This window comes from Notolepis coatsorum, assembly GCF_963971535.1.
Source record: "Notolepis coatsorum genome assembly, chromosome: 18".
In the NCBI taxonomy this organism is placed as follows: Eukaryota; Metazoa; Chordata; class Actinopteri; order Aulopiformes; family Paralepididae; genus Notolepis; species Notolepis coatsorum.
The window spans coordinates 69,842,726-69,986,904 of record NC_140182.1 but is presented as its reverse complement, the minus strand read 5'-3'; the positions used below and the strand labels follow the sequence as shown (position 1 = coordinate 69,986,904).

General features: G+C 43.9%; 2 protein-coding genes across 3 annotated transcripts; one reads left to right on the top strand and one right to left on the bottom strand.

Moving 5' to 3' along the window:
* The first annotated feature begins 26,792 nt into the window (after window positions 1-26,792).
* Window positions 26,793-48,604, top strand: synm (synemin, intermediate filament protein). Its single transcript, XM_084334548.1, has 5 exons — window positions 26,793-27,206; window positions 27,510-27,967; window positions 32,329-32,453; window positions 41,766-41,845; window positions 43,660-48,604. The coding sequence occupies exons 1-5, from the start codon at window positions 26,870-26,872 to the stop codon at window positions 45,555-45,557; spliced, it is 2,898 nt and encodes a 965-aa protein (XP_084190674.1). The 5' UTR covers window positions 26,793-26,869; the 3' UTR covers window positions 45,558-48,604.
* A 79-nt stretch (window positions 48,605-48,683) lies between these two features.
* On the bottom strand, window positions 48,684-100,012 carry ttc23 (tetratricopeptide repeat domain 23). Of its 2 annotated transcripts, none has more exons than XM_084334841.1 (11): window positions 99,722-100,012; window positions 99,407-99,584; window positions 93,703-93,826; window positions 89,682-89,838; window positions 87,592-87,717; window positions 60,262-60,433; window positions 59,654-59,759; window positions 58,442-58,569; window positions 55,470-55,619; window positions 49,847-49,929; window positions 48,684-49,063 (listed from the first exon to the last, which is right to left on the bottom strand). In XM_084334841.1, exons 1-11 carry the CDS (start codon window positions 99,790-99,792, stop codon window positions 48,943-48,945), a joined length of 1,416 nt encoding a protein of 471 aa, XP_084190967.1. In that variant the 5' UTR covers window positions 99,793-100,012; the 3' UTR covers window positions 48,684-48,942. The 2 variants fall into 2 exon arrangements, with proteins under 2 accessions (XP_084190967.1, XP_084190968.1); XM_084334842.1 differs by having other exon boundaries at window positions 99,407-99,525.
* Between the last annotated feature and the right edge of the window lie 44,167 nt (window positions 100,013-144,179).

Genomic DNA, 144,179 nt, shown 5'->3' with positions numbered 1-144,179 from the left:
TGCTGATATCAGCCCCCCCCCCCCTCCTCCTCCTCCCTCCTCCCTCCTCCTCCTCCTCCTCTTACACAGGGTAATACAAACCTCTCCTCGCCGTCTCTTTCGGAGGGGCGGACGAGGTGAGAAATGACAAGAGGTTCTTCTACTGTACGGCAGTGGATTCGTCTCTCCGGTTCTTTGTGATCGCGTCGTCGAAGGTGGACGATGCGTTGAGTTTAAACGGACTGACGGAGCAGCACGGGAACAGCTGAAGCGTTTGGAGCGCGGGCGGCTCGGACTCGACACTGGGGAGCTTCGCGGCACTCCTTCCCGCTCGCGGCCTGTGTCGTCGTACGTCGTTTTGGGAAGATCCCTTTTTTAGGAGGAAAACAATGCAGCATATCATTTATCCTGACTCACCGGTGAGCGTGAGTCACATGAACTTAAAAAAGAAAATAATTTCCTAGAATATCTGCCAGCAAATCCAACAGAAGAGCACTTTTTTTTTGATGATTTTCAGAGAGATGTCGTGGATATCCGAGTGTGTATTTATACAAAACACGTCGTTTCTCGTCTTATCGATATAGCTCATTTCCAAAATGTCTTTCATCAATCGGACACTCTTCGCACGAGAGAGCTCACGCTATGTGAGAGGACGCCTCAACGATGGACCGTCTCGAGCCACGCCCTCTTTTCTCCATCCTCCGATGGCGACCGCCGCTTCGACGAGTTGCGATTGAGGATCGATGTAAAAAGAGGGCGGGTTTGAGACGGGTAAATTATTATTCTCAGTCTTGGACTATGATCTTTGTTTTTCTTTTCTTCCTGTCTATAATTCTATGGGTGTAGATCCTTTCAGGCATGGGTCATAATGGAAGAGGAGAGGCTATTGTGTATCTGCCAAACTTTTTTTGCCAAATCAACCCTTTTCTTACAAAAAAAAATAAACATTGTGCAGGTCTCCCTTCTTACTCACGAGGTTCTGATTCAGAGTTGAGAATAATAACGTGACTTAAAGTGGATCTTAATACCAAAACTGTGTGCAACGGTGGCGAAACCTCATCCTCTCGCCTTTGGTGTTAACCGCTTCTGCGTGCTGCACGCGAGGGTCAGGGTCGCTGTTAAAAAAAAAAGAGAGGTATGTGCAGAGATGTACAGACCTGCATCTTAAAGTTAATTTATGTAATATCCACTCTGAAAGTTGGAGTAAGTCTAGCTGACCTAGTGGTGCAGTATTTTAGAAGAATAAAACCATTATTATTTTCTGCTATACAATTATCTGTACTAATATCATATAGGTTAAGGATGTATAATTGGGGCATACACGTTATTATTATGTGAATCTGAGCTGTGTTTGGCCATCCTTAACCCTTTCACTACCACACTATAATAAGGGTTAACGCTTCACTACCACACTACAGAAGGTTAGCCTTCTGTAGTGTGGTAGTGAAAGGTTAACCGTCTGTAGTGTGGTAGTGAAAGGGTTAATGACCTACTGTTTGGTTATGACACAAAAGGAGTTATATGTTATGATTATTATTTGATTATATGAGTATTATGATCAAAGGAGTCACCTGTAAAGTTTATATGAGAAAAATAAGCTATTCAAACACAAATTTGATTCTATCATTTACACTGTATTGTATTGAAATGAAGCAAGTCAAACGGACAGTGTAATTTATATTCATAGTTTTTTAAATTTGAATTTCTTTGGAAAGGCTTGGAAATTAACAAAACACAGAAACCAAAGTTGCATAATTTTTTTTGCATTATATATACTATAGGCCTACTATACTAATACTACTATATCAAATATCTACAATTCTGTCTTGTTAGACTGCAAACAGCCACGCACCTTGACTCTTTAGATTTGAAAACGAATGGCTTCTCAAAGGCTGTTTAAAGGCCCATTCCCCTAAAACTTGATTTAGCTTTCTCTAAAAAGAGCTCAATTAATATTTCTGCTGCACCAACCTGAGTTAGAATGAATGCTGTTTGGGTCTAAAGAGAAAAGGACTTTTCCTGTGAGTCTTTCTGAAGTCCCTACTCACAGGGACTCAAGTCAACCAACTCTGAATCAGAGCCTCCGTCTGTCCTTGTCTCGACGGAGACAAACAAATCAGAGCATTGTAACTCTCCAAAACACAGATATCATCAACTCAGTTTCGAATCGGAGCCTTTTCTATCTGTCATATTTTTAACTGTTTAAGTTTCATCTGAGAGATGAACATCACCCTCCGAGGTATTTGCTGATTCAAAGCAAACGGACACAGCCGCCAAATACACTACAAAACAAAAACACAGATGAAGTGTGACTGGAGAGGAACAAGATAAAAGAGAATACGATACAAAAACTAGTTCAGAATCTGATAGCCTATAGAGAACTTTAAAGTCAGGACAGGTCTCTTTTTAGAATAGTAATTTTACAAAACATATACTATATAAAAGAAGGTTCTTACAGTTGTATGTTAGACCGCAGGATGATTTTTATACACATCATTGGTTTGTCACTTTTGTAACCTTTTATTGTTCCGATGTTCGCTCTCTGTAATCTGTACAGAACAAAGCTGCTATTTTATTATTTTTTCTCTTTTTGGATGTTATATATGATAAGAAAATCCTTCAGGTTTGATATTTTATGGTCTCCACTACAGTCCATTTCTTATACCTTCACACTTCACAAAAAACACACACAAAAAAACACACAGGATCACTTAGATATGAAATTCTACTTTCCTTCATCGCTCCAAAACGTTGTCTGTATCACTTCATGTTATCATTGCCTTCTACTTTTTATTTTTAATTAAATGTTTCCTTCTGGTATTCTTTGATGTATATGTATATTATTATTTGGAATGGACACCGTAGCTCCACGTGTGAGCGTGTACCTTCTGCACCCTTATTTTGATGTTATTATTTTATTTGTTTTGTACTAGTTGTCTAGCACTGCGCCCGGCATTGTCCGCCGGTTTGTGCGACCCAATCTCAGGTCAAAGTAAAGGCTTTTGCTTTCTCCACACATTCTTCTGACGACTGTCCGCTTGCTCCTTTCATCTCTCTGCCCGCACTTTGTCGAGTCCGATAGTGCCCCCCCCCCCCCCCCCCCCCCCCCCTCAGTGACATGTACAGCCCCCCGGCCCCCCTCCTCCTACCCCCCCACCCCCTCCGGTGCCTCCTTCTAAAGTCAGGTTCAGTTACAATACACAGGATGTTCTCTTATATATATATATATATACCAGATCTGGTGTTTTAACCCATCCGTCTCCTGCCTATACATTAATTGATAGGGCTAATTGGGTTTCTCTCGTTTCTGCCTTAATTGTCCCCAACCACTTGCCATCCTTTTGACCTCATCTGAATCTTTATCTTTTTTTTTTGGCGTCAAAAACTCTCAAAGCGCAATATTAATGCCACTCCTGAATTCTGTTGAATTTTGTTTCTTCTTCTTCATAATCATTGCTTCTGTAAACCAAATAAAAGGATGGGTTAAAAGTCCAGGGAAGGGATTTTACATTTCAATGTCATGAATGGAATAGGTCTTACAGTACATGGAGGCTTAGTAGAAAAGAAAAGTGTTTTTGAAGGATTTCTCCTCATCTTTTGAAAAATGTTGCTTGGTGATTTTTTCTTTTCTTTTTTTTCTCCCTTCTTTGAAGTTTTTTTCTCTGTAGGAGTGTTATTTATTTTTTTTTTTTATTTCCTTTTGTGATATCAGTTTAAATCACTGTATAAATGCCCCATGATTCAGTATAAAGTTGGAGTTTTTTTGTATGTATTTTCTTTGGTGTCATGACTGGGGGAGTTTAACCTTTTTTCTCTCTCTCTCCCTTCAAGTATATATCTACCTCACTCTTTTTAAATATATGTATGCGTATGGAAAAAGGAAAACGTACATCTCACTCTCTCTCTCATTAGTCTGCGTAGAATAACCTCATGAAACGTCTCTGGATCTGTACAGACCCCATGATCTGGACCCCCACTCTCCTGCCAGGGATTGGGATAAACCTCATACATTACCTGGAACGGAGGTGGAATGTCTCTATGGTGGTTTGAACGCTGTCGTGCCCTTAAGATTGTCCCGTCGACTTCCGCTCCAAAGGTGTTAGAAATTAAAAGTGTATATCTCTGAGAGTGTATGAGGGAAAGGAAGTGTGTACTGGAATGTAAACAACACAGAACAATACAGGCCTGGCCTACAGTATGTTATGCGGAGGCTTGATCAGTGCAGTTAGTCTCTGGGATTTAATCTATATGAGCAGTGCAGTTAGTCTCTGGGATATATAATCTATATGAGAATAGATTAGCATTTTAACAACAGAAGCCTTTATTATTATTATTTCTTTTTTCTTTTACTGTCCATAGTGTAGAAAGGCTTAGAACAGTGCAATATGTCCAGGGCACAGTGTCGACGTCATTCCATCGGGCATTCCATCTCTGACTCTCGATAAAACAATCATTTCTACAACTTCAAATCCTCAAAACTGCCGAGACGAGGGTAGCAGAAAGACTGTTTCGTTTTCCCATGGATTATATGATGCTTTTAAGTGGGTAACACGTTATCATGGGGAATAAGTTATGTATAAAGGGAAGACATTTCATTGACCGCAGATCGTTTGATTTCGGGAAGGAGTGCGTTTTTAATCTTCCGCCGTCGAGACGCAGCCTCAGAGGTTACGATCCCAACATGAGCGCTACCTTCCCAAGAGTGTTTCCAAACAATGAAATGTCACCCGTGCTCTCTGGAAAATACTGTTTTTTAGAATATGGATCTCTCCTATGAAGTCTAGTAAACAGAGTACCTAGGTAACGTCGACTCCCTGGCGTTAGAGTTCTACCCTGCGTGGCTCAAAGAGAGCTTCGAATGGTTTATAGAATAAATATTGAGACCAAAGGTTGAAAAGAAACCCCCAATCTCATCGCTAAGAACGATTCGAATGTTGATAAGAACTTACTGCTATACCTGTCGTTGCCCTTAACACTGTGGCAACTCTTCGTCATCACCCGTCTACCTGCAGATTACCCTGATCTAGCTCTAACATCCATTTCTACATCTTTTCCAGGGCGTTATCTAAAGAAAAAACCTTTTTATAGACATTTAAGTGGTCTCAGTCATCATTTTGACTCAAGTCTCAAGTATAAACACCCTTTCCTGTATAATTTCTATTGCTGCTTTTAACAGTGCTGCTGTTTCAGTCACCTGAGTGGATCTAACTCCTCAACAGTGTCAAGTGCGAGGGTGACATGGTAGCTTTAAAGATTCCTAAACTCCTCATAAAAAAAGGTATTTGTTTTTCTCTCCAATAGATTGCAGGGGGACATAATGACAGTACTGCCAACAGCTTGCGGGCTGAAGGTCTTAACGGGGAAAACTGGGATGATTTGAAGATCGTAACGTTGTAAATTACACCCAAAAAGCAATAACAATCTGAATCATAAGCGGGAGAATGTTCCCCCTTTCCTGGTGTGCTATTTGAGACAAAAAGAAACAGGGGAGGAAATATCCCCACGTGGGGAGAAGGAATCCCATCCTGAGAAAAATGGCTGCCGTTTTAAGCGTTGTCGTGCGAATCTGGAGAGAGTGAACGTCTATAGGATACACACATGAGCTCGCAACAAAGAGACTAGCTGGTGTAGCTGGCAGACAGGGATGAAGTGGTTTAGAGAGATCAAAAGGTCAAATAAGTTTTTGTTGTTACTTAATACATTTATATGGTGTTTGAGTGTGTATGTAAAGATAAATTACGGACATCTGTGATCTATTTATGCTCTTTTAATTATCAAAATAGATTTTTTTTCTTTTTTTTATATAAGAGGGCCTGCTGCAAAGTGAATATCTGCTTTCAAACGGAGCGGTGCCACGGTTCCTTAGTTACCAGTAGGTCAACGACCTGTTACAACCACAACTCAAGCAAACACTCAGACATAAATAGGACAGGGATGTCTAGTAGATTACGGGTAGTCATGGCAAAAGGATAAACAACCTGACTAGAATCACATATAGCCCTATGTTTACAGTTGAGAAAGAAAAAGAAAAAAGAAATAGTCGCTTTTTTTGCATCGCCAGATTGCAAACGTGGATAGACGTCAACTTTTTAAAGGATTCGTTTTGATCGTTTTTATTTTTTTTCCATCATTTTCCGATCTGATTTTCGAGAGAATGTTCTACGTGCAAACCTCAGGTTTATGGAGGATGCGTCGATGCATTCGAATCGCAATAATGAGTTTGAGGTTTATCACTTATCATGCTTCTCTTATGATTTGCATTCCTAGGACTTCAGAGGGGGCCTTGATCTATTCTTATTTTATTCACTTTCATAAAAAAATATTTAAAAAAAACCTAGATCTATATGTGTGAATTCAATGATTTGGAAAATAGATTTGGTCAAAGAAAAAAGAAAAAGATTTCACTAGACTGTCTTCTTTCAAGTTCTGTATCGGAGGCCTCAAGTATAGATGAGATGGTGTATTTTTTACATGCTGTCTCCTTAATGTGTATCTGAGAGGTTCTTGTATTTTCTGTTTTTTTTCCCTGACATTTTTAAATAAAAAAAACGAATGAGAAATATGACTCTTTATGATATCGGAATTATTCAACAACGATGTCTCTACGGTGAAGTCTGTGCTGACTTGGGTGCTGTCCAAAAACTCGTAGGTGTTGCGCCTATAAGTCTTATAATGGCAGTGGCTCAGGAGGTAGAGCAGTCGCCTGGTAATCTGGAGGTTCCTGGTTTGATGTCCTTGAGCAAGACACTTGAGCAGTCCCGATGAGCAGGTTGGCACCTTGCATGGTGGCCACCGTCGGTGTGTGAATGTGTGAGTGAATGGTTAAAAATGTGAGGAACAAATTGTAAAGCACTTTGGATAAAAGCACTATATAAATGCACCATTTACCATAAATAGGACACACACACAACTGGGATTCACCAAGTACTGTCTGAATGGTCTGAACCCTCAAAAGAAAATAGCATACATGTTCCACCACTCCAACATAAGTCTTGTTTCTCAAGTTTAGTGCACTTATTTAGTGCACGTGGGGGGGGGGGGGGGCATGGAGGGGTTCAATTGGCTAAGAGAAAAAGAGCAGGTAATCAGGCCCAGAAATAAATAGCATGTGTAATGGCAATTGGGGATCATCTTAAACCTTGGTGATGTGCATGAAATAATATATGTTGACAGAATTGGCTATGGGGCGACAATAATATATATAGGAGGCATGAATTCCATCTTTAGCCTTTGGCTTGTTTATTCATTCACAGTAATTCACAGCAGCACAGCGCATGAGAACTCCTCTCCATGAGAGGCAGATGTGGTAAGAAGGTAGAGGGGGAGGAAACAAAGGCTTATATACTCCCAACCTGGTGGAAACAGTAGAAGCTCCGCCTATAGCGCCCTCCAGTGGACACAGATATATATGCAGTCAAAGGAAGCAGTAGAGTACAGTTACAGTTAGTTACAACCCTACATACAACCTCTAAATTCAACACTCCCACTTAGGGTTGCTTAGCACACTGTATGACCTCTTCAAAACAATTTACAAAGAAAATAACACATTTTAGAACATCAAAAAGAGTATGGCAGTCAATATTTACACACCAAACATGACCTCTGCAAATCTCCTCAGTTTCAATTTGGAAGCCGGCTTCGTCATAGCGTCTGCTACCATGTCGTCTGTTGGACAATAAACCAGTGTCATCCTTTCTTCTCTGATGACAGATCTGATGAAATGGTACTTTATATCCACATGCTTACACCTCTGTCGGCACACAGTGTTTCTCGCAATGGCAATGGTTCCCTGGTTGTCCTCATAAACAACAATCTTCTTATATACATAGGTATCCATTCCTACGAGCAGTTGTTCTAGGTAAATACACTCCTGTATTGTCATGGCCAGAGCCATGTATTCCGCTTCACAAGTTGACAGTGCCACTGTGGGCTGCTTCTTTGTTTTCCATGAAACCAGTGAGCTGTTTGTGTTCAAACAACACAGTATCCTGTGGTACTCCTTCTATCTGTGATGTCAGCAGCCCAGTCTGCATCACTGTAGGCTTTAAGCCCTAAGCCCTCGCTGCTCTTTCTGAAACAAAGCTGTTTATCTGCTGTACCTTTGAGATAACGAAAAACATGTTTTACCGTAATCCAGTGTTCCTCTGTGGGATCAGCAAAATGCTGTGACAACTTACTCACTACAAAACATAGGTCAGGGCGGGTACATGTTGTTAAATAGATGAGGCTACCCACGGCTTCCTGTACATTTTTACATCTGTCAGTTTCTGAGCATCCACCTGGTAATCCAGTTTTTGATCACATGGTGTTTCCCTTGTTCTACATTCCTGCATGTCAAAACGTTTCAGGATCTTTTCCACATATCTCTTCTGGGATACTGTTACACAATTGGCCGACTGTTCAAAGTCCATGCCTAGGAAATGCTTTAACCTGCCAAGGTCTTTCATTTTGAATCTGGTGGAGAGCATACCTTTCACCTGATCTAGGTTTCTAGTGTTGTCTGCTGCGATGATCAAATCATCCACCCAAATGACGATCAATGACTTTTCCTGACTCCTTTGACTCCCTTGAGTAAACACAGGGGTCTACTGGATTCTGTAGGAAGTGATCCTCAATGAGACATGTGTGAAGCATCTCGTTCCAATTTCGCCCAGACTGTTTCAGGCCGTAAATGGATTTTTCTAGCTTGCACACTAGCTTTTCCTCTATCTTTTCGTAACCTTCAGGTTGTTCCATATATATCTACCTATCTATGGGTGCATGCAGATAGGCTGTCTTCACATCCATCTGATGTAAAATCAGATTGTCCTCAGCTGCTTTCTGAACCACTACCCTTACACTGGTCAGGTTGGCTGTGGGGGAGAATGTTTCACCATAGTCTATCCCCTCCCTCTGACTGAAACCCTTAGCTACAAATCTCGCTTTGTACTTTTCGTGGCCTTCGATCCCTTCCTTGATTGAGTACACCCATTTCCCTCCCACTGTCTTTCTGCCCTCTGGCAATTTGGTGAGGGTAAAGGTGTGGTTGTCTTCTAAGGACCTCATCTACTCGTCCATCACTCTCTCCCACTTACTCGACTCTGGGGACACTATGGCTTCCTTAAAAGACTGAGGCACGCCACACACCACTCTGTAGCAGTAATCAATACTGGCGAGTGTACTGTCATCCTCGTCACTTCCTCTCCAGGCATAATCTTTCAGATATTTTGGGGGTTTGTGTTCCCTTGAGGGATACCTCCCACTGCTTGGGGCACTTGACGTCACCCTCGGGTGCTCCTCGTCATCGCCCTCTGGGGGTGGCTGGCTGTCTGCCTGCACGCCTGTGCTCAGTACACTAGGCTGTGGTGTCTCTGTCCCTCCATACCTTACCCCGGAGTCCAGCCATGGCTCCTCTGTCTGTGTCTCGATTTTGCACGTTGTCTTGGTGACAAATTTCACTAGTCTGTGCTTTTGCACCTTCCCTTTACCAGGATAGTAGACTAGGAGTGCAGGGCTCCCTCTGTCGTGTCCTACAAAGAGTCCTTTTTCACATCTGGACTCAAGCTTGCCTCTGTCCTGCTGGTAAGCATAGCACACTGATCCGAATTTGTGCATTCTGGCTAGGTTACATCTTTTCCCTGTCATTGCTGTATATGGGGTGGTGCCCGTGTGTTTATTAAAACACCTGTTTCTGGTGTAAGCGGCTTCTTGTACCGCATAATGCCACAGGCTTTTCGGTAGGTCACTATCGTCTAGCTTACACTTGGCCATTTCGAAAAGAGTGCGCCATTCTCTCTCTGCTACCCCGTTCTGATGTGGGGAGTAGGGACATGACGTCTCGTGTCTGATCTTGTTCCTTCTCAACAGTGATTGGAACTCTCTGTTTGTAAACTCTGTCCCGTTGTCTGACCTCAAACATTTTATGTCCCCATAGGGGGCTACATCAGCAAGGAACTTCTCTGTGGCCTGGAGTGCATCACTCTTTGCTTTATGGAAATAGACGAACACTACGCCTGTACCCACATCCGTAAAGGACTGTACATAGTTAAAGCCACCTATGGACTCGTTCCTTACTGGACCGGCTAGGTCGGTGTTAACTAGCTCCAGTGGTCTCTTTACCTTCTCCGTGGGGTCCCTGTTCCTTGTTTGAGTAAACTTCCCCCTTATGCAAACTTCACATTCTTTGTCAGGTCTATGCTTTTCACCCTTAAAGCTTGCAGCTTTAGTAAATCCTCGTGATTACAATGACCCATAATTTCATGCCACGTCTGGATGTCATGACTGACAGTCACATTGCATTTATCGTTATTATTACACTCCGTTTGTAGGTAATACATTCTCCCATATACGCCAATGTTAAACCGCGTACCATCTTGTTCTACAAGAACATCTTTACCTTCACTGAAGAACACTTCGGCGCCGTTAGCAATAGCAGATTTTACTGCGAATAGTTCTTGTGGGAACGAGGGTATATATAGAGCGTCCTTTAACGTCACTGTACACCGGCGCCCCTTACTGTCTATAAGGCATACCTGTGCGTCTCCTCTCCCTTGCGCCAACCCGTAGGTGCACTTCCCGTCTGCCAGCTCCATGCTGTGTCCCTCCGGCTCGAAGGATTTGTCAAAGTTCTTGAAACTGTTCCTGTCGTTGATGATGTGGGAGGACACACCTGTGTCCACGATCAGTCCCCTCCTCGGGAACTGCCGGTGCTGTGTTGGCCGGGTGACGCCCGTAGTCCGCGCCCCGAAATCGAAGTCCTCTCGTCCTGCCGCTCTCCAGGCGTCATCTCGACTCGCCTCACGATCACCGTTGCCGCCATCTTGTCTGTAGTCGTCATCTCGTCCACAGCCGCCATCTTGACCGTAGCCGCGATCTCGTCCATCGCCGCCATCTTGTCCGTAGCCGTGACCTCGTCCGTCGCCGCCATCTTGTCCATAGGCGCCGCCTTGTCTATGGCCGACATATTGCCCATGTGCGTATTGGGCGCTCTGGTCTCGTTTCTTTCGGCACTCTTTGTCTGTGTGCCCCGCTGATCTGCAGAAGCTGTTAACGTTACGTAGAGGGACACTACTCTGGGCCTTCCCCGTCCGATGTAATGCTCCCTCAACACTTCCAGGCTTTCTCGGCCTTTGTCCTTCGTGTCGCAGAATATTAGCCCCAAGCTTGTATCGTCGAGCAGCGGTGCCAACTCACAGTATGCGTCCGCATTAAGCTTGTCGTCTTGGGCTTGTTCCTCCGCCGTCAGTGGTCCCGCGGGGGCCGCCAAGATCACCGCCTTGAGTCCCGCGCCGTGCATGCAACATAGCATGCGCTCTTCCCAGAGCTCATATCCCTCCGCCTTTCCATTAAATGAGGGCCATTTGCTCCTTCCCTTGGTCGCCATCCTCCTTTTTGGTGGTAGGCGTAGCTTTAGCTTCGTTGGCCTAGCGTCTAGCCACGCGGTACTCCCGGTGCTAACCTGGCCTACACTTCAACTAATCTAGCTACCCTTATTATTTCGCCCCTGCGAGATCTGGGCCCATAACCTGTTGACAGAATTGGCTATGGGGCGACAATAATATATATAGGAGGCATGAATTCCATCTTTAGCCTTTGGCTTGTTTATTCATTCACAGTGATTCACAGCAGCACAGCGCATGAGAACTCCTCTCCGTGAGAGGCAGATGTGGTAAGAAGGTAGAGGGGGAGGAAACAAAGGCTTATATACTCCCAACCTGGTGGAAACAGTAGAAGCTCCGCCTATAGCGCCCTCCAGTGGACACAGATATATATGCAGTCAAAAGAAGCAGTAGAGTACAGTTACAGTTAGTTACAACCCTACATACAACCTCTAAATTCAACAATATGGCTTCAGGATACAGAGTCGTTTCACAGTCAAAGTGATTTATTATTATATTCTGCAGAATACAAGGTGGCAAGTCTCGAGGCAGAGCATGCAAAATGCTCTGTCCGGAGTTGGACAATGAATGAACATTTTAATACAGTTTATATAGGGTGAAAAAGGGGCAAGAATGACATGACAGTGTTTTATCCAATAAGATACATGATAGTGTTATCATCCAATCAGATACATGCACGTTAAGGGAGTTCCATCTTGTTCAAGCAGTGGGGTGATGTTTACACAAGGGGGGATACAGGGGGGGTACAAGTGGGCAAGTTCATCTTGAGGACATGATGATATAAAGGTAGGGATACAGAAGTAATAGTTGTGTGATATTGGGGAGGGGTAGACGGGGGTACAGAAGTGGCTTGGGGACATGATGACACAAAGGTGGGGGTAAACAAAAGTGTACAGGAGTGGGGCCCAGTCAGCTAGTGCAAACAGTGGCTGTTTGCAGAAGCAAACCTTTGTACTTGTTTTGGGACAGACACAGGGAGTTTCTGCTCTGAAATGAAATACATCTAATTATGAATAATGTAAATGATAAATGTAATATCATAGATAAATAATTTCCCCCCACACATGGTAAAGAAGAGAGTGAGTAATATATTGTCAGTGTATACGGGAGAGTTGATCGCTATTTTGCTAGCAATCAATTGGGTGGAAACAATTAAGCCAAACAAGGTGTTAATAGGGTCAGATTCAAGCAGTGCATTAATTAGTATAAAACATACACAGTCAGAAACAAGACAGGACATTATTTTGGAAATAGCACAGGCGATCTTTAGGGTGAGGAGAATAGGAACAGATGTGAGGTTCATTTGGGTGCCAGCACATATAGGGGTGAGGGGAACGAACTGGCGGATAAGTTCACAAAGGAAGCAGCAAATAAATATGGATGTGAGTTACAGCAAGGCAGAAGTCAAGAGCATAATCAAATGTGAAATGAAAAAGAAGTGGCATAAAGGAACTAAAGGAAGACATTTTTATTTAATTTTTTATTGTGTTTTTGCTAGATTTTTATTTGTTTGTTCTACCGGGCAGTCCGGTAGAGAAAGAGAGAGAGGAAGAACGGGAGACAGAGCGGGGGGGAAGACATTCGGCAAAGGACGGCGGGTCAGGGAATCGAACCTGCGTCGGCCGCTTCGCGTCGCAGCGCGTTACATGGGTCGCCACTTGGGTGCCCAAAGGTAGGCATTTTTATAATGTCCAGAGGGCAGTAGGGAAAATTAGAGATGTGGGCAGAGGTAAGAAGGTATTGTATCAAGAATGAGATTTGGACACACTGGGCTAAATAGCACACTTAAGATCATGGGCAAACATGAGACTGGTATGTGTGAGTACTGTAGTAGGCAGGAAACAGTGGAGCATGTGTTGATGGATTGTATCAAATACCAACAGGAGAGACAGATCCTCAAAGATAGGTTGGAGAGAGGCCACATCAAGCTGGAGGTGAGAGAATTGTTACGACTGAGCTCAGGGAATGTGGGGTACAGGGCAATTTTTTATTTTCTAAATAGGACAGGTTTGAGTCGAAGGATATAGAGTAGTCACTATAGTCATTATCATGTGCATAACCCATCTAGATCCACACTCCATTTCAGAAGGTGGCGGTAATGCACCAAAAAGTTTGTGCCAACCGCCAATAAAAACCAGAAGAAGAAGAAGAAGAAGCAGGTAATCAGTCAGGCTGTTGTCTCACTGTCCCATTTCTGGGCAGGGCTTCGGGTCCTGTACTTGGATGGGCGGGGCTTCGGGTCCTGTACTTGGATGGGCAGGGCTTTGGGTCCTGTACTTGGATGTGCGGGGCTTGATGCTTGCTAAGCACTACTGCGCATGCGGATGAGGGGGGGAGGGGCTCTCTCGCTCTCTCTCTCTCTACGTGTTACTGGTGCGACATTAGCGGACAGATGTTAACAGACACGTGTTACTGGCGTGACATTAGCTTCAGGCTTTCTAAGCACTACTGCGCTCAGACATATAAAATCAGTTTTTCACATTAGGATCTAACATCCCAACAGGCCACCTTGTTTATGGTTTGATTCAGTTTTAGTAGAATGTGAAAGACATGAATGATGTGACATACTATAAAATCAGTTTCTTTACAGTGCAATGAAATAGTTCTGGATTACTGTTACTGTACAGTTCAAAGTCATCTTTACCTTCTGTTTGGTATCCACACACCCACTCTTAACTTAATCAGCGCCTAGAGGTCGCTGTTTACCGTGTCAGAAGAAGGTCAGCGCTTTAAAGAATAGGGATACATGGCGGTGTTTGCAGGGCTAAAAACTATATTAAATATTATAGCTATGGATCTAATAAACACGTCGATTGTCAGTGAGTTTCTTCCGGTCAACATGCAAAAAACAGAGAATTTTTTCATACATACATTTCCGTTTTATACCGTGGTGAATATGAGTATAGTTTTAGAGTGATCCTGTCCAATCCCAAGAAACTCCAGCAAACAGCGATTCAATGCATTTCCTTAGAAATCATGCCATTTGTCGCCTGATTTATGAATCATTCTGAAATAAACGCTAGATTATCGGTATTATGTTTCATCATGCAAAGGGTGGGGGGGGGGTTTATATGCTTCGAGCGCCAGCAACGGCTTATATTACACAGTACATTACAGACACACGCTGCGATGGTGGCGAAAAAATCATCGGATCAACGCAAGATTGGTAACATATAGTCCTTGTCTCTGATGTACTGCAAAAAGAATAATCCAATTCCTGATCACCATTCCAAATATTGATTGCAGTCGTCTGTCCAACGTTTATCCACCAAAACACATGAATCCACGGTGATCCAGTGTCCCCAATCCATGTGTTATCACGTTAGACATGCCCAAGAAGGAAAACCCGGACCGGACTTCTTAGATCGATGCACAGCCCAAGTCAGAAGGATTCCAATGATGTGCAATACCGGCCGCAAGGCTTTAGACAGCGGTATTGGCCGTTTGCGATCTCAGAGCCATTCCGAATGATAACATCAGGCTGGATGGATGAATTATGAATGGATATAGCGAATAAAAGAAATAACGATTAAAACCCGACTTTTCTCGTGATTGGCGCTCAACCACCGCCGAGATAACCAGACTTTTTTGTCATTGGCGCTGAATGAGTTAATGGTTTATATGGTATATATCAGTAAACACAATGGGTTTGATAAGTGATTGTTTTGATAAGGATCCCACAGAGATGCAAATATCTTTGTGGGTTTCCTCCAGTTGCTCCAGTTTCCTCCCCGCAACTGACTGTGGTGTTTTACAGTTCAGACAGATCTGGTACAGTAGCTCTGACTGTGGGGTTTTACAGTTCAAACATACACAGCCTCCGTCAGAGGAGAGGATAAAGGCTCTGTCGGGCAGCTGATCATATCTCCTCCATCACACACAGATGACCAGATACACATACCACACAGGTTCAAGTTGAAGACGTTTAATTTGAATGTACTGAATAATACAGGTACTTAAATTAATGTTCAATTCATCAAGACATTTAGAGACATACAAATATACAGTACTATGTAAGAAAAAAGCATCAAGTCATGTTTATCATTTTGGACTAAAATAGAGGAATGTTGCTCAAGGTTATAAAACGCAGTTGTGCGCACTATGAACCGGGATTTGATTGAATAAGCAACACATGTTTTTTACAATGCCGTTGACAATGTGTATTGCGGTGGAAAATAATAGAGAATGTGAAGTTGAACACCTTGTGAGAATGGTTCATGTTTAACATAGCTTTAACATTAGTTCAACATTAATAAAGTAGTCAAAACGTGGGCCAAAATTATAGCAACTTCACATTCACATAGCATTAGTTGGGTGTTTACAGGGAATATTAGCTAACGTGTGTTAGCTAGCTAACGTTAGATTAGTGCAGAACTAGCCCCTTTCGGGCAATAGGGTCCAGCTGCAATCCCGGAGTGTGCGTTAGCTAACGTTAGCTCACCACTAAAGCAAATGACAGACGAAAAATAGGCCAAAATATATGTCCAAAATAGCGAAGGTACTTACATTTTCACTGAAAGACATATTTGGTTATTTTTCAACGAAGAAGAATGAATGCTATTATATAGGTTAAACCAGAGCTAGAAACTCATACAAACTATTTGCTCCACACGCATGCGCACTATGAAGCCCCGCCCAACATATGCACCTGAGCCTCGCCCATCCAAGTACAGGACCCAAAGCCCCGCCCAGATATTGGGCAGTGCGGCTCTGCAGATATACCCTACTTGTCTCACCTGGGGCTCTGGGACAAGAATGCTAACACATGGAAGGTCGGTGTGCAACAGATGTGTTCGTTTTTAGTTGGAAAGGTATTACTATGTGTCAATGTAACTTTTAATATGTACTTTGGTTCAATAGGTCTGACAGAGTTACTGCTATCATGTTAGAACCAAATTAGAATAGAATAGAATAGAAATACTTTTATTATCCCGTGGGAAATTTGGCACTGCAAATCGCTCAACATTTAAACAGGACAGGTCACAAATTAGAATAATAACACAAATCAAATCAAGTTGCCTAGGCCCTAGGATAAGAGTAGAGTAAAATAGAATAAAATGAAATGAAATGAATTAAATATACAGAAATAAATACAGTAAAAATATACTGAGCTTGGGGGAAGCAGTGTAAACAATTTGGTCAATATAATTATAATTTAAATCTAACTAAATGAAATATATATTCCAGTATTCACAGTGTCACAAGGTGCAGTATGCTTCAGGTAGTGTATTGTCCTCCTTGGGTTCCTATAAGTCCTAGATCAATGTCTGGCAGCCGTCGCTGCCCCCTGTTGTGGAGCCTGGAGGCCGCTAGTCGCGGCCTCCTGCCACTATTGAGCTGCCGCTCTGTGCTCAGTGATGCAGTGAGGCACAGTGATGCATTATATAGTCTGATGGCTGTTGGAATGAAGGACTTCCTGTGCCGTTCAGTGCTGCATTTGGGTAGTGTGAGCCTAGCACTGAACATGCTCCTCCTGCCAAGTCTGTGTATAGTGGGTGGGTGGGGTTTTCCCTGATGGCCTGGAGCTTAGCAAGGCTCCTCCTCTCCGCCACCCTCGCTAGAGAGTCCAGCTCCACCCCAACCACGCTGCTGGCCTTCCTGACCAGCTTATCCAGCCTGGTTGTGTCCACTGCTCTCAGTCCGCTGCCCCAGCAGGTCACAGCGTACAAGACGGCGCCCGCCACCACCGACTCATAGAACATCTTCAACATCCTTGTACAGACATTGAAGGATCTCAGCCTTCTGAGGAAGTAGAGTCAGTTCTGGCCCTTCTTGTATAGTGCCTCTGCATGTTTTGACCCGTTCAGTTTGTTTTCGATGTGCACACCGAGGTATTTGTACACCTCAACCATGTCCACATCAACTCCCCTAATGGAAACGGGGGTCACAGGTGCACTCCTCCTCCTCCCCAGCTCCACAACCAGTTCCTTGGTCTTCGCCACATTTAGCTGCAGGTGGTTTTTATCGCACCATGTGACAAAGTCCACTACCAGTTCCCGGTATTCCCTCTCGTCACCGTCCTTTATACATCCCACTATCGCAGAGTCATCAGAAAACTTCTGAAGGTGGCAGGACTCTGACCGATAGTGGAAGTCGTTGGTGTAGACAGTGAAGAGGAAGGGAGAGAGGACTGTCCCCTGCGGGGCCCCGGTGTTGCTGACCAGTCTGTCTGACACACAGCTCCGTAGGCGCACGTACTGTGGTCTTCCCGTCAGATAGTCCACAACCCAGGACACCAGGGGGGCCTCTACTTGCATCGCATCCAACTTCTCACCCAGTAGATTTGGTCACCGGGCGGAGTTGCTCCAGGACTAACCTCTCCATGGTCTTCATTATATGAGAGGTTAGAGCCACCGGCCTGTAGTCCTTGGACGTGCTGGGAGTGAGACGCGGGCACTTGGGGACAGGGACCACACAGGAGGTTTTCCACAGTGTCAGGACTCTCTGCAGCCTCAGGCTCATATTGAATATGAGCTGGAGCACATCACACAGCTGAGAGGCACAGGTTTTGAGTACCTTTGAGCAGGGACGTGCACAGCAGGGACGTGCACAGGACTTTAGAGGGGCAGGTGCTCAAAGGCTGAAAAGGGCACTACACTTGTGTGTATATATTAACGAGAAGCGCGTAGCGCGATTTTTAAGGGCCCTTTTCGGGCGGGGGGCCCCCTTTTTATGCTTTTTGGGGGGTTTTGGTGATCAAATATTGAATATTGAACTATAATAAGCAGTGCAGGAGCTCACTTATCCTTGAAAGACACTTTTATCACTGACTTAAAAGGCCCATACATCTCCATAAATGTTCAGGGGGGAGGGAATAAGTGCTTACCCTACAGACCCCAAGAAGTGCTGTATATTCTGTATTGTTTAATATAAATGCATTTTTTATTCCAATCCCGATTTGTATTTGAGATTCCCAAATCCCATCGGACTTGACTTCTTCGTGTCCCTCAATGAGTGTAATACCAGCATTCAACTGTACAACAAGCAAGACAAGATACTTTAATGCCACACAACGATGGTTGGTGGTAATTGTTTTCGGTACAGATGTTGAGCACTGGTTATATCAAACATGAAACAGACATCAAACATCAAAAACGTCAAAACATATATACATAAATAGTAAATACATATAGGACAGTCACGGTAACAGTGTCGGTCGGTGACAGATGCTTGCCCGTTTGTGCAAAGGGGGGCGGGCCAGGGTGTTCAGTGTTCGGACTGCTGTGGGGAAAAAACTGTTTGTGAAACGTGTGTGTCTGGTTAGGATGGACCTGTAGCGACCTGAGGGCATGTGCTGGAATAAGTGGTGTGCTGGGTGAGAGGGGTCGTTGACTATTTTAACAGAGCGGGTGACTGTATGCGCCACAGCGGTTTCTATCATCATCATCATCATCACCACCCACGCTATGCATAAAATATATAGGTCCGCGGAGAGGCACGGTGAGGAGGCCGTGCAAACTGCAATGGAATATGGGGCATCTCTCTCTCTTTACCTAATATTTTGATTCTATCCTGACATTGTTCAGTTGGAAGGGCAGTCTATATGCGTAACGGTAAAAAGAATATTTAAAAAAATATATAGATATATTTTTCTTTTCAAAAAGGGCACTTTTTTGATGAGGCAGGTGCTCAAGCACCCCTTGGCCTCTATGTGTGCACGTGCCTGGTGCGCAGGACCTTAGAGGGGCAGGTGCCCAAAAGATGAAAAGGGCACTATACCTATGTATGTATTAACCGAGCGCGCGTGGCGCGCGAGCCCGATTTTTAAGGGCCATTTTCTGGCGGGGGGCCCCCTTTTTATGCTTTTTGGGGGGTTTTGGTGATCAAATATTGAATATTGAACTTTATTACATGGCGTTTTAACATTCGCCGAAATGCTTGATTGTGATTGGTCAATAGCGCTCATCAGATGTCCGTTATTACTCGATAACGGACCTCTGCCGAGCAATAATGACCGCTGTTCGCAGCTGTAGCAATCAAGCCCACTGACACACACTGCATCAGTGCAGCCAATCAGACACACCTGCCGGCTGCCGGCGAAGCTGCCGCGATGACAGCAGCTTCAGCTTCGGCGAGCCGCCTCGGTATTCTAAACTCCGTGTCGGTCAATTATTTTGCGACAATGACCTCGTAGCTATACATTACCCCTTACATAATAATCAGTGCAGGAGCTCACTTATCCTTGAAAGACACTTTTATCACTGACTTAAAAGGCCCATACATCTCATCAAGGCCCATCTCTCTCTCTTTACCTAATATTTTGATTCTATCCTGACATTTTTCAGTTGGAAGGGCAGTCTATATGCGTAATGGTAAAAAAATATATATATTTATTTTTTTCAAAAAGGGCACTTTTTTTATGAGGCTCAAAAAGGCAGATGCTCAAGCACCCCTTGGACTCTATGTGTGCACGTGCCTGCAAATTAGTATTAGTTATTAACAAATGGTATTGGTCAATAAAAGTGATTGTAATGTGGATTCAACGAGTTAAGTGTCTGTACCCACGCAACATTAAGCATGCAGAATGGCGCGTTAAAAGGCTTAAACATCGAATATTTTAATGAGCTACTATTCCTAATTTATGCAAATGACATGTCGTCAGCTTGTGACTGCAACTTGTTCCTGTTTGCGGACGACTCAGCCCTGCTGGTCTCTGACAAGAACAAGTTACAGGTTGAAAAAGCCCTCAGCTCGGAACTAGGCAAAATCTGCATATGGCTCGCCGACAACAAACTATCATTACACATGGGCAAAACAGAGTCCATTCTCTTCGGTTCAAATAACAAACTCAGCAAGACCGACGGCTTCTCGGTTACAGTGGGTGACAATATTATCACAAGGAAAGATGAAATTACCTACCTGGGTTCCATCCTAGAGGCTAATCTTTCCTGTGACAAAATGGCATCCAATGTAATAAACCAACGAACGCGATTCTTGTACCGGATCTCCTCTCTGGTAAACAAGAATACCCTGAAGACTCTAGCAGGAGCACTCATTCAAGGGTACTACGACTATGCTTGCACCTCATGGTACCAAAGCACCTCAAAGGCACTAAAAAACAAATTACAAACATCTCAAAACAAGCTAGTCAGACTACTGCTTGACCTGACTCCTAGAACCCACCTCACCCCTGCCCACTTTGACAACCTAGGATGGCTTAGAGTAGACGACAGAGTACAGCAACTTGCAATGGGCCTGGTCTACAAGATACACTACGCGACCAAGGTACCCATGTACATGTCAAAATACTTCCCAAAGGTCAGTGAATACCACGATCACAACACCAGAGGGAGCTCCACAAATCATGTAAAACCCAGATTCGGCTCAAACAAGGGACTAAACACGTTTCGCAATTATGCCACATCAATGTGGAACGCCCTACCTAAAGCTGTAAAGGAATGTGAATCACTACCCACTTTCAAAAACACTCTCAAAAAACACCTACGTGAGACTGCAATTCGAAACTGGCCCCTACAAATGTCCTAACCTAGTTGTACAGTAAATGACCAAGTAAGGCTTTGTCAGTATTCCAATGTACAGTGTAAAATGTGTGTGTGTCCCCTACCCAACCCCCCCCCCACCTCCAATGTACAGCCCTCACCCACCCACCCAACCCCACCCCACCCACCCAACCTCCTCCAATGTACAGTTTCTACGCCAAATGTATATACACTCTTTTTCTGGACACTTTTGTATCACAAACAGTACTGTATTTGCAAATCTGATATGTCATAAATGTATAGATGTAGCAGTACTGTCTATCTGTAATGTATGTCATATGATGAATTGAAAATGGGGGACCCTGATGTAAACAAGACGAAAGTCTTTCTCTGGTCTGCATCCCCTTAACAATTGTATGAGCTGTACTGTACTGTACCCATTCTGCAATCTGTTAATAAACTTTTCAATCAATCAATCAATCAGCGGTACGTAAAGTTGAATCTCACGAGAAGAACCACTAGGGTAAAAAATCGCGCTGAGCCGTGGATGCACGCTGAAATACTGACCGCTATGAAAACCAGAGACAAAAAATGCTCTGAGTTTCGTAAAAGTCAGTCAAAGCTTAACATAAGCACGAGCAGTGAACTCCAAGCCCACGTGACTGAACTCAAACTGGAAAGAAACAGACTAAGAAATGATGTAAACTCCATGATCAAAACAGCAAAGAAAAAATTCATCAATGACAAAACCGAGGAAAACAAAAACAAACCGCGTGAACTTTGGAAATTACTCAATAACCAACTAGGCTGCAGTAAAAAACTTAAAACCAGATTCTCAAACATAAACATAAAGACGGACAACACGCTCATCACAGAAAAGCTGGATGTAGCCAATTACTTAAATAGTTTCTTCACAAACATAGCCACAACACTGGTAAACAAACTACCCTCCCACTCAGGGCATTATGGGGTAGAAGTTAACACATAGTAGCATACTACAAGAACCTAGGGGTCCACAAAGACGACTTCAAACTGGAAATGGTAACAACAGATGAGGTACTCAAAAAACTGAGCGCCCTCCAACCCAACAAGGCCACTGGCCATGACAACATCCCCTCCAAATTCCTCAGAGACTCAGCAGCCGCCATCACCCCAGTCATCACACACATAATAAACCTCTCCATAAAACAGGGACACGTCCCCAAGGACTTCAAAATTGCGAGAGTGACCCCTCTGCACAAAAAAGGCAGTAAATTAGACCCAGGCAACTACCGCCCTGTTTCTATCCTTACCTCCATCTCGAAAGTCATGGAAAAAATTGTATACGAACAGGTCGAAAAATACCTTGCGGAAAAAAATCTAATCTACGAATTCCAATCTGGCTTCAGAACATCCCACTCCACTGACACATGCCTTCTCTATTTAAACGACCACATCAAACAAGAGGTGGACGCGGGCAAATACTGCGGCATGGTCATGCTGGACCTACAAAAGGCCTTCGACACTGTCAATCACACCATTCTGATTGACAAGCTAAAAGCAATTGGTTTTGATAGTCTATCAGTGAGCTGGATGCAATCCTACCTGGAGGGGAGAGAGCAGATGGTGGAGGTAAACGGTACCCTATCCCCCCCCCTCACAGTAAACTGTGGTGTTCCACAAGGAAGCATACTAGGTCCGCTACTGTTCCTAATTTATGCAAATGACATGTCGTCAGCTTGTGACTGCAACTTGTTCCTGTTTGCGGACGACTCAGCCCTGCTGGTCTCTGACAAGAACAAGTTACAGGTTGAAAAAACCCTCAGCTCAGAACTAGGCAAAATCTGCATATGGCTCGCTGATAACAAACTATCATTACACATGGGCAAAACAGAGTCCATTCTCTTCGGTTCAAATAACAAACTCAGCAAGACCGACGGCTTCTCAGTTACAGTGGGTGACAATATTGTCACAAGGAAAGAAGATATTACCTACCTGGGTTCCATCCTAGAGGCAAATCTTTCCTGTGACAAAATGGCATCCAATGTAATAAACCAACGAACGCGATTCTTGTACCGGATCTCCTCTCTGGTAAACAAGAATACCCTGAAGACTCTAGCAGGAGCACTCATTCAAGGGTACTACGACTATGCTTGCACCTCATGGTACCAAAGCACCTCAAAGGCACTAAAAAACAAATTACAAACATCTCAAAACAAGCTAGTCAGACTACTGCTTGACCTGACTCCTAGAACCCACCTCACCCCTGCCCACTTTGACAACCTAGGATGGCTTAGAGTAGACGACAGAGTACAGCAACTTGCAATGGGCCTGGTCTACAAGATACACTACGCGACCAAGGTACCCATGTACATGTCAAAATACTTCCCAAAGGTCAGTGAATACCACGATCACAACACCAGAGGGAGCTCCACAAATCATGTAAAACCCAGATTCGGCTCAAACAAGGGACTAAACACGTTTCGCAATTATGCCACATCAATGTGGAACGCCCTACCTAAAGCTGTAAAGGAATGTGAATCACTACCCACTTTCAAAAACACTCTCAAAAAACACCTACGTGAGACTGCAATTCGAAACTGGCCCCTACAAATGTCCTAACCTAGTTGTACAGTAAATGACCAAGTAAGGCTTTGTCAGTATTCCAATGTACAGTGTAAAATGTGTGTGTGTCCCCTACCCAACCCCCCCCCCACCTCCAATGTACAGCCCTCACCCACCCACCCAACCCCACCCCACCCACCCAACCTCCTCCAATGTACAGTTTCTACGCCAAATGTATATACACTCTTTTTCTGGACACTTTTGTATCACAAACAGTACTGTATTTGCAAATCTGATATGTCATAAATGTATAGATGTAGCAGTACTGTCTATCTGTAATGTATGTCATATGATGAATTGAAAATGGGGGACCCTGATGTAAACAAGACGAAAGTCTTTCTCTGGTCTGCATCCCCTTAACAATTGTATGAGCTGTACTGTACTGTACCCATTCTGCAATCTGTTAATAAACTTTTCAATCAATCAATCAATCAGCGGTACGTAAAGTTGAATCTCACGAGAAGAACCACTAGGGTAAAAAATCGCGCTGAGCCGTGGATGCACGCTGAAATACTGACCGCTATGAAAACCAGAGACAAAAAATGCTCTGAGTTTCGTAAAAGTCAGTCAAAGCTTAACATAAGCACGAGCAGTGAACTCCAAGCCCACGTGACTGAACTCAAACTGGAAAGAAACAGACTAAGAAATGATGTAAACTCCATGATCAAAACAGCAAAGAAAAAATTCATCAATGACAAAACCGAGGAAAACAAAAACAAACCGCGTGAACTTTGGAAATTACTCAATAACCAACTAGGCTGCAGTAAAAAACTTAAAACCAGATTCTCAAACATAAACATAAAGACGGACAACACGCTCATCACAGAAAAGCTGGATGTAGCCAATTACTTAAATAGTTTCTTCACAAACATAGCCACAACACTGGTAAACAAACTACCCTCCCACTCAGGGCATTATGGGGTAGAACACATAGTAGCATACTACAAGAACCTAGGGGTCCACAAAGACGACTTCAAACTGGAAATGGTAACAACAGATGAGGTACTCAAAAAACTGAGCGCCCTCCAACCCAACAAGGCCACTGGCCATGACAACATCCCCTCCAAATTCCTCAGAGACTCAGCAGCCGCCATCACCCCAGTCATCACACACATAATAAACCTCTCCATAAAACAGGGACACGTCCCCAAGGACTTCAAAATTGCGAGAGTGACCCCTCTGCACAAAAAAGGCAGTAAATTAGACCCAGGCAACTACCGCCCTGTTTCTATCCTTACCTCCATCTCGAAAGTCATGGAAAAAATTGTATACGAACAGGTCGAAAAATACCTTGCGGAAAAAAATCTAATCTACGAATTCCAATCTGGCTTCAGAACATCCCACTCCACTGACACATGCCTTCTCTATTTAAACGACCACATCAAACAAGAGGTGGACGCGGGCAAATACTGCGGCATGGTCATGCTGGACCTACAAAAGGCCTTCGACACTGTCAATCACACCATTCTGATTGACAAGCTAAAAGCAATTGGTTTTGATAGTCTATCAGTGAGCTGGATGCAATCCTACCTGGAGGGGAGAGAGCAGATGGTGGAGGTAAACGGTACCCTATCCCCCCCCCTCACAGTAAACTGTGGTGTTCCACAAGGAAGCATACTAGGTCCGCTACTGTTCCTAATTTATGCAAATGACATGTCGTCAGCTTGTGACTGCAACTTGTTCCTGTTTGCGGACGACTCAGCCCTGCTGGTCTCTGACAAGAACAAGTTACAGGTTGAAAAAACCCTCAGCTCAGAACTAGGCAAAATCTGCATATGGCTCGCTGATAACAAACTATCATTACACATGGGCAAAACAGAGTCCATTCTCTTCGGTTCAAATAACAAACTCAGCAAGACCGACGGCTTCTCAGTTACAGTGGGTGACAATATTGTCACAAGGAAAGAAGATATTACCTACCTGGGTTCCATCCTAGAGGCAAATCTTTCCTGTGACAAAATGGCATCCAATGTAATAAAAAAAGTCAACCAACGAACTCGATTCTTGTACCGGATCTCCTCACTGGTAAACAAGAATACCCTGAAGACTCTAGCAGGAGCACTCATTCAAGGGTACTACGACTATGCTTGCACCTCATGGTACCAAAGCACCTCAAAGGCGCTAAAAACAAAATTACAAACATCTCAAAACAAACTGGTCAGACTACTGCTTGACCTTACTCCTAGAACCCACCTCACCCCTGCCCACTTTGACAACCTAGGATGGCTTAGAGTAGACGACAGAGTACAGCAACTTGCAATGGGCCTGGTCTACAAGATACACTACACGACCAAGGTACCCATGTACATGACAAAATACTTCCCAAAGGTCAGTGAATACCACGATCACAACACCAGAGGGAGCTCCACAAATCATGTTAAACCCAGATTCGGCTCAAACAAGGGACTAAACACGTTTCGCAATTATGCCACATCAATGTGGAACGCCCTACCCAAAGCTGTAAAGGAATGTCAATCACTACCCACTTTCAAAAACACTCTCAAAAAACACCTAAGGGAGACTGCAACTCGAAACTGGCCCCTGTAAATGTCCGAACACAACCCCCTCCAATGTACAGTAAATTACCAAGTATGGTCTTGTCAATAATCCAATGTACAGTGTTGTTTGTACAGTTGTACAGTGTCCCCCACCCACCCCTCCTACCCAACCCCCCCCCCCCCCCACTCTTACCCAACCCCCCCCCCCTCCTAACCAACCCCCCCCCCCCCTCCTAACCAACCCCCCCCCCCCCCCACCCACCCAACCACCTCCAATGTACAGTCCCCCCCCACCCCCACCTACCCAATCCAATGTACAGTTTCCACGCCTAATGTATACTCTTTTCTTTCTGGACTCTTTTTGTATCACAAACAGTACTGTAATTGCAAATCTGGTATGTCATAAATGTATAGATGGAGCAGTACTGTCTATCTGTATGTCATGTATGTCATATATGTTACGATGAATTGAAAATGGGGGACCCTGATGTAAACAAGACGAAAGTCTTTCTCTGGTCTGCATCCCCTTAACAATTGTATGTATTGAGCTGTACTGTACTGTACCCATTCTGCAATCTGTTAATAAAGTTTTCATTCATTCATTCATTCATGGGGGAGGGGGCACGTCCGCGCCCGCGTCACCCCTCCTTCTCCACCTGGGGGAGCTATTTCACAAGAGCAGGCCCTTGCCCTGTAACATCTGCCGTGGAAGAGGGCCGCTTGATAAGACAATCAAGCCCCCGCCTCGCTGCTTCTCGGTACCGTATGTGCCGCTCCACACAGCCGGGAACCACCAAGCCCCCGCCCACCTTCTGCACTGTCAACTAAAAGCACTGATCCTAATACATACACACAGTTGCATCACGGTTCTTCTGCCTGCAGACGCACACGCAAATGACACCAGCATAGTCTTTTGATTTATATAAAGTAGCTTTTTTCCTATCAGAAGTATTTTTCCTTAAATGACAAGATGTTGCAATTCAGGAGAACTTTTGAGACCGAAAAACACCAACTGCAAGAGCTGAACAACAGGCTCGGCAATTACCTATCGAGGACGCAGCAACTGGAGCACGAAAACGGATGTCTCGTCGCCGAGATCAACAAGCTTCGGCAGGCGAAGACCGTGGGCAAGCAAAACACATACAAGGCAGAGATGCGGGAGCTGCGAGGAATGGTGGGACAGCTGTCCTTTGAGAAGTCCCAGGCCGAGATGGAGAGGGAGAGGCTGTGGAGAGAGCTCCAGACGATCCAGTCCATGTGTCGCGAGGAGACCGAGGTGTCCAGAGACATAGGAGGCGAGATGACAGGTTATTAGTATTTGTATTTGAATTCATTTAGATACTATTGCTACTATATTATGTGCATACCAATTATTCGATTGTTCTATTATCCATCCATCTATCATCCATTGCAACACCATATCGCCGACACCCTGTTGGGGGATCTCCTTTGTTGGGGAAAGTCTGGGGGGGGGGTTGCAAAATTGCGGATTTTATGTTTTTTTTGTTTGTGTTGTGGATCTATGTTACTTGTTGATATGTAAAGCCCATCGAAGCGATTCGTTGTGATTTCGGGCGATACAAACACATTGATTTGATTTCATTTTAAAGGTTGCGAGAAGGAGCTCCAGCAAGTTCTCCAAACCAACGGCGCGCTGGAACAGCGTTTAACGCAACTGGAGACCGAGTACGAGCGCACGGAGGAGGCGCACCGACGAGAAAGCGCGCATGTCCGAAGTCAGGTCCACTCCAGGGTGGTGCCCGTCCTCCAGACCTACCAAGGTCCTCCAGCGGCTTCCATGGAGGATGTGCAGGAGTACGCCCGTAGCCTTTCCGAGGGATGGATCGACACGTATGAGATGTACCAGCAGAGGGTCGAAGAGATGGAGCGATCGATCAAAACGGACCAGGGGAAACTGGATGAATTCCAACGGGAGAAGATGCTTTACGCCTCCGAGTTTGACCAACTGCGCGCAGACGCGGAAAAACAAAACCAAGCGCAATTACACCTTCAAGGAGAACTCGGTCAGATGCAGGACAAATTCCGTGTGGAACTCAATCAGTATCAGGTAGCTACGGTTTTTGTTTTGGACCAATTGAAATGTTGGAATTTGTGATTTGATTCAAAACATGACATCAACTAAATACAAAATCTCCAGAATCCTATTCTCTCAATTGAATCGTCCCACCGCCCCTGGGATTCTGCCTCCACTTCGTCGTGTGCCACACCCACTGCCTCGAGCAAAACAATGCAATGTGCGCCGGGATGCAGCTGTAGCTGTTATTTGGCATCCCTGACGCATCTCTGATCAAGCTGGTTCTCAAATGAGTCCAACGCGAGTTGCTGATGATTAGAGATGTGTGTAATTCAAGAATAAAACACTGTAATCCATCCATCCACCCCACCATCACATTATGTGAATCCTACAATTAACCATAACTACTCAACACATGTCTCAAGAATAGAATAATAGAATAAAATATACTTTATTGTCATTATACTTGCGTACAACAATAGTAGGGACTCAAACTTATGGTGCTGGTAATAGAAAATATTAAAATAAGCATAAAATCATAAGTAATAAAAAAGGAACAATATCACAATATGATACTATACACACAAGTAATAAAAAAGGAACAATATCACAATATGATACTATACACACAAGTAATAAAAAAGGAACAATATCACAATATGATACTATACACACAAGTAATAAAAAAGGAACAATATCACAATATGATACTATACACACAAGTAATACAAAAGAGCAAAACAATGTCACAATACTATACAATATACAGAAAATACAACAATCACAGTCCCAGACCGAGGAGTTACTACACACACACACACACACAACACACACACACACACACACACACAACACACACAACACACACACACACACACACACACACACACACACACACACACACACACACACACACACACACACACACACACACACACACACACCTCCCCATGTTCTCAGCAATTCCAAACGGGCACAGTGCAAATAACGTCCAATGCCTTGTCCTCAAACAGGGCTGATGGGAAGTCTCTCTCTGGGGAGTGACATTCTGTCTGTGGCCCAGTCGAGCCTCAGTCTCTGGGGAGTGACATTCTGTCTGTGGCCCAGTCGAGCCTCAGTCTCTGGGGAGTGACATTCTGTCTGTGGCCCAGTCGAGCCTCAGTCTCTGGGGAGTGACATTCTGTCTGTGGCCCAGTCGAGCCTCAGTCTCTGGGGAGTGACATTCTGTCTGTGGCCCAGTCGAGCCTCAGTCTCTGGGGAGTGACATTCTGTCTGTGGCCCAGTCGAGCCTCAGTCTCTGGGGAGTGACATTCTGTCTGTGGCCCAGTCGAGCCTCAGTCTCTGGGGAGTGACATTCTGTCTGTGGCCCAGTCGAGCCTCAGTCTCTGGGGAGTGACATTCTGTCTGTGGCCCAGTCGAGCCTCAGTCTCTGGGGAGTGACATTCTGTCTGTGGCCCAGTCGAGCCTCAGTCTCTGGGGAGTGACATTCTGTCTGTGGCCCAGTCGAGCCTCAGTCTCTGGGGAGTGACATTCTGTCTGTGGCCCAGTCGAGCCTCAGTCTCTGGGGAGTGACATTCTGTCTGTGGCCCAGTCGAGCCTCAGTCTCTGGGGAGTGACATTCTGTCTGTGGCCCAGTCGAGCCTCAGTCTGGTGTAATATTGGCTACACCGACAAATAGAAATGCAGAGTTGTTGTATAAATCATTTAACTCTCCACAGTTCTAAATGGCATTAATATTTAAAGTTTGCCTTCTCATAGTAGGGCATTCATCTTGCATGCAGTGCAGTATTTCACCCGAGACCAAGTGGATTGAATAGCTGGAGTGAAATGACATGTGTCCCCTCAATGCATGGTATGGCTTTTAGCAACACCAGCCACCAATTAGCTGCCAGATAGACAAATCCTTATTACCCCTCTGGAGATGTAGCTCTGCAAGAAGCAGGTCATTAATCTGCAAGTGACGTGCAATGCTTTTACAGGAATATCATATTGAATGTTGTCAAAAAACGCAGACTACTGGTAGTCATTTCTCATCGTTCAAATGCAATACTGTCAATATGGTCATTAACATACATTGTGGGTGCGAAATGTCATTCTAGGCAACAGGCTTAAAACAAGAGTCGGGTTAGTGATCCGTTAGGGATCAGACTTCATTCATATGGGAAGTGCCCGGCCAGTTTAACATATTCCTCCTTTAAATAAGTGGTGACAGAGAATCAAAGTATTTTAAAGTAACAGGTGCAACATGTCAGACAGGCTCTGAACTGACGTTCCATGGTAAAATAAAAAAAAAGCACATAAACAAATAATGTAAAAACTACAATGTTAAGCCCTTCAGTGCTCCTAGCCTTGTTCAATTAAGCATTACATCACGCGCAGGAGTGCGTTATGAGAATTAGGCATGCTCTAATTATCATAACGCACGACTGCGCGTGGTGTAATGGCTTTTATACAACTGGCGCATTCATCCAACCTTATTGCTATACAATAAACATACATTAATTGAAGATTTATTGACAAAACCATCCACAGAAAAAGTAGTTCCAAAAAAAAGAAGAGAAGTTGCCTCCGTGTGGAAGCAGCTCGGAGGTGCGCTGTTTCAAGGCAAGAATGAAGTGAGCATGTGTTATTGGTTTGATTGATTGATTGATTGATTGAAAATTGTATTAATGTCCGCCTTGTTTCTAACTGGTTATGCTTAGGCCCTCTTTCGAAGTCGGTTATGCTTAGAGTTTGGAATCAGTGCTGGTGGTCTATCGCCCTGCTCTAAAGATAAACTCTAAGCATAACCGACTTCGAAAGAGGGCCTAAGCATAACCAGTTAGAAACAAGGCGGACATTAATAAAATGTTCAATCAATCAATCAATCATTCCAATAACACACGCTCACTTCATTCTTAGATGGCATGCACCTCCGAGCTGCTTCACAGCATGCCATCTAACAGTGAAGTGAGCGTGTGTTATTGGATTGATTGATCGATTGCTTGCCTTGAACATTTTATTAACAGTGAAATGAGTGTCCTTTTGACGAACAACAGACTTCCCGCGATTTATATTTTGTTCCACAATGAGTCATGACCAACCAATTACATAATCCAACATTGTGTAAGCAACTAACACATTCCACGTGACAGAATCGTTTTTGAATGAGTCGTTATGACGCTATCAACACATCCATTCGTAAAGATTATTGTCCGCCATCTTGGTTTCATTTCTAAAAACTCGAACTGGTGGAGTGATTGTAATTCGGTTGTGGACGGGTTCTGGGATCACGAGCGTGTGTTATGAAATACCCACGTCTAACTTGACTGTTTCAGCCAATCAGAATCAAGAAATTTGCATGCCATTGTATAAGTGTATATATGCCCCTAGCCCAGGGGTCAGCCACCTTTACTATCAAAAGAGCCATTTTCCCCCTCCCACAAAATAAAATTAATCTGGAGCCCCTTTCAAAATTAATTTACCCTTAAAATGAAGATAACACAGTGTATAATGTTTTATATAGTTATCCCCAAGCATACCCCACATTTAGCATAAAACACCTTACTATTGCATACTTTATACTTATAGCAGTTTGTTGCATTTATGAAATTATAAAACAACAAAAATATATTTGTTTACATTTTATTGCTGTTTTTACCTGTTATAACAAAGGAAAACCTCAAACTCTTATGAAGAGAATAAAAAGACTGGCATGTGTAGACCTACTTTGAAATAAAACACAGAAGAGGAGAAAAAGACTGGCATCTGTAGACCTACTTTGAAATAAAACCCAGAACTATGCAGGTATATTTGAGTCCTTCCCTTATTTGTGGAACATTTATCAAATAAAAAGTAGTCCACTTGAAAAAAGACTACCATGTGTAGACCTACTTTGAAATAAAACACAGAAGAGGAGAAAAAACACTGGCATCTGTAGACCTAAATATTATAGGTCTAATATATAAATATATTTTAATTTCAGTGTCAGTGTCACAGTATCACCTCGATCTCCAAAATAAGAGGCATTAAAAAGGAATAAAGTAAAAAAAAAAAAAAAAAAAAAAAAAAAAAATAATAATAATAATAATAATAATAATAATAATAATAATAATAATAATAATAATAATAATAATAATAATAATAATAATAATAATAAATTGCAACATGGAGCCACAGCTGAGTGGCTAAAGAGCCGCATGCGGCTCCGGAGCCGCGGGTTGCCGACCCCTGCCCTAGCCTTTTCTGAAGGCTGGATTGACACCTTTTAAAATGTATCAACATACAGTAGGGGTCGAAGGGATGGAACAATCAATCAGAGCAGATCAGGCGAGTCTTAAAAGCCCAGGGGTTATAAATGACACTCCATGCAGGACCACAATGACCTTAAATCCTTTTTCCCGCTCCCTCTTTAGATTATTATGGAGGAGCTGGAGCATGAGAGGAACATGCTGGCCCACAACATGGCGGAACAGATGCGGGACCATCAGCATCTCCTCCAGGTGAAGATGGACCTCGGCATGGAGGTGGCTGCCTACAGGTAAGACCTACATTTCACCATCTGTCCACCTTCCAATAGAAACAATGCATTTTAGTGGACGGCTTGGACCATTAATGGAGTTTCGGATGTCCCACGATCATGAAAACGAGATCATTTAGAATTGAACGATTATAAACTGCAATTACCATCAAACTACCATGATACTTTTTGTAAGGGATAAAGTGCATTGTATGGGTATAGTAAATATATTGGCATATTTATTACTATAATTATATTAATGAAACCCTCCTAGATAATAATAGTTAAGTTTAATATATAAAACAAACAAACATTAGACCTACCGAAATATGTAGGCCTAATGAAATATGAATGAATTAACTTGTTTTCAGTTATGCTTTGTAGAAAAACAATTGGTGATGCTGTTCAGTGTAAGCTTTCCCACAAATCGTTTCACTGTAGCAAGCCACTGACTTACCCTGTACATGACACCTAAACCTGACTCTACTGTTTTATGTGAGCTGATTCATCTCACGGTGGCACAAGTTGCACATTCAGTAGGCGTCACAGAGAGAGTGACTTAATCACTGCCACTGCAGGAACGCAATTACGATCTCCCATTGCTGGTTTGATATTAATTTAGTTCATGACATTTCCAGTTACATTTACCCTTCAAAGGCTGTGAGGCCGTTAACGTTGCCTTTGAAGGAGATCTATATCAAAGCTGAGGCCAAAAGAGCCTCTTCAGTGGAGCACCGTGGCTCATAGTCCTATTAGTGATTCCATCCATCACACCAGACCCAAAGCAGCTGCTCTGGTACCAAGTACCCCTGTTTGTATGCTCTGCCTGTCGTACAGTAGTTATATCAACTCCTCTGTGCACAGGAGGGTTTTTGTTGTCTTCCAAGTAGGGATGCACCGAATATTCGGCCACCGAAAATTATCGGCTGAAAATGGTTAAAAAAGGCACTTTCGGCTTTCGGCCGAAAAGGGATTTAGCACCGAAAAAATATCACAGAATGTCAAAGAACAGGGTTACGTTCGTAACCAAACGTGTTGTTATGATGACATAATCAAAACGCGGCTTCAGTCATTACATGCGCAACGTGTAACGTGAGCTCTTCAGCCCTGCGTTCTACAGCCTGTGATAATAACTCCTCTTGGGAGTCGCGCTGTTTCTATGTAAACTCCGCAAGCAACACGTCCAATAAATGCGTCTTTAACACATTCGGGGCCATTGGGATTAGACGGGGCCCACTCTATACGGCCAGCATTTCATAATAACCTTTCATTGTGTGTGAGGCTGTTTGTAGAGCTAAATCTATACTTTATATTATTGCCATCTGTCCATTCTCATTGTCAATTGACACTATAAACCGTCCCTTCAATATGCCATAAATAATTTAATTTAATTTAATTTAATTTAATTTAATTTAATTTAATTTAATTTAATTTAATTTAATTACGTGAAAAAGCTCTTACCTGTGGCCGGTTGGACTGCAAAAAGGATTTCCTAGTTATCGATCGCCATCTGGTAGATCCATATGTCCATTGGCTGATGCTATATTCCTTTACTGCACACTGAATTCAGTGTCCCAAAAACTATTCTAGGCGATCGGCTACATGCATAGCTTTAGGCTAACAGAAAAAGTCCATTCAAGATCAAAAAAGAAAAAAACACCGGTCTGTAACAGGGAACACTGCATTATCGAGACAGCGCCCCTACGAGGATCTGGCCGTTAATGCACTTTTCCGAATTCCAAGAGTAGGGTAAATCTGCAGTGCCGCTCTGTGACATTGAGTAGGATATTAAAATGGAATAAAAGCAACCTTGCCACGTATATATACGTGGTTGGCCCCGAATGTGTTAACATGCTTTATATCCTCGCCATTACTATGCCTGTCGCGGTTAAAAACCTTTTTAACTAACGTTAGCGTTAAGCTAGCTAACAACCTTCCATTCGTCTTTCACTCTCTTAAGCTACGCCATCCCCTGCTAAGAGTCATGGGAGATGTAGTAAATACAACAGTCCTTCCATGTAGGCTAGAACGCCGTGAATTATGACTCAGTAGCCACGACAGTAACATCATTAAGTCTGCTATAAGCTATTCTCCCTCTTGTGTGTGTGTGTGTGTCTTTATGCAGATCTTTATGCAGTTTTAAGCACCTTGGCTTTGTTCTGAATGCACTTTGTTGTAGTTATCCTACAGAGAAAAGAAAATGCACTTAAAGGGGAACTATTTTACTATTTCTTTCACTATTTGGGCACTTTTACACAATTCCTGTGAGTTTATGGAACACCTCTGTAATTATATATATTTTTTAATTCATTGTTTTGTATTTCTAATCAAGTCCTCAAAAACAGCATTTTTCTACCTGAAGATATTAAGCTGTTTTGAGGCTGGGCTCCTAAACCACTGTGTGGCCTTCGTGGCATCTGGGACATTATCATGCAGCGGTGTCTCTCTGACATCACAAATCATCACATTTTCAGATGACTCAGTTCAGTGAGGGTGAATATTGTGAGAGGAGAATTGGAAGAATGCGCCAATATGAGAATTAGAGACATAGATCATATTAATATAAGTCCACATAGCTAGGAAACAATGCTAAACACTGAAAAATGCCATTTATAAGATAGTTCCCCTTTAATGCACTTTTTGTTGTATGCAAAGAGAAAATGTTTAAATTGTACAATCTTTCAATCTGTCAGTCTGGAATTAATGTATGCATTCAAAAGTACTGAATAAATGTTTTATGGACCCATAATAGTGATTATTAATATTATTTAAGTTATGTTTTGCCATAATCATGTCTTTTACCATAATCAGGTAGCTGAACAAAAAAAAATACACATTATATATATATATATATATTTATATTAATAATTTTCTGCCTTTCGGCATTCGGTTTTCGGCCAACTGTTTCCTATTTTCGGTATTCGGTTTCGGCCAAGAATTTCCCATTCGGTGCATCCCTACTTCCAAGCTTCCAGCCAGCAGCTAGTTGTCTTCCAAGCTTCCAGCCAGCAGCTAGTTGTCCCCAGGTGTCTGAGGCTGCTGCCCACTGCTCCTAAATGGTTAGGATGAATCGGTCTGGAATTGCTCCACAGGGACAATAAAGTAGAAAAGTAGGTCATCTGTCAGTTAGTCTGTCTTTATTTTTCAAATAATGAGCCAGATAATTAAAGGTACAGTTTTAAGACTTGCAAAGGCCATCTTCTGCACCACTGCTACACCACAAGTTCAGTTGACCTTTCTCAAACACCACCCTCTTTTCCTGATCCTCCAATCGCAACCGTTGCTTCCTTCAGACGTAAAGTAGGCTGGTAAAGCTATGCCTCCTAAAATGTGAATAGGAAATACAGAAATACCGGCTACAGGCTTTCCGGTTTCCGGGCACCCCCTGATCCGTTTATAGTCCCCAGCGAAACAAACAACAAGCAGGTCTGTCAGCCTGTCGAGGGAGGCGATAACGAGGTTGTTTCTGGGGGGGATACATTTTCATGAGCACCGTGTCGTGATTTCAGGGGCGGGACTTCCTACCTGATTCCCACTTTCGGCCGTAGTGCTTGCCTTTACCAGGCTTTATCTCTCGAGATAAAGCTGGGAACGAGGTTAGACGTAAAGCAAAAGTGATTGGAGGATCAGGAAAAGAGGGCAGGATTTGAGATTGGGTCAGTTGATGTGACACTTGGTACAGACATATGAAGTTGTGCCAGCTCTACAACGTTCCCTCTTGGAGCCAGTTTTTCCGGGCCAATGTTGCCAAATTGTTTGCAGCTTTTCATGAATCGTGTGCTTTGTTTCTATCCAGCCTACATTTCCATTAGAGCATTTACAGTAGGAGCCTGGCTAAAAACATCAAGTACATCCAGCTTCTCCATATGGTTCATAATCATTAGATAGAGAGAGGAAGTCCCCCTGTCTTTTATCACTGCCATTATCATCACCTCTCGAGCCATGGTCATCATAACAACAGACGTGCTATTTTTATACAAAGATACTCTGTGGATCCATTTACAGTGCATGGCTATTTATATCAAGCAACAAGACATGTTATATATTAATCTCATAAGGTTATGCTCTCGTGTTTTCACCTCTCCTATCCATAAAACGTCCGTAAACTGGTCTTATCTACAGATAGAAACAGACTAAGAAACGACGTAAACTCCATGATCAAAACTGCAAAAAAGAATTTCATCAATGACAAAACTGAGGAAAACAAAAACAAACCACGTGAACTTTGGAAATTACTCAATAATCAACTAGGATGCAGTAAAAAACTTAAAACCAGATTCTCAAACATAAACATAAAAACGGACAACACGCTCATCACAGACAAGCTGGATGTAGCCAATTACTTAAACATTTTCTTCACAAACATAGCCACAACACTGGTAAACAAACTACCCTCCCACTCAGGGCTTTATGGGGTAGAACACATAGTAGCTTACTACAAAAACCTAGGGGTCCGCAAGGACGACTTCAAGCTAGAAATGGTAACAACAGATGAGGTACTCAATAAACTGAGCGCCCTCCAACCTAACAAGGCCACTGGCCATGACAACATCCCCTCCAAATTCCTCAGAGACTCAGCAGCCGCCATCACCCCAATCATCACACACATAATAAACCTCTCCATAAAACAGGGACACGTCCCCAAGGACTTCAAAATTGCGAGGGTGACCCCTCTGCACAAAAAGGGCAGCAAATTAGACCCAGGCAACTACCGCCCTGTTTCTATTCTCACCTCCATCTCGAAAGTCATGGAAAAAATAGTCTACGAACAGGTCGAAAAGTACCTAGCGGAAAAAAATCTAATCTACGAATTCCAATCTGGCTTCAGAACATCCCACTCCACTGACACATGCCTTCTCTATTTGAATGACCACATCAAACAAGAGGTGGACGCAGGCAAATACTGCGGCATGGTCATGCTGGACCTACAAAAGGCCTTTGACACGGTCAATCACTCCATTCTGATTGACAAGCTAAAAGCAATTGGTTTTGATAGTCTATCAGTGAGCTGGATGCAATCCTACCTTGAGGGCAGTGAACAGATGGTGGAGGTAAACGGTACCCTATCCCCCCCTCTCACAGTGAGCTGTGGTGTTCCACAAGGAAGCATACTAGGACCGCTACTGTTCCTAATTTATGCAAATGACATGTCGTCAGCTTGTGACTGCAACTTGTTCCTGTTTGCGGACGACTCAGCCCTGCTGGTCTCTGACAAGAACAAGTTACAGGTTGAAAAAACCCTCAGCTCTGAACTAGGCAGAATCTGCATATGGCTCGCTGATAACAAACTATCATTACACATGGGCAAAACAGAGTCCATTCTCTTCGGTTCAAATAACAAACTCAGCAAGACCGACGGCTTCTCAGTTACAGTGGGTGACAATATTGTCACAAGGAAAGATGAAATTACCTACCTGGGTTCCATCCTAGAGGCTAATCTCTCCTGTGACAAAATGGCATCCAATGTAATAAAAAAAGTCAACCAACGAACTCGATTCTTGTACCGGATCTCCTCTCTGGTAAACAAGAATACCCTGAAGACTCTGGCAGGAGCACTCATTCAGGGGTACTACGACTATGCTTGCACCTCATGGTACCAAAGCACCTCAAAGGCGCTAAAAACAAAATTACAAACATCTCAAAACAAACTGGTCAGACTACTGCTTGACCTTACTCCTAGAACCCACCTCACCCCTGCCCACTTTGACAACCTAGGATGGCTTAGAGTAGATGACAGAGTACAGCAACTTGCAATGGGCCTGGTCTACAAGATACACTACACGACCAAGGTACCCATGTACATGGCAAAATACTTCCCAAAGGTCAGTGAATACCACGATCACAACACCAGAGGGAGCTCCACAAATCATGTTAAACCCAGATTCGGCTCAAATAAGGGACTAAACACGTTTCGCAATTATGCCACATCAATGTGGAACGCCCTACCCAAAGCTGTAAAGGAATGTGGATCACTACCCACTTTCAAAACCTCTCTCAAGAGACACCTACGGGAGACTGCAATGCAACACTGGCCCCTGTAAATATCCTAACCCAACCCCCTCCAATGTACAGTCATTTACCTAGTATGGTCTTGTCAATAGTCCAATGTACAATTTTGTTTGTTTGTACAGAGTCCCCCCCCCCCCCCCCCCCTCAATGTACAGTTTTGCTTGTTTATACAATGTGCCCCCCCCCCCCCCCCACCCACCTCCAATGTAAATTACCCAGTATGGTTGTCAATATCCCAGTGTACCCAACCCCCCCCACCCAACCTCCTCCAATGTACAGTTTCTACGTCAAATGTATATACTCCCTTTTCTTGACTCCTTCTGTATCACAAACAGTACTGTATTTGCAAATCTGGTATGTCATAAATGTATAGATGTAGCAGTACTGACTATCTGTATGTCATGTATGTCATATATGTCCTGATGAATTGAAAATGGGGGACCCTGGTGTAAACAAGACGAAAGTCTTTCTCTGGTCTGCATCCCCTTAACAATTGTGTGTATTGAGCTGTACTGTATTGTACCCATTCTGCAATCTGTTAATAAAGTTTTCAATCAATTCAATCAATCAATCAGTATAAGATAAGATATTCCTTTATTGAACCCCTGGGGAAATTCGGGTGTCATAGCAGCTTGGGGGAGGGGAGGTATTGGCAGGGTAGTCAAGTCAACTTTATTTATAAAGCATGTTTAAAAACAGAGTTGATGAAAGTGCTGTACAAGGCCTTATAAATAATTACACATTCCAATACGGTAAAGCAGGCATACAAAGATCAGTACATAGAAGAGACATAATACACTATATACAAGCAGCACAAAACCCATTAAGAAGATTCAAACGCTAGTGAATAGAAGTATGTTTTTTTTTTTTGTGATCTTTTCCCCCCTCCTTTTTCCTCCGATTTTCTCCCATCCCAATGTTAGTCGTTATGCCAATTCCCAATCCCCTTCCTGGTCGCTGCGCACTTACGGTCTGGGAGAGTGGAGGCTATCACGTGCTTGAATAGAAGTATGTTTTAAGCCGAGACTTGAAATAATCGATGGATGGGGGGAGTCTGATGGAAGAGGGAAGGCTATTCCATAGTCTAGTCTTCTAGGGGCTGTAACTGCGAAAGCACGGTCCCGTGCGGTTGGGTAATAGTAGTAATAGTAGGGTAATATCCCACAAGTCTTACTGTAAGTCCAGCCTTGTAAAGTTTTATAGTGGGTGTTTTGTGTGTGTGTTTGTGTGTGTGTGTGTGTGTGTGTGTGTGTGTGTGTGTGTGTGTGTGTGTGTGTGTGTGTGTGTGTTTATCTGGGTCCCTCATTGCCCTTGGCGTGTTCTTCTCTATTAGTTAGTTTACTGAGTTTGCATAACGTATGACGTATATCATGCCAGTTAGGGTACCTTGTATATACTGCACCTGTGTATACGGTTTACTTTACTTTACTCATAGTATACTCAGATTCCATATTTATTGTAACGTATAATAGAACTGATGGGGCATACAGACCCTCATTTGCACATTTGATTACATGGTAGGCAGGGACTACAGATGAAAACTAGCTCATTAGCTAATTCTGGCACATTTACATTGATGTGGAAACTAAAGATGTTGATTAATGTGCACTGTCCCCGCGTAAAAAATAAATAAATAACTTAACTCATTCTTATATTCAGAGTTAATTATATTGTTTACACTTTATTTCAATTTCTATTATAATTCTATTCCCTATATTTATGTCATTCTACTATTACCCTGCCCATACAGTACCTGTACCCCCCTCCCCCATGCTGCTTATGGCACTCGAATTTCCCCAAGAGGATCAATAAAGGAATATCTTATCTTATTTTGCTGGTAATTGTTTGATTGTGTACGTCTCTATATGGAGCGTTCTCCTCTCGCCTTTGTTTTGAATGTCTGGAATAAGCAGCATGTTCCCTTAACTAATTCAGAGCCACGCCCATATGACCAAATTAGGTCTAGATTGCCACTGCTTTAATCAATGGGAGGACGGGGATATTTGCGAACGCTTAAACTATATCTTAAATTATGGCTATGGGTCTAATACACCCGTCGCTTATCAATGACTTGCTTGCAGTTAACATGTACGTAACGTATTGTTTCTTCATCTGTACATTTCCGTTTGATACCATTTTGAATACGAGTATAGTTTTGGAGATTTCTAGTAATTCCAGAGAAAGACACGATAATAGCCCTTTAGTGGAATACACAAAACACGTTGGAATTTTTCGGCTGATTTATGAATAGTTTTCAAATAAACACTAGATTATCGATAGTATATGTGTCCTCATGTACGAAGAGAAGCGGGGTCTGAAAACATCTGATTACCCCAAGATTCATAACATAAAGGCCTTACCTCACATCTGATGTCATGCAAAAAGATTAATCCAATTCCTGATCGCCATTCCAAATATCGATCGCGTCCATTGATCCAACGTTATAGTCCAAAACACGATGATCCACGATGCTCCCAGTCCCCCAGTCAATGCAATAGTATCCATCTGCATGCCCGAGAAGTAAAACCTGGACTGGACTTATTTTTTTGATGCACATTCCCAGCCAATCCAATCCAATGATGTGCAATACCATCCGGGAGACGATAGGCGGCGGTATTTGCCCTTTGCGAGCTCAGACCCATTCCCAATGATAACGTCAGGCTGGATGGATGAAAAATGAATGGATATCGCTAATAAAAGAAATAACGATTAAAACCTGACTATACTCGTGATTGGCACTCAAGCGATGGCGAGTTAACCCAACTATACTCGTGGTTGGCACTGAATGGGTTAAGAGACATGCTGGTGGCATGTTCTCTCTGTGTCACAGGCCGGCCTCTGCATTGGGACCTATTTGTAAAGTGCAGACAGCAGTGCATTGTAGCTGTTATTTTTAGGTGTGTCTTTTCAGGGGAAGCACTCTCCAGAGAGGTTATTCCCTTAGGAAGGACTACTGCTCTGCCCTGTTTCTTTCCGTCGAACCGTGGCCAATAAAGGTGAGCTGGTCAACCCGACTGGTTATTCTGAGGAAGCTTTAGGTTTGTTATCATGCGTTTGCTGACCAGAAATCTATTGCATTTCTGACTAGGTGGTCCGTGGGTTGATCTTGGTCGCCTCACGTGTTTGTATTCAAGGTTTAAGATGGCAGAGCTGGGTGATCTACATCCTCTTTTGAGGTATCTTGTGTGTTGATAACGCTTTACTTCTCAACGAGGCAATATAATGTGCCTTTTGGAATCTAAACTTTACCAAATGATCTACAATGATTTTATTTTACCCTTGACTTTATTGACATGTTGTTGTTGTTGTTTTGTTTTTGTACAGAGCCCTATTGGAAGGCGAGCGAATAGATATACAAGAGGCACAAAGGAGGGTACATCAACATCAAAGAGAGAGAATAATAGGTATTGTAAATCATTTACGTGATTATTTACGTTCTTTTTCATGTTTACATGGGAGGAATTTGTAGTTTTAAAAGGGCACGTTGCCAATTATCAACCTTAATCCTATCGTTCTGTCACAAGCAGGACATGTGACAATTGGACGTTTAACTCGCCTGTGTGTTCTGTGTCTCGAGACCGCATCGTCACCCTGAGAAATTCCTCTGGGTGATGTCACCAAGAGGAGAGCAGACCTCTAGCAAACTGTTTACTCGACTTTCCAAGTTGGGCCCACTAGGGTTGAAGATAGTTGAGGAGATGGTACTGTATCTGCAGTTCACTAGAGGTCTGCTCTTGAGACACAGAATATATCGGTGAGTCATATGTCCGATTATCACACGTCCTCCTCACAACAGAACAGATAGGATTAACTCATTCAGCGTCGGAGCGATATGCCCGATATAGGTCTAGTACGCCACCGCTTTAATCAATGGGGGGATTGCGAGATTTGCGAGTGCTTAAAATATATATTAAATTATAGCTATGGGTCTAATACACCCGTCGATTATCAGTGAGTTGCTTCCAGTCAACATGTACAAAACGGATTGTTTTTTCATCAGTACATTTCCGTTTTATACCGTTTTGAATATGAATATAGTTTGGGTGCTTCTGTGTAATTCCAGGAAAAGACGCGATAATGGCGTTTTAGTGGAATACACTAAACACGTTGTCATTTTTCGCTTGATTATCGAATCTTCCTGAAATCAACGCTAGATCATCATTATTATCCTTCCTCGTGCAAGAATGAAAAGAGCCTCGTAGCGCGAGGCTCCCCCAGTCCCCTCCTACACTCAACGGCACACAGCCACACACACACATACACACAGAGACAGCGTCGTTTGGGGTAGAAATAAATATCAGATCAACGATCAAATTCATATATAGTGTTCCTACCTTGTACCTGATGTAATACAAAAGAAATAATCCAATTATCTGATCGCCATTCCAAATACTGCTCGTGGAGGTCCGTACCACATTACCGACCGTTACAGACTGACGGGCCGGCGGGGTTACTGTTCCATGCCATTGTTGTTGAGGCCTACCTTGCCTGAGTATTTAAACCCCGCCCGCACGGCTCGGATCGTCCCAGAAAATAAACTACACCATTCCCAATGGAGTGCAATACCAGCTGGAAGGCGTAGACGGCGGTATTTGCCCTTTTGCGAGCTCAGACCCATTCCCAACGATAACACCAGGCTGGATGGATGGAAATGAATGGATATCGCTAATAAAAGAAATAACGATTAAAACCCGACTATACTCATGATTGGCGCTCAAGCGATGGCGAGTTAACCCGACTATCATCGTGACTGGCGCTGAATGAGTTAAGGTTGAAAATCGGCGTGTGTGCCCCTTTAAGTATTTACTTTTGCAAATGAAAATGCTTTAGTATTATTTGATGAATTACACACTGTGACTTGCTGTTTTAGGGAACATTTACATTTAGCTTGATGCTTTTATCCAAAGCGACTTACAGTACAAGTTGTGAACAACATGTCAGCAGGAGGGGTACATCTCTGGCAGCTAAGGGTCAGTGGCATTGTTCGTCAAATTAGTGTCGAACTTGAGTGTTAGACTCTGAATGCATAGCAGTATAGACATATTAGCATGATAGGTAGTAGTATAAGGTACATAATAGTAAAAGACAGTAAGATGGTTTTACATTTTTTGTAATTTCAGATATTAGAACAGGAAACGGATGTTTCAAAATGACATTACGTATCAAACGTTTTAAACGTATGTTTGTGTATGACATTCGGATACGTTCTCTACTTCAGATATCAAGGTGCCTTCACAGCCTTACGCTCCGAGAGTTTCCACCTCGAGCAGACAACACCTGGACGTGAGGCACACAGAGCAGACGTCGAGCCTGAGACGATCTCCGGTGCCCAACTCTGGTTCCATGAGTCCCTCCCGGGTCATTCCTATCTCCATCACAGGCAGGGCATCACAACACCAGAGCCCTGCGTCCAGGAGGGACATGGTCTCGTTCACCAAAGCCCGGGCGGGCGCTGCCGTCACTACCTCCACGGAGAACCCTGCGGCCCAGAGTCCCAGTCGAAGTGCTCAAGATGTGCAGAGGAAGGTAGCAGAGGAAAAGAGCGTGAAAGTCAAAGCGGTCTCCCAGCTCTCCGTAAGCGGTAAATCCAGTCCCGTCGTCTCACCCGCAGCTGACCTCAGATCAGTGAGAGTGATCGAACCGCCGACGAGGAGCCTGGTTGGAAACACGGAGGTCGACGCAGAAAGGAAAGCAAGAGATGACAGAAAGGAGAGCGGGAATGCATATGGGAGTGACACTGAGGATAAAGGAGGCGTGGAACGTAGGGTGGTGGCCCGGAGGGAGAAGAAGATTTCGGAGTCCGTGGAGGACATCATTGAGAAAGTGATGAGACCCGCAGGTTTGGACAGCTCGTCTGGAGACAAGATTACCTACCACGTGGAGAGGACGGAGCAGGAGGATGGCACGATCAAGACGCAGATCGTCCTGGAGTCCAAGGTGGAGGAGGAGCTGGACCTCTCAGAGGACTCCGTCCTGGATGACCTCTTCGGTAGGGGGACGAAGAAGATGACCCTGGAGGACATCAAGGGAACGGCTACAGGAACCATGATCCAGGATCTGCTGAGCAGCCTGCAGGGAGCGGAGGACTTCGGCAACAAATCGGTCAACGTGGAGATCATAGAGGAGCCGGTGGAGTCTCAGAGTGATGAGGAGGATGACGACTTTGAGCTGGAGTCTCTACCCGAGTTCGCTCAGATCTCTTCGACGTTCTGCCAGATCGAGGAGCTCGAGAACATGCCCCACGACTTGGAGCACCATAGAAGCGGCGATGACTCCTTAAAAAGCCCCAAGACGGTCCATGGCAAGAATGGACCTGTGCCAGTCCAAGAGGCCTCCAGAGGGAACGAATTCTTATACGTCCCAGATTCTCAGGAGTATTTCGTCTCCACGCCGGAAGAGAACTTGTCGGAACCCGAGGACGGCGGCAGTATAACTTCGTATGGCCACTATGGCATAGTGGACGACCTGTCGGATGAGCGCTATTATCAAGATGAAGGGATCCCGGCGAACAGGATGACTCCTGAGAAAAACGACGACTATAAGTTCATGTCGAGTGATTTTGTCCAAGGAGAGAGTTTCCCAGAGTGCATCATTGAAGAGGAGGTGCATGTCTCCCCCACGGTGCAGGAGTCGATGCTGGAGTTCCTGAAGCAGGACTCTCTGGACCCCAAGGACCAGCTGAAGGGAGCACTCGAGAAGCTGCAAGGCTCCATGTCGGGTCCACTGAAAGACGAACTGGCCTTCCTCACAAGAGTCAGCGGCGCCGATTCGCCAAATCTGTCCGTCCACGTCAAAAAAGTGCAGCAGTCCAATGACAACGGAACCACGACCATCGTGGCAGAGATGAACATCTCTCAGACCCTGGAAGAGTCCGGGCTGCTGGACACAGAAGGAGACGATCTATCCGAGGAGCAGATCATGGCTGCGCTGCGGTCCTCCCACCCGGAGTTCCTCCAGAGCGGAGCAGAGGGAGGGTACAGCCTGAGATTCTCCAGAGACGAGCATGTTCTAAGCAGTGAGCCAGCGCCGCAATATCACACCGTCGACCAACCGCTGAAGGTCTCTGATGAGAAAAGAATCGCAACCGTTTACCTCGACAGCCCTACAGATGACTAGTTAAGAACCCGGTCGATATTGTCAAATTACAATATTCTACATCAAAAGTGTGTGCTGATGAAGCAACGTAAAATACACAAAATATACGTTTGCTATCCGACAAGGTGATAATGCTGTAATTACTGCAGTAAAACAACTACTCTAACTGAATAACACGCATGCACATTGGTGTCCTACCTGTGCAGCTAATATTAACTGGGAGAAATCGAGTTATTAAGTTGAAAGAGGAAAACACTTTGCTATGGTATTAATTGCAGCATTACTTCACAAGAAAAGCGAAATACCTAATACTAAGCCTGACTTTAATTTCTACTGGCTAGCTTTAGTTTAGACACACAAGTGTTTGTTTTTTGTTGTTGCCAATAGTAAACCTTTCACACGCTTGCACGGTTTCTCCTGAGAAAATTAGATCTCTATTTTTGTACTAACCTGTGCTACACAGCTTTCATGTTCCTTCTGCTTGACAGACCACTACCAAATATGGAATGATGCTAATATCTATTCTCCAACACTGTGATTTATGTTAGCTCTTAGCATCTAACATGTACAGAACATAGTGTGGCTTGACTGTAGCTAAGACAACTTATATATATATATATATATATTATATAGATATAAAGCAGAAATGGGGAGAAAAAGAAGAAGCTTGTGGTTTGTTGCCAAGTGGGAATCCTAGTAAGTGTTGATGTAGAGCCTGTTGCAAGTACATACAGAGGGATTTGAAAGTGTTTGATATGGAACATACATGCTAGTGCATCTTCTACCTACTGTATCTCAAACGTTGCTCTCTACTCATGACATATATGTTTAAGTCTGTTTAGAGGGGGCATATTGTAGGGATTGTTGAATCTTCCTATACTTGTATTTAATCAAGGCTGTTTGATCTGAACCTATTTGATCATCAGCTAGATTTACATTATAGTTAAAAAATAATTATCATCACCCCCCCCCCCCCCCCTTGAACTGATTGTAACCCTCTTTGGAATGCCTCCAATCAACAGGCAATTTGAGGAAAGCAACAGTTGTGATTGGCTGATAAAGAAAAGAGAGCGGTGCGAGGTCAATTGAGAGGACCGGTACTGTCTGCCAATTAGGATGAATTATTGTGACTTTCTGCATGTGAGATTAAATTTTCAAAATCATTCAGGAGATATCTCTTAATTAACAACTGTAACTAAACTATTTGGTTGACGAGGCACATTATTCTTACCCCGAGACATTGAAAACAAATCTTAAATAATATTTAAATACTGTATGACCCCCGTCTTAATTTCCAAAAGAGAGGTGTCTACTTGAAAAGCCAGCGGTGAGGTAACGGACGTGAGATTGAAACTGAGAGCTAGAGAGAAACTGATAAACGATGAGGGATACACAGCCTTAATGGTGTGAGGGACAGTTAGAATATAATCACATTCTAATCACAGTATAGTGTGTTTTTAAACTGCTTTCGACTTGAGTAGACTCTGCCGGTGATCAGAATGCCGGCCAGCAGGATCCACCTTTGCGTTTTCTGAGATGATTGTTCACAAATCGTAGTTATTTTTGGACCACCGGCTTAGTGGCACTGTGTGCTGATGATGGTGTGTTGTGCTACGAGTGGTTAGCAACATGGCCATTATAACCCACTAAGTGTCCTGCACGTCTTCTCTAAGCTGCTTTAAAGCTCTCGCTCACTAATCAGTGACAGTGGTCGAAGATGAACCCTTTTAGGTAGAATCTGTAATTCCGTCAAACAGCGACCTCTGGGAAAGAGAGCCCGTGCTTGGTACCGCACCTTGTTTAGAAGTGGCTGTTTGACGGAATTACAGATTCTACCTTTAGGTAAAAGTAGAAATACCCAGATAAAATAGTACTCTGGTAAAAGTAATTATTGTATTTCATTCAACCCTTAATCCACTGAACTCTAAACTCTATGCAGTTTTAAATGTGAAGCCTGCTAGCTTTAAGAGGACCTAACCAGCATAACTGGACCACATACCACTTCATCATAACCTTTAGACTCTAAAGGTTATGAAGTGATATGTGGTCCAGTCATGCTGGCTCTGGTTACACCCTCTTGAAGTTGGCAGGCTTCACATTTGAAATGTCATCTCTGTCAATTTATGTCACGTTTTAGGCCTATATACAAACTCTTTTTCAACATAGCATGGTAGCTGATGAGTTCAGACATGGCCATCGTTTTTTGGGGGGGGTTGCAGAGGCCATATTGAGAAGAGGTAGATTTGTCTCTCAAAAAATATAGCTAATATGAAAGACAACCCCCTCCCCAAGAGGCCAAACATAAGTGTCAAAACATTTATATATCCTTCTTACCTGTAACTATATTGACCAACAATTTCAGAGCCTTACTGCATTATATTCCATTATATTTGTGTCAGCAGCTACCTGAATGTTGTCGTTTCCTTTACATAAATAAAGACTTCCACCATAAATAAATGCACAAATTGGTGCAGAAAAGTACACCAGAATGCAGGAAATTAAGTGTTTGACACAGACAATTTCCTGGGGGACTTGGTTACTTCCACCACTGATCATTGTGCACTGTTATTTTCTTTTGATCTAATAGCACCGTCACATTCTAAGAAGCTAAGAATGTGGAAAATCCAACCATGTGTATGAATTACATCCTCTCAAACTGAACTCAAGAGTGAGGAAACTGTGCTTTAGAGACCAGAGGAATGAAACAGCTGTTCAACAGGATGTTTTGTACTAAAGTGCTCAGATACAATACATACAAATAGTCCTTTTACATTCAATAAACAAGTTATTTGTATCAAAACCTTTCCAATATACTGTTTGTATCAGCACACTGACAAAGTTTAGTTTTGAGAAATGCTAAAACATTGGTTACTGTATAACCTTTGTTTATAGATCATTTGGATTATATGTGCCATTTCATAGCAATGGCGCAGCAAATAATACATAATAATAGATATGACAAACCTCACAATCTGTTTGAATGAAATTCTTAATTTCTTTGTTACGGTTTTCAGTCATCATTTGAATACTTGTTCATACCTTAAACGCAATTAAAACTACTTGAGTGATTTCTGAGTTTGGGTTTTTCTTGAAATCTCATTTTATTTTACAAAATGCATGAAATTACACCAAACCAAAAGTGTGTGAAGCATAATATCGACCAGGTTGCAGATCTCGCCATTGCAAAAGCAGAAATGTACATTTGGTGTAGCAGTGTGCGTTAGTCTCGCCAAACAAGCCTGACACTTCATTCCTCAGAGAATAGGCAATGAAACGGAAGACATTTAGGGCTCCTACTTGGACCGACTCCAAATCATCTACAGTAACTCGTCGTGGCGACAGGAGAAGTCTTTATTTTTATTGGCCGGCACAAAACGCATTCATCCAGCGCGGCTCTGATGGCACGTTAAGAGTCAGAGATGCCGGAGCCTCCTTCTCCTTTGCCAGGGGACGGCAGAGCTGCACAGAAAGGAGGCCTTGTCTTCACACCGCCCTCCCTCGCACGTCTCCCGGCAACCTCTGGCGCCCTGGAAAAACATACATGATGGTGTGTCACTGAAGAGGGCTCAGTTTATATACTGTACGGCTTTCTCTTTTGTCAGGGGTGACATTTCTTACAGGGGCGTGTTGTCTGGCTACAGTAGGCCTGGCCTCGTGTTTCCCTATATGTACATCGTGAAACGTGCAATTCAGATGTTTCTAGAAGAACTCTTTTGAAGTTGACTCCCCCCCACTACACATTCTCTTTCTCTCCCTGCTTCTCTCTCCCTGTCTCTTTCCCTCTACCTCTCTCCCTGTCTCTCTCTCTCCCTGCCCCTCTCTTTCCTTGTCTCTTTCCATCTACCCCTCTCCCTGCCCCTTTCTCTCCCTGCCTCTCTCTCCCTCTCTCCCTGCCCCTACCTCTCTCTCTCTCCCCCTGCCCCTACCTCTCTCTCTGCCTCACTACAGTATATTAACGTGTTTTCTGTACAAATTAGCTTATCTACAGCTCGGTAGGCGACAAGGTTTATGAATCCACATGGATGTCTCTTTCTCTCCCCGTCTCTTTCCCTCTACAGTACCTCTCCCTGTCTCCATGTCTCTCTCCCTGTCTCTTTCCCTCTACCTCTCTCCCTGCCTCTCCCCATATCTTTCCCTCTACCTCTCTCTCCGTATACCTCTCTCTCCCTGCCTCTCTCTCTCCCTGCCTCTCCCCTACCTTTCTCTCTCTCCCCCTGCCTCTCTCTCTGCCTCACTACAGTATATTAACACGTGTTCTGTACAAATTAGCTTTCTGAACATCCACATGGAACCCTTTGCTTCAGACTCACTGGGCCAGCATGTCCACAGTTCTTTGTGTAGACCTCGTCTTCTTGTGCTGAGGACCGTACATGACGCTCTGGACCTCCAGACACTGGAGTATAAAAGCACAGCAGAGTGACCATTAGGGAGACTGCAATTCGAAACTGGCCCCTGTAAATGTCCTAACACAACCCCCTCCAATGTACAGTAAATGACCAAGTATGGTCTTGTCAATATTCCAATGTACAGTTTTGCTTGTACAGTTGTACAGTGTCCCCCACCCACCCCTCCTACCCAACCTCCCCACCCACCCAACCACCTCCAATGTACAGTCCCCCCCACCCCCACCTACCCAACCTCCTCCAATGTACAGTTTTTACGTCAAATGTATATACTCTCTTTTCTGGACTCGTTTCGTATCACAAACAGTACTGTATTTGCAAATCTGGTATGTCATAAATGTATAGATGTAGCAGTACTGTCTATCTGTATGTCATAATATATGTTATGATGAATTGCAAATGGGGGACCCTGATGTAAACAAGATGAAAGTCTTTCTCTGGTCTGCATCCCCTTAACAATTGTATGTATTGAGCTGTACTGTATTGTACCCATTCTGCAATCTGTTAATAAAGTTTTCAATCAATCAATCAATCAATCATAGGACGTGTAGAGGGAGCAGTGAGAGCCATGCTGATAAGAGGACCATGACAACACTGACTCACCACAGAGCTCATAACATCCCAAAATAACTGCTGGACACACTAGGGCTCAGATGACACCGGCACTGACTACTACACTGCAAAAAAAAAATCTCCACCATAACAAGAAATCAAATCTTATTTTATAAAAAAAACAAGTGAAAGAATCTTGCCTTTGAGTTAAGATACTTTAACTTGTTTCAATACAAGAGCTTGTGTCTCGGGGAACAGCCAGAATGATCTTGAAACGGGAGTGATGTGCCTGATTCCAAGACGTCGTGAAGCCAGTTGGATTGGAACAAATGTAATTTCCCTCATCGCCAGAAGATAAGGTTTTAAGACTAAGTTAAGTTGAAAATACTTGTTGAAGATGGGATTTATTTTTGCAGTGTAGTCTTGCCCAGGGGATCATCTGAAATGTATTTCTAGGACTACGGACTAACAACCCAGGAATCCGGCGCTGGTTTTGCCGGGTTGATTAAAGACGTGGCCGTAGACATTTTCCATTCCATAATAAGTTGTCTTTAATGGATTGAGACGTGTGAGCCATACGGACTGATCTCTGATCAGTGTCTGAGCGCTTACTGGCTCATCCCTATCATAACCCCTGCAAATGATGCATGTATCCAAATACACACACCAGAACTCACTCACTCACACCCACACACACACACACACACACACACACACAAAGTGTACAAACCACGATAAAAGACTGCCTACTAGAGCTGGGCGATTAATCCGGTTTCAATTATGATTTTGGCTTCCCGCGATCATGAAAGCAAGATAATCGAGATAAAACGATTGTTGTGGCGCGTTGCTCTCATTTAGTCTCATGTTGTAAATTCAGCGCACCCTTCTTTCACAGCGGTGCACTCTGCCCCACCCCCACCAAGGGTTATTTGGTAACTTGTAGAAAATGACAGAAAGGCATCCTTTGGTCGAGAGAAAAAAAGGAAAAGCAGCAATTACGATTTTTGCCATAATCGAGTGGCCCTACTGCCTGCTATTTCCACGATCACCATGAATCACAGTGTGTTGACAACTGGGTTCTAGTAAGGAGGGAAGATGGAGCTTAGTGTTTCCTTCTTGGTCAGGGAGAGTAAAAAAGCACTCTGGGAAAACCTTGGATCAGATCCAGCTGGCCGGATGGATGTTTTCACTGCTGTTGAGGTTGATGTAATGGAAGGAGGAGCCCCCCCCCCCCCCCCCCCCTCCTCAACAAAACCGTGTAGGAAAATGTGAAGTGTGTGTATGTGTGCCATTGTTCTCTCGCTCTGTGACCGCGGGCCGTCGTGAGCGTACGAGCCTGGCTTCCGTTTGAACCCTCGTATGAAAACAAAACACGCGGATAAGGGCACATCTGTCACTGAACAGCTTTATTTTATTGTTTCTGTGATGAAACCTCATGGACGGCTTCCAGATTACCACACCGTCCCCTCCTGGAGGGGCCCCGATTGTTGTCATGAGCGCAGCAGAAGAGCAAACATGATCCGACGGAGCGGCTCTCTCTGCGGAGGTAGTTCAGTAAGGTTAGCAGCCCGGCGATGAGAGAGAGAGAGAGGGAGGGATACTCTCCCCACTTGGTTACGATAACAAAGTAACAGAGCAACATAGCAACCAGGCTCCTTCACTTACCAGGCATGTCACTGCAAGTGTGCAGAAGTCCCCGCTTAATTTAAGTGTTGTCATGTGTTTTGCTGGATTGAGAAACTGAGCTCAGAGATGCAGGGAGGAAACACGTTGAGGAGAGCGTGACTCGTAGATTATATAACGTTGATGAAGAATGTAACCTTTTTATGCATTAGGAATTAATACAGCCTTTAATATAATTATTTAATAGGAATGAATACAATTCAGATAAAAATTCTTTATTGCCTATATTTATTGTAACATATAATATAACCGATAGAGCATACAGGCCCTCATCTGCACCTTTGTTTACACTTTATTTTTCTCATATTTTTGATATTAAGAGTTCATTGTATTGCCTATATTAATGAATTAATTACTAATATTCATGTCTTTCTACTATTACCCTGCCCATACCTGTACCTGCCCTCCCCGAATTTCCCCAAGGGGATCAATAAAGGAACATCTTATCTTATCTTAAAATGTTAACAGTAATAGTCATCGACGAAAAACTCGTCGCACTTGTTTCACTCAATGAAGAATGTCTGCTGTCAGTCTTGAATGGCTTATGCCTTGACAGCATTCACTTTTGCTCGGAAGTGCGTAACGGCATGCCGGTTTAACTGGGGTCGGTGTCCATTGACAGTCAGCTAAGTTCCAGTCCGTCCCTCCAGACCCCCGCTATCCATTTGTCGGTCTCCGTCCAAACCAGGGGGGAAGCACAATGTTCTTCTGTGTGACATCTTACACCAGGGGAGAGTGGCTCTCTGCACGCAGCGCTCTGCCAAGATTACTATCCTAGTCTTGATGGCACAGAGCCTCAGAGACCGTGGCGGAAATAGCTCATCTCTATATGATAGGCACTCTTTGTGTATATCCGCTTCACACACTCTCATGGGTGTATTCATGTCATAACACACCCTTTCACTACTGACCTTCTCGGTTTATAGCCTGGCAGAGATAAAAGGTCAATGTTATTGTGGTGATGGGTATTATTAACACTTTGAGTGCCAGCAGGGGGCGCACGATTTATCGCTTGAATGCCAGCCTTTTTGGACAGATTTTCCGATATTTCATGATTTTCGCAGAGCTATTTCTATATTCTATATTATGGCTATGTGTCTAATACGCCCGTCGCTTATCAATGACTTGCTTGCAGTCAACATGTATGAAACGGATTGTTTTTTTCATCTGTACATTTCCGTTTTATACCGTTTTGAAAAACGGAGGTTTTTGGAAATTACTACTACTAAAAAGAAAAAAAATATTCCGTGATAATAGCTCTTTACTGGAATACACACAACACGTTGTCATTTTCCGGCTGATTTATGAATAGTTTTCAAATAAACGCTAGATTATCGATAGTATATGTGTACTTATGCACTCTAGAGAAGCGGGCTGAAAAATCGATTATCTATGCCCTGCCTGGCGCTAACGCCGCACACACACACACACACACACACATAGGGGACACGTTGAGATGAAAAATACATCTGATTACCCCAAGACTGGTAACATAGATTCCTTACCTCACATCAGATGTTCTGCAAAAATATTATTCCAATTCCTGATTCCAAATATCGATCGCGTTTATTGATCCAACGTTAGGTACTCGAAACAGATAATCCACGCTGCTCTGAGGGTCCACACTGAATCCAATCGTCTCCGGTTACATGCCTGAGAAGTCAAATGTGGATTCCGGGTTTTTTTCCCCCCATGCATTTCCATTGAGTCCAATCCAATGGGTGCATTACCATCCGGGAGACGATAGGGGGCGGTATTTTCCCTGTTCAAGCTCATAGACAGTCCCAATGATAACGTGAGGCTAGATTGATGAAAAATGAATGGTATCGCTAATAAAAGCAATAACGATTAAATAACGAGATTTATCGTCCCTGGCACTCAACGCATGGCATGAAATCACAAGATTTCTTGTGGCTGGCACTCAATGTGTTAACTCTTTCTCTGCCAGCTATTATCCTTATCCTGTAGTAAATGCGCCATGCTTTATATAGGCATTTTCACTGTGCGTCGCGTTGTTTGCAGGGGCCATATCTATATTCTATATTATAGCTATGGAGACAATACTATGGCTCATTTGACAGTAACAACAGACAGTTCAACATGTGAAAAATAATATTTTTTTCATGTATACGTTCGTGTGTTATCCCATCGTGAATATTGTATAGTTTCAGAGTGATACTGGCTAATTCCTGAAAACGGCGCTATGGAGCGATATGTGCATTTTGCTAAATGCGTTCGTGTTGCTCGCCTGGACAGGTTACTATTTCCAAATCAAAGGTAATAGGTATTATGTTTCATCATGAATGCATCAAAGGGGGGGGGGGGGGGGGGGGGGTCGTTTTTTGATGCTCCGATCGTCATCAACGGCATTCGTTTTTTAATACTACATACTGTACGTTGATCGACTGGATCGATATGAAATCATGGACGCGTTCCCAATGTGATTGGGTGAACCGCTAGACTTGCCTGTAAAAAATGCTCCATCTGGAGGGGTTTAGATGTGACATACAGTCTGGAACAGGGTTTCAAAGGGTGGGCGATACTACCACCTAGCATGATCTGGCCGGTACTGCACCCTCGGGGTCCCAGTATGCCTTTTAACGGTAACATAGAGGTCCGTGACACTGAATAGAATATTAAAATCGAAAAAAAGGAAAACGGACCAAATAATGTATATATACGTGATTGGCATTCAACGCATGGCGAGCAAACACGTATATACCGTACTTTTCGGACTATAAGCCGCGGCTTTTTCCCCCATTTTTCGACCCTGCGGCTTATATAACGGTGCGGCTTATATGTGACTCGACGTGACCAAACCCGAAAATGTAAAAATCTAAATATTGCTTTTTTGACTGCATTGAAATGTTATTTATCTGTTCCCGTATTTGCCAAACTTAATACAACTTGTAAATGAGTTAATTCTTGTTATTTGTCCGACAGTATTGTGTCCCAATGCTAATTACATATGGTAATTAAACATTAAAACACCTGCGGCTTATAGTCCAGTGCGGCTTATATATGTACACATTCAATTTAGCTGCTGCGGCTTATAGTCAGGTGCGGCTTATAGTGCGAAAAGTACGGTACATGGATGACGCAGATTGAGCTAACGGCGGCTCTGCCATCCCCTGTTCACTTGCTTCCAGAGCGACTAATATGAGATGACATAAGATTAAGGAACTGTATTGTTGACCGTCAGTGAATCGCGGTATTAACGCGTGTCGTATTTACAGGTGGACGCTGCAACAAGTACACTGCCGCTGACGGCGCTGATATACGATGAGTTGATTACCTTCCTCATGGTCTTGTGGGCCTGCTTGATCCTGCCCTGGGTCATCTCCATGCCTCCTATTAGCTGCAGAGTGTCCGCGAGCTCGGCACTCGGGTCACCAAACGTAGACCTCTTCAGACTCAGGGCCGCCCTCTGGATTTCAATGCACTTCTGCAACGGCACATACAAAGTAAAAAAAACAACAAAAAATTTTAATAAAAATAAAAACCAACCAATGCATTTTATTATTATTATTATTAAAAGAAAATGTTTAGCCTTTCTATCTTTTTCTCCCATCCCCCAATTTTAGTCGTTCCCTTCCTGGTCGTTGCGTGCATTGCCCCACTGTCGGTCTGGGGAGGGTGTAGATGACCACATGCCTCCTCTGATACATGTGGAGTCGCCAGCCGCTTCTTTTTACCTGACAGCGAGGAGTTTCACTGGGAGAACGTAACGCGTGCTGAGGTTCACGCTATCTCCCCCAGATCCCCTCCCTGCTGAACAACCAGGACTCACACCCCACCGGCTTCCCACCCGCGAACACTGACAAGTGTGTTTGTAGGGACGACTGACCAAGCCGGAGGTACGGCTGACAGCTGGATCCGAGGCCAGAGTCTCTGCGGTGGTAGGTGAGTGGTTAGACCTCTACGCTACCCAGCCGCTCCATTGTTTATTTTTTCCATAAAAAAATGTAATTATGTATTTGTGTTGTTTGTTAACACATTCGGGGCCATTGGGATTAGACTATGAGGCCCGCTTGAGGCCAGCTTTTCATTACAAGTTTTCACTGTGCGTGAGGTTGTTTGTAGAGCTAAATCAATATTTTATATTATTGCTATAATGTCCATTGTCAGTCAATTGACAGTATAAACCTTCCCTTCAATAGTCAAGAGTTTTAAGTATACAATGAAATATATGCCAAATACAATATGCCATAAAGAAATAATTTTTTCATCAATACGTTCCCGTTTTATAGCGTTGTGAATATGAACTATATACGGCAATGGTCTGGGGTAATTCCTGCAAAGCTAGTTATAGGGCGCTAAGCTAATAACGTTAAATCGATTGGCGTTTCGGCCCTACACAAGCTAGAGTTAAAAATCTAAATGCATATGATCGGTATCATGTTCCACCATGAATGCATGAAAGGGGGGGGCGGGGGAAGTCGTTTCTGATTATTGATTACCAATAACGGCATTCGTTATTGCAACATCATACACTGACCGGGTGGATGGCTATGAGAACAAGGCCCGATCAGACTGAAATTGACGTCAAATCGCTCTTACCTGTGGCCGGTTGGATTCCAAAAAGAATTCCCAGTTATTTGATCGCCATCTGGTAGATCGATATGTCCATTGGCTGATGCTATATTCCTTTACTGCATACTGAATTCGGCATCGCAAAAAGTATTCCAGGCGATCTGGTGAAGCCATAGCTTTAGGCTAACAGAAAAGCTAACCCGGAGCGAAAAAAAAAAGTGACACCCGGTCTGCAACACGGGAAACTGCATTATCGAGACAGCGCTAATACCAGGATCTGGCCGGTACTGCACTTTCAGAGTCCCGATATGCCTTTTCCAGCCAAAATACAGCTTTGTGACATTGAGTAGGATATTAACACTTTTTTCGCCAAGAACGTGTTACCACGTCATTCTCCGCCGTGCGTAATCTGCCAATGACGCCGTAAGGCGTCTTTGAGATCAATATTTCAAAAATCTGTGATGGCAATCATATTTCACCCACGGAGACTTGAGATCTCCTGTTGATCTCCTCTCAACTCTCCAACGGTTCAAGAGCGCCATCTGGTGGTCGATCGGCGGATCGCCCAAACAGGAAGTGACGCACCGGAAGTGGTGCTCATCCATATTCGGTCCGGGCACTCGCTATCGTTAGCGGGACTCCAGCTCGACACACTGGACAGCGATCCGTTGCCAATAACTCGATAAACAACATGATTTGGACGTATATACTATTATACAACCTGGAAATGGATCACATATATCAACATCCCATAATCGCAAACTTTCTGCTCCACGCTGACCACCCAACGGTCAGAGGAAGATGCGGTAAGTTTCAGCGTGTTTGAATATTATGATCCATATAAACTGCTGTGATCTATGTATCGCCTATACTACATGAATGATTTAACGTCGGCCACGGACTTATAACCCCCCCCCCCCCCCCCCCCCCCCTCCGGTCACCAGCAGATGATGAGGCAGGACGTTTAGGACCTTGTACAATTGAAAATTTTTATCTGACGTCAATCGGTATCAAACTACATTTGATGATGTAATATAGCTATAAATATATTTATAGCTATAACTCGCGTTCTGCAGAATGCTGCAGAAAACGATAAAAACATATTTATACTTTAGACCGTATTTTAGTATGAATATGTGAATGAAAAAGTAGAACGTTGCTACATCCTAAACGATAGATACTTGACGTTGAATGGGCCATAGTAATGTCAATTTAGCAATACAATTTAAAAAGTTATAGCCCTGCAAAGAAGGGGAACATCTCCATAGACTTACAGTGGTAGCAGAGAGGGGTATAAGATCAGAATACCTGGCAGATAAAGGGTTAAAATGGAATAAAAGCAAAACCGAGTTTACCACGTATTGGCCTTTTTTGGCCTATTACACGTGGTTGGCCTTCAAAGGATGGCGCCCAATCACGTATATTTATACGTGGTTGGCCAGGACTGTGTTAACAGCAAGCTCCCTGAAGGCCCGGTATGTAACGGCCCCAGTATAATCAGCCGCGCCCCCTTTAGAGCAGGTGGATCCATCCCCTTAGCAACCACAGACTAAAGGGGGCATCTCCATGGCGCTCGCTCTCTGGGCGAGGGTAGCGAGTGTTGGTGAACGTCCTCTGAGAATCTCAAAGCCACAACACAGGGACGTTTTATCTGGGAAGCTCTTAACAGCACCCTTCCAAGTGGTGCTTTTGAAATATGGTATTTTGATGTGTGTGTGTGTGTGTGTGCGTCACCTCTTGCTGCCCGTTGAGGAGGAGGAAGCGACAGTAGTCGTCCTGCGCAGTGAGAAAGACTGCATCTTGTGGACCGAGGGAGCTCCTGTAGGCAGACAGACTCTCTTCAAAGTGCTGAGCTGCAGAGTCTACGACAACACGGCAGAAACACACAACCATCGTCTGCATCAATATTTCAGCTTAACAGGCCGTGGGTTCTGTGTCCATCCGGACAATATATTAAGTATTAATACTAATTCCTCCAGTTGTTGATTCCCCACGCCGTACATAGCTAATGTGGAACTCGCAGTCTTCTAGAAGGTTGACCCTTTCACTACCACACTACAGATGTTTAACCGCCTGTAGGGTGGTAGTGAAAGGGTTAACCGTCTGTAGTGTGGTAGTGAAAGTGTTAACCATCTGTAGTGTGGTAGTGAAAGGGTTAACCGTCTGTGGTGTAGTAGTGAAAGGGTTAACCGTCTGTAGTGTGGTAGTGAAAGGGTTAACCGTCTGTAGTGTGGTAGTGAAAGTGTTAACCGTCTGTAGTGTGGTAGTGAAAGGGTTAACCGCCTGTAGTGAAAGTGTTAACGTCTGTAGTGTGGTAGTGAAAGGGTTAACCGTCTGTAGTGTGGTAGTGAAAGGGTTAACCGTCTGTAGTGTGGTAGTGAAAGTGTTAACCGTCTGTAGTGTGGTAGTGAAAGGGTTAACCGCCTGTAGTGAAAGTGTTAACCGTCTGTAGTGTGGTAGTGAAAGGGTTAACAGTCTGTAGTGTGGTAGTGAAAGGGTTAACCGTCTGTGGTGTAGTAGTGAAAGGGTTAACCGTCTGTAGTGTGGTAGTGAAAGGGTTAACCGTCTGAAGTGTGGTAGTGAAAGGGTTAACCGCCTGTAGTGAAAGTGTTAACCGTCTGTAGTGTGGTAGTGAAAGGGTTAACCGTCTGTAGTGTGGTAGTGAAAGGGTTAACCGCCTGTAGTGGAAGTGTTAACCGTCTGTAGTGTGGTAGTGAAAGGGTTAACCGTATGTAGTGTGGTAGTGAAAGGGTTAACCGTCTGTAGTGTGGTAGTGAAAGGGTTCAAGTTGCACAGTTGCCAACGAGGCTATTTATAAGGCTTCCAAAATCTTCCAAAACACGATAGGAGAGGACCGGACAGAACTATGGGAGATTCATATCCCAATTAACCCCCTTCCTACAGCGCTGGCCCTGCCTATAGCTCAGCGTCCGTGAATAGACTCACCATTGTGCCGGGGCTCTGCTGTAGCGGAGAGAAGCAGGGCCAAGCTGTGAGAGATGCCGGCCCCGTCCAGGCCCCCTGCACTCTGACTCACCGCTATGGCATGAGCCTAGAAACACCCAGATGAAATAAGACATATCACATATCACTATGGAGCACAGGAACATTACCTTACAACACGCCTCACTGGCCTCTCAAATTGTCCTGATATAACCTGTGTGTGTATGTGTGTGTGTGTGTGTATATGTATTGCCTTGTCCCCATTAGCTATGTTCAGCTAGGCTTGGGCTATAGCCATGGCCAGGTTTGGTACAGTTCGGTTGGGTTAGCGTCTCCATTGCGTTTCTTGCGTAAACTCTTTGGTTGCTAGGCAACCTTTCAAAATTCACACCAACAACTGTGGTAAACAAGCTGAACCACAATGATACAACAGTCCCAGCCAGGTCTGGCCAGGCTGTGAAAGGTGGCCGCCTCGGCAGGGGTCCAGCCAGGTTTGGCCTGGTTCTAAAGACAACGGAGGCGCTCACTGTGTGCCAGTCAGGTCACAGCATGACTAAACCCTGGCTAGTGGAGACAAGGCATTAGTGTACAGTATGTCCTAGGTCCCTTGCCTTGGAGAGATGTTCTATGGCTTTGTCCAACTGGCCTTGGGTCTGTTCAATAGCAGCCATCTCCTTATAGACAGCGCAGGTCTCCTGTATCTCATCACAGCCCTCCAGCAGTTCCAGGGCCCTCTCACACTGGCGTAGGGCCTCCCTGGGCCTGCACAGGCGCTGATACACCCTAGATTCAAGATTCAAGAGGTTTATTCATCACATACATACACAAGACATATAGTGAAATGAAGGTGGCCATGCCCGCTTCGATTATGCAAAAAATACAAATAATAATAGAATAGATAAAAAAATAGACATGATAAAAGTACTAAGATAAAATACAATACAATGCTAAGCTTACGATTTTTTTTTTAATCTTTTTCTTTAAAGTAACCTTTTTTCTTTCCTTTAAAGTGACCTTTTCTTATGTGTTTAAAGTGACCTGTGGTGTGTTTGTGTGTGAGAGAGTGCAGAATGTGTGTGGTGTGTGTGTGTGTGTGTGTGTGTGTGTGTGTGTGTGTGTGTGTGTGTGTGTGTGTGTGTGTGTGTGTGTGTGTGTGTGTGTGTGTGTGTGTGTGTGCTTGTGTGTGGAGAGATCAGTGTTCAATGTTCTGATGGCCTGGGGGAAGAATCTGAGAATACAGACATATAATAGCCTACTGCTAGGGAACAGCAACAGGAAATACACTCGGGCCCGTTTAGAATGTGTATGTTATCATGTTTGTGTCTTGTTATACTGTAGCATTATCTCGGCCAAGCTGCCCGTACGAGCGGCTGCTGCTGCGTTGCCGGGATCCTGTTCCACAACGTCGGAGCTGCCACCTGGTGTCTGGCCAAACCAGAGTCCCGAGGTGGAGCGAAGAGTTGGCTTTGGCCTGGCCACTGATCTGGGATATGGTGCGGTGCGGACATAGGGAATCCCAGAACAAAGCGTTGTTTACTGTCTGGCTACAGCCATTCACTCCAATGCTCTCCTCTTGGCCCCGCAGAGTGAGCCGCTCTTTAGCCCTACATTATAAATACAGCCTCCCGGGAGCTTGACAGACACGTCCTGCACCGAGCAACAGTGTCGGGCTCAGAGCCCCGTGCATGGATGTCTAAATTAAGCCACGTAAATTAAGATTGGCCTTGGAGTCACAAGACAGTGGAAACCAGATAAAGATGAGGAAGGATCCAAGCGTGGCTATTGATGATACATGATGATGATATTGATGATGACAACTGAGGAACTGACTGAACATGATGTGATTAAACATGTTTTTTATCTCTATGTCCGTGACCTTCATTAGACATCAGAGACCCGATTAAAGCTGAAGGTTCTTCCTTCTTTTCCTTCTGACTTTCTATTGTTTATTCTTATTTATTGTGTCTGTTTGAAATTACTGATTAACTGTGTCTTGTTTTGTAAGCTCATCGTCGCTGTAAGTTAGGGTAACCTCAGTGTCTTACGAGTTGAAATGTTTGAAATTAAATTAAATTAAACTAAAGGGATAGTCTCGAATTTTAGGACATAAATAGCCATTAGCTGATTTACCAAGTCCTGTGGACTTCTGGCTGGGTTCCGAGTGAACCAGGCAGCTTCAGACAGACAGCGTTTTAAGGTTTTAAGCCAAACCACAATAGGCAAAGAAAAATCTTAACCTTCCAGTGATTTCCCTATGCTTTTTCTTTTGTTGTTCTTAGCTCTACAGTGTTTCCCATTAATTACCTAGACTGTGGCGGGCCTAATTGGTCGCACCACAGTTTTATAATGAACAAAATTTATATTTTTTATATTTATTAATCAAATAAAAATTTTAAAATATTTTTTAAATAAAGAAAATAAAAAATAAATGTAATATAAAGTTTGCCAATAGGGATGTATCAGTAGTATTGGCTGTGGTAGTAGTCGTAATAGTAATCCAGTATATATTTTTATTTTCTAAAAAATAAACCAGTTCAACACAGGTACCGGTAACCACTTTTGCTTCATTTCTTTGAGCACAAAGTTCATCATAGATCTAGCCTCTTTATTTTGCTCTCAAAGTGCACCAGATCGATGCATTTAACTTTAAAACTTAAAAAAATATTAAATTACGGGGGGCATGCCCCTGGACCCCCCTAGAGGGGCCGAGGTTCACCCACCACAGTCTCACAAAATCCTGTGGGAAACACTGGCTCTATTCTACTTAAATCTTTCAAAAATGTTCGGAGACCCACAGCGAGAATAAAAGTAAACGGTCACTTAACAAATCCAATCGCCCTAGAACGCAGTACACGCCAAGGTTGTCCATGTAGCCCCGCCCTGTTCGCGATTTTCATTGAACCGCTAGCCCAAGCAATTAGGGAAGACCCCAATATATCAGGTATTAATATAAAAGAAACAGAGCATAAGATAGCATTATATGCGGATGATGTCTTAATTTACTTAAAAAACCCTAGTCTGAGCCTCCCTAGACTAATGGACCTTATTGAAACCTATGGTCAATATTCGGGATACAAACTAAATATAGGAAAAACACAGATACTTACCTATAACTATACCCCCCCAAGAGAAATTAAAGAAAATTACTATTTAAATTGGAACATGAAGTCCATAAAATATCTGGGAGTATGGCTGACTAAGGACAAAATGTATATGAAGCAAATTACCAGCCCCTAAACACACAAATTAAAAAATATATAGAAAGATGGTCATTAGCCCCCCTGGATTTCACCTCCAGAATAGATTCAGTGAAAATTTAAATGTTCCAGTCCTTGCCGGTGTAAATCCCTGCTAAACAGTTTAACGAGTGGGACAGGATGATTTCTAGATTCATATGGAGCGGGGGGGAAACGAGAATTAGGTTCCGGACACTCCAACTCCCTAAAGAGAGGGGAGGCATATCCCTCCCAAATCTGAAGGAGTATTATTATGCAGCGCAAATAAGACCTTTGGTCTGTTGGTGTGAAAGGGACTACGAAGCGAAGTGGAAGGACATTGAAATGAAATCAATTGATATACCACTCCAGACAGTAATTGGAGATAGACAGCAGGCCAAGACCCTATAGAACCTTAAACCCATTTATTGTGCACACCCTGCGGATATGGTTTAAAATTGTGAAACAATTCAAGTTCGAAAAAAGGATTAGGATCCTGAGGTGGTTTGCCTTCGACTTAGGATTTAAACCAAGAATGTATGATCAAACATTTAAGGAATGGGCTCTGCGATGTATTACCTCATTCTGTACAATGTTAGAAAATGGAGAACTAGTGAGCTTTCAAACCCTGAAAGATACATACGGTTTGGATAAGCACGACTTTTTCCAGATACCTACAGCTACGCCAGTACTTTCTAAAAGAGGTAAAGGTGCCCGAGTCCAATACCCCAATAGACAGTGTTATTCAAATATTCATTCAGGCATACAAAGAAAAGATGAGTAAAACTGTGTCTAAATTATATAATAGCTTTGTTCAGGCCAGAACTGACTCCACAAGTTACATTAAAACAATTTGGGAAAATGAATCAAACATTGAAATAACTGAAGACGAATGGGAGAACATGTGCAGAACTCAATGTAGCTCGACTAATTCAAAAACACGGAGAGAATTCTGCTGGAAAAACTTGACTCGATTCTTCATAACCCCCAAAATCAAATCCTGACAAGTAGGCATAGAGCAACCATGTTGGAGACAGTGCGGCCAGAGGGAGGCAAACCACTCTCATATCTTTTGGAATTGTCCAGGTATTCAACGTTATTGGCAAGATGTTCACTCCACCATGCAGGATATATTGAGTTTTAAGATACCGGAGACCTTCTCCTATTTGTACCTGGGTGACTTACCTGAGGAATTAGTAGGAGGAGACAGATATTTGATACAAATATTTTTTTTCACTGGTATCAACAAGAACATCCAACAAAATAAAATTGGATGGCTATTATAGGTGAAATATACACAAAGGAAAGACTTACTTTTATTCTCATACTACAGGAAGATAAATGTTTGAAGTACTAGGAAAAATGGGACTTTTATATGTTAATTACGACAGCCAGTGGATGATGTATAGGTGTAAAACATATTCACCATATCTATAGGGAAAGTAAGAGAATTGAGTACTCATCATAAGAAAAGTATTTGTTTGTAAAGTGACACTAATAATGCAGCCCGGGATTGTGTTTTTGTTATGTCTTGATGTTTGTGATTGTTTGCTTATTGTGAAAAACAATTAAAAATAAAGTAAAAAGAGATATATATATTCTTATGTACCTGTATCCTGTTGTGGATGCTCAAAACATTTTGTTTGCATGTTGTGGTGGATAATCTCTTTTTTGTTACTGGTCCCCATATGCTGCCTGTCTAAAGCCGTGCGGCTCGCTTGAAACACAGCCAGAACTGACCACAGGACTCTGTGAATCAACTAATGCATTTACATTTAGCCATTTAGCTGACAGTTTTATCCAAAGTCAGCAGGAAGGGTACAACTCTGGCAGCTAAGGTAAGTAAGATTGTTTGTCAAACAGTGTCGAACTTGTGTGCTACAGTCTTGAGTGCATAGTAGTAAAGACATATTAGCATAGTAGGTAGTACTAGTATAGGCAAGGTAGATTCCTTAGGTAGTTTCCTAAAGGCTATGCATCAACACTGGGCTCAGAGCCCCATGCATGAATGTCACATACATTAGTATTGCCCTTGCAGTCACAAGACAGTGGAAAACATAAAGATGAGGATCCAAACGTGGCTATTGATGAGACAACCAAGGAACTGGTTGTCGATTCCTAATGGCTATGCATCAACTACACTACTGGCAAGTATTTCATACCTCTTTATGTAAAAATCTGAACTATCCCTTTATACAGTAAGTCATGGGAACCAAAGTGTTGTGTTTTTAATAGTGTCGTGTTGTACCTTTTCTACTGAGTGTTGCGCCTTGTATTATCCAGCAATATGCCACTGATTTAAGGCAGCACCTGTTCTTTTTATTTGAGCATACTTTCCTACCTAAATAAATGCTTCTTTAATGCACAGCAACAGTCACAAAACCAAATAGTGTGTTACCAGTGATTAAGGAACAGCCCAGCGGTCACTTTGTGGCAAAGATCATCCTCTGTGACAAATATTCTGCATGTGCATTTGTGCATTGTTGCAAATCTGTGGATTCATCACATCTACTGTAACTATAAAGGAAGAAATCTCTGTCTGTCTGTCTGTCCTTCGCATATCTCAAAAACAGTTAATCTGATCGATTTTACACTTGGTGGGTGTATGCAGTGTTGAATATGAAGTTGATTGGATGTGCGGTTCTGGAGAACCCTGCAAGCAGCACTACTGCGGTTCTGGAGAACCCTGCAAGCAGCACTACTGCAGTTCTGGAGAACCCTGCAAGCAGCAATACTGCGGTTCTGGAGAACCCTGCAAGCAGCAATACTGCGGTTCTGGAGAACCCTGCAAGCAGCAATAATGCAGTTCTGGAGAACCCTGCAAGCAGCAATAATGCAGTTCTGGAGAACCCTGCAAGCAGCACTACTGTGGTTCTGGAGAACCCTGCAAGCAGCACTACTGTGGTTATCCAGAACCCTGCAAGAAGCAATACTGCGGTTCTCCAGAACCCTGCAAGGAGGAATACTGTGGTTCTGGAGAACCCTGCAAGCAGCAATACTGCAGTTCTGGAGAACCCTGCAAGCAGCAATACTGTGGTTCTCGACAACACTGCAAGCAGCACTTCCGGGGTCCAAGCAATCGGTGAGTTCTGAACGGACATGTTTTGAACGAGCACTGCACTCAAAAGGGACTATACTTAACCTAGACACTTAGCTTAAGGCACCCTTGCATGTTGTATGAGTCTGTTATGTATATAAATGTTAAATGGTATATGTGATGTGTTGTGATATCATGCTTTGTATGATGCATGTCTAACCATCTCATTCCCCCACCCCCCTACAAGGACCACAATGGAAATAAGCTCTGAGCTTTTTTGTGTTTCATCCTTGGCAGTATATCCTGACTGTGCTTTCTGTCACATGTTTATTTTTTATATTGTGAAATAAAGTAATTAATTCATTCACTAGTATATTGTACAGTAAATGCATACAATGCTAGCTCCAGATGTATTTACAATAGACTTTCACTAGACAGACAGAGACAGACAGATGAAGGGGGAGAGGCAGGGAGAGAGAGGCAAGGACAGAGAAAGAGAGAGGCAGGGTGAGAGAGAGAGGCAGGGAGAGAGAGAGAGAAAGAGAGAGGCAGGGTGAGAGAGAGAGAGAGAGAGAGAGAGAGAGAGAGAGAAAGAGAGAGAGAGAGAGGCAGGGGAGAGAGGAGCAGGGAAAGAGAGGCAGGAAGAGAGGCAAGGAGAGAGAGAGAGGAGCAGGAGAGAGAGAGAGAGAGAGAGAGAGAGAGAGAGAGAGAGAGAGAGAGAGAGAGAGAGAGAGAGAGAGAGGCAGGGAGGGAGAGAGGAAGAAGATGGGTTGCATCAATCTACTGTGCCAACAGCTTCAGTTCCCTCTAGGATACATGCCGTCTAATGGAGTCTCAATTCAATTCACCTTTCCAGTTAGAGGACATCCTTTCCCAGAGGCCACCTCACTCACATCACTACCCCCACTAGCTACAGTACTGCCACCTCACTCACATCACTACCCCCACTAGCTACAGTACTGCCACCTCACTCACATCACTACCCTCACTAGCTACTAGGGCTGTCTTAAATACTTCGAAGCTTCGTTCGATGGGCATGGGATTCGAATATGAAAATAAAATTGTATTATTAAAAAAAAGAAAAAGAAAATATGAATAATTTTTTTTGTTGCAAAATCAACTCTGCCTCTCTTTGTTAACTACAACAAGCAATGCTGTTTGTTATTTAAGATGAGGTCGGACTCGGCACTGACAGATTTGTGTTCATTGTGCTGCTTTTATAAAGCCTCAAATGACGGCTTACAATATTTCATGAAAGGAAAGTGTTTCGTTTATCAAACATTTTAAAAGGTTTAAACTTTACAGCACTGACAAAGTTGAACAAAGTGCTGTACAAGTCCCACAACATAAAAAAAAATATATATATATATATATTTTTTTTAATTATAATATATTTTTTTAATCTCGAAGCTTCGAATTAAAATCGAATCTCGGCCCCGAAGCTTCGAATTCCAAAGAAAATTCGAAGGTCAGCCCTACTAGCTACAGTACTGCCACCTCACTCACATCACTACCCTCACTAGCTACAGTACTGCCACCTCACTCACATCACTACCCTCACTAGCTTCAGTCCTGCCCCCCCACTCACATCACTACCCTCACTAGCTTCAGTACTGCCACCTCACTCACATCACTACCCTCACTAGCTACAGTACTGCCACCTCACTCACATCACTACCCTCACTAGCTACAGTACTGCCACCTCACTCACATCACTACCCTCACTAGCTTCAGTCCTGCCCCCCCACTCACATCACTACCCTCACTAGCTTCAGTACTGCCACCTCACTCACATCACTACCCTCACTAGCTACAATACTGCCACCTCACTCACATCACTACCCTCACTAGCTACAGTACTGCCACCTCACTCACATCACTACCCTCACTAGCTTCAGTACTGCCACCTCACTCACATCACTACCCTCACTAGCTACAGTACTGCCCCCCCACTCAGATCACTACCCTCACTAGCTACAGTACTGCCACCTCACTCACATCACTACCCTCACTCGCTACAGTACTGCCACCTCACTCACATCACTACCCTCACTCGCTACAGTACTGCCCCCCCACTCAGATCACTACCCTCACTAGCTATACAGTACTGCCCCCCCACTCAGATCACTACCTTCACTAGCTACAGTACTGCCACCTCACTCACATCACTACCCTCACTAGCTACAGTACTGCCACCTCACTCACATCACTACCCTCACTAGCTACAGTACTGCCCCCCCACTCAGATCACTACCCTCACTAGCTACAGTACTGCCACCTCACTCACATCACTACCCTCACTAGCTACAATACTGCCACCTCACTCACATCACTACCCTCACTAGCTACAGTACTGCCACCTCACTCACATCACTACCTTCACTAGCTACAGTACTGCCCCCCCACTCAGATCACTACCCTCACTAGCTACAGTACTGCCCCCCCACTCAGATCACTACCCTCACTCGCTACAGTACTGCCACCTCACTCAGATCACTACCCTCACTAGCTACAGTACTGCCCCCCCACTCAGATCACTACCCTCACTAGCTATACAGTACTGCCCCCCCACTCAGATCACTACCCTCACTAGCTACAGTACTGCCACCTCACTCACATCACTACCCTCACTCGCTACAGTACTGCCCCCCCACTCAGATCACTACCCTCACTAGCTATACAGTACTGCCCCCCCACTCAGATCACTACCTTCACTAGCTACAGTACTGCCACCTCACTCACATCACTACCCTCACTAGCTACAGTACTGCCACCTCACTCACATCACTACCCTCACTAGCTACAGTACTGCCCCCCCACTCAGATCACTACATTCACTAGCTACAGTACTGCCCCCCCACTCAGATCACTACCCTCACTAGCTACAGTACTGCCACCTCACTCACATCACTACCCTCACTAGCTACAGTACTGCCACCTCACTCACATCACTACCTACAGTACTGCCCCCCCACTCACATCACTACCCTCACTAGCTACAGTACTGCCCCCCCACTCAGATCACTACCCTCACTAGCTACAGTACTGCCACCTCACTCACATCACTACCCTCACTAGCTACAGTACTGCCACCTCACTCACATCACTACCCTCACTAGCTACAGTCCTGCCCCCCCCACTCACATCACTACCCTCACTAGCTACAGTACTGCCACCTCACTCACATCACTACCCTCACTATCTACAGTCCTGCCCCCCCCACTCACATCACTACCCTCACTAGCTACAGTCCTGCCCCCCCCACTCACATCACTACCCTCACTAGCTACAGTACTGCCACCTCACTCACATCACTACCCTCACTAGCTACAGTACTGCCACCTCACTCACATCACTACCCTCACTAGCTACAGTCCTGCCCCCCCCATTCACATCACTACCCTCACTAGCTACAGTCCTGCCCCCCCACTCACATCACTACCCTCACTAGCTACAGTACTGCCACCTCACTCACATTCGCTACAGTACTGCCCCCTCACTCAGATCACTACCCTCACTAGCTACAGTACTGCCCCCCCCACTCACATCACTACCCTCACTAGCTACAGTACTGCCACCTCACTCACATCACTACCCTCACTAGCTACAGTACTGCCACCTCACTCACATCACTACCCTCACTAGCTTCAGTACTGCCCCCTCACTCACATCACTACCCTCACTAGCTACAGTACTTTGGACATTGATCAAGTTTATTTACTAAACTGGTATATGGTAGATTGCAACTAAACACGAATGGGGTTGATTCCCAATACATCACTGGTTGGAAATGTCTCAGAATATTCACATAAATACCAGGTTATCAAAACACGTGCTGATGGGAACTAAGAGAGCCCCTCTGCTGAGCAGCGGCCCATGCAGCAGGCAGTTTAGAGCCTTTTTAGGGCAGTAGGCATAGCTTCAGTCCACCATGCCCAGAGCTCTGCCTCTCTGCCTGTATGGAAAGATCCTGGGGACAATGCCCCTCTATCCTGCTATTCACTATGTATCTCCGCACACTTCCTGGCAGCAAGGGGACATGGCATATGCTGCTGAAATCTAATTCAGAGTCCACCGAGCGAGGAAATAACGTAATTAGGGTTTAATGCACGTGTTGCCAAGCAGCCCACACAGTCCTGTTTAGCAGAGTTCTTCCAGACCAACGGTGACGTGAGTCGGCTTCCACTCAAAGACCACAATGCAGTGAATCCAAGTCAGGAAACACTGGGGTGAGAATACAGCCACTGCACTGCATCATACATAAGTCTTTGGTAAACGGTAGATGGACTGCATTTATATGGTGCTTTTATCCAAAGTGATTTACAATTTTTGTTCCTCACGTTCACACATAGATGGCGGAGGCGACCATGCAAAGCGCCAACCTGCTCATCGGGAGCAAATAGGGGTTAAGTGTCTTGCTCAAGGACACTGCGATGTACTGCCGGGAACCTTCCGATTACCAGGTGAGCACTACCTCCTGAGCCACTGTCGCCCAGTGTCACTCAAAGACAATGATATATAGCATAGTGTCTTTATACAGTATCACTGTACATATTAATACTACAGCTCTGACATCTGATTAGCACTATTACTCAGTAGTAAAAAAAAAATTGTATCCACTTTTTCTCCCATTTTCTATTTTTCTCCCATCCCAATTTTCGTATCATCCAATTCAACCCTCCCCTGTCTTTGAACGCTGTTTCATGCCTCCCACATGCCGGCTGCAATGTGGACTAAGTCATACATAGCACGAGTCCCCTCCGATACTCGAGGTAACAGCAGTCGTATCTTTTCACCTGCGCGCCTCGATCTTTCAGCGTCAGGGGTCTGGGCTTTGGAGGGGCCCCGCCCCCGTCGCTTCCTGATTCTACTGCGCAGGCGCACCAACCGACCTGTAGGAGTCGCTGTCCACAACGCCTGATCCCCACCCATCAGTTTCCCTCCCCCTAATACTGCCAATGTGTATTAGTGCGGACGACCAGCTAAACTGAAAGCAATGTGGAGCGCTGGGCTCGAACAGGGAGGCGAACCTGTTCGAGCCCAGTCTCCAGTATTTGTGGTGAGCGCCTTGCCCACTGCACCACGTAGCCGCCCCTCAGTAGTACTAATTTATATATTTTTGTATATTACTATTGCCCTTTACTGTTACATTTGCGCTCTGGTTGGATGCCTCTTTTCTTTGTACTGTACTTGTGCCGTGTAATGACAACACATTTTAATCTAATATGCAATGTAAATCTAACAATGTGTCCTTCAGAGTGGTCCCTTGAAGACACGCACCATCTGGCTGATGGATGGTTCACACCTTGAGTTTTAACCCGGGAGTTGAACGGAATGCTTGGACCGGGAATCTGTGGCCGGGTTGGAGCTTCACTTCATTGTTTTCGGCTTTGGTGAGAACATTCCCCCTCGTCACAACAGTGTTGACTGACAGGGCCGTGGAGGCGTGCCAAACCCTTAGTCATCGCCCCCCAACAAAAGAGATTTAGAAAGCTTATACACCAGCAGGAGTCTGCACATTTTTTCCAATTACACAAATCATGTAAACAAACCAGGAGATGATTAATGCTGACAGATAACATCGCCTGCAAATTCCTTGTGTCTCACCTCAGCACCTCGCAAAACTTGTTGAGCACTGCTTGAGGGCCACTTGTCCACCATGCAATTCCATATATGCCAATATTAGATTAGATTAGATTAAAATGTATTGTCACTATACAGTAGAGGTACAGTACAATGAAAATAATTTTGGCATCCAACCAGAGTAAATGTAACAGTAAAGTGCAATAAGATAAGATATTCCTTTATTGATCCCCTTGGGGAAATTCAGACATTATAGCAGCATGGGGGAGGGGGAGGGGAGGTACAGGTAGTAGAAGACATGATACAGGTCATAGAGTAATATACAATGTACAGGTGATTAAACTGGGTATACAATATATAGATTAGTACTACTGAGTGTAGTGCTAATCAGATGTATTGTGACAGATCTACTCTCCCCTCCTTGGGATAGGGAAGGGAAGGCAGATATATATCTGTCACGTGGGTAGAGGTTTAGGACTGATGTAGCACACCTGCACAGCATTAGGCACACACACACACACACACACACACACACACACACACACACACACACGCACACACTAGCAGATGGCGCTGATATAGTACACCTGCACACAGGGGTGTAAAAAGTATCCAGAAATTATACTTATGTGAAAGTATGGGTACCGTCTCAAAATCGTACTAAAGTAAAAGTCAGAGTATCTGGCTAAAAACACACTTGAGTAAAAATGAAAAAGTTTCTACTTTTAAATGTACTTAAGTACTAAAAAGTTAAAGTAAAAACTTTGTTTCTGACTGTCTATTCTTCTGATCGCACAAGGACCAATCAGCATGGGTATGGGCGGGTTCATTTTCCATTGATGGGGATTTGATGGGGATTTGGCTGTTTTTAAATAAAGTGTGGCCGCAGGATTAATAACGTTAACGTTACTAATACAAATTGTTGGACCTGCTAGATTTGTACTTTGTAGGTCTGCATTTTAAATGTAATGAGTAAAAAGTATGTATTTTTTCTCTGAAATGTAATTGAGTAAAAGTACAAGTATACAAACCTAATAATACTTGAGTGAAGTACAAATCCCCCAAAACAGTACTTAAGTATTGTAACAAAGTACAATTACTCAAGTACTTTACACCCCTGCCCTGCACATAATTAGTAGAGACACACCCCACGTGCACTCACAAGCATCTCACCCAGTACATTAACCAGGGGAGGGACAGAGGTTAGTTGAGCGGAGTTTGACACTGGAGAGAGCTGTCAATATCAGTGTAACAATGGAAATGGCATCAAAGGAAGCCCAGCAGTTACATGCAACAACGAGTAGAGTGCACAAGGTCAGTGACAGGCAAAGCGGCCAGGGTCTGTGTTTTCGTTGTGGAAAAATAGGACATCTTGCACCAACATGTTGGTGTAAAGAAATGGATTGTCGTAATTGTGGGGGAAAAAGGCCACATAGAGCGTGCTTGTAGAAATAAGAAGGGCGCAGAAAATTATGATAAGTCTGGTAAACACTGGAAATTACAAAAAGAAGAGACATGTGAAGCTGTTGAACAAGGAGATAGAACAGCTAGTGACTCCTCAGATGAAGAGCGAGGATAAATCTCCTCAGAGTGCTGAATGTGGATGAGGGCTCAGATGGCTACTGGGCTACACCTGAGCTGGAAGGACATCCAGTGAAAATGCAGATTGATACTGGGTCAAGAGCTTCAATCATTTCAAACAGTGTCTACCAAAAATGTTTGAAGCATCTTCCACTGCGACCATCTGACACAATGTTTAGAACATACACAGGACAGCCAGTACCTATGAAGGGAATGACTTACGCCACTGTTCAGTGTAATGGTCAAACAAAAAACGTCCTATCTACATGGCAAAAGGGAATTACCCTGCCATCATGGGACGTGGGTGGCTGCAGAAAATACGACTGAACTGGGAAGCAGTACGTATGATTTTGAAAAGCGTCACAGACCTGCAGGCTGTTTTGGGGAAAAATAAAGAGGTTTTCCGGGATGAGCTAGGAAGCATGAAAGACATCATAGTAAAGCTGCATGTGAAGCCTGATAGCAAGCCAGTATTTATGAAGGCCAGACCGGTACCATATGCTATCAGAACCAAAGTGGAAGCTGACTTGGATGCTCTAGTCAAAAATGGAGTTCTGGAGCCAGTCACCGTCAGTGAATGGGCGACACTGATAGTTCCGGTACCAAAGAAGGATGGAGGAATCCGGACCTGTGGAGATTTCAAGGTGACACTTAACCCTGTGCTATCTGTAGAGCAGTATCCACTCCTACATATTGATGATTTGTTTGCAGGACTCAGTGGGGGGGAAAAGTTTAGTCAAATTGATCTTTGCCAAGCTTACCTACAAATGCATGTGCATGAAGACTCACAGGCACTGCTTACTATTACCACACACAAGGGTCTCTTCAGGTACCGACGCTACCCTTTGGTATCACCTCAGCACTGGCAGTGTTCCAACGTGCTATGGATCAGATCCTCAGTGGACTGCCGGGAGTTCAGTGCTATTTGGATGATATCCTCTGCACTGGAGCTACTGATGAGGAACACCTTCGTCACCTGGACGCCACTCTTTAAACATTGAAGGAATACGGACTCAGGGTTCGTAAGGAAAAATGTGACTTTTTCCGATCATCTGTGGAATACCTGGGACATGTTATCTATGCAGAGGGCTTGCATACAGCCCCGTCCAAGACCACAGCCATTGTGGATGCACCACCACCCCAGGATGTGAGCCAGTTGCGTTCTTTCCTAGGTTTGCTAAATTACTACAGTCGTTTTATTCCAAACCTAGCATCGCTACTGAAGCCACTACATGAGTTGCTTTGCCAGGACAAGGCTTGGAAATGGAGTACAGAATGTCAAGAGGCTTTAAAAAAAAGCAAAGGACACGTTAGTGGGGTCAGACGTCCTGACTCACTTTGATCCGTCACTTCCAATCCAACTAGCCTGCGATGCATCACCATATGGGGTAGGTGCCGTTATTTCACACCTGATGCCAAATGGGGACGAAAGGCCCATTGCCTTTGCTTCTAGGACTTTGAACAAGGCAGAAGCCAATTATGCTCAGCTAGAACGGGAAGCATTGAGCATAGTTTTCGGTGTCAGAAAATGTCATCAGTACTTATATGGACGGAGATTTACACTCCTTACTGATCACCGACCTCTCACGACCATCCTAGGACCACACACTGGGATACCATCTCTTGCCGCAAGCCGCCTTCAACGATGGGCACTGCTGTTGTCTGCACATTCATACGACATCAAGTATCTCCCTGTCACTAAACCAGAGAGGCACACAGCAGAGGTTTTCTACTTCAGCCAAGTGGATGATGCACCTATCTCAGCTGTACAGGTGAGAAAAGCCACACGCCCCATTTTATCAGCTGTGTTGGACATTGTTCTAAAAGGGCACTCTGGCAGCGAAGACAGCGCCTTGAAGGGCAGAACTGTCAGTGCAATCTGGATGTTTGCTGTGGGGGAGGAGAGTGGTGATTCAACCATCACTACGCAAACCAGTGTTGCAGCAACTCCACTCAGGACACAGTGGAATAGTATGCATGAAGGAAATAGCAAGAAGCTACTTCTGGTGGCCAAGCATGGATGGAGAGATTGAGGAGACCGCTAAAAACTGTTCCTCATCTCAGAAAATCAGGAACAATCCTCAATTAGCTCCTCTGCACCCCTGGAGTTTCCCACCAGAGCCATGGCACTGTGTGCACATTGATTTCGCAGGACCTGTTGAGGACAGAATGCTCCTTGTTGCTGTGGATGCACACAGTAAATGGCCTGAAGTGGCTATCATGCGATCTACTACTACAGAGAAAACAGTTGAGAAGCTGGGGGAGATATTCAGCCGTTTTGGTTCCCCCGTTCAACTAGTTTCTGATAATGGCCCACAATTTGTATCACAGGAAATGGCTACATTCTTGCAAGCAAATGGCGTACAGCACATAAGATCAGCACCATATCACCCTGCAACTAATGGTCTTGCAGAAAGGTTTGTGCAAACCCTGAAATATGCATTAAAGGCATCACAAGGACAGGGAACATTCCAACGGTTGCACAAGTTCCTGCTGACCTACAGCAACATGCCACACGCAACCACAAAAGCATCACCTGCCAGCCTGTTGCTACAAAAAAAGCTACGATCCAACTTTGACTTACTGAAGCCAACCTCAGTGAAGGACACAGTTTTGCAGCAGCAAAGGAAACAAGATTAAACAAAGAGGACAGTCTAAGATGAGAGTTTTTGCTTCGGGTAAATCTGTTTTGGCGAGGAATTACTGCACTGGAGCGAAGTGGGTTCCTGCCACTATCATCGCCTGCCTGCCGAGGACTGGCCGGATCCACTGTTTGTCGAGCTCCCTGCTTATGAACCTTTGCCAACCCAAAGCTCATCTACTCTGGAGCCTGAGGTCTCCACTCCTGATCCTCAGGCCGAAAATACTGTGACTCATCCTCCTATGTCAGTCCCTGTTTCCGACTCACCACTGAAACACAGAGACACTGAAGTTCCAGTTGACCGCCGATACCCTGCAAGACAGCGGCGGCCCCCTGAACGTTTGGGATTATAGATAGACTTACCCAAACCAACTGGGGCAGAATAAACCCCATGGGTATAGTCCGGGGTCTGAGGTAGTCCACCCTCACCCCATGATTGTTGTTAAATAATATTATTGGTTGTTTATTAGGTTAGTCTGTAAGAAACAGATATATAGTCAGACTGTAATATTATGCGTATCCTGTGTTGGACACTGTTTTTGTTGTTACAAAAGCACTTTGTGGTACAGTATACACTAAAACACTATGGCTAGGTTGTTTACTTATTCTTCAGACCATAAGTAATGGTTTTATTTTGGGAAACTGTAAAAGTTATAAGTTATTGTTAAATAGGACATATATTGTAAGAGGGGAGGAAATGTGGTGTATTGTCCTTAAATACTTGCCGTAGTTCCCAGCGTGACGTTGTGGTACCCGGAAGTGATTGCACAAGTATGTACCTGAGCTGTAGTGGGAATAATAAAGTGTCAAACTAAAGTAGTGGTCCGGTAATCATTGTTATACAGGTGGGGTAAAGAAGTCCTCAGGATATAACATGTACAGAGTTGTAATATAGTATGTACAGTGACTACACAGATGAACTCCTGGAATGGTTCTAAACAGCATGGAAAGGAAACAGAGATTCTAGACTAAAGACGAGACGTCAATAGATATTGCAATTGCAATATTGCAACCAGGCAGAGTCTGCACATTGTTCCATTTACACAGACAATGCAAACACTGACTGAGATAACGTCACCTACACATTCTTTGTAGCTCACCTCAGCACCTTGCAAAACATGTTACTGCCTAGCGACAATGTTATCAAAAACATTCTCCTTTTAACCCTTTAAAAAGCCTTTCACCCCCCCCCCCCCCCGGAACAGAACCAAAGGTTTGAAAAACATCTTTTAATAAATATATCAATTTGAGAGTGAAGTGTATTCAGTCTGATGAAATAAATGTATGTGAAGCCTGCAATGTGGGAGTCTTGTCACCAAAACTATACAATTCAATATACTAGAATATACTACACATACTGTACAACAATGAAAAGTAAATAGAGATTGTAAACGAAAGACAAGACATCAATAATCGAGTTATATTGCAACCTCAACATCTGCAAAGAAAATCACCATACCATGTTTTGTCAGAACAGTCTCATCCGAAAGCATAAATAAAGTACTGATCGACCACAGGAAAAAAGTTACATAATGTATGTTATGTTATAGCCATAAGTAATATATTTACTTATTGTATAAGTAACAGAAAGTCCTTCATACCAACAGCCATCAGACTGTACAACGCCTCACTATGCCTCACTGAGCAGAGCACAGAGTAAATCCCTATATATCTTCCTGTACATTTACATCCTACTATAGGTATACCTTCCTGGATATTTACATCTTCATTTTACTGTATATTGTCGGACTGTATATTTCAGAATTTTAGGATGTATATACATATTTTAGAATGCTCTTTATTTTTATTGTATTCGTATTCTTATTTTTTTTTTTTTTTTTTACATTTGACCAACTAAATGTTCATTGTGAGCGATCTGTGGTGCTGAATTCCCCTTGGGATTAATGAAGTACTTCTATTCTACTTCTATTCTATAATATATAGTTATAGTTTCTTCCCCTCAGCAGCTCGCCTGGTAAACGAGTCACCCCCCCCCCCCCCCCCCTCTATGGCAAGCTGCTAGGGCTGGACTTGAGGCCCTCATTTATCAACGTTGCGTACGCACAGATATGTGCGTAACCCCTGCGTACGATAATTTCTAAGCAAAGTGTGGGACTTATGAATTTGAACTTGTGCGTGACTTTGTGCGTATATCTACGCACAAAGCATAAAGCATGCGTAGCTGGCGCCCGTTGGTAGAATATATTATTACAACACGGAAATAAGCTTCTGTGCATTAGTTTCAACACTGGCGTGTTCTGTATGAACCGTAATTCATTATAGTTCATTGTAAAATAGCAACAGTAGTGTAATTATGGTCAAAACCCTATAAATAGCATTTGGAATAATAGGTCTTTCTCTCCGAATGAATGCAGCATGGTTTATAGCGTTATCGGAATATACAAGGTGTACTGACTGACTGCGCTCCGCGTAACTCAACTCGTTATTATTTTGCGCACAGACCGCAGAAACACGGGAACGTTTTGATTATATTTAAAAGGCTTTACGTTAAACGAAACAAGTGGAATTTCGAAGCTGTAAGCAGAATACAAGTCATATGAACACCCACAATATAGTGTTCTTCCCCCTTCCTACTGTATAAGAAAGAATAAAAAACACATTGCAATGAGAACAGAGGGTGTATGTGTATTACAAAACCCTTGCAATAAATGTGTCTTAAATGAATGAAAAGCATACATGCTCTGGACACAGAGCATATATCGTGTGGGTGATATGACTTGTATTATGCTTACAGAATTCCACGTATTTAGTTTTACAATGTCAAAGCCTTTTAATATAAATCAAAACGTTCCCGTATTTCTGCAATCTATGCGCAAAATAATAACGAGTTGAGTTCTAACAAAGAACGTATTACATTCTGGGTATGCTGATAGAGTAAACTATGATATGAATATGAATAGGAATATGATATAACAAGGTATACACTGGTCCGTCCGCGAGGATAGCGACGAGGAGTCGGATAGCCATTAAATGCCATTTGAGAATATAGGCTATTAATGCAAAGCGACGGCCTATAGCCTATACATATTATTTAATGTTTTCATAAGCGTAAAGATACAACAGCTAGATTAATGATCAAGTTAGTTTATTGTGCAGGGTTCGCAGGGCTGTGTCATGTGCTATTATATATGCGCAAGTTACGTAAGGGATAATGTATGCCTACGAGGTCATTGTCGCAAAATAATTGACCGACACGGAGTTTAAAATACCGAGGCGCCGCGCCGAGGTGTTTTAAACGTAGTGAAGGTCAATTATTTTGCGACAATGACCGAGTAGGCTATACATTATCCCGCTTATTACATGGCTAACTTACTAACAATATACCTAATTCATTTGACAAATCGCAGTTGTTCTGTGGCTCTGTCAGCCCAAATAAAGTGATTATTATTATCGCGGGCAGCCTCTGTGTTCTGGCTCCGCTGTGTTCTGGTCCGCTCGTCGCTCCGCCCCCTGTCAACACTGAAACAGTGTGTCAGTGGGCTTGATTGCGAACAGCTGCGCTCTGCGGTCATTATTGAAAAATATGCGGTCATTATTGAAAAATAATGACCGCAGTCGGGGGGCTATTGACCAATCACAAGCAAGCATTTCGGCGAATGTGAAAACGCCATGTAATAATGTTGCATAATGTAGGCTATGGGCTGGCTGCTATTATATGTAATTCATATAGGCTACCTAATACCGACAACTAAATAGATTGTATCATATGCCTCTACACACATCATATTATACCCGGTAGCCAATCCATATTCCAGCATGGTTATAATAATGACACACCAACGCGCCAAACAGACAGTGGTTAACGAACGGTCTTTATTAGTATTTTGAGCTGTCCAGGCGGAATTGCAGCAATGGTCTTAGGGAGTCGTTGATATCTGACATCACCATGTACTGTACAAGTCCGCCAGCATTTTATTTATTATCCCATAACACGGGTTGTCCGGTTGTGTCTTCTTGGTTCGGCAGCGCCTCTGTGAACAATCTCTCAGAGTTCGCTCGGGTCAGTCCATTATTTCACATCCCATGGGGGTGTGCCATTACCATATATGGATAATCGGGGTGGTTCTGGAATGCAAATACGTAAAACCGTGCACGAGCTGCAGCGTAGGATCAAAGTGATATTTATCAAGACAGGTGTGCGTACGACCTGTGTACGCACGTGTGATAAATCCCATTTTTTTTGTGCGTACACACATTCTAAATTATGTGCTTAAGAACAAAGATAGAACACTTTCTAAGAATTATTGATAAATGAGGGCAACTTGAACTTTGTGCTGCACTGTATCCATGTCCCCAACCACTGCACTTTTTACAGTCTTATTGTTGTCTCACTGTTCTGTCCTGTCTTGCACTTTACTTATAATTATTTATTTACTGTTGTATTGTTCTTAATTGTGAAAAAAAAGCATGCACTGTAAACGTCGAATCACGTTCCATTTGTACTGCAATATGGTGAATAAAGTAATCTGAATCTGAACCACTAAACTAAGCCACCCTTCCATACACCCTGACACAAACACAGCAATACTATGATGTTGGTTCGTTTTGACGTTTAACGGTCATGGTTAAGGCCCTGTTTAGACGGAAACGCTAGCAGGTGAATCCGCAAAAATATTTTTTCGGATGTGCCTTTCGTTTATACGGAAACGGCGTTTTTACGGGGTGAAACCATAAAAAAGTGAGACCACCTTCCAGGGTGGAATTCCTAGAAACGATAAACCTTTGCGCTCTCATCTAAACTGTCAAACCGCATAAAACGATGACGAAAGGGTTGTCAAGGCTCTCGTCGCGCATACTGCTTACATCACAGGCATGCGCCAGTAGCCTAGAAGCGTAAACAAAGCATGTCTGATTCTATCCATGGCGATCACCTGAAGGCTACATTGGCAGTACTTTTAAATACACAAGAATCTGTCCCGCGGCTATCACAACTATTAGTACTGGACCCACTGTCTGTGAGTGACTCTGCTTTGGTCCAATCATATTCCCCACCCACAGTCTGCGAATCAGAGGCAGAGTAGGGCTGGTCTTCACAGCACGTCATGTGACATATGCGCCAATCGTGTGACAGTGGGGCTCCGTCGTTACAGCGTCGTCTGCACGCAGAATTCCATCCCAAAACGCTAGTCTAAACGCAAAATTAAAAGTGAGACCGTAAGACGACTTTTGCGGTTTCTGTTCAGACTCTCTCCGTCTAAACGTAGCCTAAGATTAGAAGTTAGGGTTTTATGGTTATGGTTACGGTTAGTTTAAGGTAACACTGGCTGCGGTTACATGGTGACTTTTAATTCCGAATTATAACTTCGGAATCAAATCATTCGGATGTAAAAAGAAATCATGCAAGTTTACATGTCAAATCTTAATTCCGAATGAAAAGAGGAATAAACTGTCCATGTAAACGCAGCCACTGTGGTTAAGGTTAGGGTTTGGGCGAGGCTATCAGAAAAGTGTGTCTCGGTAGACTTGAGGTAAAGCCACTTGCCTCCCATGTGAGTGTCCCAGGTTCATTCGCCAGCAGGGGAACTCGAATGTTAAAAGTTTTAAAAAAATGTATGTGTAATACTGTATATGTACATATTTGTAATATGTACACATTGTACATTTTCGTCAAATACATCAATATATTACTTATGGCTATAATAACGTAGAATATTTACCTTTTTCCTGTGGTTGAAAAGTAACTATTTACATATTTTAAGGGAGATCGGGCTGCATGTCCATATCCTTCAGCGCTAGCTAGCGGGGAGGACTAGTGCTGCTCTGTATGTCTTGGATCCACACACAGGGCTGCAGTGCAGCTCCCCAAACAGCTCTCCGTTTCTCCTGTCGTGCAAATGTCTGCACTTGATGACTCCAACATGATCCTCTGGCTCTTTCATCTCCTCCTCAGCCATCCTTGGCCCCTGAGACCCTCTCTTCTGTCAATACCACCAGCCGCAGACCAGGGAGACGCAGCTCAGCTTCAGTGTTGTAGTGCACACATCAGATAAACAAGAGGATCAATGTTTCCTCCAGCAGCTTCAGTGTTGTAGTGCACACATCAGATAAACAAGAGGATCAATGTTTCCTCCAAAACTGAGTAAACCGCGGAGCTCATAAAAGAGGTATTCTATCTTCTCCTCCACTGTGTGTCTCGGCTCAAGCAGGGACTGAACCAACAGAACATGGCAGTGACCCCACCCAGCTGGCCTGCAGCTGCCTACCGCACACCACTCAGTGCTCTGCAGCCAGGCTCACAGCACCAGAAGAGAAGCCTGAATATTCTATTTCTCATAACTCTAGGAGTACATGAAACACTTTGCTGTTATAATATTATTATAACAATATTATAACAATATTATTATTATTATTATTATTATTATTATTATTATTATTATTATTATTATTATTATTATTATATACACCAGTAAAAGGTTTGATCATACCTTCTCATTCAGTTCAATGAGAAGGTGTGTCCAAACTTTTGACTGGTAGCGTATAAATAAAACTCTAACTAAAATGGCCAATGAAGGATGTGAAGTGTGGGCTTTGGGTCTAGATTAGAATGGACACAACGCTGTACCATTTGCAAAGAAATGTCTCCATCTTGTGGCCAAACTCAAACTTACCCTACTCAAACGTTACATAAAAGCATACATGTACTGGATATAACTCAGATGCACAATTGCGTTCAGGTACATCACCGTTAGCCTCGTTCGCGGACGACTCAGCCCTGCTGGTCTCTGACAAGAACAAGTTACAGGTTGAAAAAACCCTCAGCTCGGAACTAGGCAAAATCTGCACCTGGCTCGCTGATAACAAACTATCATTACCCGTGACCTGGGTAAAACAGAGTCCATTCTCTTCGGTTCAAATAACAAACTCAGCAAGGCCGACGGCTTGACAATGGGTGACAATATTGTCACAAGGAAAAATTTAATTACATACCTAGGTTCCATCCTAGAGGCAAATCTTTCCTGTTACAAAATGGCATCCAATGTAATAAAAAAAAGTCAACCAACAAACTAGATTCTTGTACCGGATCTCCTCTCTGGTAAACAAGAATACCCTGAAGACTCTGGCAGGAGCACTCATTCAAGGGTACTACGACTATGCTTGCACCTCATGGTACCAAAGCACCACAAAGGCGCTAAAAACAAAATTACAAACATCACCCCAGTCATCACACACATAATAAACCTCTCCATAAAACAGGGACACGTCCCCAAGGACTTCAAAATTGCGAGAGTAACACCCCTGCACAAAAAGGGCAGCAAATTAGACCCGGGTAACTACCGCCCTGTTTCTATCCTTACATCCATCTCGAAAGTCATGGAAAAAATAGTATACGAACAGATCGAAAAGTACCTCGCGGAAAAAAATCTAATCTACGAATTCCAATCTGGCTTCAGAACATCCCACTCCACTGACACATGCCTTCTCTACTTGAACGACCACATCAAACAAGAGGTGGACGCGGGCAAATACTGCGGCATGGTCATGCTGGACCTACAAAAGGCCTTCGACACTGTCAATCACACCATTCTGATTGACAAGCTAAAAGCAATTGGTTTTGATAGTTTATCAGTGAGCTGGATACAATCCTACCTGGAGGGGAGGGAACAGATGGTGGAAGTAAACGGTACCCTATCCCCCCCCCTCACAGTGAGCTGTGGTGTTCCACAAGGAAGCATACTAGGACCGCTACTATTCCTAATTTATGCAAATGACATGTCGTCAGCTTGTGACTGCAACTTGTTCCTGTTTGCGGACGACTCAGCCCTGCTGGTCTCTGACAAGAACAAGTTACAGGTTGAAAAAGCCCTCAGCTCGGAACTAGGCAAAATCTGCATATGGCTCGCCGACAACAAACTATCATTACACATGGGCAAAACAGAGTCCATTCTCTTCGGCTCAAATAACAAACTCAGCAAGACCGACGGCTTCTCGGTTACAGTGGGTGACAATATTATCACAAGGAAAGATGAAATTACCTACCTGGGTTCCATCCTAGAGGCTAATCTTTCCTGTGACAAAATGGCATCCAATGTAATAAAAAAAGTCAACCAACGAACGCGATTCTTGTACCGGATCTCCTCTCTGGTAAACAAGAATACCCTGAAGACTCTAGCAGGAGCACTCATTCAAGGGTACTACGACTATGCTTGCACCTCATGGTACCAAAGCACCTCAAAGGCACTAAAAAACAAATTACAAACATCTCAAAACAAGCTAGTCAGACTACTACTTGACCTGACTCCTAGAACCCACCTCACCCCTGCCCACTTTGACAACCTAGGATGGCTTAGAGTAGACGACAGAGTACAGCAACTTGCAATGGGCCTGGTCTACAAGATACACTACGCGACCAAGGTACCCATGTACATGTCAAAATACTTCCCAAAGGTCAGTGAATACCACGATCACAACACCAGAGGGAGCTCCACAAATCATGTAAAACCCAGATTCGGCTCAAACAAGGGACTAAACACGTTTCGCAATTATGCCACATCAATGTGGAACGCCCTGCCTAAAGCTGTAAAGGAATGTGAATCACTACCCACCTTCAAAAACACTCTCAAAAAACACCTACGTGAGACTGCAATTCGAAACTGGCCCCTACAAATGTCCTAACCTAGTTGTACAGTAAATGACCAAGTAAGGCTTTGTCAATATTCCAATGTACAGTGTAAAATGTGTGTGTGTCCCCTACCCAACCCCCCCCCCCCCACCTCCAATGTACAGCCCTCACCCAACCCACCCAACCCCACCCCACCAACCTCCTCCAATGTACAGTTTCTACGCCAAATGTATATACACTCCTTTTCTGGACACTTTTGTATCACAAACAGTACTGTATTTGCAAATCTGATATGTCATAAATGTATAGATGTAGCAGTACTGTCTATCTGTATGTCATGTATGTCATATATGTTATGATGAATTGAAAATGGGGGACCCTGGTGGAAACAAGACGAAAGTCTTTCTCTGGTCTGCATCCCCTTAACAATTGTATGTATTGAGATGTACTGTACTGTACCCATTCTGCAATCTGTTAATAAACTTTTCAATCAATCAATCAATCACAAAACAAACTGGTCAGACTACTGCTTGACCTTACTCCTAGAACCCACCTCACCCCTGCCCACTTTGACAACCTAGGATGGCTTAGAGTAGACGACAGAGTACAGCAACTTGCAATGGGCCTGGTCTACAAGATACACTACACGACTAAGGTACCCATGTACATGTCAAAATACTTCCCAAAGGTCAGTGAATACCACGACCACAACACCAGAGGGAGCTCCACAAATCATGTTAAACCCAGATTCGGCTCAAACAAGGGACTAAACACATTTCGCAATTATGCCACATCAATGTGGAACGCCCTACCCACAGCTGTAAAGGAATGTGAATCACTACCCACTTTCAAAACCACTCTCAAAGAGCACCTACGGGAGACTGCAATTCGAAACTGGCCCCTGTAAATGTCCTAACCTAACCCCCTCCAATGTACAGTAAATGTCCTAACCCAATAATACACGAGACCCTCTTCTTGGGACCAAGTAAGGTTTCGTCGATAATCCAATGTACAGTTACCCCCATACCCAGGGGGACCCTGATGTAAACAAGACGAAAGTCTTTCTCTGGTCTGCATTCCCTTAACAATTGTGTGTATTGAGCTGTACTGTATTGTACCCATTCTGCAATCTGTTAATACAGTTTTCAATCAATCAGCCGTAGAAACGGGTAGATTCAATGGTACCCCAGAAGAGGAACATACTGTTTGTCATGTGATTTGGGAGATATTAAAAACGAGATCCATTTCATGTTTAAGTTTACATTTACATTTTCATTTAATAATTTAACTGACATTTTTATCCAAAGCGACTTACAAGTTGTGTACAAAAAGTCAGCAGGAAGGGTACAACTCTGGCAGCTAAGGGTCAGATTGTTTGTCAAACAATGTTGAACCTGAGTGCTACAGTCTTGAGTGCATAGTAGTAAAGACATATTAGCATAGTATGTAGTAATATAGGCAAGGAATATTCCTTAGTAGCAAAGTGCATAATAGTAAAAGATGGTACGAAGGTTAGTAGTTTAAGTGTCCCTTATATGATGGATTAAGAAATGTACTCTTCAGTAAAAGGTCTACTATCTTTGCAAATGCCTTTTGGTTGGATGATGTAATAATAACATACAAGGATAATAATAATACTTGAGCTATGTCTTTGGAAAGATGTTTTGTGGTAAGTTATATTTACATAAAGTAATTTTTATAAAGAATTTGTGTAATAATGTCTGTTTCTTTTTTTTTTTTTTATATATCTTTTTCCCCCTCCTTTTTCCTCCGTTTTTCTCCCATCCCAATGTTAGTCGTTATGCCAATTCCCAATCCCCTTCCTGGTCGCTGCGCACCTACCCCCTACAGTCGGTCTGGGAGAGTGGAGGCTATCACATGCTTCCTCCGACACATGTGTAGCCAATCAACCGTTTCTTTTCACCTGGCAGCGCGGACTCTCACTGAGAGGGTGTAATGTGTGGAAGGATCACACTACCCCCCTTAGATCCTTTCCTCGCTGAGCAGGCGCCCCGACCGAACTGTAGGAGTCGCTGTTTACAACGACCAGGACCCACCCACCAGCTTTCCCACCCCTAACACTGCCAATTGTGTTAGTATGAACGACCAGCCAAGCTGGTAGCAACGGCGAGAGCTGGGCTCAAACCCAGCGTCTCCTGCGTTGGTGGCGAGTGCCTTGCCCACTACACCACCTAGCCGCAATGACTGTTTCTTTCTACACCTAGCGTCTTGTAAGCCCAAGTGGGCTGGGCACATTGGATGCTGCGTGTCACGAAAATAAACCACGAAATCAATTCAAGTATAAAATAATTAGTTTACAGTACATTGTGAGTTTGTTGAACCTGCCAGATGCTGCAGAAAAAGCAAACGCAAAGTTAAACACCAAATTAAATGTAGGATAATCCAGTTGTGTCTAAATAGGCACGAGATTGTCCTGACTTGACCATCCGCTTGTTCGTCTGAGACGGTGTGCCAAGTTATTTGGTCCTTCGACCTGAACACGATGAGTCACAGGAAATAAATGCAAGGCATGTGATTACCGGACAGTACTCTGGTAAAGAAAGACCAATGTATTATCAGCTACGAAGCACTATAACTGTACTGTATAGACTTATTCTGCTACGGTGTGCCTTTAATTTAACAAAAAAGATTTTGAGTTATTCCGATTCTATTCATTCCGATAGTTTAAATTGAGATATAGATAGAAACTATGCTATTTGCAACTTTCTTACTGCATCATGAATACAAATACAGGTCTGTTTTTGTATCTGTTATTTATCTTGTTTTCTACTGAAATTGGGGCATCATAGCAGCATGAGGAGTGGGGAGGGGAGGTACAGGTATGGGCAGGGTAACCGTAGAAAGACAATAAAAATCGTATCTGAATATAAACGAGAGAGAAAATAAAGAGTGTAAACAACATAATTAACTCTGAATATTAAAATACGAGAAAAATAAACAGTGTAAACAAAGGTGCAGATGAGGGTCTGTATGCCCTATCGGTTATATTATATGTTACAATAAATATAGGCAATAAAGAATTTGAATCTGAATATATGCTAGGAGTAAGAGTAAAAGTATACACAAGTATACACAAGGTACCCTAACTGGCATGATATACGTCACATCAAGACTATGAACTGGAGTCAATGAACAGTGAAAGACAGAGAAATTCAATGAACTAGAGAATGAAAAGTATGTCTCCAGTCCATTCCCTCTCCTTTTTTGTGGGGCAACCCATTAGTTTACAATGGGATCACAGACTGGGCCTTTCATGTACAGCAGCCATATCCCCTCCTGTACCTGCACAGAGACGTGGCTATCTCCGTGTCCGTCTTCACCCTGTCCCCCTGGCTGGTCCCGCCCTGCTGATGGAGCTCGTCCACTACTCTCTCTGCCTTCAGATAGGAGGACTCCGCCTCCTCCGGAGTGGGTGGAGTTAAGGGCGTTTCCTATAATCAGGTACTGGCAGGCAAACATTAAACATTCACGTTTATTCAGTTGTTTCGGTTATCGTGTCACCTGACTCCCCGTTTTATCTCGTAATGGTACATTCCAGTGGTGTGGTCGAGAGATGATCTTATACTCGGGACTCTTGTGTACAGAGAAGTGGTGTAAGATGTACACAGTTCCTTTACTTAAGTATAAGTAGAAATACCCAGATAAAATAGTAATCTAGTAAAAAATGTAAAGTCCCCCATTCAAAATTATACTTAAGTAAAAGTGGGGAGGTATTTGATATTGAATGTTATGTATCAAAAGTAAAATAATTCAACATTCAATAATTCAATGATGTTTGTGTATATCTGGTCCAGTTATGCTGCTCTGATTAAAGGTTATGTTAAAGTGGTATGTGGTCCAGTTATGCTGCTCTGATTAAAGGTTATGTTAAAGTGGTATGTGGTCCAGTTATGCTGCTCTGATTAAAGGTTATGTTAAAGTGCTATGTGGTCCAGTTATGCTGCTCTGATTAAAGGTTATGTTAAAGTGCTATGTGGTCCAGTTATGCTGCTCTGATTAAAGGTTATGTTAAAGTGCTATGTGGTCAAGTTATGCTGCTCTGATTATGTCCTCTTGAAGTTGGCAGGCTTCAAAGTTGAAAGTACATAAGCGTCATACAGTCATGACTATCAAAATTTGGACATTGACACAATTTTAAAGAATGTACCAAACAGTTGCTTTGGCCACACCTAATGTTTTTGCCATCTCTCTGATGGGTTTGTATTGGTTTTGAATGATGGCTTCATTAGATGGCAGCCTACTGGTGGCTTGCTACAGTGACAGCTCTTTGGACCTCACATTGAGAGTTGACAGCAACAGGTTCCAAATACAAATACCACACTTGAAATTAACTCTAGACCTTTTATCTGCTCCATGTAAATGAAATAATGAGGGAATAACACACACCTGGCCATGGAACAGGTGAGCAGCCAATTGTCCAATTTGGCCCCTTAAAAAGGAGGATGCACATGTAGAAATAGTTGTAATTCCTATACCGTTCACCTGATTTGGATGTAAATCCAAATTAAAGCTGAACATCTTTTGATATTTATGGACCTGACTGTACATTTCTGCCATGTTTTCTACAGTATGTCTTCAAAGTAACTAACTGATAAATGTAGTGGAGTTCCCTAAAATGAAAACACTTAAGTAAAGTACAAGTACCTTGAAATTGTACCTAAGTGCTGTACTTGAGTACAAATACTTAGTTACCACCATGTCCAGTTTGTTGCATGCCGAATAAAGACCCCCCTAAAGAGGTCCTGCATTATTATTATTATGATACAGAGTATACCCAAAGTATGAAGAGAAGTCGTTTCAATCTGCCATCCGTCTAGGTAACGGGACTAACCTTAACCTGCCATCTTTTTTAATGGAGAGTCATCCGTATCTAGTCATCGTATCTAGCCTTTTTGTTCTTCTTTCATATTTGAGGTCACTGGCACAACACAGAATGGTTCATTTGGTCAAAAAGGATCATCTTCTGTGATAGAAATATTGTTCCTCGCTTAGATCAGCTTCTACGCAGCCATCCAGTGGTTCCTGCCACTGAGGCTTTTATCCAAAATGACTTCTATAAAGTTCTACACAACAAGCGTTTCCCTCTGGATCAATAAAGTACTTATATATTCTATTCAGTCTCAAGTACATAGTAGTATAGACATTAGCATAGTAGGTAGTAATATTGGCAAGGTAGATTCCTTAGTAGCAAAGTGCATAATAGTAAAAGATAGTACGAAGGTTAGTAGTAAAAATAAATTCATTTCAGATATTGATTGAAGAAGTGTGTTTTTAGTCGACAGCGGAAACTCTAATCAGCCTCCCTACCTCAACAGGGTCACACTCACAATGGAACTCTCTGGTTACAACACAGCATTGTGGTTAAAGGATATTTGTCCGTGAGCAGTGCAGCGCCTCCCTGTGTGAGATGTATGCTGAGGAGACAGGCGAGGACCTGGAGCCGCTCCTCTCTGCTGGTGGAGACAGGGGAGCAGAAGGGCAGCAGCTCCCTGGCGGTGGCTGAGTGTTCCTGGGCCTGGGCTCCCCAGCCTGGAGGGACACATGGGAAACCTTTTAATTAATTAATTAGTAGTGTGTGTTACTTAAAGTATGTCTGTCTTCCTGTTTGCATGCCTACATGTTGCTGATGTTACATTGTCCCCGCCTTGCCTTGTTCCGTCTCAGCCTTTTTCTTTTTTTCCCTGTATTGTATTCTCCCATTCTCCATAAACCTAATAAAGTAAAGTAATAACCCACGTGAAATTTGAGTTTCAATTCAGCCGGATGTTGCAGACCAGCTACACGTCAAAATGACGAACCCATAAAAGCTGCCTGCACATTACCACTGGTAGAACATCTCTGCTAGCTGGGCCATGGTCTCTCTACGGAGAGAGAGAACATCTCTGCTAGCTGGGTCATGGTCTCTCTACGGAGAGAGAGAACATCTCTGCTAGCTGGGTCATGGTCTCTCTATGGAGAGAGAGAACATCTCTGAGCTAGCTGGGCCATGGTCTCTCTACGGAGAGAGAGAACATCTCTGCTAGCTGGGTCATGGTCTCTCTATGGAGAGAGAGAACATCTCTGAGCTAGCTGGGCCATGGTCTCTCTACGGAGAGAGAGAACATCTCTGCTAGCTGGGCCATGGTCTCTCTACGGAGAGAGAACATCTCTGCTAGCTGGGTCATGGTCTCTCTACGGAGAGAGAGAACATATCTGCTAGCTGGGCCATGGTCTCTCTATGGAGAGAGAACATCTCTGCTAGCTGGGTCATGGTCTCTCTACGGAGAGAGAGAACATCTCTGCTAGCTGGGTCATGGTCTCTCTACGGAGAGAGAACATCTCTGCTAGCTGGGTCATGGTCTCTCTACGGAGAGAGAGAACATCTCTGCTAGCTGGGCCATGGTCTCTCTACGGAGAGAGAGAACATCTCTGCTAGCTGGGTCATGGTCTCTCTACGGAGAGAGAGAACATATCTGAGCTAGCTGGGCCATGGTCTCTCTACGGAGAGAGAGAACATCTCTGCTAGCTGGGTCATGGTCTCTCTATGGAGAGAGAGAACATCTCTGCGATAACTGGGCCATGGTCTCTCTACGGAGAGAGAGGTGGTGTCCAACACCACAGCAGCGCTGCTCTCTATGGCTATGTTCACACTACAGGCAACACTGGCCAAAATCAAATAAATTTAGCTCATTATGTGACTCAGATCCGATTCTTTCATGACAGTGTGAACAGCACAAATCACATGGAATCTGAGCTTTTCAATTCTGATTCGGGCCACTTTCATACAGTATGTAGTCCTAAATCAGATACAGGTCAGATTTATTTGCAATGTGACCTCTGAGTCTGAGCGGTCGTACGACTTTCATGTGTGAAGAGTACTATATAGATAGTTATTAATATTTATTATTGTTATATTGTAGAAATGTGCAATGAAATGTCTGTAAAGTCTTGACGACATTGAAAATGATACCTCAATTGTATTTGAGAATAAATAAAGGTTGATGATGATGATGATGATGATGATGATGATGATGATGATGTGACTTTTACGTCACTCTAGATTGACATTTGTCACAATTACTTACGTCCAACTTCTTTATTATTCGTTTTCGCTTGAGGGTCAGTTCAGGAGCGTGACCAGTTCACACTGGAATCTGATATTGGCAACATTAAAAAATGTATGTGAACAGCCAATGTAGCCGATCGCCAAGATTGTCGTCGCTGCACTCAAAGTTGCATTTATTATTTAACTGTTGCCATGACATTTTCAAAGCACTACCAATAAGACACTGCAGCCATATGCCTTATGTGAGCAGAAGTAACTCTGCAAGATTCATCCTCTCTGTGTTTTGGAGTTCACCACCACATTAAAAACTGACCGTGGTCACATTAAGGTCCACCGAGTTTGCTCAGAACAGGGTAAATCTGCATTTTGCTATGATGCCCCTCTAGCCCATGGAATTAACTCCAACAGTCCTTAAAGCTTGAGATTCTTCCCTCTGTTGCAGAGTTTAAAACCTTGATCTCAAACCTTTGTCAATCAAGTTGATTTGTTATCCTTGCCTTTTTAATTTTTTTTTGTTTAACCTTTATTTACCCAGGGTAGGTTCGCTGAGCAGATGCTCTTTTTCAGGAACGCCCTGCTTCACATTCACACAGTTCCATTCACACCTGGGAGCTGCCCAGTACAACCACAGTCTGACACCGTTGGCCACTGAGCAACTCCACTGGAGCAGTTGGGGGTTAGGTGCCTTGCTCAAGGGCACTTCAGCGGTTGGTGTTAGGGGGATGGGAGAGAGTTATGAATTCACTTCCCCAGCCCGGATTTTTCCTGCCGGTCCCGGGGATCGAACCGGCAACCTTACGGTCACAAACCCGCTTCTCTAACCTTTAGGCCACCTCTGCCCCGCCTTGTTGTCTTAGTGTTATGATTTTATCGTTTATTTTTTGCTCATTTCTGTATGTACACTTGACGTGACTGTAAATGAGGGAAACCTCGGTTGCCTTTCTTGTTTAAATAAAGGTTTGAAATGAGAAAATTTAAAACTGACCATGGTCTTGTTTTGGGAGTTTACCACTGTATTAAAAACTGACCATGGTCTTGTTCTGGAGTTCAACACCACGTTATAAACTGACCATGGTCTTGTTAGTTCAACACCACATTATAAACTGACCATGGTCTTGTTAGTTCAACACCACATTATAAACTGACCATGGTCTTGGCAGGATTCTGTGCCGTACCTTGTCGTAAGCCGAGGGCAGAACGCTGATCAGAGAGAGAACTCTCCGATGGGTGATGTGTGCGGTGTACACTTTATTCTGTTTAGAGCAATACGCTGCTCTGTTGTGCCACCTAGACTAATTACATCAACACTGTGATTATTGTACTGTAAATGAGGGCTGTTTTATTTTATTGAATGATGATTGATTGATTGATTGATTGATTGATTGATTGATTGATTGATTGATTGATTGCACTGCAATATTTTACTCCGTCTATTCTATTTACTCATTTTATTGTCAATTTTAAAACTGCCATAGAATCAAACCATAAACAAGGTGGTCTATTGGGATGTTGGAGCCTAATGTGAAAAACAGATTTTTGTATGTTATGTGCCTGTCTTTTTTGCTGCCGTGAAGCACTTTGAGCTGCAATTCTTGTATGAAAGGTGCTATACAAATACAGTTGTATTATTATTATTATTATTATTATTATTATTATTATTATTATTATTATTATTATTATTATTATTATTATTATTATTATTATGTCATTGGGATGTAAAGCCTGGAGCTGCTCCGTAGATAATTAAAGGGGCTCTGACATTATGGGGCCATATAATGTTTACATGAGCTCTTACACCCATATGAGGTATATATTCGAGCATCGCTAGAAGCAGAATGAACCAAAATGAAATCCTCATTTGGGTGTAAGAGCTCACACAAACATGTTATGGTCTCATAAAGCAAGAGCCCTGTGTCTATGGATCAGCCACCGATTTTACATTTAGTCATTTAGCTGACGCTTTTATCCAAAGCGACTTACAAGTTGTGAACAACAAGTCAGCATAGTAAAAGATAGTAAAGAGTTTGAAGTTTAAAGAGGTGTGTTTCCGGGTTTCAGCTGCCCTGATTGTGGTGGTACATCCCAGTGACATCACCCACTGGAGGGTGTTCTCTCTCTCTCTCTCTCTCTCTCTCTCTCTCTCTCTCTCTCAGAGAGTTCTAGCTTTAGAAGATAGTGGTGTGTGCTCACAAATACTGACCGCCAGGCTAACAGTTTAGGCTAACAATTTATATTCAAACTTGGCACTGTGTATTCCATTGCTGAATGCTAATTTGTCCAAAATGTTTTTTTACAGTCTATAGTGAAGATTTGCAGTTTTTCTTGGAGAATTATTTAGCTGAGATGACCTTTAAACTGGAGATAGGCCTTAGCCAGCCTGGCATGTGCCTGGGCTAGCTTCACATGTCCCTCTCCGAACACCAGCCTCGTCAGAGCCACGCAGCGTACCAGGTCCTGGATACAAGCGTCAAACTGTAGAGACAAAAGTAACCTATTACTATTACGCATGCATCAATAACTATCAATCATGTTACAACTTCAAAATCAATACCAGCTCTTTAAATCACAGTTTTAAGTAGGCCTAAATCAAGGCACTGATCTATCTCAAGCTCCGCCCTCTTTTCTTGATCCTCCAATCACAACTGTCGCTCGAGGTCAATTACATTTTCTGTACACCGCTTGATTTATGCAGATTTTGCGGGGGAAATTATTCCCCCCCCCCCGCCCTCAAATCCTTGTTTAAAATGTGTGTAATAAAGAAACCATGAATATGACAACTATGACACTGTAGCCTACAGTATACAATAATCAGATATATTGTAATGGTACCATAATCAGGTGTGCAAGCATGATTATCAATGTAAAAGAAAAACCTGTGAATGCCTTATTAAAGGGGAACTATTTTACTATTTCTTTCACTATTTGGGCACTTTTACACAATTCCTGTGAGTCTATGGAACACCTCTGTAATATACCGGGTATATATATTTTTATTCATTGTTTTGTATTTCTAATCAAGTCCTCAAAAACAGCATTTTTCTACCTCAAGATCTTAAGCTGTTTTGAGCCTGGGCTCCAGGTCCAGGTCCAGCCACTGTGTGCAGCTCATCCTGCACCTCTCCATTAACATGCAGCGGTGTCTTTCTGACATCACAAATCATCACATTTTCAAATGACTCAGTTCAGTGAGGGTGAATATTGTGAGAGGATAATTGGAAGAATGCGCCAATATGAGAATTTTGAGACATAGATCATATTAATATAAGTTCACATAGCTAGGAAACAATGCTAAACACTCAAAAAGGCCATTTATAAGATAGTTCCCCTTTAAACTATTAGTCAGGTTCATTATAAAGTGATTTAAACTTTCGTTGGACTTTTTAAGGGATTAGCAAAACTATACATTTTTGGAAAGGGAATTGTATAAGGAATCAGAAAATCCATGTTTACATTTGCCCAGATGTCTATAAGGCGGCCATATTGGAATTTCCAAAATGGCCACCGTAAAATGTAGGTTTTGTAATATCTCGGCTTCTAAATGAGCTAGAACATTGATTTGAACTTCTAAACCTACATTTTCAGGATCAAGGAATCCAATGGTGGTAGTTACAAAGCTTCTACATTTTACATTAACCCTTCGATGCATGAGTGGGTAGAAAATTACTGTAGTCAGGTTCACTATATACTTTCGTCGGATTTTCTTGGGGATTTGCAATACTATACATTTTTGGAAAGGATATTGTATAAGGATTCAGAAAATCCATGTTTCCATTTGCCCGGGTGAATTTTCAAAATGGCCGCCGAAAATGTAGGTTTTGTAATATTTCGGCTTCTAAATGAGCTAGAAAATTGATTTGAACTGCTAAACCCACATTTTCAGGGTCAATGAATCCAATGGTGCCAACAAAAACGAGGTAGAACTCACCAAAGTGCATGTTAACATAACTTTTATTGAGGACTTAACAGATAATTGACATTAACTGATTGGCAACTGACATCAACTTCAGTATCATGACCACAGAAAAGAAGTAACCTTCTTCATTAGACTATTATGTGATAGATTATGTGAATGTATACACATCTATACACCATCATCACAATCATCATCACTTTCATCCATCACAGCATAGGAATCATCGTCATTCTGGCACTGGCTACTGCACTGACACATGTCAGTACAGGCTAAGTCTTTAGCTCTGCAGGAACATCTTCCAGAAGAACAGTTCGTTTTACATCTGCATTGGACCATCTCAATGATGGCCTTCGGGGCTGGGAGGACCTCTGTGGTTGTTGGCTTCATGCCATCTGAATCTTTGAAGTACCCATTGTGCAGGGGGTCCAGCTGCAGATCTTGCAGAGCAATGGCTGCCTGTGCCCATACCCTGGTTTGTACATGGACCCTCAAGATATCTTGATGTTGATACCCTTGGGTGGGTGAGTAGGCTGCACATACAAAGGAAGCCAGTGTGGACAGCATTCCTTCTGTCACTTCTGCTTCATCCAAAAGCATCTGAAAACCATTGATAATGATATCTGCTTTGAGATAGATCTGAAGCCAGGTTGCCTTGCCTATACGGGAGAACCTCCCTGTGTTGTCGGCCCCAGTGAATGCATGGAAAGCTGGCAAAGCCTTTGCTCTTTCTTTTCCTAGAGCGTGCCACAGTGGTTAAATCTGCACAACACCAGAGGCCATCGAAATCAATGTGTTCTTCAGCAAGAGATGATAGTTTGCTGTGACTAGCACTAGAACGTCTGTATCTGGTAAGAAGAACATCAACTGTGCATCAGCTGGGTTCCGGTGTGTTGCCAGCACAGCTTGGTGGATCAGCAGTGTGTCTGCTTCTTCATGGTTATTTCCTTCAAAGAGTAGGTCTTTGTTGCTCCTAGTGTGCCCAGAAGCTGACGTGATGATCAGCTTGGAGGATCCCCTGTTGTATTCTAGCATTTTGGCTGCAATATAGTCAGTCAGATCGGCCTTTGTTTGGTCATGAGAGAGGAACCTGCTCAGTGGGATGTGTTTGATGTTGGTGTCATCAGTGACTTGGTATTGGATAGCTTTTCCTTGTCTTCGTTTATCTCTGGTTGCGCTCTTCAGAGAATCTGTCCTGTATGTGTCGAATACAAGGATTATTTCATCATAATCTTGTGTTAGTGACATTAGTCTGTCATTGAAGCAGCCACTCAGATCCTTGACTGTCACTACAGTGGCTAGTTTTGTGCTCAGCCTCTGCACAAGCACCATGCCATCCACCAGTGCTATCTTTCGAATTGGCTGATCAGTAGATGTGGGGTCTGTGAATCCTGTATCCATTGCATCCTGGTGGGTAGTACTTCGAGCTTGAGGAAGCTGAGGATCTTCATGGGGCATATCTTCTCTTGTCAATTTCTCAAGGAGATGGATTAACTTGGACTTGTCATAGCATGGCAGGATTGTTCCATCAGGACCGAACAATGCCCTTGGTGTCAGAGTGAATTCATAGTTTCCTATGGCCTCTTTCTGGTTGATGTCTCGGTTTGACCTGGCAAGTACCATCAGCCTCAAGTCATGCATGTCTGCAATGTATCTTGGCCAGAGTCTTTTGTACTTGATGCGATCCATTGCAAAGAACATCTTGCTCAGTGCTTCTCCAGCCTGCAGATGGAGTTCAAGGTCAGCATTCCGAGTTGCTGCTACGAAGAACAGGATTATTTCCACCCGATGTAGGTAGCTCATCATGGCCTTGAACATTGCATGCCTGGATTTTTGTTCCTCCCATTCTTGGAATGCTGTGATGAATTCAGCAGTGGTCAAGGCTTCCATGAGGGTGCTGTTGACTTGCTTCACAGATTCAGCCTTGATGTCTATACCTACCGAGCAGGCAGCTTCTACTCCCTCTGTTGTCTTCAGGCACACACGTTTCAGTTGTGGGTTGTCCTTGAAGAATTCCTCTAGAGTACTACATATGAGTAGATGTGGGCATGGAGAGCTCGCTTGTAGTGTGTGCATTTCAGGATTTGCCTTGTTGTGGCAGGACCATACACATCTGCTTCCATCCAGGCATCATCTATACCCGAATTCTCCATGGAGGCACCAAGACCTCTGAGGGCAGCCATGACGACATGCAGCTCACCCAGTCTGGGAACAACCATCTGTTTCAGGTCAGGTCTGGCATCTAGGAGCTGCACCACCTTCTCATAGAGGGCCATGTCAAAGGTAATGACTGTGGGGTGATCTTCCCCAACTGCCAACTTCCTCAGCTGATTCGTGGCAGGGCTCCAACCTGTGTCAAGGGAAGGCTTTCAGACAACAGTGAGTTGTATCCTGCTCAGCCTGGAATCTTGCTGGACGTTTCTCCTGCTTTCATTCTGGATAATGCAGATGCAACAACCCATCCTGGGTGTGTCAGCTGATAGGACTCTGAGATCCCCTTGCTGATGGCAAACTGTTCTGACCTCTTAGCATGCTGGGGTTTTGGCTATGTATGGTATGTACATGGTAGGGAGTGACGGACAGACTCTGTGCATCACCTATGATGAGAGGCTCTGCAATAAGTTCTTTAGAAGGATCAACCTTCTGGTACACTGCAGTGATTGTTCCGTGGGTGGTTCCTTTCCCATCACAAGTGTCCTCTGCAAAGTGTTATCTGCTGCAAAAAACACAAAGGTCCCCTTCCTCAGGAATGGTGGTACATAGAGGCCTTGGTGTGCTCTGGTGTTTTCTACAACAGCATTGGCCAGAGCAGTTTCCATGAGAAGGGCACGCCCATGTGAAACAGAGTAGCCATGAGCATTGAGAAGATCCATCAGCTTCTTGTTGCGTGTGTCATGGTGGATAGTCAGTGCCAGCCCCAAAACATGTGGGTTCTCTCGTGCATGGGGTGACCTAAATGATGTTGGCAAACTACTGTATTTTATTTTGATGATACATGATGATAACATCATGCCATGAATGACACAATAATAATAGTAGCTAGCTTAAATGTGATGCTATAGACATAAAACCTGTTGAAATTGTCTGCGGTAGAAATTAACACAATACTTACTTTACATGTATCAAATGCTGGGTAGAATAATGTTGAGGGATGACACTTCACATATAGTAGGCTATGTGTGGTCCACAACAAATATTAGGAGAATATCTGAAGAGAAGTCTGAAGAACAAGGCCATTGCTATAGGGTGTGGCCTTGCACCTTTGAGGGCGGGGCTTGCATCAGATTATAATTGTATTGGCCTTTTGTATTGGCCTTTTGCTGAACTTATAGATATTTTACATGTATATATGATAATGATTTATTATAGACTATTTGATGAAAGATAATAAAATCTATTTGTTTTTGTATACTTAAAAAGAAATCATGCATTTTGCATTTCTCCCAGTAATTTTTGACCCATTCATGCATCGAAGGGTTAATGTAAAATGTAGAAGCTTTGTAACTACCACCATTGGATTCCTTGATCCTGAAAATGTAGGTTTAGAAGTTCAAATCAATGTTCTAGCTCATTTAGAAGCCGAGATATTACAAAACCTACATTTTACGGTGGCCATTTTGGAAATTCCAATATGGCCGCCTTATAGACATCTGGGCAAATGTAAACATGGATTTTCTGATTCCTTATACAATTCCCTTTCCAAAAATGTATAGTATTGCAAATCCCCAAGAAAATCCGACGAAAGTATATAGTGAACCTGACTATATGGTCCAGCAACCATGAGATTACATTCGATTCTATTAAAATGTATACATCAGTACAGTACAACAACAAAAAAGTTTGGCACCCAACCAGAGTGCAAATGTAACAGTAAAGTGCAATAGTAATATACGTATAATGTACAGGTGATTAAACTGTGTATAAAGTATATCAATTTAGTACTACAGAGTAACAGTGCTAATCAGATGTATGTATAGAGTTGTAGTGTTAGTAGTGATACAGGTATAAAGACACTATGGTAAGTCATACTGGCCAGCAGTGTAAGTAAGAGTAGGTAAGGGATATGTACAGATATAGACATAGTATCTACAGATGTGTAAAAAGGATTATACGTAGGTATGTACAGACAGATGTGGATATACCTGTTGGCTGTCTACCATGGTTTGTGCTTGGCTGTCAAAATGGGTGAGTTTCTCTTCTGGAGACATCACAACAACAGGTTTTCTCCTAGTGCAGCCTGTCTGTGGAGGATTCACCACCTCTATATCACAGACAGGAGACCCAGTCAAGTTCCCATTGGTTGTGCTTTCACGGGATCTGCTACAGGTTGGAGAACAAGAACGCCGCCAGTCACCAATATACATCACTAATAATAACTAGTATCACTCATTATTATTACATTTGTATGAGCAACTGTACTGTAGGCTTGTGGATAGGGACGAAGGGTAGTAACTTACGATTCAGCCTTTTCGTCCTTGGACGATGTTTTTTTGTGATGATTGTCACTCATTGTTTCTCTTATCACCATCCCCGTTTCATGTTTGTTTTTGGTCTCCGTGGATACCCATCATCTCCTCTTCACGCGTTTCTACTTATCAGAGTAACATGTTTTAGCCGATCGAATATCCAGAAATACGACATTATTTGTCCGAAAGTAAAGATGTAATATTAACGCTAGCCTTAAGATAATTAATCAGCAGAAAGGTCCGCAAGCAACAAAAAGCGACAACAAAACACTGCAGAGGAGAGACTCGCTGGAGGGGGTGCGTTCAAGATCCAGTGTTCTGCAACACTTTTTCTCAGTCTCAGTTCGAAACGTTTAGTTTACCACAATTAATTTGCAAGTATCATGCCGTTTTATTAAGGGGATGAATGGAGCATGCATACGCCTAAATAAATAAACAATGATCTATACAATGCAAAGGAGTCAAATACTCAAGTGAAGACAGTTAGCAGGAGAGTGTGGGCTACTATTAAAGGTAGGGTGACCAAACGTCCTCTTTTGCCCGGACGCGTGAATGCCACAGGTCTACAACAGAAGCGTGAATACCAAACCAAGCCGCATTTCTCGGAGACGCTCTCTGATTGGCCGACGCCTGTTTCTACACTGGTTAAGCTTAGGCACTCTTCGAAGTTGGTTAAGGTTAGAGTTTGTCTTAGAGCGTGACGGCAAGTTCTTTCGACGGTTAAGCTTAGGCACTCTTTCGAAGTTGGTTAAGGTTAGAGTTTGTCTTAGAGCATGGCGATAGAACGGCAGGTAGTTTGCAGGCTGTTTGACGTGGAAATGGACAAAGACCAGTGGTGCAGTCGTAATATGGGCAATGCCCAAACGCCACGTGCACGCGCGATCCCGTGCACGTGCACGCACGTGCACGTTCCCTCGGTTTGGCACAGAACAGATGATTATTATGCATAAATGTTTTAAATGTAATTGTAGTTACAATTTCTTTAATTGAATTAACTTAAACTAGAAAAGTAAATACAAACTAAATTAACAATGTAACTTAGAGTTAGATAAGTTTACAGAAGGACAGTTTCTCTCTCTCCTGCCGATTAAATTCAGCAGCTCTTCCTCGACCTCGAGTGCTGGCTGTAGCTGCCTGCATTTGCACAAAGGCGTCCATCCCTGCTGCTAGCTAACGTTAAAACTAACCTAAAGTTAGTTGTTCACCAACTATCTATTCTACAGACATCAACAAACACAGAAGTTACACAAGCAGAATACATCACAAATACTTCCGGTCGGGGGATTTCAAAATAAAAGAGCGACGTCTAAAAGCACCGGAAATACGTTTATTTTGTACATTATCTAACTGTAGCAGTCTGGAAAATATGGTATATTATTCAGAACTGCTGACTGTGTTTTATATCCCTTTTATACACAAAGACATTCTAACTAGGTTCATTGATATTCACATGAACAATGATACAAGCGTCCCCTTCTTCTATCACTGGAAGATGGTTTATAAATGACATTACTCTATTCCCCATCCTCCCCTGGTGTAACTGGCAGGCGGGACCAGCAGGGGGCAGTAGCAGGCAGAGAGTGGCGGAGGGAGTTGATAAATGGAAGGGACCAGCGGAAGTCGCTCTCTTCGGCAGTGAACTTGACAACGAGAAGACACAGCTAACGGGAGCTCTGGATAGCCCTGTTGCTGACGTTATGCCGGAGTGCCCCGGGAGAGGACAACGGGTATAGGAAGTACTGGCTAGTGGATACGATATCCTAGCAGTACCAGTGGTATTATATGAACAATAAGTGCAGAGCCAGGCACTAACAGTAGTCGAGTTATAATAGTTACAGTGTGCGGTATAGATAGCGTGCGGCTAATGATAAATCTGAGTTCACAGTAGTCGGGTTATAGCAGTTACTGTGACGGTATAGTCTGCGTGCCAGATACGTGCAGGACCTACAAGCAGTCTGCCCGGGCGTCAACAGCTGTCGGCACCGGAGTGCTACAGCACACCTGCTCCAGGCTGCCTGCAGGACACGGGGAGTTCTTTACCACCAGCAGAGGTCGTCATCGCCAGCACCAGCTCAGCCAGCGCTGCCTCTCTGCTACAGCTCCGCCTGCTGACATCCTCGCGAGAGCGTTCGACGCCATCTTGCCTCCCGGACAACAGTGGAGTGGCGAGGCGGCCATTTCGGATGAGTACAAATGAGCATTGATGCTCCCGATTCCATATACAGTATACAGTGTGGTGCTGCCCGCGGGCGAAGTTAACGTTGTTAACCACAGTTCAATAGGGGTACCCCGAACAATAGATGCCGGCATTAAGATAGGACTTATAGGTATTTTGTGGGCTCACTCTTTTATTTTATTCCTTTTCTTTGAGCGTGATAAGGCGTGTATTTCCTAAATAATTCCCATTCTGTGAATCCCTTTATTCTCTTCCCTATGCTCCCCCCTTCCTTCCCCATATTCTCAACCGGGGACAGTAAGAGTGTAATTCCTTAGAGAAGGTAAATACTGTGTTCCGCCCAGACGTGGGCAGCGTTTAGTCTGGGTACCTGAGAGAACTTGGTGCCTGGGTGTAATATTATAATTGACTTATGCTATTGATTCATGCCATTGATTCATGCCAGTAATTATTGTATGGATACCCATGGTGCAGTAATCACCAGACGTAGCATTGTTGTAACTAGGCTGAGTTACAATACAGTCATCCAGAACGGGAGCACTGTGTGTGTGTCTTTCATTATTTCTAACCCTAACCCTTTGATACGGGTAATATATGTAATCTTAACCCCTTCCTATTCTACCTTTTCCATTTCCATTGTAAGGGTTCTGGTGTCACTAAGGGAGGGTACTGCTTGCGGGGGGAACCAAGTTATTTCTCTACCATCCGGTCATTAGGTGTGGGAGGGCAAAAGGGGCAACTGTGGAGGGTGAGGGTGTGTTGGGGAGTACTGCTGACTGCTCCAGAGAGAGGGAGGAAGACCAGAGTACCGGACCAGGTTTGTAAACCCTGGGCCTCATACATCCCCACTGCCAGCCTCCAGTTGACGCTCCGGACCCCAAAGACGGAGGTGCAGCTGGCCAGAGTGCTACTGTGTCTCGCTACCTATTGACCGCACACCACAGTTCCCACGAAGCAGGGATAATCCACCCTGCTACATAACGTTAACACAAACCTAAACTAACTTTAGATTAGTTTAGGTTCGTGTTAACGTTAGATATTGTACAAAATAAACGTATTCACGGTGCTTTTAGACGTTGCTCTTTTATTTTGAAACCCCCCGCCCGGAAGTAAAAATTATGCTTATTTTTCTGCTTGTTATCAATGGGTTGGTTGAGAAGGGAAGTTTCATCTATGCTACATCCGGGGTACAATGTTGCATAGGCTGCACGTCGATGTTGCAGAAGCATAAAGGCAGAGTGTCTGCAACACCGTTGCTTTGTCGATGTTGTGTTGCAGTTGCTTTGCAGTTTCTGTAGCATGCAGAGGCCTTGTCCAAACCTAAGAAAACTCTCCCTTTCAGTGTCTCTTTTGACATGATTCTTGTACCGGATCTCCTCTCTGGTAAACAAGAATACCCTGAAGACTCTGGCAGGAGCACTCATTCAAGGGTACTTGCACCTCATGGTACCAAAGCACCTCAAAGGCGCTAAAAACAAAATACTCCTATACTTCCTGAGTAACTTGCCCAACACTGCTTAATGGTTGTTTAAATATTTTACATGGGGCACGTATAATCAGGATTTCTTTTGTTACATAGACTTAATTTCCTGCATTCTGTATCAGACAAAGTCTGCCACCACGCCCTCTACAACAAACAGCCATCAGTCGTTAATTGACTTTACAATTTTTAGACAGTAGAGGTTGAGTACTTTATTATCTAAAGATGGTAAGTTAGAGTGTTGTGTTTGTTCATAGTTAAAGACAGTAGAGGTTGAGTACTTTATTATCTAAAGATGGTAAGTTAGAGTGTTGTGTTTGTTCATAGTTAAAGACAGTAGAGGTTGAGTACTTTATTATCTAAAGATGGTAAGTTAGAGTGTTGTGTTTTTTCATAGTTAAAGACAGTAGAGGTTGAGTACTTTATTAGCTAAAGATGTTAAGTTAGAGTGTTGTGTTCATTCATAGTTAGACATTAGTAGAATAGACACAATGTGAGGTAATCACCATCCATTTTAAACCGGTTATTACCTAATGCTAACGTTAGCAGATAGACGCGAGACTGAGGTGCTGTCGGCATTTAATACAGAGGTGCTTCACAGCGCTCACAGCGCGGCGTTTCCAATATTATAAATACGTTAGCAGATAGACGCGAGACTATTACAGCTTGGCGTTATCGTTAATGTTGTTATTGATTGATTGATGAGTCTGCATTTAATACAGAGGTGCTGTCGGCATTTAATACAGAGGTGCTTCACAGCGCGGCGTTTCCAATATTATAAATCCGGAAACAGCTGTTCTGCGAGCGAAAGAGCTGTAGAGCGTCGTATAACACGCGTCGATAAGGGGGCGTGTAATAGGGTAGGGTCACGTGGGGTCAGTGGCCAATCAGAGCAACTGCGGAAACGCAGTTCTGTACAGTTCTGTTGTAGGTGGCATTCACGCTGCCCGGATATGTCCTCTTTTCACGCCCTGTCCGGGGCGCGTGAATACTTTCGGCAGCCCACTTGTCCTTCCGCATTGCTCTGATTGGCCGAGCTCGCGCATGCGCATGAGCCGCCCGGGCTGCCCGGCCTGAGAGCAAGTTAGTCATGTAAGCCACTCGGGCTCCCCTTGAAGTGAATTGGCTGGGTTGATGACGAAAAACCAACTCACATTGCATGATGAATGTGGCACAATCCTCGAAGTTACCATCGAACAACCGTGGTTCGGAGAGACGGGGCTCCCGAGGTGCGGGATCGGGAGGCGCGGGGCCTGCCAGGGCTGCGGGTGATGCTCCGGCCGAGGCTCCTGAAGTAGGTGGGGTTACAAGCAAGGTGTTAACGGCTTCACTCAGCGCTTGTAATTGGAGGAGAATATTAGTCTGCTGATTACCCTGGGCTGTCTGCTGGCTAGCCAGAGAGCCAAGGGACTCCTGAATAGGCAGGACCTGGTCTCGGAGCTCCTGTACAGCAGCCGCAGCCGCACCTAGCTGTAGGCTGTGGTCGTTGGTTAACTCAATCTGGACCGCCAACGCTGTTCTGACCCTGTCTGTGTCGGCTGAGGTCGTCATGGTCAGGTCGTAATGTTATGGTTTGTAACCGACCTCAAACGCAACGGCACAGACAGGAAGTTCAGAGTTAGCCAAATGCTAGGGCGTATTTATTTACAGAGTCAAAAGATGGAATAGGTACAGTAATCAAACAAACGGGGAGACTGCCTCCGGCAGAGTCATCAGCCGCTCTGCAGAATCCTCCTGGCGACAGTGGTGGGAATTTGGCATATGATGTTGTAGCGGCTTTGCAGATACTCCCAGCTCTTCCTCGAGGTGGGAAACGGAGAAAGAGATAGGTATCAGTGTTTTCCCCAACACACAATTAGCAGAGTCAGTGCAAACAAAAGATGTCTTCAGTGCTTCTTCTATAACACACAATCAGAATTTATCCAGAGCAAACAAAATGATCTCTTCAGTGTTTCTTCAATAACACACAATCAGAACTTATCCAGAGCAAACAAAAGGATATCTTCTGTGTTTCTTCAATAACACACAATCCAAATTATCCAGAGGGGTTTGATTCCACCCAAGTGCAACGCGTAACGGGTAACAAGGCGCAGCTCCAAACAGTTCTCCACAGAAAGGTCCTGGAGAGAATATAGACCAGGAAACAGCAACGGGAAAAAAGCAGGCAAAGCAGTTGTATTCCAGAACGACCCGACAACGATAGCAAGAAGATCTGTGTATATAAAGCCTTCAGGGGCGCTAATTACAAACTGTGACAGCTGCGTGATGAGATCGATACTTGCTCCAAAAGCGTGTGGCGGGGAATGCACCAATCAACACGGCACCTTAAAGGAACGGAGCGCATGGCGGGGAATGCATCAATCAACATAGTACCTTAAAGGAACGGAGCGTGTGGCGGGGAACGGACCAAACCTCACAACAATACAGTACGGCTCAATACACACAATAGACCACCGCAACACTTCCGGGATTCTGAAATTGGGGAAGAGATTCCGCGGGGGGGGGGGGGGGGGGGGGGCAAATGAATGAATGTGGACGAGAGCCTTGACATTAAGTGATTGCAGATACGGCTGTGGGGGTGCTGGAGACATGATCGAATAGACTTGTATGCGCCTGACTCTCCTGAACACGGCGCGAGACATTCCTAATCGATCAGAACTAAATTGGCAGCGAAAAAGACCGTTTTTAAGCATCGATTCCCCATGCACATGCGCAGATTGGCCACAGAGTGTGACGCAACGCACATCCACACTGGAATGTTCCATTAGAGGGGCATTAGAGGGGGTGTTGTGTTGTGAGAATGCTAAGATAGAATTAAATATACAGTAAAAGGAATACAGTACAAATATACAGAAGTCTACAGTAAGTGTAATATTGCACAGTGTTGTGCATTTATAATCAGTAGCTTAGGCTACATAGTAGGCTAATGACAGCCTATTCTAGTCTAGCAGGTGCTGGTATAGACTAGTAATGTTGATTTTCAGTCATCTATGATATATCCAGGCAAAAAATGTCATAGATGACTGAAAATCAATCTAGGCAAAAAATGTCATAGATGACTGAAAATCAACATTACTAGTCTATACCAGCACCTGCTAGACTAGAATAGGCTGTCATTCGCCTACTATGTAGCCTAAGCTACTGATTATAAATGCACAACACTGTGCAATATTACACAAGTTCAACTCATGTTCAGCCCTATGTTACTCATTAGCACTAAAAGTGATTTTTCTTTATTGTGTACGAAACTTCAGAATGTTATCTTTCAAAAGAGACCAGGCTTATGCATGTGCTATAAGCATAAAGTATAAAGATAAGCTTTGCAAAAAAAGTATGCAGTCCTCAAGTTCAAGTAAAAAAAATGCCACTTTTCTGGGTGCATGTTATGTGGTTAAATTTGGGATATTGCAACCACTGCAGAAAAATGTGAGTACACAAGTTCACGTTCAACTCAAGTTCAGACCTATATGCTACTCTATTTCATTAGCACTAAAAGTGATTTTCCTTTTTTGCATTAGTAACTTCAGAATGTTATCTTTCAAAAGAGACCAGGCTTATGCATGTGCTATAAGCATAATGTATAAAGATAAGCTTTGCAAAAAAAGTATGCAGTCCTCAAGTTCAAGTATAAGAAAAAAATTGGCGCTTTTCTGGGTGCATGTTTCCAAGCATATGTTAAAACAATAAAGGCATCTTTGAGTAAACTTTGAGTAGAGATTCAAGATTCAAGAGGTTTATTCATCACATACAGTTCAGTACACAAGACATAGTGAAATGAAGGTGGCCATGCCCGCTTCGATTGTGCAAAGTATCATTAAGTATCTCGAGGCTGGGGCCAGCATGTCCTCTTTTTTGGAAATTAAAATATGGTCACCCTAGGGTAGGCCATTTCTGAGAAATGAGCGAGAGAGTTTACAGGTTTCCAGACTCCCATATACTCCAGAAGCTATTTCAAAAACAAAATCCTGGCCTTTGATTGGCAGGTGGTTTTGCATAGTGTGTACTTTCTGATAAGGAACGTGAATCTTAACAACCAATCAGATTGTTTTGGCCTGCTATGTGGTGTTCCCGTGTGATTTTTAAACATAGCCGAAGACGCTCTCTGATTGGCTAGCCGCGTACAGCGAAGACCCTCTCTGATTGATTTAGCGCCAAAGGGTCTCTTCCGCCTAAACCTAACCCTAACCTTAACCGTAACCCTAACCTTAACCTTAACTAGGGTGACCAAACGTTCTCTTTTGCCCGGACATGTCCTCTTTTCACGCCCTGTCCGGGGGGGTTTATAAATTCATGAAAATGTCCGCGTTTTTCAGTTTCAGTTTCACGGCACTTTGCAAGCGTCTGAAGGCTCAGGGCTGCATTTCTCGCCGAACATATAAATTACAGAATTAAAGCTCTATTTGTTGCCGTTTGAATGCCATCTTACTCGACAGGGCATGCGTACCTGGCGCCCCGGCGGTAGAATATGGAGACTGCAGACGGACGGCATATGCTCTCATCAGTTTCATGCATTAGTTTCAACGCGGAAATAAGCTTTCGTTCATTAGTTTGACTGACGTGTTCTGTATGACCCCCGTAATTCATTATAGTTAATTGTAAAATAGCAACAGTAGTGTAATTATGGTCAAAACCCTATAAATAGCATTTGGAATAATAGGTCTTTCCTTCTGAATGAATGCAGCATGGTTTATATATAGCGGTATCGGAATATACGGGGTGTACTGACTGCGCTCCACGTAACTCAACTCGTTATTATTTTGCGCATAGATTGCAGAAATACGGGAACGTTTTGATTATATTTAAAAGGCTTTGCCATTGTTAAACGAAATAAGTGGAATTTCGAAGGTGTAAGCAGAATACAAGTCATATGAACACGCACAATATAGTGTTCTTCCCCCTTCCTACTGTATAAGAAAGAATTAAAAACGCACTGCAACGAGAACAGAGGTTATTTGTTGAGTTTATGTGTATTACAAAACCCTTGCAATAAATGTGTCTTAAATGAATGAAAAAAATACATGCTCTGGATATACAGGTAGCATATATCGTGTGGGTGATATGACTTGTATTCTGCTTACATAACTTCGAAATTCCACCTATTTTGTTTTCCAATGTCAAAGCCTTTTAAATATAAATCAAAACGTTCCCGTATTTCTGCAATCTATGCGCAAAATAATAACGAGTTGAGTTCTAACAAAGAACGTATTACATGCTGGGTAGGCTGATAGAGTAAACTGTAAATAAAATAGCCTATAACATTATAAAGGATATGGGCTATAGCAGGGGTTCCCAACCTTTATTCCCCAGAGCCCCACGATTCCTGGGAGACATATAGGAATATGATATGATATATTATATATGCGCAAGTTACTGTTGCATAATGTAGGCTATGGCTGCTATTATATGTAATTCATATAGGCTACCTAATACCGACAACAAAATAGATTGTATGCCTCTACAAATCATATTATACCCGGTAGCCAATCGAACAAAACTAATAAAGGCATTCATATTCCAGCATGGTTATAATGACACACCAACGCCAAACAGTGGTTAACGAACGATCTTTATTAGTATTTTGCGCTGTCCAGGCAGAATTGCAGCAATGGTCTTAGGGAGTCGTTGATATCTGACATCACCGTGTACAAGTCCGCCAGCCTTTTATTTATCCCATAACACGGGTTGTGTCTTCTTGGTTCGACAGCGCCTCCGTTTCTCAGAGTTCACTCGGGTCAGTCCATTATTTCACATCCCATTGGGGGGTTTCATTACCATATATGGATAATCATGCACGAGCATTGACGGTAAGAACAAATGGTATTTATCAATACGGGGTGTGCGTAGGACTCGTGTACGCACGGTTGATAAATCCCGATATTTCTGTGCGTACACACATTCTAAATTCCGGAACGGATATAGAACACTTTCTACGCAACGTTGATAAATGAGGGGCTTATGCGTGTGCTAAGCATAAAGTAAAATTATAAGCTTTGCAAAAAAAGTATGCAGTCCTCAAGTTCAAGTAAAAAAAAAAATGCCACTTTTCTGGGCGCATGTTATGTGGTTACATTTGGGATATTGCAACCACTACAGAAAAATGTGAGTACACAAGTTCCAGTTCAACTCAAGTTCAGACCTATATGCTACTCTATTTCATTAGCACTAAAAGTGATTTTCCTTGTTTGCATTAGTAACTTCAGAATCTTTCAAAAGAGACCAGGCTTATGCATGTGCTATAGCAGTCGCGGACTGGGACCATAATTCCTACCGGGAATTTGACTCAGGCAGGCCAGGCCAGGCCCATATTGTCCAAATGTCGGGTTATAATACGAAAGTGTCCTTTATAGAAGTTTACAGGTACACGTTTCATTACATTTCTCTACTTCACTGGCGCTCTCTGTGATCTAGTACTCACCCTAGCGCTGCTGCCGTCAGTTCAACATAATGGCGCGCTCCTTACATCTCGCGGCTTCAATATCAGCATTCAAATCATCCATCAGACTTATAGCTGTTCTATTTCACGGTCAGGTTCCAACAAACTGTCTTCTTTAACTCCAAGCAGTACATCCAATAAAGTGATCAAGTGATATCCGGAGTTTCCACGTCAATTTCAATGTCCATCTGATTCAAAACTTGCGTAATAACACCTCTGATTGTGCCCCGCTTTCATCTCATTCTTTCAATTTTAGTCTGACGTTCGTCTTCACCCATTCTAGAGATATCCAAAACGTTCATATCTCCCGGGTTTCGGCAGTTGATCTCATCATGATTTAAATTAATAGGCTTGTTTGAGATTGGCGACTGGCGAGGCCTGCGCAGGTGCACTGCATCGCGCTGGGTTGTGAATAACAAGTTAACTCATTCCTGCCTGAACTTATATATGCGCAAATAGAAACATATATACCGACCTGACCAAATTATCAATTAATCAATGCGAACGGAAATTTGGCCCCATAATCACTCATGCGATCCGGATATGGCGTGAAACACAAAAAAAATATTCTACCCCACATAAATGGCATAATCATACTCCCTTATTCAATAACAATGCACTCTTGATTGGAAAACAACCTATAAGATTCCCTAGATGGGAAAAGCAAGGCATACACTCATTAGGAGACGTTTTCAACAAACAGGGTTTTTGTAGTTTCAATGAAATACGCAAAAAATTTAATCTCACCAAGTCCACATATTATTTTTACGCACAGTTATTGGCATGTTTGAAGGCTCACAGTGTTCCATTAAGGATACCAATTGTACACCACAGATACCACAAATTTTTCTATGAAAGAGAGACATCGAGAGGTTTTGTATCAGATCTTTATCATCAATTACTAACGGCCTCGTATGAAACCCTCCATCTAGACTCAGTCTGGAGGAGGGATATACCAGACCTGGAGACAGACTTTGACTGGCAAGAGGCCTGGGCAAATGTACGACTTGCATCAAGGAACCCGGACCATCAACAAATCAATCTTAACTATATTCACAGGACATACTTAACTCCTATAAGACTGAACAAAATGGGTCTTAAACAAGACTCCAAATGCTCCTGTGGATGTTCCACAAGGAAGCATACTAGGACCGCTACTATTCCTAATTTATGCAAATGACATGTCGTCAGCTTGTGACTGCAACTTGTTCCTGTTTGCGGACGACTCAGCCCTGCTGGTCTCTGACAAGAACAAGTTACAGGTTGAAAAAGCCCTCAGCTCGGAACTAGGCAAAATCTGCATATGGCTCGCCGACAACAAACTATCATTACACATGGGCAAAACAGAGTCCATTCTCTTCGATTCAAATAACAAACTCAGCAAGACCGACGGCTTCTCGGTTACAGTGGGTGACAATATTATCACAAGGAAAGATGAAATTACCTACCTGGGTTCCATCCTAGAGGCTAATCTTTCCTGTGACAAAATGGCATCCAATGTAATAAAAAAAGTCAACCAACGAACGCGTTTCTTGTACCGGATCTCCTCTCTGGTAAACAAGAATACCCTGAAGACTCTAGCAGGAGCACTCATTCAAGGGTACTACGACTATGCTTGCACCTCATGGTACCAAAGCACCTCAAAGGCACTAAAAAACAAATTACAAACATCTCAAAACAAGCTAGTCAGACTACTACTTGACCTGACTCCTAGAACCCACCTCACCCCTGCCCACTTTGACAACCTAGGATGGCTTAGAGTAGACGACAGAGTACAGCAACTTGCAATGGGCCTGGTCTACAAGATACACTACGCGACCAAGGTACCCATGTACATGTCAAAATACTTCCCAAAGGTCAGTGAATACCACGATCACAACACCAGAGGGAGCTCCACAAATCATGTAAAACCCAGATTCGGCTCAAACAAGGGACTAAACACGTTTCGCAATTATGCCACATCAATGTGGAACGCCCTGCCTAAAGCTGTAAAGGAATGTGAATCACTACCCACCTTCAAAAACACTCTCAAAAAACACCTACGTGAGACTGCAATTCGAAACTGGCCCCTACAAATGTCCTAACCTAGTTGTACAGTAAATGACCAAGTAAGGCTTTGTCAATATTCCAATGTACAGTGTAAAATGTGTGTGTGTCCCCTTCCCAACCCCCCCCCCCTCCACCTCCAATGTACAGCCCTCACCCAACCCACCCAACCCCACCCCACCCAACCAACCTCCTCCAATGTACAGTTTCTATGCCAAATGTATATACACTCCTTTTCTGGACACTTTTGTATCACAAACAGTACTGTATTTGCAAATCTGATATGTCATAAATGTATAGATGTAGCAGTACTGTCTATCTGTATGTCATGTATGTCATATATGTTATGATGAATTGAAAATGGGGGACCCTGATGTAAACAAGACGAAAGTCTTTCTCTGGTCTGCATCCCCTTAACAATTGTATGTATTGAGCTGTACTGTACTGTACCCATTCTGCAATCTGTTAATAAACTTTTCAATCAATCAATCAATCAATCCCTATGTACAAATGGGGACGAAGGGACATTTATGCACATGTACTGGGACTGCCCACCAGTTAAGATATTTTGGAAAGAAGTGACCCAGCAATTAGCAAATCTCTTAACTCTGGATATACCTGTACACCCCTCTGTATTACTGCTGAATGATGTCTTTGAGCATGCAGTACCTCCACGCGTGTAGCTTTATGCCAAGCAAGCAGTGCAAAAATTTACCGTAGTGGCATGCAGTAATGCGCCTTTCATTTTCGCGGAAATAGGCTGTCTATTGCCATTCTCTTTGACAAACTCTAACCTTAACCAGCTCCTTAACAACGCCTAAACTTAACCGTTCTAACCTTAACCAACTCCGAAACAATGCCTAACCTTAACCATAGAAATTATATTGCCATTCTCTTTGACAAACTCTAACCTTAACCAGCTCCTTAACAGCGCCTAAACTTAACCGTTCTAACCTTAACCAACTCCGAAACAATGCCTAACCTTAATCGGCGAAAGAATACACGTTAAAAAAAAATCACGTTAAAAAATATTTTCGATGGGATTCGAACTCGCCAGCAAACAAGCCATAGGATCCACAGCCATGTGTCCTTGCCAGTTGAGCTATTTGTTGGATACTGAATAAGGGGCGGTGACTTATATATATTGAGCTCCGCTCGTGTCGCATGCGCGGGCACCTCGCGCGAGCACGCCGGCGCACGCACGCACCTGAGCGAGCACGCCGCCGCCGGTGCACGCACGGTAGCATTTGTCTGAAAAGAAGGGCGCTTTACCGCACTAGCGTGCGGTGACGAATGCGGAAGCATTTTTGCACTGCTTGCTTGGCATTAACGTACAGGCTACCTCCACAGCTAAAGAGATTGGTTTTATCCGGTATCACAGTGGCTAAAAAGCTGATAGCATCACGATGGTTTCAACCGGAAAAAATGTGCCGGAAGGTCTGGACTCTTACATATCTTGATGTGATTTATCAAGAAATATCTACAGCAAGAATTTTGGGTCTCAATGAATCCAAAATGACAATGTGGTTAGAAGTGGTGGAGAGAATAAAAGCTAGCATATAATGGTAGTGTCTGGTTAGGAACAAGTTATAATGGTTGGATTATCCAATGGGGGGTCCGGGAGGGGGGGGGGGGTACGAGCTAGAGCATATGTGTGTAGGTTTTTAGATAACAGGTATTAGGGGTATATCCTGTATAAGACATTTGACTAAATGGTAATTTCATTGGATATGCACTGTTAATTAATGCTTGTATATCTTATCGTGTGTTGTCATGTTTGTTTATATGTTTGTTTAAAAAATAATAAAAAAATAAAATATAAAAAAATATACCGACCTGGCCTGCTTCGGAGTTCAGTGGCCTGACTGCGGGCACAAACAAACAAATTTAAAAATAAAAAAAAGCATTTGCCAGTCTGCCAGGCCACCGGGAAAACTCCCGCTGCTCCCGTTGGCCAGTCCGCTAGTGTGCTATAGGGAGGTGTAGTCTGACGTCACTTTGGACCGCTTGCACGGTCCACCCGTTTAGGGATTTATCATTGGGAAAATGTATTATCGGCTATTGTAATAATTCTGCCTCATGAACATTGGCAAGCTTTCCATTTTTGCACAAAATGAGTTCCCTTCTATCACTAACATTATTGTTTAAGCTTTTTTGGTTGAAATAAAATTCAACGTAATTATTTTACGATTAATTGCTAATTGTTTCATGTTGAGCTATAGATTGTGGATGAATACACACAGAAAGGTACACCATGCCAATGTTCATGCTTTATTTGTTTTATACAAGACTATTTAGAAATGTGTCCATTGGAAATACATTGCAATTTCAAGCGAGGTGGACGGGCCGGAAACAACAATAACGTAACCACTACGCCTCCCTATAAGCATAAAGTATAAAGATAAGCTTTGCAAAAAAAGTATGCAGTCCTCAAGTTCAAGTAAAAAAAATTGCCACTTTTCTGGGTGCATGTTAAGAAGTTAAAACAATAAGGCATCTTTGAGTAAACTTTGAGTAGAGATTCAAGATTCAAGAGGTTTATTCATCACATACATACACAAGACATATAGTGAAATGAAGGTGGCCATGCCCGCTTCGATTGTGCAAAGTATCATTAAGAATCTCGAGGCTGGGGCCAGCATGTCCTCTTTTTTGGAAATAAAAATATGGTCACCCTACCTTAACCCTAACCCTAACTCTATGCATAACCCACTTCGAAAGAGGGCCAAAGCATAACCACTTTGAAGCAGAGAATATATATGTACAAGGCGGAAGAGACCCTTCGGCGCTAAACCAATCAGAGAGGGTCTTTGCTGTACGCGGCTAGCCAATCAGAGAGCGTCTTCGCATAGGCTACGTTTAAAAATCATGCGGTGTTCCCAGGTTCGCGTCTGAAAACAAACACCATCCACTCACGCACTCACGCAGCCTGAGGGGACAGATTGTGATTGAACACTTGGACAAGTGGTTTTACAGGTACATACATTGTAAAAGATCACTACAGCCAAGCACATTGTAATGTTATCCACTTGTAGTACAACTAGGGCTGACCCCGATTAGTCGAATAGTCGACTAATCGATCGAAAGGAGCCATAGTTAACTGCCAACCTTAGTCGAATGCAATTATTTTTATTATAATATATATATATATATATATATATATATATATATATATATATTTGTATCATTCTTTCCAAAAGAAAAGAGGCCTAGAAGCGTGGCTTACGCTAATGGCACGCATACCAGAGGCTAACTGCCTAAGAAAAAAGGCACAGAGGCACTAAAAGAGGATTTCACCCATCTAATGAACACACTAGACTAGACAAATATCAAATCAAATCAAATTTATTTGTAAGGCCCGACAAAGTCCAAATTTTTAAAATAAATGCAACACTCCCAGACATACCCCACGCGAAGATAAGGAAAAGCTCACTAAAACCTAGCAATAGGAAAAAATGCACCACGGGCAATGTGGAGGAGAGAAACCTTAGAAGGGCCATTCAAGGGGGTATCTCCCTTCTTAGATGTCGGTGATAGTAGTGTTGCAATAAAATATTGTACTTCGTTACAATACTTAAGTACTGTTTTGGGGGATTTGTACTTTACTCAAGTATTATTAGGTTTGTATACTTTGTACTTTTACTCCATTACATTTCAGAGAAAAAAAACATACTTTTTACTCCTTACATTTAAAATGCAGACCTACAAAGTACAAAGTACAAATCTCACAGGTCCAACCATTTTAATTAGTATATTTTAATTGTTTATCTGGCCGAACTAACGTTAACGTAATTAATCCTGCGACCGCAGGTAAACAGCCAATCAAATCCCCATCAATGGAAAATGAACCCGCCCATACCCATGCTGATTGGTCCTTGTGCAACACTAGAAAGCGGGGATCTTTGATTAAACACCTGCTATCAGAAGAATAGACAGTCAGATCCGCATTATGATGTGGTTAATATTGTGATATTATTCAGGGTACTCCAGTATTCTGTCTTTACTATTGTGATATTATTCAGGGTACTCCAGTATTCTGCCTTTAATATTGTGATATTATTCAGGATAATCCAGTATGCTGTGGTTAATATTGTGATATTATTCAGGATACACCATTCTGTTTTTAATATTGTGATATTATTCATGCTGTGATGTGAATGCCGTGTCCATGTTAGTTTACCTTCAATGGAAAAGTGCATTAAATAATTTTAATGCAAAAAAAGTGTCCTCTGTTCTTTCATTTCAGCATTGTCTATCGCAGTTTCGCAGAACACATTCCATTGTGCGCAGAGTGTATGTTTGGTTTCATTCCAGCCTTGCCTAAACACCAGCTGATGATTTCACTAATTGGCTCACCTCTTCAACTAACTCACCTGGTGCAATGTATAGTTAAAATGAAAACTTATCCCACGATGGAATGAGTTTGAGACCCCTGGGCCCTCATTTATCAACAATGCTTAGAAAGTGTTCTATTTTCATTCTTAAGCACAGAATTTAGAATGTGTGTACGCACAGAAAAATCTGGATTTATCACACGTGCGTACACAGGTTCTATGCACACTCCGTGTTGATAAATACCATTTGTTCTACGCTCTGCGCTCGTGCATGATTTTAAGTATTTGCATATAGCACCGCCCGTAATTAACCATAAGTAATGGAACACCCCCATGAAATGTGGAAAAGTGGACTAAGCCGAGCGAAGCGTGTTATGGGAGAAATACGCGACAGGCTGACAGACAGACATGTACACGTACAGTGATGTCGGATATTGTAATGGCAGGATTTCTTTAGACTTTCGTTTACCATTTCATTTTCAGTGCAGGCAGCAAAAAGGTTTCAGACTTGTGTCCAATGGCTAATACAAATCTGTATCCACAATTATGATGTACAAACTCACGGACTCCAGAATACGTTTGAAGGTTCTTTAGTTTCTTTAGGCAGTCACAAAGTACAACATCATTCTTCATAGGATATAGACCGAACTAGGATCATGGACTACGTTCAAAAAGTTATGTGCTTCCAAACTGCATGGGCACTGTCTCACTAATAACTAGGCACTTCAAGTTCACTGCATATAAAGACTCTCGCACATGCGCAGTAACACATCTAACGTACATGTAATGTTAATTCTTAGAATAATTCGCAACTAAACTATAAATATGGCTTATAGCATACCACAGCATTACAAATTAAACTACTGCTCGTTTTCTATGCAATAACTAAATATATAAAATACAAATATATTCAAAATATGACTTTTCAAGGTTTGGCTCTTACATAGTCGGCCTCTAATTGGAAGACAAGCAGGCTGCCAATTACTCAATAAACAAACTAGAGCCAACGTAAATTTCAAACATAAAGCATTATCCTATATGCTAATCAAATTCTAGCATGAATGTAATGAACGTACAAAGGATACGTAAATCAAAGTTATTTTGTTTAACTGTCCTTCTCATAGATGAGACACAGCTTGTCGACAGGTCTTTCAAGGGTGTTTGTCTTCGTCTTGACCAGCACACGCCTCACAAGTCCATTTGCATCGGGAATGATCTGAGCGACTCTTCCCAGCAACCATGAGCTCCGTGGCGCTGATTCATCCAAGATCATGACGACATCTCCAATTGACAGATTCTTCTTGATCTGGGTCCATCGTTGACGCTCTTGCAACTGGGGAAGGAACTCACGCACCCATCGCTTCCAGAATAAGTCAGCAAGATATTGTATCTGCTTCCATCTTCTGTGTGCATATGAATCCTCCTTGCTGAACAGTCCAGGCGGCATGACTGGCTGCTTCTTCATCAGTAGTAAGTGGTTAGGGGTCACAATGCTTCGAGATCTGAAGGGTCGTCTGTTGTTGTTGTAAGTGGTCTGTCATTTAGTATGTATTCCACTTCACACAGCAATGTGTGTAGACACTCATCACTCACTGTTTGTTCCTTCAGCACAGATCTCATTACTTTCCTTACAGATCGGATCTGTCTCTCCCAGACTCCTCCAAAATGTGAGCCTGCAGGTGGGTTGAAAACCCATTTGATTCCTCTTTGCATCAGTGCATCTTGAATCTTTGCTTGATTCCACTGCTGAATCGACTCTCGCAGCTCACGCTCAGCGGCTACAAAATTTGTCCCATTGTCTGAGCGCATAACTGCCACTTGTCCTCTCCTGCACAGAAAACGACGGATTGCATTCACACACGAGTCAGTGTCAAGCGAGTGCGCTACTTCAAGGTCTACTGCCCGCGTAGTGAGACAGGTAAACAGGATGCCATATCTCTTCACAGTGCTGCGGCCCTGCTTCACGTCAAACGGACCAAAATAATCCACCCCTACGTTAGTGAAAGGGGGCTTGTCAGGTTCTATCCTGTCTGGAGGCAAGTTTGCCATCTTTTGTCCGAGGGTCTTGCCTTTGACTTTTCTGCAGACCACACATCTTGACAAGAACTTCCTCACCATTGAGTTCGCTGAGGGGATCCAATACCTTTGACACAAACGTGAGAGCATATAGTTTCTTCCACAGTGTCCGATTTTCTCATGAGTGTCTCTCAGAATCAGTGTAGTGACGTGCGAATTTTTTGGGATGATGACCGGATGCTTCACATGCTCCGGCATAGCAGATGCACAGAGACGGCCTCCGACCCTCAGAACTCCATCCTGGATCACTGGGTCAAGCTTTGTTAGATGACTGCTCTTCTTCACGTTGCTTCCTTTCTCCAGCATGAGTACTTCTTCAGGGAAATGCTGGGTTTGACTGAATCTGATGATCTCCATCTCAGCTCTCGTTAGACATTCAACTGTCAAGGTGCCCAGGTCTGGCATCGTCTTGCTGTCGTTCTGGTTGTCAGTTCTTGTTTGACCATCGGGATCTGTTTGTAGATCTGTCTTCTTCTTCCTACAGCGCTGTAGCAGCATATCCTTCAGTCGGAGAATCCAGGCGACGACTCTTTTCAATCTGTACCAGCTGGAATAGTGGTTGATCAGCTTGTTCACAGCATCTGTGTCTTCGACTGCGTGTGTAAGATGTACATGTCTCACCTCGCTGTCGTCCTCTTCGACCTTCATCTCGGCAGGTCTGTCCGGCCATTGACTCTCTGGTTCTCGAAGGAAAGCTGGACCATGAAACCAGCTAGGGCTCTCCATGAACTTGGTAGGTGTAAGCCCCCTGGAAGCACAGTCGGAAGGGTTGGTTGAGGTATTGACATACTTCCATTGGTGTGCCTTCGTTTCATCTCTGATGGTGGCGACACGGTTGGCAACGAAGGTCTTGAAACGCAGTGTTTCATTCTCTATATATCTCAACACGGTTGTGCTGTCAGTCCAGAATGTCGAGTCACGAAGGTCCATCTGGAGCTCTCGTCTCAACATCTTGTCAGTGTTCACGGCCACTACCGCTGCTGTCAATTCCATTCGTGGAATAGTAGTTTGCTTTGTTGGAGCAACACGGGCTCGTCCCATCATGAAGGCGCAGTGAACCTGTCCATTGTTGCTCGTCAGTCTGAGGTAGGAGACTGTCCCGTATCCATTTTCAGACGCGTCAGAAAAGTGATGAAGCTGTGCTTCTGCAACAGGTCCGAAGTCCACTGGTCTTACACATCTGGTCACACCCACTTCTGACAGTTGGTGAAGCTCTTGCAGCCACGTGGTCCATTTTTGGGCAAACTTTTTAGGAATTTCGTCGTCCCATGCAAGCCTTTCTTTGCACAGCTGCTGCATGAGCATCTTCGCAGGGAGGATTGCTGGGGCAAGGAAACCCAGTGGGTCGTAGATAGAACTGGTTACTGAAAGGATTCCTCGTCTTGTGACGGGTCTGTCTTTAAGATTGATCCTGAACTTGAATGAGTCGGACTCGATGCACCACAACACTCCTAAGACCCTTTCCACAGGGAGAGCATCGTTGGTCAGATCCAGGTCTCTCAGTTCGTTTGCTCTTTCGTTGTCTGGGACAGACGCAAGCAGCCTGTGACTGTTACTTGTCCATTTGGTCAGGTGAAAACCTCCGTCGGCGCACAATGCGGTGAGGTCTGCTCATAGGGCGATAGCTTGCGTTTCGTTGGAGACCGACTTTAGACAGTCGTCTACATAAAAGTTCTTGAGAACTGTATCTACAGCCTCAGGTGGAGACTTGCTCCTATTCTCTTGTGCTGTCCTCTGTAGGGCAAATGTGGCGCAGCTGGGTGAGGAGGTCGCACCGAAGAGGTGCACAACCATCTTGTACTCAGCGATGTCCTGGGTGATGTCTCCCTCGGGCCACCACAGGAAGCGCAGGAGATCGGTGTCTTCATCAGGCATGCGCACTTGGTAGTACATCTTTTCGATGTCAGCCATCATGGCGACCGGCTCCTGTCTGAAGCGAGTCAACACTCCGACCAGGGTGTTCGTTAGGTCTGGTCCTTGTAGAAGCTCACTGTTCAATGAGACTCCTTGGTAGCTGGCGGCGCAGTCAAACACCACACAGATCCTTTTCTTCTGCGGGTGGAAGACTCCGTGATGGGGAAGGTACCATACTTTCCCATCCTGACGACTTAACAGTCTTGTTGGTACTTTCACTGCATATCCTGCGTTATACATGTCACACATGAAGCTGGTGTACTCGGCATGGAACTCAGCTTGGTCTTGAGGTTTAGTGCTCGTTGCATAGCAGCACTTCGATTGTTTGACATTTGGACACTCGCTCTCTTCAGCGGAAAATTTATGTAGTAATGTCCATCCACATGGCGTGCAGAGCCTGACACAAAGTCCATGAAACGATGGTCCTCTTGTGACATCTCTAACTTGTCATCACAGTTTCGTTCGGGAAAGTCATGGTTATATTGCTGGAGAAGAAGCCGTTCTATACCCTCAGTCTCGACTGCAATTCTGTTCACTGCAGCACTTGATTGTTCACCGTCACTCGCTGTAGTGTCCGTTGGCTCTTCCAGTGGACCATTCAAAATCCACCCAAGAGCAGTCTTGACCGCATATGGTCCGTTTGCTTGGCTGTGGATCACTTTCCACGGCTCTAGCAGCTTGTGTTCTCTTGTTCTGATGAGAAGCTCCACTTCGGCGTTGATGCGTGGAAACCTGACTTCGTTGAGGTATGGCCATTTGTCAACATCCTTTTGTTGTGGAACGTTCTTCACGGAGACGGGATGTTCCTCTGTGTGAACACTTTGGACAGTTCAATGAAGTTATTCTCTTCTAACCCACTAACTTCCAAGTCAGTGAGGATGTAACTCTCCACTCGCTTCTTTGCATTGATGGTGCTTAGCACTAGCTCCGTCTTTCTGCCTTGAATGTTCAATCGCTCTGCCAGTGTCTCTGTACAAAACGTTGCAGAGCTGCCTAGGTCCATGAATGCATAAACCTCCACAGCTTTGTTGCTTTTCTTGTTCTTTACTCTGACTGGCACTATGGCGAGCACGCAGTTGTCTCCGGCCCCAGTGCAGGCACTTAACACTTTGTTTTCCTCTGTACTGGCTGCATTTCCTTGGGAGGCGGGTTCATCTTCTTTTGAGGCAACTTCTGTTGTCTTCTCCTTTGCACCTTTGTCTTGCCTTGCAAAGTGTAGCATGCTGAGATGCTTCATGGAACAGTGTTCACATGTCATTTTCTTTTTACACTCCTTGCTAAGGTGGCCTTTCACCAGGCAGCCGAAACAGAAGCCGTTCCTCTTCAGAAACTCCACTCTTTCTTTATGTGGTTTGTCTCTTAGCTTGCGACATTCTTCCAGGGTGTGACCTTTCTCACAGAACACACATGGCTTTGTAAAGGCACGGGTGAAGTATGTAGCATCTTTTGACTTTGATGATTCGCCTTTTTCATCATCCACTTGTTCAGCACTGGTAGCGAAGCTGCTTCCCCTTTTAGCTTCTCTTTGATCTTTCTTTCCGTGCTGAGGTTTCTTTGTATCTTTCTTGTCCGCTGTTGCAGAGTCGAGATCTCCAAAGAGAGGGTCAGATGTGATCTTTGCTTGGCGATCTACGAAGCTCACCAGATCTGTAAACTTGGCTCGCCTCCGACGGCGTTCTTGAAGGTCATATGCATGAACTCTCCATCTCTCTCTCATCTTGAATGGCAGTTTAGCAACAACCGCCCTCATGGTCGTCGGATTGTCCATCTCTTCCATGTAATCGACATCTTCCATAGCCTTGCGACAGCTCACAAGAAACACTGAAAAGGCGCTGAGGGCTTTCCCATCTTCTGACTTTATCAACGGCCACTTGCAAGCCTTGTTGATCAAAGAGTCGGTGATCTTCAGCGGGTCTCCGTAACGTTCGTGAAGCAGCCTCACTGCCTCTGCATATCCACGCGCTGCAGTCATATGGTGGCAGCTCTTCACGAGGTCCTGTGGTTCCCCTCTGGTGTACTGCTCTAAGAAGTACAGTTTGTCAGCGCTGCTGTCGGCTCGTGCATCAATAGCATGATTGAAAGCTCTCATAAAGGATCTGAACTCTAATGGTTCTCCACTGAACACTGGCACGTCTCTTTGTGGCAAACGAGAGAGCTCCTGGTTCTTTGCGAGCATTTCAGCGAGGTCTGTTGCTGCATGAGCCGATATATTTCTCTAGCACTGTCCATTTGTTGCGGACTGTCATCGTGTAGTTGATGATCATCACATTGTTCCCTATCAGGTCTCAGCTGAGCGTGTCTTTGCTTCGATGTACTTTTAACTGGAAACGTGGACACTTCTTTCTTTTGTGGCTTGGTGGGTTGGGCGCCACTCGTGCAGGCAGCCATACCCAGCTCCAGACTCAGATTTTACCTGGCGCAGCGTAGTCGACACGCGTTTGTTCCTGCTCACGCTGCTCCGCTGTTCCTCAGATTCCTGATACACTTTGATTTTTGCATTGGATACTGCTAGAGCTGTATTGATCTCTAACTGTTCCCGTTCAGCTTTAAGCTCTGCTTCTTTTCTGTCTAATGCCTGTATTTCTGTCAGGGCTGTCCTCTGTGCCATGAGGGCAGCTCTGGTGGCTTCTTCTTTAATGCGCGCCGAACTTGTAGTAGAAGAAACACCTGTGGCTACATTAGACACACTGTCCTTACTTGTCACCTCATTGTTACATGTTGCAGCCTGAATCCATTCTTCTATTTTTGTGATAAATTGTTCACATTTGTCTGCTTTAGGCTAAACCACATTTCTTGATCAGCATTCTTTTCTTCTTCTTCACTGAGATATAACAGCACCAAGTGATTAAGGTTAATACATTCTTGATAGAATGTGTCATACATTCTTATTTCCCTTTGCACAATAGTTATATCAGGGGCTTGTTCCTCTTCATTTGCCAGAAGACTTTCTATTTCGTTTGATTTTGCAGTTAATTGTCCTAGCTTGCATCTCCTGGCTTTTATGAGGTTACTCAACTTTTCCTCTAATCCCTTGGGTGTTAGCTCCCTCTTGCGGACATTCTGTGTAACTGCACCCTCAATCTCAGGCTCTGTGGCTTTGGCTGCAGTATCGCTGTCGGCCATCTTTGTTGTTGTTTGATGAGGAGATACACCACTTGAGAACGGTAATGATTTAACTCTTTGAATTATATTCTTCTTCAGGTGTCACTTGAGACACTTTTGATAAAGATCCAGACACTTTTCTTTATTCAGTTGACATGCACAATGTTCTTATTTGTTTCGTTTTTCTGTTCTTGCCTTTGCTATTAGCAACGTCGTCATCCAGTTTAGCTCAGCAAAGTAACGATAGGTTATGTAGATAACCTAGTTATATTAGTATTGGCTGAGCTCCCGCTCTGAGCCTTACGAGATACTCTATATCGCCTGTGATACCTAATGTATCTCCCACGAACAAAAACACATGCACCCCACCTGTATGGGGCCCCGCCCCTTATGGTGGCACCACCCATATAATCATGACTCTGGTCATGACACACCCTTCCTCGCCAAAAACCCGTCCCAGGAAAAGATCCCTCAAGAGGGAACTCAGGGCGCGCAGAGCGGGAGCTCAGCCAATACTAATATAACTAGGTTATCTACATAACCTATCATTATATTTCGTATGGCATCGCTCCCGCTCTGAGCCTTACGAGATAATGGGGAAGAGCGGGTGCGAGACCCGACAGATGTACCCCCTGAGGACCCGTAAGCCCACATCAAGGGGTGCGGGGAGCCCTGTCACCCCATCCTTCCTAACGAAGGGGGGGCGCAGTCAACTCCACCTGAATGCGAACAAGAGGGAGCCAGAACCCCTTGAACACACCGTACAGGCGGAACCACGTGTGACTCAACACACTGCGGCCCATACCCATACACTCCCGCTACCCGACCAAAGGACGGGAAGCAGGAAAGGCCACAGACCCCAGAACCGCCTGGGAGACAGAACCCCCGGTCATGTCCATGAGGTAAAACCTTACAAAGGGGCCCGGTGAGGACCATGAAGCTGCAGCACAGATGTCCTCCACCGAGGCCCCACCCAGGAGAGCGGCAGAGGCAGCCACCCCACGAGTGGAGTGCGCCCTGACGCCCCCAGGGGGATCCTGCCCAGCCAACGTGTAGCAGAGGGCAATACCCTCGCACAACCAATGGGACAGGCGCTGCTTCGACAGTGCCTTACCAGCACGAGCCCCACCGTAACAGACAAAAAGCTGGTCGGTAACCCTGAAGTCCTGAGTACGGCTGAGGTAAAACCCCAAAGCACGGACTGGACATGACAGGTGAAGGCCCGCATCTAACTCACTAGTGTGAGGAGGAGGACGAAAAGCCTGAACCACAATATCCCGGGAGCGGAAGGAACTCCGGATATTCTTAGGCACGAAAGCAGGATTAGGTCGCAGAGTGGCACCGCAATCGGTCCGAAAAGACAGGCACTCTGGACGTACCGAGAGAGCACAGAGCTCACCCACGCGTTTAGCGGAAGTGACAGCCAGTAGGAACGCGGTCTTGAAAGACAGCCGTCCCAACGGCGCCTGCTCGAGCGGCTCAAACGGGGCCAAGGACAACCGACCGAGGACCAATTGAAGATCCCAAGTCGGAGCCAAGGAGCGTTGCACCGGCTTAACGCGTCGAGCGCCAAGCAGGAAACGCTTCACAAGAGGGTGGCTGAACAAGACATCCCCCTCAAATCCCTCATGATAGGAGGATATAGCTGCCGCATATACCCTCACTGTCGAAGCCGACAGACTATCAAGGAGAGACTGGAGATAACCCAGAACAGCATCCAGGGGGCAGGAGACTGGGTCCCAGCCCCCCCCCTTACACCATTCTTGGAACGCACGCCACCTGCCCGCGTAAACCGCGACAGTGGAGGGAGCATGCGCACACCGGATGGTATCAACCACTGCGGGATCCATCCTCTCCAGACTCACCCTCCCACCAGCCACACCACCAGGCGTTGACCCAACACCGGAGGCTGGACAAGCACTCCGTTGTGCTGCGAGAGGGCCGTCGCTGACCACGGAATGACCCAAGGAGGAGCGACCAGAAGCTGGATTAAGACCGGGAACCACACTGACGTGCCCCGGTCCGGCGCGACCAGGATCACCGTCCTGCGCTCCCTCCGTATCCGCTCCAACAGCTGACTCAACAGCTGTACAGGAGGGAAGGCGTACAGAAGACCGGGCGGCCACGGAAAGGTCGAGAAGGCATCCACCCCCAAGGGGGGATGATCCGCTCGACTGAGCGAGAACCACAAGGGGCACTTGTGAGAACGTCGGCACGCAAACAGATCTACCGAGGCCTCCCCGAACCGATCCCAGATCTGTCTGACTATGTCGGGGCGGAGTTCCCACTCGTCGTGACGAGGACCGCCCCGAGACATTATATCCGCCGCCACATTTTCCGTACCAGGAACGTGGAGCGCCCGCAGACTGCGCAGCCTGCGGGATGCCCATAGCAACAGTTCGCGCGCCACCCGGAGCAGGCGGGCGGAACGAGTCCCACCCTGCCTGTTGATATACGCCGCCGCCGTCACATTGTCCGTCCTGATCAAAACATGCTGGCCTACCACCAGGTGGCCGAGCCGTTTGAGGACCAGGAGGACCGCCTTCAACTCCAACACATTGATATGCAGGACAGCTGGGTCGGCATGACCCGTCCAGCTGCCCCCCACTGCGTGGGTCCGAAACGCCCCTCCCCAACCCGTGAGAGAGGCGTCGGTGAAAACCGTGACGTGGGAGCCTCTGCTGCCCATGGGGACCCCAGCGGAGAGGATACCCAGCCTCCCCCAGTGGGCGAGATCCCCCCATATCGACAAAGGAACCGTCAACCGTCTCCCTTTGCCCCACACCGGATCTATTCTCAAAGAGAGAAACCACCTCTGTATCCGCCTCATAAAGAGGAGGCCAAGAGGAACCACCGTGTGGGCCGCCGACATAAGGCCCAGCAGACGCATCACCTGCAGCGCCGTAACCGTCCCTCCCAGACGGAAACCCCCGAGCGCGTGACGGAGATCCCCCCGACGCTGCTCCGAGAGGGTCGCAAGCATGGGCTTCGACCTCAATGTCAAGCCCAAGTACTCCACCTGTTGACTGGGAAGAGGGGTACTCTTCTTCCAATTCACAGCAAAACCCAGGCTGGTGAGGAATTCCACCACCAGTCGAGTATGAGACCTGGCAACCTCCTCTGAACGGCTGAGGAGCAGAATGTCGTCGAGATAGAACAAAACTCGTATCCCCCGACGACGTAAAGGCCCCAGAGCAGCCGCCACGCACTTGGTGAATGTGCGGGGAGCCAGAGAATAACCGAACGGCATTCTGTGGTACTCGTACGCTACGCCCTGAAACAGGAACCGTAGGAACTTCCTGTGAGGAGGGAAAATGGGTATGTGAAAATACGCATCCTTCAGGTCTATGGAGGTGAACCAGTCCCCCCTCCTGACAGCAAGCAGGAGGAGTCGGACGGTCAACATCCTGAATGGTCTCACTACAATCAACCGATTGAACATGGACAGATTCAGTATAGGTCTGACCCCCCCAGTTTTCTTGGGCACCAGAAAATAGCGGGAGTAGACGCCTGACATTGCGTCCTCTCTCGGGACCACAACGACGGCCTGCTTCGCCAACAGAGATCGAATCTCGTCGGCCAGGGCTGTCACCGCGCCCGACCCTGACAATAGGGTCGGCACCAAACCTGAGAACGGAGGATGGGGCCGCGCAAACTGCAAAACCAGCCCCGCCTCTAACGTTCTCCTCATCCACCGATTCAAGGGACATTCCCGTCGCCATACGTGAATATAATCCCACAGCGCCCCCGCCGTCAACTGACGCTGGGCCGCAAGGAACAGCAGATAATTGGCCCGGTCCCACCCGTCGTGCAAAGCACCCAAGGGGGGACCCCGACAGAAAGGGCCGGTTTGATACGGGAGGAGCGGTCATCAAACTTGTGGACACACACTCACCCCCTGAACACCCCTCCAGCACACGCTGAGGAGCCGTTCCGCAGCCAGACACGCAAGGCCTGAGGACCCCATGGGCTCCTACACGCCGAAGCCCTGCAGTGATATTACTACCACTCAAATCACGCCAGCCTCTCCTTTGCAGACCACTGCCGGTTTGACGGGAGTGGGAGGCAACAGCGCGATACCCCGCCTGGCGAGGGCGAAGCCGGGGTAACCCCTGCTGAGCATTCAACAGAAGAGGCACCGAGTCCCCCTGCTGACCACTGAAGCTAGTGGCAGCTGCAACACCAGGTTCCACCCACCCACAACCTGCGGTGTAGGAACCACGCGACGACGGAACATTCTCACGGACAGACCCAGGCTCAGCCATCAACTGGGTGTCAGCCCCTGTCTCCATGAGAAGTGAAGAATGGGGCCGCATACGCTTCAAAGAAGGTTCGCGGCCCGCAGCCAAAGGAGAACGCTCAAAGCCCCGCTTCTGGGGATACCAGAGAGAGGACCGAACGGGGAGCGGGCTGCTCGCGGCAAAATGACGACGGGGTGGTTTACCAACCCCGAAATCACCAAAAATGGCCGATCCCTCGGCCGCCAAGACTGTCGGCCTTGCGAAACCCTGTCGATTCTCCAACCAGGGCACCACTGGCGGGGGAAACATGGCCGCCTGTCGAGGATCTCGCCACAGTCGTTGACGAGACCGTGCTCCCACCCCTGGCTGCACAGCGTGAGGCGGTGTAGGACCCGAATCAAAAACCGCCTGCGCCTCCACAGAACGCCCAAAAAGACTATCTGTGGAAAAAGGAGTCGTGAGGAGAGAAAACCTATCCTCTTCCCCAAGAGGAGACTGCTCCAACCAAAGATGCCTAACAACCAAAGTCGATAGCATCCGAATCCTCCCCGCAGTTATAGCTTGCGACTGAGTCAAGATCTCTATAACACCACAAACATGAATCACGTTCATAGTGTCGGTTGGACTCAAAGACCTACAACCCGACGCCATCTTGGATAGGAAAGTAGCCAGCTGAGCCACAACACTGGCCGCCGCTAAATGCCATCCTGCAGCAGTATACCACTCATCCGTCCATACTGCCACCCTCCGAGCCGACATGCTATCAAGCAACGGCCGGGCGGAACGTCGTTCATCCCCGCCTGGGCACAACAAAGAAGCTACCTGGCTACTTAGCCAAGGTACCCCCGGGCTGCGCCCCGTCGTCAGCCCCTTCACCCGCAAAAAAGGTAAATAGAGCTCAGCGAACCCCCCCACACCCACCACCGACTGACCTTCATCAATGAAGGTGGCAAGAGGAGGGAAAAGCGGAATCCCGCGGCGGGGATTATTAGACATTCCAGCGTCAACATCAGCGTTAGCAGAAGAAGCAGTAGTAGCATTAGCATTAGCAGTAGCAGTAGCATTAGCGTCAACAGCATGTTCCAGGATCGCCAAGACATCGCCCACTACAGTGGAACGATCGCCAAGCCGCCCCGGCCCTGGTGCCGAAACATACTCCACAGCACGACCAACACCGACATCGACGCCTACTGACACAGACCTCACCTTTGTACAAGCCGACCCGATAGCCAAACCTTGCACGCTGCCCCTCGGTCCGTCGCCGTCAGCCGAGGAACCACCAGCACAGGTCTGCGTCGTCAAAACAAGCTCCGGAGAATCCAGGGAAACACAATCCTCCGGTAAGCCCTCAACATTATTAATCTTCCTTAATCTTTTCATTCCGCTAGCTCGCATGGTGCATAGCATCCAGTGCGCTGGGACGAAAATAGAGGAAGGGTGTGTCATGACCAGAGTCATGATTATATGGGTGGTGCCACCATAAGGGGCGGGGCCCCATACAGGTGGGGTGCATGTGTTTTTGTTCGTGGGAGATACATTAGGTATCACAGGCGATATAGAGTGATAGGGATCTCGTAAGGCTCAGAGCGGGAGCGATGCCATACGAAATATAACGTTAGTTTCTATAGCTGTCGTCACGTCACACATGCTGATCGTTGTTAGCTCCTGCTTTCGTCGTCAACGAGGGGCTTCTTTAACTAACTCTTCCAATAGCCAGTTTATTTTCTTGATAACGATGTCAATAGCAATATTTCCTCTTGGTTAGACAACTTTTTGACTATTGTAATGGCAGGATTTCTTTAGACTTTCGTTTACCATTTCATTTTCAGTGCAGGCAGCAAAAAGGTTTCAGACTCGTGTCTAATGGCTAATACAAATCTGTATCCACAATTATGATGTACAAACTCACGGACTCCAGAATACGTTTGAAGGTTCTTTAGTTTCTTTAGGCAGTCACAAAGTACAACATCATTCTTCATAGGATATAGACCGAACTAGGATCATGGACTACGTTCAAAAAGTTATGTGCTTCCAAACTGCAATTCTTAGAATAATTCGCAACTAAACTATAAATATGGCTTATAGCATACCACAGCATTACAAATTAAACTACTGCTCGTTTTCTATGCAATAACTAAATATATAAAATACAAATATTCAAAATATGACTTTTCAAGGTTTGGCTCTTACAGATATGATATTAACTTCCTAAAGACCATTGCTGCCTGGGCAGCGCAAACACTAATAAAGACCGTTAACCACTGTTTGCCATTGGTGTCATTAATAACCATGCTGGAATATGCCTTTTCTTTGTTTCGTTCGATTAATACCCAGGGATTAAAGTTCTCTGTCAATTTTCTACCTGCATATGATTTGTAGAGGTATACAATCTATTTTGATGTCGGTATTAGGTAGCCTATATAAACAATAATACGAGAGCATATACAAGAACAATGAATCTCACTGCCATGTAGCCTACGCCATGTGTAGCCTGCCTATATGTGATCAATACAAACTTGAACTTGAATTCCATCGTGTCTGTGTGCGGGAGCTCACAAGGCTGTTGTCACAATGTAAATAAAAACGTGCACTGAAAAGTTACGGTATGTAGTTGGTTGATTATTTGCATGACAGTCAGTAAACCCTTGCAAAAAGTATCCGTTTTATTTAATGAATTGAAAACATGCAGCATCGCCTTCCTCCCGGCATGCAGCAATGACATGTATCAGGCAAATGCGCATCACTGAGTGGAATCCCTTTCTATTCACATAACTGCATTTGTGATGGAGCTTTGACAGCTACATGGGTGGTACAGTAACAGTCTATTGCTCGATCCATCTCCAATATCATGATGGACCGTGCCGGTGGCGAAAGACCCGAGGGTGGAGAGGACATGAATGTGCACGGGATGGCATTTGTGCGTTTTGTTCCACGCTCCAATTCCGGTCTCAAATTGCGGTACAAATGAAGGAGGTGTCTCGGGTATAGCGGACTCTAGTTAATATTATGTTCTCTCTGCAATTAGACTGCCCCTCATTCATTCATTCCTGCTATCTGCTATCTCTGAAAACAGTTCCCCGTGAGCGCAGTCAGTGCACCCCGTATATTCCGATAACCCTATATATAAACCATGCTGCATTCATTCGGAAAGAAAGACCTATTCCAAATGCTATATTTATAGGCTTTGACAATAATTACACTACTGTCGCTATTTTACAATGAACTATAAGGAATTACGGGTCATACACAGAACACGCCAGTGTTGAAACTAATGCACGGAAGCTTATTTCCGCATTGCAATATTCATATTCTACCACCGAGTGCCAGGTACGCATGGTCCGAGCTGTGCGTATATATATGCACAAAGTCAAGCACACGTTCAAATTGATAAGTCCCACACTTTGCTTAGAAATGATCGTACGCATGGGTTACGCACATATCTGTGCTTACGCACCATTGATAAATGAGGGCCCTGGTCTATCCCTTTAAAAAAAATTACTTTAACTTTTTAGTACTTAAGTACATTTAAAAGTAGGACTTTTTTTTTTTTTTTTACTTTTACTCAAGTGTGTTTTTAGCCAGATACTTTGACTTTTACTTGAGTCAGATTTTGAGACAGTACCCATACTTTCACTTAAGTATAATTTCTGGGTACTTTTTACACCCCTGTAAAAAGCATCTTTGGAGGACGGGCACTAGGGGCAGCTGGCTGGCGTCAGTCTGGTGGTCTGTAGGGGCAACACGGAAGAGACTGGAGTAAACACGAAGAAGACACACATGCAGGTCCTTCAGAGTGAGCCGCATCAGAGAGCAGACGTGTGGAGAAAAAGCTCTACTTCAAGGGATGAGAGAAATACTAAAAGTGCACCGGAGCAGAAGAAATAACGCTGCATGCCGTAAGTTTGCACTCAGGGTTGACATCACTTACAGGATCCACTCCTCTCATCTGGGAGTAGAAGGATGTCTGAGGGAGTGTGTATACTGGCATGGGATGAACGAGGAGATAAAGACCTTCATCGCTAAATGTGATATATGCAGGTCAGTGGACCCAAGGCAACAGAGGGAGACACTACACCCACATGACATGGCCAGCAGACCCTGGGCCAAGGTACTGTAGGGACAGACCTTTTCTCTTTCCACAACAAAGACTACCTGATCACCATAGACTACTTCTCTAACTTTTGGAAGGTTGACTATCTGTCTGACACTAAGAGCAACACAGTAATCAGAAAACTCAAGGCCCACATTGCCAGGCAGGGGATACCTGATGTCGTCATCTCTGATAACGGGCCCCAGTATGCATCACAAGAGTTTCGACACTTCAGTCAGAAGTGGGGTTTTGAACACAGGATATCTTCGCCGGGATACCCACAGAGTAACGGGAAGGCGGAGTCAGCGGTAAAGACAGCCAAGGGCCTGATGCTGAAGGCTGCAGTGGCGAGAGAGGATCCGTACCTGGCTATGTTAGATCATCATAACACACCGAGCCAGGGCCTCAACACAAGTCCAGCACAGAGACTCCTAAGCAGGAGGACCAGAACCCTGCTTCCTACAAAAGACACTCTGCTGAAGCCAGAGGTAACGGACAATGACCAGGGACTGAAACACAACAGACAGAGACAGGAAAAATACTACAATCGCACAGCAAAGGACATGGACACTCTGAAAAGAGGAGACAGTGTGAGAGTACAGCCTGGTGACACACACAAGACTTGGAGAGCGGCAAAGGTGATCCAACCAGTGAGCCACAGATCATTATGAGGTGGAGTTAGAGTCGGGAGGTGTTCTTTTTTTGTGATACTATGTGTCACGTGTAGGGGGTTATCATTTTCTAATGGAGACGCTTAATAAAAGCTTTCTCCAGCCAAGTGGAAATCCAGTTAAAGGAATCCATATCCATCATTCCAAAACGGTCCTGTGTGGGCTTTACTGTACCAGGATACCAGCTGCTTAACCACAATTTAAACACAAGTAGTTGTTCTTATAACCTATAAGGATTCTTTGCTTTCCCCCCCCAGTAGGAAACCTCTACAGGTCCTTTTTAGAGCTAACGTCGCAAATCAGAGGCAGAAACCAAATGATGTGGAGGCAGAAAGCCACCCAGAGGCAGAGAGCAAACAATGTGGTTAAGTTATGAGTAGCCGTTTTACTCTCAATATCAATATGGTCTGTATGGATGCTGATTTAAATTTTTAGCTGCAACCAGCAGATCTATACCTTATTCTGTTGATCCACAAAAGCTTAAGCGGCCGGCCACAGTTTTCCGCCTAGGAGAATTAGGCATGAAGGCCAAGTGTTTGATGAGTGTGTGTGTGTGTGTGTGTGTGTGTGTGTGTGTGTGTGTGTGTGTGTGTGTGTGTGTGTGTGTGTAACGGACAATGACCAGGGACTGAAACACAACAGACAGAGACAGGAAAAATACTACAATCGCACAGCAAAGGACATGGACACTCTGAAAAGAGGAGACAGTGCGAGAGTACAGCCTGGTGACACACACAAGACTTGGAGAGCGGCAAAGGTGATCCAACCAGTGAGCCACAGATCATTATGAGGTGGAGTTAGAGTCGGGAGGTGTTCTTTTTTTGTGATACATTTTTTTTGTTTTCAAACATGAAACAACACAACTCACAACATAATAATAATAATACATAAAAAGACAACCAAAAACATCAACTCAACACAACAATGACTAGACAATAAATTAGACAGATTGTACATTTAACACCCCAAGCCCCCTCCTCCTTAGCCCCCCTCTCCTTAGCAAATGACCTCAATACCTTCTATGCGAGGTTTGATGCTGGTAATAACAACACCAGCCCACAAGCCACGGCAATGGGGGGGGGGGGGGTCGGCTGCTGATGGAGACGCAGTGTTCAGGGTAACAGAGCATGAGGTGAGGCGGACCTTTAAAAAAGTGAATATCAGGAAGGCAGCAGGTCCGGACGGCATCCCCGGCCGCGTCCTAAAAGTCTGTGCCGACCAACTGGCCCCAGTATTCACTGACATATTTAACCTGTCCTTAGAACAGGCTGTCATCCCCACCTGCCTGAAGAAGTCCACTATTATCCCTGTACCCAAAAAATCCAAGCCTGCTTGCCTCAACGACTACCGCCCTGTAGCTCTCACCTCCATAGCCATGAAGTGCTTTGAGAAGCTAGTAAAGGGCTACATCTGCTCCTCCCTCCCCATCAACATGGACCCCCTGCAATTTGCATACCGCCCCAACAGGTCCACGGAGGACGCCATAGCCCATGTGCTGCACACAGCAGCATCACACCTGGACAAGAGGCAGGGGAACTATGTGAGAATGCTATTCATCGACTACAGCTCGGCATTCAATACCATAGTCCCCTCCATACTCATAGCCAAGCTCAGGGACCTGGGCTTGAACTATGACCTCTGCCAGTGGGTCTTGGACTTCCTGACTGGCAGACCCCAGGTGGTGAGAGCAGGCAACTGCACCTCCTCATCCATCACCCTCAACATAGGGGCCCCCCAGGGCTGTGTTCTGAGTCCCCTCCTCTACTCCCTGTACACACACGACTGTGTGGCTCAGCGGAGTAGCAATACAATCATCAAATTTGCTGACGACACAGTGGTGGTGGGCCTGATCTTTGCCAACGACGAGAGGGCCTACCTGGAAGAGGTCAAGGTCCTGGCGGGATGGTGCCAGGAAAACAGCCTCTCCCTGAACGTCAGCAAAACAAAGGAGATGATTGTGGACTTCAGGAGGTCGGGGGTCAAGGGCTACAGCCCCCTCAGCATCGACGGGGCACCGGTTGAGAGAGTCAACAGCTTTAAGTACCTCGGAGCCTACATATCCGAGGTCTTGACATGGACCACACACATTGACAGTGTTGTGAAGAAGGCACGACAACGCCTCTACTTCCTCAGGCGCCTAAGGAAGTTCCAAGTCAGTCAGAAGATCCTTAAGAACTTCTACTCATGTACAATAGAGAGCATCTTGACTGGCAACATCACCTCCTGGTTTGGGAATAGCACTGCACAAGACCGAAGCAGACTACAAAGAGTGACACGTTCAGCCGAACGCACAATTGGAGGGGGGCTCCCCACCCTCCAGAACATTTTCAACAAGCGTTGCAAGGGCAAGGCTAAGAGAATCATTAAAGACTCCAGTCACCCGAACAACTGCCTCTTTGAACTGCTGCGGTCAGGCAAGCGATACCGGAGTCTCAAGGCGAGCACAGAAAGACTCAGAAGAAGCTTCTATCCCCAGGCCATCAGGCTGCTAAACGAACAATGAACACTACACAACAACAACCACCAAACGCACATAGCACACACATCCACACGCACACACTCACTTTAAACAAACACACTGTAGCACCCACTCCACACACTTTATAGCACACACCCACTTTAAACAAACACACTGTAGCACCCACTCCCCACACTTTATATTTATTGATGAAGGATTGCACTACAACTCGTACACCTTACTGTAAATTGTACCTAAATTGTACCTCATCCCATTTCTGCTTTGCACTATATAGTACTGTACATTAGTACACTGCATAGTATTGTATATTATATGGTAACTCAGAACATTGTACATATGTCTATACCGAACACTGTGACCTCATTTTCTTCTTCTAAATTACATGCTATACTATGTTATTTGATACTATCTTGTCTAGCACAGTCTCTGGAGCGTAACAGTAAGAAGCATTTTGTATGAAAGTATTCTGTACTTCTGTATGACAACTATTAAAGAAACTTGAAACTTGAAACTTGAACTTGAAACTCCCTCACCACCCATCGCAGCCACGATCCCCAACCCTCGAGAGCCCCGGGTCCGGCACCCCAGCGAGTCAGAGCATCATGCCTCTGTAACACCCCGACCCACGAGGGCCCGAACCAAGGGCCCCCCCCCACCCGAGCCTGTGACCCTCTGACACAATCAAAGGGGGCCCAGAACACATACATAATGGGCTTCCTGAGCCCCCTCCATCTCTAATCTGTCCTCACAGATTATTGTTATCATAGTTTCACCATTGGCTGTGAGATATTAAAAACGTATTTTACAACATAATTTAAACTTGCGTAATAACTGGTATTGTAGCATTTTCCAATATATCCAATATTTATATTTTCCTAGACGATACAGCTGCACAGTGCACACTTCAATTAAAGTTAGTAAAACCAATAGCTTCATAACTGAATAACTCTGCTTAAGAAAGAAATACCCTACATCACAGCTTTCCCTTAACTCAATATGCGCCATCCACATATATACGTGTTTGCTCGCCAACCGTTGAACGGCAATCACGTATACGTTATTTGGTCCGTTTTCCTTTTTTTCGATTTTAATATTCTATTCAGTGTCACGGACCTCTATGTTACCGTTAAAAGGCATACTGGGACCCAGAGAGTGCAGTACCGGCCAGATCCTGCTAGGTGGCAGTATCTCCCACCCTTTGAAACCCTGTTCCAGACTGTGTGTCACATCTAAACGCCTCAGGGCAGAGAATTATGGTCCAGGCAAGTCTAGCGGTTCACCCGATCACATTGGAACCATGGCCCCTCGATGCATGTGTTGTGCCGGATTATGTCGGGGACCCGATGGACACCAATACTGGAAATCACGATCAGACAATTGGAATATTCTTTTTGGAATACCCCCCGATCAAAATGAAGGACTATCTGACGTCAATTCCACCTTGATCCTACAATGATTTCATATCGATCCAGTCGATCAACGTATGTAGTATTCAAAACGAATGCCGTTGATGACTATCAGAGCATCAAAAAAGCCCCCCCCCCCCGTTGATGCATTCATGATGAAACATAATACCTATTATATAATTTTCATTTGGAAACAGTAGCATGTCCAGGCGAGCAACACGAACGCATTTAGCAAAGGCACATATCGCTCCATAGCGCCGTTTTCAGGAGTTAGCCAGGATCACTCTGAAACTATACAATATTCAGGACGGGATAACACGCAAAGGTATACATGAAAAAATGTATTCTTTTTCACATGTTGAACTGTCTGTTGTTACTGTCAAATGAGCCATAGTAGCATTTACTACAGGATGAGAATAATAGCTGGCAGAGAAAGAGTTAATGGTTTCCATAAAAGACATTTTGTTATATAAAAAAAAAAAACACAAAGAACAAATACAAAAAAGGATCAAAATGTATTGGGCTTAATATCGCTGATACTGATCAATACCGACCAGTTAAAATATGATCCAATTCCGATCTGTCCAAATCTGAACGGGACACCCCTAATTATCACTGTACATATGCCCTCTATAAGACTACAGTACTTACACCTGGAGCCACAGATCAAAAGAGCTTTTAGTACTCCAACTTCATAATCCTTCTGTTTACAGACGCAGACGCATAAACCATAGACCCTTTCCTTGTGTGAAATTCAGAGGACAATGTTTTCTTCCTCCAGAGCGGGTCATTGAAGGTCACAGGGGACAGGTAATGGCCTATTGCTCTCCTAGCTGTTTCGCTGGTTACTAAATTGACTGATCTTTATGGCTTTATTATTGGTTTATGGTCAATTATCCCCGGGTGAGATGATATACAGACCCCATCGCCTCAGGTCCGTGTAGGGGGTTATCATTTTCTAATGGAGACGCTTAATAAAAGCTTTCTCCAGCCAAGTGGAAATCCAGTTAAAGGAATCCATATCCATCATTCCAAAACGGTCCTGTGTGGGCTTTACTGTACCAGGATACCAGCTGCTTAACCACAATTTAAACACAAGTAGTTGTTCTTATAACCTATAAGGATTCTTTGCTTTTCCCCCCCAGTAGGAAACCTCTACAGGTCCTTTTTAGAGCTAACGTCGCAAATCAGAGGCAGAAACCAAATGATGTGGAGGCAGAAAGCCACCCAGAGGCAGAGAGCAAACAATGTGGTTAAGTTATGAGTAGCCGTTTTACTCTCAATATCAATATGGTCTGTATGGATGCTGATTTGAATTTTTAGCTGCAACCAGCAGATCTATACCTTATTCTGTTGATCCACAAAAGCTTAAGCGGCCGGCCACAGTTTTCCGCCTAGGAGAATTAGGCATGAAGGCCAAGTGTTTGATGAGTGTGTGTGTGTGTGTGTGTATGTGTGTGTGTGTGTGTGTGTGTGTGTGTGTGTGTGTGTGTGTGTGTGTGTGTGTGTGTGTGTGTGTGTGTGTGTGTGTGTGTGTGTGTCTGTGTGTGTGTGTGTGTGCGCGCACGTGTGAATGTACGTGGTCGCAGCTATTGCGGCTTCGCGCTTGTTTATTTTATTCGTTTATCTGACAGGGACAATGCACAATAAATATATTGCACTCAGTTCTCTGTGTGACATTTACCATCTTCATGATCTCAATGAATTAATATTGTCTATGGAGCAGCTCCAGACTTTAATACCTAATTTTTTAAAGGGGAAATTCACCCAATATAAAAATATATATATATTTCCTCCTTAAATGCAAGTGTCATAGCAGCATAGGCGAGGGTGGGGGGGGGGTATAGGTAGGATAGGTACATAGGTAATAGAACATGGAACAAAGTGCAAATAATAATGAAAATAGTGCACCAGAGTGCTATTTATCCATCTAGATTAATTGATTGATTGATTTTTATTGTGAAGTAAAAGACAGCATCCAAGGGATAAAAACATGAGAAAGTACAAGCACTTATTTCCATCATGGTCCCTGATTTTGGACATGGACAGACATCATAAAACATAAGAGCATCATAATAAAACAGAGCATCATAATAATAATAATAATAATAATAATAATAATAGATAGATTTGTGGCGCTCAAAGCACCAGAAAAACTACATTTGAAAAACTCAAAAGAAATGTGTCTTTCCAGAAATCATGACCTGGCTACTCAAGGTAATACACAGACCGTGTTGTGAGCTGTTTCATGTAGGAACTATTTTCTACCAAATTACACCCCTATAATAAGGAATGTACTCCATTGTATTGGAGTGAAGATATCTCCATGGCAGATATCTCCAAAACTAAGCGAGTCACACTGAAACAATCTATCTCCCCCTCAAATGTATATTCTCCTTTAGAAACTCTGTCTGTAAATAAACAGTACTGTTTATGTGTATATCTTGTATGTCATACATTTCTGGATGTAACAGTACTGTATATCTGTATGTCGTGTATGTCATAAATGTTCTGAATTGAAAATGGGTTACCCTGATGTAAACAAGACGAAAGTCTTTCTCTGGTCTGCATCCCCTTAACAATTTTGTGTATTGAGCCGTACTGTATTGTACCCATTCTGCAATCTGTTAATACAATTTTCAATCAATCAATCAATCAATCAATCAATCAATCAATCAATCAATCAATCAATCAATCAATCAATCTATCTATTTTTATTTTGGGTGAACTGTCCCTTTAACATGAATTCTTAGCTTGGGTGGTGTACTCCTGTACGACCGCCAGGTGGAGCCAAAGACAGCATTGAGAGTCGGCGTAGTCAAGTCAGGAGTGAATAGACTCATATTCCCACATGTGGGCGGTTGGATGGTTGACTTGTAATCACACAGCTCCAATGTCAGTATAGTTATTCTAAAATAATGGTTCCTTAAAGGAGAATACCAAGACGTTATTTTCATGGTCTAGGAAAGTTCAATCGTATACACAGAACATTCCTGTGGGTGCTCTCATGTCCTCTATACCATTCCATTGTCTGAGCAGCAGCTCCAGACTTGTGAGATTTTTACCTCTCTAGTTTTTGGATTTGGGAGAGAGTTTACTAATATTTTTGGACAGTTGTAGACCATAGAAATGACACGTATGAACAATTCAATTGGATGCACCTCTCATTTATGTCCTTAAAGTATTGGCAAAGATAGTTTTGTGAGTGTCTTTGAGGGTAGGTCTTATAAGGGTCTTAAAGAAACCTTTATAACATCCTCTAAAATTGTATCAACATAATTTCGAATAGTTGAATATTAAAATAACCATGCCCATCCCTAATAACTATATATATTATACACTGGTATATATTATTATTATTATTATTATTATTATTATTATTATTATTATTATTATTATTATTATTATTATTATTATTATTATTATTATTATTATTATTATTATTATTATTATTATTATTATTATTATTATTATTATTATTATTATTATTATTATTATTATTATTATTATTATATAGTAACTTATTATAGTGTGAATTTCTCCAGACCTCTCTTGGCAGAGCCCGAGTTGTGGCCAGCAGTAGCAACACCTCCCCTTCCCCCACTCAACTCCAAGCGGGGCTCTTTTACCTAGAGGTCGCTGTTTGACAGCATTACAGATTCTACCTTTATAAAAACTATAGGTTCACTTTCTGTTTCACTTTAAGCAATTAATTAATTAATTGTTGATCGTTAATAAACAGTGATGATTAGCTGAATGAAACCAGCATGGAGGTGGCGTCTGCGTGTATATACACAAAGATACCAAATACATCAACCGTACTGACCTTAACCATGACGAAATTGAAACTGTTTGGATTGAAATCTTATTAGACAGGGCGAAACCAGTACTAGTAGGCACAATCTATAGACCGCCAGAACAGAGTGGCTTTTATGACACACTTGATGGGTGTTTAGCTGGGGTGGAGGGGGTAGAAAAAATGCTTATTGAGGACTGGAACACGGATATGCTGCGTAAAGCAGCACCCGTCTTCAAGGCCTTCAGTAGGTTTTCTGATCTGCACGGTTTCAGCCAGCTAATCACCCAACCCACAAGGGTATGTGATTCGACACAAACCACCATTGACCTCATTTTGACCTCTGACAAGTCCATGATCTCCAATAAAGGGGTGATAGCATGCGGGTTAAGTGATCATTATATGATTTTCTGTACCCGCAAAAAGCTAAAACAGAAGGCCGGCTGTCACAAAACAGTCACATCTAGAGACCTCAAAACTTACTCTAGAGAGGCCTTTAACCTAGAACTGGGGAGCTTGGACTGGTCAGATGAACTCAGTGGTACACAGGTTGAACAAACATGGCTTGGATTCAAAACAAAATTCACAGCAATACTCAACAACATGGCACCCATAAGAACCACCAGGGTTAAAAATCGCGCTGAGCCATGGATGCACACTGAAATACTGGCCGCTATGAAAACCAGAGACAAAAAATGCTCTGAACTTCATAAAAGTCAGACAAAGCTTTCCAAAAGCTCAAACAGTGAACTCCAAGCCCACGTGGTTGAACTAAAAATCCAAAGAAACAGACTAAGAAATGACGTAAACACCATGATCAAAACCGCAAAAAGAAATTTCATCAACGACAAAACTGAGGAAAACAAAAACAAACCCTGCGAACTTTGGAAATTACTCAATAATCAACTAGGATGCAGTAAAAAACTTAAAACCAGATTCTCAAACATAAACATAAAGACGGACAACACGCTCATCACAGACAAGCTGGATGTAGCCAATTACTTAAACATCTTCTTCACAAACATAGCCACAACACTGGTAAACAAACTACCCTCCCACTCAGGGCATTATGGGGTAGAACACATAGTAGCATACTACAAAAACCTAGGGGTCCACAAAGACGACTTCAAACTTGAAATGGTAACAACCGATGAGGTACTCAAAAAATTGAGCGCCCTCCAACCTAACAAGGCCACTGGCCATGACAACATCCCCTCCAAATTCCTCAGAGACGCAGCAGCCGCCATCACCCCAGTTATCACTCACATAATAAACCTCTCTATAAAACAGGGACACGTCCCCAAGGACTTCAAAATTGCGAGAGTGACCCCTCTGCACAAAAAGGGCAGCAAATTAGACCCAGGCAACTTCCGCCCTGTTTCTATTCTTACCTCCATCTCGAAAGTCATGGAGAAAATAGTCTTCAAACAGGTCGAAAAGTACCTGGCGGAAAAAAATCGAATCTACGAATTCCAATCTGGCTTCAGAACGTCCCACTCCACTGACACATGCCTCCTCTATTTGAAAGACCACATCAAACAAGAGGTGGACGATGCTGGACCTACAAAAGGCCTTCGACACTGTCAATCACTCCATTCTGATTGACAAGCTAAAAGCAATTGGTTTTGATAGCTTATCAGTGAGCTGGATGCAATCCTACCTGGAGGGGAGAGAACAGATGGTAGAGGTAAACGGTACTCTATCCCCCCCCCTCACAGTGAGCTGTGGTGTTCCACAAGGAAGCATACTAGGACCGCTACTCTTCCTAATTTATGCAAATGACATGTCGTCAGTCTGTGACTGCAACTTGTTCCTGTTTGCGGACGACTCAGCCCTGCTGGTCTCTGACAAGAACAAGTTGCAGGTGGAAAAAACCCTCAGCTCTGAACTAGGCAAAATCTGCATATGGCTCGCTGATAACAAACTATCATTACACATGGGCAAAACAGAGTCCATTCTCTTTGGTTCAAATAACAAACTCAGCAAGACCGACGGCTTCTCAGTTGCAGTGGGTGACAATATTGTCACAAGGAAAGACGAAATTACCTACCTGGGTTCCATCCTAGAGGCAAATCTTTCCTGTGACAAAATGGCATCCAATGTAATAAAAAAAGTCAACCAACGAACTAGATTCTTGTACCGGATCTCCTCTCTGGTAAACAAGAATACCCTGAAGACTCTGGCAGGAGCACTCATTCAAGGGTACTACGACTATGCGTGCACCTCATGGTACCAAAGCACCTCAAAGGCGCTTAAAACAAAATTACAAACATCACAAAACAAACTGGTCAGACTACTACTTGACCTTACCCCCAGAACCCACCTCACCCCTGCCCACTTTGACAACCTAGGATGGCTTAGAGTAGACGACAGAGTACAGCAACTTGCAATGGGCCTGGTCTACAAGATACACTATACGACTAAGGTACCCATGTACATGTCAAAATACTTCCCAAAGGTCAGTGAATACCACAACCACTACACCAGAGGAAGCTCAACAAATCATGTTAAACCCAGATTCGGCTCAAACAAGGGACTAAACACGTTTAGCAATTATGCCACATCAATGTGGAACGCCCTACCCAAAGCTGTAAAGGAATGTGAATCCCTACCCACATTCAAAACCGCTCTTAAAGAGCACCTACGGGAGGCTGCAATTCGAAACTGGCCACCGTAAATGCCCACAACCCCCACCACCTCCTAATAGACAGTCTCCTCCCCACCGCATGTATATATTCCCTCCCCGCCGTATGTATATCTCTCTCCCACCCACCCACCCCCTCCTAATGTACAGTCCCCTCCCCATCATATGTATATACTCTGTCAGGATCTAGGGGTAACAGTACTGTATATTTGAATACCGTTTATGTCACAAATGTATCAGTACTAAATACCTATATGTCCCTATGCCATAAATGTCATGTATGTTGTGTATGTCATAAATGTCTATATGAATTGAAAATGGGGGACCCTGATGGAAACAAGACAAACGTCTTTCTCAGGTCTGCATCCCCTTAACAATTGTGTGTATTGAGCCGTACTGTATTGTACCCATTCTGCAATCTGTTAAATAAAGTTTTCATTCATTCATTCATTCATTCATTCATTCATTCATTCATTCATTCATTCATTCATTCATTCATTCATTCATTCATTCATTCATTCATTCAGCTTTTGTATACTTGTGTATACTGTTTACTTTTACTCTTGCTCTTAACTCTTAATATAGTATATATATATAGATTCAAATTCTTTATTGCCTATATTTATTGTAACCGATGGGGCACACAGACCCTTATCTGCACCATTGTTTACTCTGATATCTATTTGGTATACAGGTCCTATAACCTTATTCCAAACACATAAATGTCCCATCAATCGCGGTGAAATGGGGATGGTATTATTACGTTTTTAAACTAATTGGAACACTTGCACTACATGTAACGTAGGCTTACATGAACACTACATGTAAAGTAGGCTTACATGAACAAAGTAGGATTACATGAACACTACATGTAAAGTAGGCCTACATGAACACTACATGTAAAGTAGGATTACATGAACACTACATGTAAAGTAGGCTTACATGAACACTACATGTAAAGTAGGCTTACATGAACACTACATGTAAAGTAGGCTTACATGAACACTACATGTAAAGTAGGATTACATGAACACTACATGTAAAGTAGCCTACATGAACACTACATGTAAAGTAGGGTTACATGAACACTACATGTAACAGGCCTACATGATTCACAATGTGATCAGCTTCACGTGAACTAGATCACATGTGATAATATGTGCGAGCAAACATACCAGAGATACCATGACAACGAGAACTACTAGGAATGTCTGACCACTAAGTGTGTCTGACTCTTAACCACCAAAACTACTACAAAACTACTACAGCGCATGACGTATATCATGCCAGTTAGGGTACATTGTGTATACTGCACCTTGTGTATACTGTTGACCTTTACTCTTACTCATGGTATACTGCATGTACATTCAGATTCAAATTCATTATTCCCATATGTATTGTAACATACGATATAACCGATAGGGCATACAGACCCTCATCTGCGCCTTTGTTTACACTGTTTATTTTTTCTCATATTTTTATATTCAGATCTAATTTGATTACCTATATTTATGTCTTTCTACTATTACCCTGCCAATACCTGTATCACCTCCCCTCCCCC

Bases quoted from the DNA above. Each gene is read 5' to 3' on its own strand.
- synm (XM_084334548.1), top strand. From the start codon at position 26,870: ATGTTGCAATTCAGGAGAACTTTTGAGACCGAAAAACACCAACTGCAA. The intron at 27,207-27,509 runs GTTATTAGTATT...TTCATTTTAAAG, and splicing joins CATAGGAGGCGAGATGACAG to GTTGCGAGAAGGAGCTCCAG. The intron at 41,846-43,659 runs GTATTGTAAATC...TCTCTACTTCAG, and splicing joins TCAAAGAGAGAGAATAATAG to ATATCAAGGTGCCTTCACAG.
- ttc23 (XM_084334841.1), bottom strand. From the start codon at position 99,792: ATGGTGATAAGAGAAACAATGAGTGACAATCATCACAAAAAAACATCG. The intron at 89,839-93,702 runs GTCATCTCAGCT...GTGTCCCTCCAG, and splicing joins GGCCTATCTCCAGTTTAAAG to GCTGGGGAGCCCAGGCCCAG. The intron at 55,620-58,441 runs GTGACGCACACA...GTGCCGTTGCAG, and splicing joins TCCTCAACGGGCAGCAAGAG to AAGTGCATTGAAATCCAGAG.